General features: G+C 38.0%; 2 protein-coding genes across 6 annotated transcripts; one reads left to right on the top strand and one right to left on the bottom strand.

Moving 5' to 3' along the window:
- The first annotated feature begins 10,266 nt into the window (after positions 1-10,266).
- LOC149800407 (NADH dehydrogenase [ubiquinone] 1 alpha subcomplex subunit 2-like) lies at positions 10,267-22,819 on the top strand. Of its 2 annotated transcripts, XM_089960046.1 has the most exons (4): positions 10,267-10,553; positions 16,715-16,821; positions 19,489-19,542; positions 22,542-22,819. In XM_089960046.1, exons 1-4 carry the CDS (start codon positions 10,462-10,464, stop codon positions 22,628-22,630), a joined length of 342 nt encoding a protein of 113 aa, XP_089816172.1. In that variant the 5' UTR covers positions 10,267-10,461; the 3' UTR covers positions 22,631-22,819. The 2 variants fall into 2 exon arrangements, with proteins under 2 accessions (XP_089816172.1, XP_089816173.1); XM_089960047.1 differs by lacking the exon at positions 19,489-19,542 and having other exon boundaries at positions 10,305-10,553.
- Positions 22,820-31,916: 9,097 nt separating this feature from the next.
- On the bottom strand, positions 31,917-67,629 carry LOC149800406 (folate receptor gamma-like). 4 transcript variants are annotated; one of them, XR_016421374.1, is made up of 7 exons: positions 67,401-67,629; positions 65,116-65,175; positions 57,370-57,623; positions 56,902-57,090; positions 44,517-44,652; positions 33,394-39,196; positions 31,917-33,344 (listed from the first exon to the last, which is right to left on the bottom strand). XR_016421374.1 is itself a non-coding variant. In XM_089960045.1 (6 exons), exons 3-6 carry the CDS (start codon positions 57,532-57,534, stop codon positions 38,910-38,912), a joined length of 777 nt encoding a protein of 258 aa, XP_089816171.1. In that variant the 5' UTR covers positions 57,535-57,623; positions 65,116-65,175; positions 67,401-67,629; the 3' UTR covers positions 31,917-38,909. The 4 variants fall into 4 exon arrangements, 1 of the variants encoding a protein (XP_089816171.1); XR_016421373.1 differs by having other exon boundaries at positions 31,917-33,493; positions 33,543-39,196; XR_016421375.1 differs by having other exon boundaries at positions 31,917-33,493; positions 33,740-39,196.
- Positions 67,630-121,896: the final 54,267 nt, after the last annotated feature.

The following is a 121,896-nucleotide window of genomic DNA, read 5'->3' as shown; positions in this document are numbered from 1 at the left end:
CTCTGTGGTCCACCACCTCGTTGATAAATTCGTTTAAACGCAGAAGCAACCTCAGATGCTGTTTTAGTCGTTAACGGTTCAGCATCTTTGTATCTACTTGCAACATCAACTACAGTTAACGCGTACTTGTATGTACGTCTTCGGATAGTATCATGTGGCAGAAATAATATATCAGCCTGATGAACACTAACATCAAAATGTGCAAAGTGAATTTGTTTAGGACGCGGCAGATAAATTTGCATATTGCCTGTCGGGATAACCAATTTTTAGCAGTAACTTTTGTAACTTTTGCTGCTTCAGCGAGTTTACTAATTGCTGAGCTACCTCTCCAATATCCGCTTGGGAAATAATAAATCGACTCCATTATATTCCAGCACCTAGCGCTAATTTACCTTTCATTGCAGATTTTATTAACCAGGATGCTAACTTTTCTTTGAAAGATTTATCAGTGATGGCATTTAACGCATGAATTAATATCCCGTCCGCGAGATGGTGCTGTTGTAAATCCTTGCTTCGGTAAGCTACATCATGCGCATGACACGCCTTATCAATAGCGTTTATCGGATACTCACCTGCATTTGGCTGATCCTGAGCATCAAGTCTGATATCAAGTCGGGTTCCAGGACCACAGTAATTATATCCTGGAAGATGTTTTTCTCCTGGGTATTTAGCCCACGGTGTTCCTGGTAACTTGGCTAAATTGGCTGCGATATCACCTCCCTTTTTAAAAAAATAAATTTAAACTTTTTTGTGCCACATCGTTCACACTTGCCTGTAAGCGCTTGTCGATTATTTTTTGTTGTAATTGTTGTCATATCCGCAGTTGGGGTACGTGCTCGGCATTTCACACAATATAAATTCATATTATTTTTATGATATATCTAATGGAGATTACTGACTTTTCTGCGTCAAAGCGACGAGAGCCAATTAAACATAACTCAGTGCTACCAAATTCTGTTTGAATGATTATTATAGGTCCATCTGGGTCGGGTAAGACACAGTTGTTACTTAATTTAATAATGAAGTGGATGAAGTGGGATAAATTATATTTGATAGCACCGTCAGTGGACGATCAGCGATGCTACAGCGTGTTAAAAGATTTTAACGAAAGTGCAAAATCGATAAGTGAAGAAGATGTTGTTGATTTTATAACTGATATTGATGAAGCACCGAGTATTGATGATATTGATGGGAGTATTGATAATTTAGTCGTGTACGACGATGTAATGTTGGACAGACAATCAAACCCTGCCAGGATATTTTCATGTGGACGACACAAAAACACTGATGTAATTTATGTAACTCAACGGTATACACAAATACCAAAAGGGATCAGAGATAACTGTAACGTTCTCGCGGTATTTAACGGCGTTGACGCACACACGTTACGAAATATTCATCAGACTTGGTGCAGCGGTGACATGGACATAAATAAATTCAGAAATTTCTTTACTCGTGCTCAGGCAAAACCACACGGATTTGTAACGATAAATTTACATGATCCTCGGACACGGTATCGAATTGGGTTGGATACAATTTTTAACTAGAAATCCTAGGATTAGAAATGCAAGCATTAGAAACGCTAGCGTTTCCGAAAGTGCAAGCACTTTTAGCAGCAGAGAGACTGAGCCACCGAATGTTTCGTCTAGTAGACCCTTGTATCGAGAAGTAGTTATATAGGTAGATAATTTTCATGAGATAACCCTTCTGGTCAGCGAAGAAAGCCTATTTATAGTGTTTTCTGACTAGAAGGGTTTATTTTGTGAAGACAATACTTCTATCAAGAGTGTTTTCGATAGAAGGTTCTGTTGGACGAAATAGTTGGTGGGCTCAGTCTCTCTGCTGCTTCCCAGGACATGTTATCACATCCAGGTTAATGATCCAGGTTAATAATCCCGCACTTTCGTGGGATCTTTGATTCAAGTTCATCAAGCATAAAGTCACTTCTGACTTGCTTGACTAACTTCGCCATAGCAAAGAAGCCAAGACTGGTTAACGCCGAGGCCATCTGAGAGTCGTACCGGATAGTCGACGACCTCTGCCTGAGGGTACTCTGTAAATTTGCCCGGGAAATCGAAGACCTGCTTCACCGATCGCTTTTTTTATATACAACTCCGAAGGCCCCTAACGCAGCCACTTGTTTTCAACAGCAGAAGCCTGCAGCCGCTACAAATGCTGGAATGACCACCTACAACTTGGATTAATTTAATTTCACCAAGGTGTTCTTTTGTTTGGCTTCATTAAGCCGATTAAGTTGCGTTTAGGCTAATAGCACTTGGATACTTTCAGCTACCTTTGTAGGAGAACGCCTCGGTGTGACCCCGCAATCGATTCTAATCTAGCTATTTATTTCCGCAAGCTGCATTTGAATAAGGCCAACCTTAATTTCGTATTAGGAGATGTTCAATTACTATTTTACGAATTTTCCATAGGCGTGTCTATAACCCTCATTCGACCTCTCAGTAACTTACATTCGACCACTCAAGCCTCTTGTCTGAGAGGATGACACAACTTCATTTATAATCTGGGTCACCGGGGCCACCACCTCCAACGTGAATTTAAAAACATGTCCAGTATGGATTGCTTAGCTACTTCATTTGTGTGTATAATTTGTTTATAACCACCCCCACCCTTCATTGTTCATGATAGAGTGTATATTTTATCCCCCTTCTTTTACATTCTATCCCATTTATGTGTGTGTTTGTGTGTGGTTTGTAAACATAATCTGTGTAAGCACTCCTCCCTTTTGTAAGATAGTTGATATGGTTTCTCTTAGTTAATACACAAGTTGTGCTGGATTATATGTATAGGGTACTGGATTATAATCAAAAGGTGGTTGTTGAATAGTAATCCAAAACTTGGTGTTGGAGTTTAAAAAAGATTAGGATTACATTTTCCGTTGGGTCCAATAGGGATCCAGAAAGTCCGAGCATTACAAAAATATGCTTAACTCCATCAATTACATACGGGTGGGGCCTGTCTGGCCCCCTCGTATTAAACCTATGTACATTTTTATATTACGATTTCCATTGGTGGAAGGGGGAGGATACCCAAATGCAAATGTATGGCGTAATATTCCTGTAGGTGGCCAGAGGGCCACATATTACTACTTATTGATCCTCAAGCTGAAAGTTTTATGACGTTCTTGGATTATTGTGTGAAAATAGACTCTAGGTAAATTTGCATTATTGTCTCTACTCTCACAACAACATCATCCTCATCAAAAAGAAAAGCGTCATTAAAACCATACCCAAAACCAGACAACTCTTTTCATGCCAAACAGTAACAAAAGAGTCCAAACTATGGAACGTACATGCATTTCATGATTAACTTTGGAATCTTGGACCTATTTAACATTTTAAAATATTTATATTTTCATATAGCTAAGTATCTAATGAATCCAAAGTCATTAAAAATATATAGGTTAATGCGCACATTCATGTACAAGGTTGGTGCGTTACATGTGTACGGTTGGGAGAAAGACCCTGTCCCTAATTGAATATAGAATAGTAGCTGAATGAGTATTCTCAAATTTTCCCAGGTTGAAAATCATTTGCTTGATGTCGTTCAAAAATATTTTTACAACTCCTACCATGCCTATAAAAACGAGTGCTAATCAATCATCCGCAAACATGGTATGTCCTAGTTTGATAAATAAATCCCGCAAATCTGGGTTGATGCTTATGAACAATATGTGGGTATGATGTCACTTTGTCATTAACATGTGTAATTTTGCTGCTTGCAGATCTTTCCGGAACACACCTGCTTACAGTTTGAATACTTCAAGGTCTTTGTCAACAGCCATATATATTGCGAAATTTAAAATGACCACGTGACAGCTAGCTGTGCTATTCCATATGGATTTACAATTCGCCAAACATAGGATTTAAATCGGATAGTATGTATATATCACCGAAAGAACCATTCAGCCAACGGTGGCTCAACAGACGCGCGAAATACCTGTAAGTGATAAATGGACGCCGATGTGTGCGGTAAAAGTATCTGCAGATTTGTGCAGCTTTCATTGAATAGTAGATATCAGCCCAGAAAACGCCAGTCAATATATCATTCCATGTTTGGGGCTGATTTCTAGGCCTAGGTATGTACATGCAACAACTGCGGTTGATTATGCACTCGTTGGTTGTTGTTGTTGTTCTAGGATTTGACGTCATTTTTCAGCACAAGATAGGATATACATGGCGGCCGTATAACTGGTGGAGGAAGAACTCTGGGAAACCCACGAAAGAACCACCGACCCACGAGAAGCTACTAGCAGGCTTTCCCACGTACGCACGCTAGCCCAGCCTTGGACTCGAACCCACACAGTCAGATGTGATATGGCAGTGATCCGGAACGGTGAGCGCTTTAGACCACTCGGCCATTCGGGGCCCCGCACTCGTTGGTGTAAGGACTGTAGCTCCCACGTACTCTAGCAGAAATCAGTGTTGAAACCAGATGAGAAAAGTACTGTATATTTATTGTACAGATACGTTTATTTCGTGTTTTCGCATTTTTTTTTTTTTTGTTTTATTCTATTGATGAAACGTCATACCCCTGTGTAACAATGTGTAACAATTGGTGCACTCCACATACTTCTGAGAGAGTGACAGGTGTAAGAAGTTATTTGCATTTACAGCAGACAATGGAGAGAACGTTGGTATACCTCTTTAATATTTTCGTGAACTGCTGCTGAACTTTCGTTACATGTCGTAGTTGTGGAAATCGTGCATGATATCAACACACATCTGATTAAAATGGCTTCCCCCAAAGTATACTAACTTTAGCAGGCATTAAAATAAGGAAACGACTTTTGCCAGACTTGGCACAAAAGGTTCTGAAGGTGCCGTGAATGATTTGAAAAAAAAATATTCTTTGAAAAAAGATTATCATCTCATTTATTTTTCACAATTTATTTTTGAAGTCCAGAAGGAGAAAATGACCAAGCGGAGTTCCCAATTTTTTTTTATGAAGTAAGGTTTATTCGTATTCTCTATAACCCATGAACCAAAATTAAGGAAATTAAATGTTCTTTTTTTAAAAAAAAAACACATAAAGTACACAATGTCTTTTCTAAATATTCATGTTACCCATTGAGGAAAACCTGGGAAAGTGTTTCCATCTAAAACATTAAACCCATTTGCAAAGTACAAGACTATAAGGTGGCACCTATATCAATTTTCTCGGAGATTCACTTTATGACGTCACAATTAAGTGTGCAGATCTCTGGTTTGCAGAACTACCGGCAGCGAGAACAAGAAGAACTATCATATTATTCAAGTGTATTACCAAATGAAACGCGTGCTCGCTACATGCAAAGTTTAATTGGCATTTCTTGATCCGTATCAACCCAAATCGGGATCGATGTGATTAGTCCTGTTAGTCTTTATTTATTGTCATGAATTTCTCTTGCATGGCGATTTTTTTATGCTGGCATTTTGTAATTTGGTTCATATGGAGGTTGATTACTCCCTCTATAAGTTCCATACCATCGTTTTATTTTTATTATCAATTGGATTGCTAATAGTGTAGTAAATTTAGAGTATGCGCACTCGGTTATAGCGCCCCGTTTTAAGCAATTCTTAGATTTGTGTAATTACTTGTTTGATTATTGGAATTCGGCGCCATGGAAATATTTCTGGCCCGAAATAATGAGCTAATTATTAGGAGCCAACGTTACGGAGTGAAGTGTTAGTGTGTTTCTATGATGTCCTGGTTCACTAGTGGTGAATTCCGACCACAACCGAATAAATGTCCCTGTCGTAAAATAGTCCATATAAAATCTAGTGGTATACATTGATAGCGCGACTGCAAGGACAGTACTTACGGTATTAAACCGGTAAATTACACAAGAGAATAAATAAAAAGGGACACTGCAGACACCGTTTATGTCGCCATGTGGGCGAATATGGTGCAGTTATATTGGCGAAATGTGCCTGGAAAGCATAAATTGACTGGCCTAAGGTGGCGGAGTTAAAATAGTTCCCATTGTTCGGGAGTACCCATAAATGTTCTAATGCGTGAACGGTTGGTGGTACGGAAACATGATGAAGCCAAAACACGCAGAGGTGCGGTTGACAGATAGTTGGCAGTTTGGTTTATTTGTGGTCTTGCATTAATTAGAGGAAAATTTAGGCATAGAATGGACACGTCGGGCTTTCTAATTTACAACTGAAGTTGCATGGAGTCTTTGGAAAGTTGGGGTAAACTTATGACTTCTAGCGAGAATCGCGCCAGGGTTTGACAACCGCTCGGTCAAGTAAATACCCGTGTGCGTGTAACAATATTTATTACAAAACATTCTAAATTGCGTCATTAAATAATGATATTGACTAACATAAACTGCTGACATCCGATATATGGATTTATATACTATTATGTGCATCCCGAGTCTTCCTTACTATCATTTCTGGTTTACAAATCAGTCTTTCTAATTTCTTGCAATCTCGGTGCTTGGGAACATATATATCAATAAATAAAATGTTTCCTATTTGTGTAGTACCCCCCCCCCCCTACTGAAATTAGTAATTAACAAGGAGAAACCAACAGTAAAAAGTGGGTCAAGTTCGTTTATATAGAATTTATTATATTTCAGAGCGTTTCTAGAAACAACATAATAGTCAGTAAGACATGCTTTACGAAAAGCCAACACTTAAACGTCATCACATCTACCGCCTAATGTACAAAGAATATTATTTTTACATATCATTATTTTCCAAGTGGTATTAATATCCTAATCTAGTTTGTTTGGCAATTTATACTCATCGAGAATTTTTGCGGTATGATTGAATAAATTTAATGTAATCGACACTAACATCGAAGTGTTTCAGAGGAAATGATCTTTTCCAAAGTAATCATGAATGTTACGAGTTCTGTCATTAAATACTCCATTAAAACAGCTTGACTGTAAGTTATGATGAAAACAAATCAATTTCATTTTTAATAGAAAACCTTGAATCTGATAGAGGAACATAGACGATTCCAAGCTAAATGTTTTCATCAGATTCCAGTTTTATCGACTTTAAGACATGTTTAACCTGGATACAATCGTCGATATGTTTGCTTTGCCAAAGTATTCTTTTCTCTAGCCGATAATCCATCAAAAATAAAATATCATTAATTAATGTCACCCTACTGAGCTTGTGACTAAAACTGACCGGACTGTAACCCAGGCCACCCAAAATGGCTAAAACTATCCGGACTGTAACCCAGGCCACCCAAAATGGCTAAAACTGACAGGACTGTAACACAGGCCACCCAAAATGGCTAAAACTGACCGGACTGTAACCCAGGCCACCCAAAATGGCTAAAACTGACCGGACTGTAACCCAGGCCACCCAAAGTATGTAATCAGAGTCAGATTGAAAGATAAAAAAGAAGAAATATAAGCTCTTCGGCGAAATCGCTGTTAGTAGTTAAAGATGCAGTAAGGCTAATGATAGCAGGATACTTAAGGTGGCGCTCTACAGTTTCGTATTTTGATCATGTTAGATTTTCCAAGAAAAGAATTTCTCCGGATTTCCTAATTTATTATACTGGCTATTTAAAAGAGATCACGTATGTCTTAGGTACTGTAAAAATAACATTCATTTCTCATTATTGGGGTTGATTGGTGAGTGTAACATGGCTTATAGAGTATACAGGTTCGCCTTACTTCAGATGTACATTTATAATTTAAAACAAAAAACACATGCTAGCTCTACTTGCCCATTGTCACTTCTTGGATTCAAACATTGTACTTTCAGAAACTTGCATTGTCTAGTCCGGCAAAATTCATTGTAATTAATTTTAATAACTGCTAAAGATAGTGTATATTAGATTAATTCAGGCTGATTATTCGAGCACATGGAAGCAGTCATTTTGGTTAGATGTGTGCTTAGATGTACAATTTTCACAAGTACAATATTCTAATAAATTTCAGCCACAATATTGAAAGTAACATAGATGTTGGGTAGCATTGTCTCCATTGCACATGTTGCAAATAGCATCACTTTGCACTTGTTACTCTCTCAGGAGTTCATGCATGTCTGTAGAGCACACCCATTTAAATAATTTGTTATTATCATTATTGTATGAATTATATGTGGCTGTATAGTTGAAACAGTTAGGTCATAGCATCAAAACAGTCCTTTTGAATAGTGTTTGATTCCGCACAGAACAGTATTCATTAGCCGCATAGGCTCACACAAGCCCAGATGTCCCCTCCTCCCAATGATGAAATGTGATCTATTTTAAAAATGCACGATGGAATTTTTCTCAACATAACAACCAACGTTATGTTATAAGACAGGAACATGAAATTTGCCATAATTATTCCTGAGCTGTCACTATTAATTGATGCAGTTTGAAAAGGGTTGAAACAGATAAGGTTCATGGAGGTCATAGGTGAAATGTTAAATTATTTGCCTATTCTCTGATATAAAAGAAGAGAACCTGCGTTGTCATCATTTATTTCTCGATTTCATAACAAATGAATGAAAATAAATATTTCCATTCTATATTTCTATCAGTGAATGCAGCAGTTTTAAATTTAAGTAGACTTCACTCCTTTGTTCAAAAAACGTATTATTTCCCCATAATTAAGGTCATTGCACACACTATACTTCTATAAGAAAGCAAACTAAGCATAATGTCCATGTCGTATTATTGAGAACATCATATATGAGGATATGAAAATAAGAAAATAGCTGCACAAATTTTCATATTTGTCTTAAGCTGGCGCTCTACTATGTCGTGTTTTGCATGGTGTTAACTATTTTAAAAAAAGAACTTCCTTGTTTTCTTAACTGGCTACCTAGTTAGCTAGTAGCTAGCTAGCTAGCTAGCTAGCTAGATAGATAGATAGATAGATAGGTAGGTAGGTAGGTAGGTAGGTAGGTACATAGATAGATATATAACTTACTTTAGCTGTGCAGCCATAAAAAAAAAACTGAATTTTCAGATCCTGGACTTCTGAGATAAATTGTAAAATAAGAGACAACATAACTTCTTTTAGTTTCTTCTTCTTTGTAATCTTTTTTTATATGTATGGTAATTTAGTCATTGCACTTTCAGAAACTTGTATTGTCTAGTCTGGAAAAATTCCTTGTCCCTATTTTAATAACTGCTAAAGATACCGTATTTCAGATTAATTCAGACATATGAGAGCAGCCACTTTGGTTAGCTGTGTACTTAGAGCATGTACAATTCACACAAGTACAATTTCCTAAGAAATTACAATCCAGTACATGGAATCAGGTCACAAATAGTACTTCCAGGTCAGTACCCATGGATGTATTTTTAAAGCATTTTTTCCTCTCATTTTGGTGGTGATAGAAGAGTTATGTTAATGCATTATTGATAGGGATTTAAAGGTAATTGTTTATTCCTGAGAATATGAGCTCAGGGTGTGGTGTTGCGTGTCTATTTCGGCGACAGTTCACAGTGAGTAATGGACAAACGGTACTAATTATACGGAAGAACTGTGAACCAGTCTAGAAATGGGTGAAGAAATAATAGAGTATTTACAGGTTTGGTGGTCCATAATTGGTTAATAATGAAAATTAAAATTTTAGGAAAAATATCTTTTGAGAGCTTATCCTATATGTAATGTAAAAAAATATTGACAAATTTCTACTGATGCAATTTTAGCATTTTTACAGGCTTGACTCAGGAGTACTCAATACTGAAAGTAGCACCTGATTCATTTGGTGCAGAATCAATAACACGTGTTTCATGCACATGTATGTAAACAAATTGCCGCGGGTCATATGGTGTTCTCCACACATAAGCTTGCACCAAGGTTAGATGTGCATGAAAAATTATAGGTGTCATTATCAGCACCCATAAATTTTAAGTTATTGAATTTTGAATATGATAGTGTTTCCATATGTTTACCATTGGAATGGAATTAGTACCGTGAGTCCTAATAAGGCCTTGGTGATGATCCGGAAGTGAAATCTGTGTTCTGTTTACATGCTAATCTGTTGACAGTCCAGCCTCTCAAAAAAATGCAAGCCAACCTTTGACAAGAACTTCACCATAAAGTCATCTTTGAAGGTATTTTAGATTACCATATGATTTGTATTGATGGTCACACAGTGGAAAGGTCGGTATTGAGAAACAAATGAAGAGGAAATATAGTAAAATTAATTGTGTTCTATGTCCACATGACAAAGATGTATGCTAGCATTCTCTCCCTTGTGCACGTTACACATGTAAATTTCACCGTTCTGTAGAGCGCCACCTATGATATTCTGAGCATGCGAAGTAGGGAACCAGACTAGAGTAATGATAGCTTTTTAGAGGAAGCCTACTTATGAAAAAGAACTCTCAATCATTGAAGTGTTAATCAGTGTTAATCTCTATTGATAAATATATAGGAAGTCAGCGTCTAGTGATATAGATTAGCCGGGTTTAGGAACAAAATTTCTATATAAAATCTAGAAGAAATTGAATATAAAACCAGCCAGGTCGGAAGGTAAAATGGCGTCTGCAGCTGCCCTTCGTTTTGGAAAGCATCTTAAAGAATTGAGAATACACCTATGTCAAAAATCGAACACGAGCAAAGGTGTTAGGTATGAGAAGCGCTTTTATATGAAAACATTTTGAATGTAACATACTGTTTGTACAACTTTGAATGTCGATGAAAAAAAGGAATGTTTCGATGACCTCCATTAATCGCTGTTTAGTTGTGGCACTTAAGTTAATAGGGATAACAGTCCAAATTTAATATTTCGTCTCCGGTTCATAAATACATAGGTGCTCAACGAGAGCTTAAATATTAAAAAAAAGCAATAACCTGAAGCAAAAAAAAAAAATCCCACCCAATGATGAAATTACCTCAGATTACCCCATGACCCTGGGATAGGACTTGGCATGTAATGTAAGACAGCGACCCCGAGATTTATGCTTTGGATGTCTAGGTGCTGTTTAGTGTGTTCCAATGTCGATTAACATCGGAACGATAAGTAAGGTTTTCGGGAATATCTCACACTTTGCAGTCCATATCGACGCACTTCTACAAATTATTGTCATAATATTTTAGTCAGACTTGACTTGCTCTGATGTCATTTTTATAATAAATTTAAATTCTCACACAAGCAATTGGACACGTTTTCAAGTTCCATTGACCTGCATTTAAGTTGGCTGGAATGCAATGGAAGCCAGGAATACCGAAAACGATATCAATTTCAGGTTGGGAAAGGTGCATTTATATCAAATAAATGACTTGGCATGTTGCACTTAATACATGTAGTTCAAATTATGGTCTGGTCATTAACAAAGGAAGGGTTACTGTTTGACAGCCAATAAATGAAGACCACCCAACGAAAGAATGAAACATCCTGCTTGGTTTGCAATCAGATTTAAGTCTTGTATATTCTGAAGGGGTTGATTTCGGTGAGGTGAACTGAGGGTTTTCCGTGGTTTCTGGACCTCTCCCCCACCCCAAACCAATGTACACACACAAACCTATAGTCACTTGTCACTTAAAATGTAACCGTTTTGCTTTTGTGCCCTTTCAAGAACAGTAAGGGCCCGTTTGAAATTTTGGAAACCCGTAACACTTGACCTGATCTGATTCTGTTCTGTTGTTGTTGTTGTAGGGTTTAATGCCACATTTCAGCACACGATAGGCTATACATGGTGGCCAGTATTAAATGTGGAGGAAGAACCTGGAAAGAACCACCAACCTACGAGAAGCTACAGGCAGGCTTTCTCACATACCCACATTAGCCGAATCCGAGACTCGAACCCACACAGACAGGTGAAATGGCAGTGATCCGTAACAGAGAACTCTTTAGGACAGCTCTGTTCTGTACAATTAAGAAGGTTCACCTACTTCATTTACAATATTAGCACTGACTTGATGAAAGGCACACCATATTGAACTTTCTTGAAAATAGGAAATCTATCTTGCTGTTTTAAACATGAAAAGTAATTCTCTAAAGTTTGGACAATTAGATTCCAGTTGACAGCTACTTTTGTTTTAAAATAAAACCATAAGAAAAAAGAGCAGATTTTGAATTTATGAACCAAGTAATGACCCTGTCACACTTGTTCAATTTTTACTTACACATGTACTGCAAGAGACTGACCATTTAATTTATGTGGCTAGGCTGTTTTTTCTGACTTTGATACTTTTGTTGTTTCATTCATCACAAGATAAAATTTCAAGTAAGAAAATGACTGACATAGTTCCATTTTATAATACAGATCTCGAGGTTAAATCACACTTCCTTAATCCCATGATTATATATAGCAAGGGTCAAGCATGAATTTTAGGGAGAAGTGACTTCTTCTTTTGGACAGAACAGGGAAAACTGAGAGCTCAATAGGGAGAAGAGGATGCAAAGCAAGAAACACGATATATATATATTAATATACATATGGGGCCCTGAGTGGTCTAAAATGCTATCCATTATGGATTACTGCCATCTCACCTCTTTCTGCGTGGGTTCGAGTCTCAAATTCGGCCAATGTGGGTATGTGAGAAAGCTTGCCAGTAGCTTTTTGAGGGTTGGTGGTTCTTTCCAGGGATTTCTGAGGGTTCTTCCTCCACCTTTAATACTGGCCGCCATGTACAGCCTATCGTGTGCTGAAAAACGGTGTTTAACCCTAAAACAACATACATACATACATACATACATTCATACATACACACAGACATACATACATAAATACTTACATACATATATATGTATGTTCACTTATTTTCATTATTCCCTCCATTTGCCAGTATTCATATTTGCATTTAACACTGGATTTAAGCAGTATTTTATTTTCAAGTTATTTTGGCCCTATGACTCTGAAAGAAATTAATAGAAACTACATTGTAACAAATTTTAATTGAGTAATCAGATTATATTATTGTAATTGCAAGTTAGTAAGAATGCTTAATCAACTACCCTTCTTAAAGTTCACAATAATGGCACTTTCAAAGGTTTCTAAATGTGTTTGAAACAACCCCCGTACCATGTACATGAGGGCAGATGTCTTCAGATCATACTGTTTGTCCTCATTTTTTTGTTGCAGATAAAACATTACCATAACTATTCATCATAACATGCTAAAATGCATAAAATTACAGACATAGCTTCTTTATAGTCGGTATATGAATTAAACCTTTGTTTCCAACCAAATCAACGCAGACGTGAGTGCATCTATTTTTAGAAGGAGGTGTTTTCATAATGTAACCACTCCTTTATATAGCTTGATTACAACAGTGCATTGCAAACTTATGGTTTATTTATTTGTCTATGTATGTGTATTAATTTTAGGCATTGGTAAGTAGTATTTGCTCAGCTGCTTTTTTCCTTATTTTCACAAATACAAGTCCAGTCAGAAAACAACTTTGAACTTACAATGCTTCTTGCAAATTCCACATTGCATTGTCTCACATATATAATTACATTTTAAAGTTAAATCTTAAGTAGCATAATACCTAGGCTTTGCTTTCTACATTGTTTATTTTTTTGAATAGCTTTGTACATGTGTATTCACCTTCGTGACTGGGTCATTTCTTTATAAGGACAAAACATAGTTCTCATTTTAGTGTAATTTAACAGAAGCAGCCATCAGTGGGAATTAAAAGTACATCCCTCAGAGGATTACTTTTCGTGTTTAAACAGCTGGATAACTTTACAATTTTAATGATGCACAACATGGCCTCATCGAGTCAGTGCACAAGTTTGTTCAAAGTTCTTTTGTATAAAGTAAAAGCATAAATCTATTGCAAAAGTTGTAGATCAGTCATTTCTAAATGAAGAAAGTACCGTAGTATTAGTACAGTTCTAGAGACATTGCAATTTATTAAATATTATCAAAAATTTGATTTGGCATTAAATCTATTATATTTTCTTCATTAGAACTAGGAAATTTTGATAATGATGTAGATAAAATTCTTTGATGAACCTCCAAAGAGCATGCTTTCATGGGTCATATACAATAATCCATGCCCATTTAATACAGATAGTCATCCTTGATGACTTGGAAATAAAGCCTGGTGTGCAGGGCAATTTGCTAAGAGCCACCATAGCAACTCCATCAGGACAAGCAGAGAGATGGTGGAGGTCTTTTTCTTCATTATTCTCTCTGCTCTCTCTTTACCCCCACTGCAATGTGGGTTTCTGAATATACACATGAGCTGTACTGTACCTTTGAATGGGAATTATTCAGTTTATTTTGCTACATATCAATCAATATTCCTTACAAGGTTATTATATATAACCACTCCAGGAATTAAATCTGACAAAATCAGTGTTAATGTATATGGACAGATTTAGATGAAACCAACAAATAAGTTAATCCAGTGTAGACTGGATTAAATGCCAAATACTGTATTGCTGCAATGAAAGTATTGCATATTGGAACAATCCTTACACCTTCCTCCCAGCACTAGTAATGGTCCACTTTTCTTGACTCAGCTGTGTGCATAAATTATTGTCTGGAAGTTTGGTAATGACATCTAAGATACAGATTACTCAACAGTTAGGAATGAATGGTGTTATGTATATTTGTGTTATGTATATTTGTGTTCTGTATATTTAATTTGTATTGTGTGTTGACTTTTCTCCATGATTATTGTGTGGTTGACCTTGGTCATTAATTGAGTTCAGGGCCTACCAGACTAGTCTTGCCATTTTGTAAACATTATACTAAAAAGCTAATATTGATCTTTGAATTTAGTTTATATATTACAATAATTTATTAATTGGAGGTAAACATTTTTACAATGTTGAGTTCAAGTTCTGTTTTAATTATTAATAGAAATAAAGAATATTTTAGAAGCAGTTTTATTTTTAGGAATTTGATGGGGAAAATGACCCTTATCCTAGCTCTGTTTTGTTTCTTAGCAGTTCTTAAAAATGTTGTTTACTTCAGAATTACTTATTTCATATCTTAACATCAGTGTTTAGTGGAATCAGTTTTAGTAGTGTTTCAGTTAATATTTGAGAAGATTTATTTATTTAAATTATTCACATGAATTACATGATGATCTTGGACTTTAGGACTAAATGACTATTTTTGGATTATTGTCAATTCATTCAAGGACTTTTGGGATTACGTCATTGTGATGTATAAAGGCATTTGGCACATTAGCACATTCAAGACTAATGGCACATCAACACATTCAAATTTGGAATTCACTTAGAACACCAATGGAACTCATTTGGAATACTCAATACTTTCGGACTTGTGATAGAACTTTTAGGGCTGTTTTGGATTTCGTTCACAATACTCAAGTTCTTTTTAAATTTTCACTTTGTATTCTTGGGAAATAAATTATTTGTTACATTTTACCAAACTTGTGCATTTTGCTCTTTTCTGTTACTTAGTTTAAGACCATAGAGTCATAACAACAGAATTCTGTAAAAGTACGTTAGTAATGAATTTTAGAATAACAATACATACTTTATATAAGATCAGTAAAGGTGATGGTTTTGTGCTCAATTTAATTTCTTATGATTTTTGATCTTACGATGGTGCATTGGCAAAAGACAAATTCTTTAAGGATTCATTCTGAGGGGGTTGGTGTTATAGTTTTAACTGGTTAAATATGATAATAAGTAGCTAACACCTGTGGATTGGTGTTGCATCTGACCAGTAACAATCACCAAACACTTGGCTGCAGGTAAATAATTTGGACACCATTTTGTTGGTTCCCCATGGGTTAATTTAATGATCAAATATTTGTCTAAGCATAATTAAAAGAGAGGCCTTTGCAGTAAACTCGGCAATATGGATATAAATTTGACCTTACGAAATTATGATTCCTAAATATTTTGAGTGTTGTTCACCAATGCACCTTTTATTTAGGAGTCTCTTGCCATTTTAATTGTTAGTTTGACATGTTAATGTCAAGGCTGCAATTTCTTCACTGCTAATTTTTTTATATTAATTATTTCAGGCCTTGTATATTATCACCAGAATAAATATAGACATGTTCTTAAATTGCCTGAGTTATCATGTTTTTATTAGGGCTGTTTCATTCATGGGGCCCAGGGTAAACACTTTTAGTGTGGAATAGTTGCCTTAGATGCAGTTCAGAATTTTGTATAATTTTTATGTGAACTCTTTGAGTAATCAGTATAGTCTGAAATTTACTTTGCAAAACTTCCTTCCTTGGGTAACATGTATGTTTAAATGAAACATCCCTTATAATCATGTTATCTTGCACAGCTTATTATGACTATATTACATTGCACAGATTAGTATGACAAAATTTATTGCACAGATTAGTATGATTATAATATATTGCACAGATTATTATGTCTGTATATTATATTGCATAGATTATGTCTATTTTATATTGCATATATTATTATATCTGTATTACATTGCACAGATTAGTATGACAAAATTTATTGCACCGATTATTATGTCTATATTATATTGCACATATTATGTCTATATTACATTGCACAGATTAGTATGACTTGCACATATTATTATGTCTATTATATTGCACAGATTAGTATGTCTGTATTGCACAGATTAGTATGACTATTGCACATATTAGTATGTCTATATTATATTGCACAGATTATTATGTCTGTATTATATTGCAAATATTCTTATGTCTATATTACATTGCACAGATTATTATGTCTATATTGCACAGATTATGTATATTGCACAGATTATTATGTCTATATTATATTGCACATTTGTATGACTATTGCATAGATTATTATGTCTGTATTATAATGCACAGATTATTATGTCTGTATTGCAGAAATTTTATAGAACAGCATTATGTGACATTGAAGAAAAGCAATCCACAGTTTCCAATTCTTATAAGGGAATGCAGTGGTGTGCAGCCAAAAATATATGCAAGATATGGTAAGATATATGATTTCAGTAAAACAGTTTCATTAATGGCTTTTTTGTTGTAGGGTTTAATGTCATTTTTCAGCACACGATAGGCTATACATGGTGGCCAGTATTAATGGTGGAGGAAGAATTCCGGAAAGAACCACCAACCCATGAGAAGCTACTGGCAGGCTTTGTCACATACCCACATTGGCTGAATCCGAGACTTGAACCCACACAGACAGAGGTGAGATGGCAATGATCTGTAATAGAGAGGACTTTAGACCACTCGACCACTCTGGGGCCCCTCAGTAATGGCAGTTATTTGTATCTTTTTTAATATATCATTGGGATATTGTAGCTAGGACTGGCATACTGTAGCTAGGACTGGCATACTGTAGCTAGGACTGGCATACTATAGCTAGGACTGGCATACTGTAGCTAGGACAGGCATACTGTAGCTAGGACTGGCATACTGTAGCTAGGACTGGAAGATGCAGCAGGCACATTAATGCCCAACGAACTGGGCATAAATATGGGGAAAAAGAAAATAGGTTATATAGTTAGGTAAGAAAAAATTCATAATTTGGCATGGATTTCTTTTATGTTTTTTTTTTTAAATTTCAGGTTTCATATGTAACAGGAGAAAAGTCAGAAACCTGGACTGTAAATCTGTGTATTTGTTTGAATTCTGATCCTGTCTGTAAAGCTGTTTATTGGTTTGAATTCTGGTCTTGTCTGTAGATCTTTGTATTGGTTTGAATACTAGTCTCGTTTGTAAATCTGTGTATTGGTTTGAATACTAGTCTTTTCTGTAAAATGTGTATTGGTTTGAATACTGGTCCGGTCTGTAAATATGTGTATTGTTATGAATACTAGTCTTGTTGGTAAATCTGTGTATTGGTTTGAATATTGGTCCTGTCTGTCCCACCCAGTCACTTTATGATGACACCAGGCCAACTAGTCCTAACACTAACCTCTTAATGCTGAGCGCCAAGCGAGGCAGCTGTTAGTACCATTTTTGTAAGTCTTTGGTATGACTCTGCCGGGGATCGAACCCACGATGTCCCCCATCCAAGGTGGATGCTCTAATCACTAGGCCACCAGAGCGGTCCGGTTTGAACACTAGTCTTGTCTGTAAATATGTGTATTGGTTTGAATAATGGTCTTTTCTATACCAAATTTGTATAAAATGTTTACTTTGATTACAGTGTATTTTTCCTTGATGATTTAGCTCAAATAAAATTATATCCGCAGTTGACCTTTTGTTTTGAATTAATTTTTGAGTTTTGTCTCTATATTATACATATATGCATTTTATTACAGGTGTATTTGCTTATTTATGAGTCCATTCAAGTTATGTGCTCCCCTTGTCTCGATCCTGTAGGAACAGTATTCAGATTTCAACAGTTTTAATTGAATGATGTTGCTTGCAAAGAAATTGACAGACCCAGAGCACAGAAATATCTGCTTGATCCTCCAAGGTGTAATTAGGGTTAACATATTGGAACTTTGGCTAGCGATGATGATGTATGTTAGATATGGTAGATGTACACGTGTATGATAGATGTACATGTGTATGATAGATAAACAAGTGTATGCTGGATATGATAGCTGTGCCAGTGTATGTTAGATACACATGTACATGTTAGATATGATAGATATACATGTGTATGTTAGATATGATATATATACATAGGTACCGGTATGTTAAATATGATAAATGCACTTATGTGTTAGATGTGATAGATGCATGTTGCTATGTATACTTAATTTGTGTTATTTGTTGGCTTTTTGCCATGAATATATGTTAAGTATCTCTGTGTTTTGTAATAGACCCTTCGTCTAAAATTAATGGTGTACCTGACTAGTGACATTTATTTTGTAAACAACATGATACGTAGGTGATATTTCTTGATTATAGAATAAATATTCAGATCATTATTAATAGAGGTAAACGTGTTTACTTGATTCTGAGCCATGGGCATTTAAGTTTTTCACCTGAAAACTCCTAAACTTGTGGACAACTTTGAATGTTTTAGAGGAGACTGACCTACATCCTGGTATCATTATTGTGACTTAGCTTCACATCAGTGTTGTTTACTTAAAAAATTATTCATTCCTACCATAACATCTGAGTGGAATCAGTTTTATTGTGTTCATTTTTAATTTGGGTGATTTATTTAAATCATTCACTGGAATTACAAAATGCTCATTAATACTTCCTGGACTAACTCTTTAATTTGGTATTACAGTGAAGTAAATCAAAGAAGTTTTGGATTATATTATTTGTGATACATCAAAAGACTGTTAACACACCACCACATAACAGGCCATTGGCACATTAGCATATTCAAGACTATGGTCACATCCACACATTCATTATTAGACTTTGTTTGGAATACTGCTGGAGTTTGATTGGACCTTAATATGTTTGGACTTGTGCTAGAACTTTTAGGACAATTTGGGATTTAATTCACAATGTTGTTGGTTCATTTTAAATTTTCACTTTTGTATTCTAGGGAAATACATTTTTTTGCTCAATTTTAAAAAACTTGCTGGCTTTCACTCTTTCTGTTAATTTAAGACCAGAGAGTACTAATATATGTTAAATAGATATGATACATGCTTATGTATGCAAGATAAAATGCAAGATACACATAGAGTCCAGGCCTCCCTTCAATATCTGTTTTTCAGTGCAGTGTGCTCCAGGTAGAGAGGTTAGCAAGAGGGACGTCTTTTACAGAAGGGGTAATTTTATAACCAAAAGGGGTAATTTTTGTAATCAAATGATATCATGCCATAGATGAATATTGGAATATCATGTATTTGGAAGTCGAAGTAGGCATGCAGTGCTCCGGTGGCTTAAGTGGTTAGAGCATCCACCTTGGATGCAAGAGGTCACAGGTTCTAACCCTGGCAGAGTCATGCTAAACACAAAATCGGTACTAGCAGCTTCCTTGCTTGGCACTTAGCATTAAGAGGTTAGTATTAGGACTGGTCAGCCTGGTGTCAGGATAATGTGACTGCATGGGACATGATGCTACATGTCTGTGGCATGATGCCCCAATGCTAGACAACTCTATAAACTGACACACTGCAGGCCACTTTAGTGCTATGACTGGGAAATTGTTAAGGCTACGTTAAAAATTAAAATCGTACACACACACACACACACACACACACACAAATTTATATGAATTAAAAAAAAGGAAATGGAATAAGTGGCAAGTGCATAAGCAGTCTGTGTAGTCAGAGGAAGGGCAGATATGGGGAAATCTTTCTATTTGTATCTAGCTGGAGTGCTGTCTTAATAACATTCCATGAACATAACAAAAATGTCATTTTTACTATTGTGAAATTATTAATTTTTGTTGATTTGATCAGTATTTAAATTCATGGATTAATAAAGAGGTCCTGTTTTTTTCTACAGAAGGATACATGTTCATTGGGGCTTTAAAGTCATGGGTTAGGAAAGGGGTCCTATTGTTTCTACAGAAGGATACATGTTCATTGGGGCTTTTAAGTCATGGGTTTGGAAAGGGGTCATTTTGTTTCTGCAGAAGGATACATGTTCATTGGGGCTTTAAAGTCATGGGTTAGGAAAGTGGTCCTGTTGTTTCTATAGTAGAATCCTTCTTCATTAGGACTTTAACTTTTAGGTTTGTAGCAACCACCAAGTCCACATAAAATTTGTACTAGTACACTCCCCAAAAAGTGGATTCACATTAGATATTTTCTGATAGAATGAAAATGAAATTTGACATTGGATTACTCAGTCTTTTTACATTACAAGCAGTGCAATCCTACGTTGGACTACAATCACTTGAGTAAAATTTAGATTTTAAAAAACTTTGGTGTCTGAACAATGGGTCAAATAAATAATGTGGGAGTCAAAAATAAACTGACAAATTTTCATCTGACTTTTTCAGCTTGAAATAGGATATTACAACTTGTACAACATACTATTTTCTCAATAAACATACAGATAAACCAACATGTACAATTAACAAACAAATGCCTTGTCCAGTTAAATAATTTTATTAGTTTATTTTTCTTTTAAAGTTGTACATTTTTTTGTAGCAATATTATAGACCAACACATTACATATAAGCCAATTCAAAAAGACAAACAATTCTTTTTAACCAAATGGCAATTAATTTACTACCTGTCATAAAATGTCTACTATCATCGGTTTCATTGTACTTTGTCCTAGAACACATTTATCCAAAAATCAAAGAGGCTATCAATCCATCTTCTTTCTAATAAGTTACACTTGAACTTTACGATATTTCTTTTATTGCAGCAAAGTTATAAACCAACAAAATCTGCAATGACCCCCTGACTTTGTAATCCAAATAATGCATTTGTCTCTGCAAGTTTACTGATTTCTTTGTTGTGAAAGAATATCTTGGGTGATAATGTGTTCTCCAGGTATCTTGTGGCAAATGATGTCATATTTGTCAAATTTCTTAAACCCTGTCATGAAAGGATTCACTTTTGCAGTCTTTGCAATCATGCGAAGTCACATCGGTAATCCTAATGGATGTGCCATGTTCCAGTCATGGGATTTTTTCTCTCCATTTTTCATTAAAGTTAGATCCACAGTTACTCTTTTGTGTTCTGCTTCATTCATTTTTTTTGCTAATGATTCTTAGTGCACCCAGTTTTAATCTGAAGATCACTTTCTAGTGCAACAGTTGTTGAGGTTAAACATCTGGCTGACATCTTGCTGAGCTCGATGGAAATCTTGTGAGATATGGGGAAGTTACTCCATCTTAACATTGCCAATGCTAGTCTGGTACCCTGTTTTTTATACTCACTGCATTGTACTCTGCTACACAAATAGCGGAGTGCAACAGGGGGCATACAAACAGGGAACCAGTCAGTGCCTATGCTCAAAGTATACATGATGCTATCCCTCATCCATAGCATTGGATATTAAATAAATCCTTATTGCATTCTACGATTCCTTTGTGTCAAAAAATGCACGGCAACAAAATGTGTGCATCAATTTTCTCCATTGTACCTCTGATGCACAGGTGTGTAAAGGGAAACACTGACTTCATTATTACTTTATTATGCATGGTTGAGTGACATTTGAATAAGACTGACTAAATGGGTTTTTCAGGTTTTATTTTAAGTATCCACAATGACTGAACAGTAAAAAGGAAGTTTACATCATGTTATTCTGATGCGTATCTGCCTATACACTGTTACACAGCTACAAAAATTTATTAAAGTAGTACAATCAACCTTGATATGAAACGGTCACTCCATGATGAGGGGAACGCTTATGTCATTCTACTCTTGTGTATGACAAATAATGGTCTAGCTTACGTGCATGCCATTGCACTTGAGAGTATAAAGAGATTGGTTTCTTCTTTCTCATCATGTTACCATGGTGAATACTAAACAAACTGTTGTGCTAAATTGAACATAAAAGGTTTAATTATCATGATTATAAGATGTATGCCTAAATCATGGTGTACCCAACTTTTACATCACTTAATCATTTCTAACGTGTATGAACTAGTGAATCGATCACTAGTTCTTTGCACCAGCCTCAGGTATGGGGCTAATTAAAATTGTACTAAACCATTTTCTGCTTGCTATTATGGGTAATGTAGCATGTATTTTTTTATATTATTAATGCGTGTTCAGAAACATGCCACATACCAAACAGATGTTTGCAATATTAATGTCAATTTTTATGAATATGACAGCTGAATTCTCTTTGTCATTTTCAGAATTTGGTAAAGAAGACAGCAGATCTTTGATGGATTTGGACAGTCATCAAGTTTTAGAAGTTCTTAAGAAGTTAGCTAATCAGTCGTAACTTTGGAGTTATCAAGATATTCAGTTAAGGAGTATGAGCAGCACAAAAGAGAATGTCAGAGGTCCTTCAGACAGTATAGATTTGGGAAGACAACCTGCTGGTCTTTGGTGCATTTCATGGATGTTTTATAAACAATTTATAGTAGATTGTGCTCTATACCATGTAAATAATAAATTATTCTAGAGAGTATCAAGCTGTAGTTATTATTTTTTTTGCATGACCTTGGTGATTCTCTTTTCTAGTACTTATGCCAATCAGATTCTTTTCCTGCACCCTTCTTTAGCAGTTATCATGAATAAACAACATTTTTGATAATTAAATGTAATTAGGTTGGTTTATTAGGTAAACCTTTCTTGTTTTTGATGTATTTTTTTCAGTAACTCTTACATGACCATGAAGAATTATTTTTTACATATGGGAGTGATGAGATAACTCAGTTTACAGTGCACAGTAATGTTGTTGTGTAATGATAAATTTTGCGCTTGTGTATTTAGTTTGGAATATGACATACATTCAGTTACTTTTTTTCTTGTAGTGTATTTTTTTAATATAATTAAGCATTAGGTAGAACAAGAAATGAACATATAATAAAAAGGTTACTGCATTTGTATGGGACAACATGAACTCGTTTTGTCAGATGGATATACTGCACTCCCAAGGTCGTGCATCATTCCATCCGAGAAACTCATTAATATTTTCCCATACAAATGCAGTAACCTAAAAATCCTCCTAAATGTCGAGTTGGTCCTGAATAAAAAATGGTGCTGATCTGACTTACAGATGTAGCTGCCACAATGAACATATTGAAAGTTTTGTCACTAATTGTCCTCAATGAAAATGGTGCTGCTCAGACATCCAATAAAGGCATCCACAGACAGTTTTCTTGAAAATCTTGTTACTGCTATTTCTTCTTGAAAAGTCTTCTAATGGCATGTTGTTTATTTTAAATAAAATAATGCCCATATTTCATCCAGTATGGCCACCACAGTGGATACAAAAATGGTCTTATCTTGAATTGGAACTTTTTTCCAACAATAGAACTTTGAGGGACTCTTGTAAAATAAAGTTGTACACATACCCATGATGGACAGAGGATCATAACATAAGCACACTTGACCTTCAACTGGCGAGCCAGCAACTTTAGCCAAAACCATAACAACTGTCTGCTGGCGCCAGAAAAGATTCTGCTGTTCTCATATTTCACTAATAACAATCAATAACAAGAACATGGCAGGTTATCAAAAAGTATCAAGTCCAGCATGAGACAAAAAAGATTTATATTTTCTTAAAATGTAATCAGATTATTTGCATATGGATCAGCACTAACTTAAATATATTTAATTTCCCATTCTGTAGTGGTTTTTATGTGATTGTGATGGACAAGAATGTGAACAAATCAAGATATCACTGCAGCATTGAGGACATCAGAATAATGATTCACTCAGCTCTGCTGAAATTCTGCAAACAGTCTTGAAAATAACATGAGAGTTGTAAAGAAAACAAAAACATGTGCAAAAGTTTAGCAAAAGTTCAATTTTTATGCCCATAGTATAGTCAGCATGGCAAGGCTGGTTTGTTACTGGGTCTAGAGGAAAGTAATTGATCCCTGTTCAAACTGAGATTGGAATGTGTCAAATAATGTGCTGATAGGATGGTAAAGTCCAACTTGAGGGTATGCCAGCATACCAAATCTCTAATAATGTGCCAATAGGATGGTAAAGTCCAACTTGAGGGTATGCCAGCATACCAAATCTCTAATAATGTGCTGATAGGATGGTAAAGTCCAACTTGAGGGTATGCCAGCATACCAAATCTCTAATAATGTGCCAATAGGATGGTAAAGTCCAACTTGAGGGTATGCCAGCATACCAAATCTCTAATAATGTGCTGATAGGATGGTAAAGTCCAACTTGAGGGTATGCCAGCATATCAGATCCCTAAATCTTACTCTGAGGCAAAGTTATACTGCCTACATATGTTATGTCCCTGCAAAGTCTTCACATTTATAAAACATTTCCATTTCTTTTTTATGTTTAATAGATGGCAGTAATGAGTTAAGAAAAAGCCTTTCTCACCCTTCAGCCAAATATATTATTTATAACTCATTTACTTTGCTATTTATCTCACCATAGGTAATTGTTTGTTTACATTAATACACATCTATACAAAAAAGAAAATACTGCAAATCACATAAAACAAGGTCTTTAATATATACTTCATGCATCAACACGCATTAGGTTACCAATTGAAAATCTTACCCCTCAATACAGGTACTTCAGATGTAATGAATTATCTGCAATGCATGTAAGCGAAACAAAAGAAAGGTAGAATAATCTGATGCATTACGACTGTAGGTCAACCAAACATTTCTAATATTTACATAGGAGATATTTGCTTGAAGCAGGGGAATAATATATTTGGTTGAGTGGTGAAATATGTTCATTATTCACTTGCAGCACACAAATTTTCATTTTCAGGCATATTGGCTAGCAAGATGTATAACAGATTTTATACTGGATCCCATGCAGTGTCAGTGGTTTCGCAATGTCAGCAGTTTACTGTTCTTCTGTTTTGTGATTATTCACACAGAAAATTTAATCAATAACATAATTCTCCTACACAATTAAATGTAAAATAACACATTAAGAGAAGAAGAAAAAATCACGCCTTGCTGGATTTGAACTCGTCATCTCTAATGGGCAACATCAATTTACAACTTTGAATTTAATGATTATAATGTTATCCGTGTCTATTGACGGCCAGTGAAATTTTTTATTTTTTCACTCCAACTTAATATCAGAAATTCATGGCACAGCATAAAATGCATTATCAACAACTGAGACATGCATATACATATTGGTATTATAACCCCCGCTGCAAACAAAGGGGTGTATATACTAAAATCAGCTGTATGTCACGCTTTTGTTTATAACTTATCAACCTTTTGTGAGGTCTTTATGAAACTTGGTTTGCGTTGATATCATGACATGTAATTGGTATCGTGACATGTCGTTGGTATCATGACATGTCCTGTAAAATAAAGTGTCTGATCAGCATTCTTAATTTTCAACGTTATATTTTATCCATTCTTCTGGTTCCTCTTCTTGAAGCTTTTGCAGAAGTTGTGCATTGTAAAAATGGATTTGGTCAAATAAGATTTTAAGAGCGATCCCCATTTTTATTGCCATGTCCACCTGCCCATTACACCCTTCTCTGGCTAATTATCTCCAAAACCATTTGAGATATCTTCTTGAAACATGCATGCATTTGGATCATAACAAGAGTTTGGGTTCCATATAATAAACAGCTTCGTCAGTTTAGTATATTTAGAGTTATCTTTCATGTTTAAAAGTTGTACTTACTCTTCACATCTGTTTAACTGCTCATGAGGTTTTCATTAAACTTACTGCTTTTGCATTATGGCTACACAATGTGTCTTGTTAAAGAGTGGGCTCTGTCAAAATAGTATTGTAGGTGTTGTCCCATTTAAAAAATATTGGAATAATGTCACCCTATTTCTCCGTCAAGCTCATGTCGGTTAAAATGTTCCCACGTCTCAGGTCGTACATTCAAGAAATTATTATAAGTAAAATTGTTTATTACATTTGATTACTACAACATTTACCATTATAAAAGAATCATAACTAGAGGAATGGGGAACAATTTGATCATGTAAATACATGATGACTGAGATGAGTTTCTAGTCGCAAAACAGGGTAGAACTTTTCTGAAAATAGTGTGAGCACAATGACTGGTCAACATCTTCTGCTGATGACCATGTATGTACATGTACAAAGTTTCAGAGTAATCCACTAACAACTGCATAATTATTTTTAATAATGTGTTCCAAGTTTCACAGTGATCTATGAAACCTGCAAGAAAGTTGCATTCACAAGATTCCATAATAGTTTTATGGTGATTCATTCAAAAATATTGAGACCAGTTGCTTTACAATAATTTGTCATACACTAGACAAGCTCAAAGTCCAAAACAGCAATGAATCTATAGAAAAGAAATTGATGGAGCACTGCTTTGTTCATTATCACCTGTTCAGATCATGACCATAATTATGTACCAAGTTTCAGTGATCCATAAAACGACTGGGACTTATTGCATTAAGATTAATTTGTTCATAACTGAAGTCATCCATGATCTTGATGATATAAATCCAGTTTCATCGAAATCTGATGGGAACTAGTCTCTACATCTGTTGATGTAACAAGCTCAGGCATCTCATGCAAGGGATCTCATTAACATCCGCTGATCTCGCTTATTATAGAAACTGTCAGTGCCAATGATGATAAAGTTTAGCAAAATGGAATTTGATTTCCAATGTGGCAACAAACTTGGCCAATCAGATACAAGATTACCTTATTGTATACAGATTTTGCACATAACCAAACTCGTGTAACATTTTGATAACAAGTTTGATCAAAATCTGATCAGACATAGACTTGCAAGACTGCTCAGCCAATCAGATGCAAGGTCACATTAATATGCAAACACAGACCCATACTATATGCCAGGGGTGCACAACCCTTTTCGGCCAAGGGCCAGATTGCATTTTCTAAGACCACTTGAGGGCTGCAAACACGATGCTACATGTTCTATACAACTGCGACTTGGTAAACGAGATTAACGTTAATAAATGTTGTAATAAACTACTGCTTGGCATGAAGGTTTTATATAATTTTATTTTTTGTAGCCCAATGGATTTCTAATTTCTTTAATATAATTACTGTTCATGGGCCAGATTTCTATGCTGTTTTAATTTGCCCTGAACATGTTCGCCGGGTCGCTGGTTGTGTACCCCTGTTATAAGCTCACTTGGCCCTAACAGCTTGGTTAGCAGAAAACTGCAGGGATAGTAATGTTAGATTGTCTCATAAACTTTTAAAGTTTTATGGAAAACTGCACCAACAAGACAGTGTACAAGATGGGCAAATACAAGGATTATTATATACCATCACTGTTACAAGGGAGGGGTTATACTACTGTTACTACTACTAATAATAATAAAGCTGTCAAACTTTTAGGACACATCTACCAAATACCCATCAGTTTTAATTGGTTACCCAGGTACCCTCACAGGGGCTTGTATCATTACTTAAATTGACCTGTCATATAGTACATGCATGACAGGTCAATTGTGACCGCTCCAATGGTCTAGTGGTTAGAGCATCTGCCTCAGATGCAGAAGGTTGTGGGTTCAATCTCCGGCCGAGTCATACCAAAGACTTATAAAAATGGTACTAACAGCTACCTTGCTTGGCGTTCAGCATTAAGAGGTTAGTGTTAGCACATCACAGGTCAATTGTAAGCAACAATACGTACCTCTGTACCCTATCAAAGGGAAACCGTATTAAATGTGAACCTTAAGTGCTTTGTAGTAGGTTCATACATGCCAACCCCCAAGAGAGGTAAAGGCATAATTATTATTAATAAAAGTGACAAAGGAGCATAATCTAAGCATAAAAAAGCAATCTTTCTATTAAAAGCCATAATTACAGAAAAGTGTACCAAAAACATACATTTGTTTTTGCTACTTACCTGGATCTGCAGTTTAAATTCTTGACACAAATTGGCTAAATCCATGTGGATTATTAGTTAGTATAAGAGTATAGACAAAAACAAACTGATAATTATTTATGCATAACAATCACTTTAACTCGATTACATGACCAGGCCTGGCCCAAGGGCAAGGCAAACAGGGTGACCACCTTGGGGATCGCACTTTCAGACAATGATATTGTTTTGCTTGCTGCCTTGGGCCTCGCATATCCCAGGGCCGGGCCTGTACGTGACTAAATTTCAATGAATGGTCATAATGTCCACAGATGATGAATGCTGTGTTACGTAGGTCAAATTCTTTTAAAACTTTTAACATGCTATTGGTTTGTCCTATTCCTGATGTAACAGGTTTAACAGAAAAATCTCTCTTCTCTAATATTTTTCCCGTCACATAACATCCATGAGTCACATCGATAAGTCTTGTTTCTTGAAGAAACCCATCTATTTTCTAGAATATGTTTTATGTACCGTTTATTTGCTGGTGTATAAGTAGATGGGGAGTATAATTCGAATCAGCAAATTTTGCAAATTTTCCATCTTTTATCCACATATAAGTTGATGCTGAGTATTAGACGAGGCCAGATAAAGACCTCAGAATGTATTTTTCACTTCGTTCCACGCAATATCGTGAATTTTATCCTATCTGTAACTCAGTAGCCTTTCCAGTCAGGATCATTAAATGTAACTAAAAGTACTTAATTTGTTTCAAACGAAGTATTTTAAATGTACCATGTATTTTTAGCTACATACAATGACGCTGACCTGAAAATTTATTGAGTTACAGAGGCGGTAAAACTTTCGATGCTGTGTGGAATTAAATTATAATAACTTCTGGTTTCATAAATATTAAAAGTATCACTGTTCATCTATTTCAGATTACCAGCAACAGGGAAATTGCATAATACTAAAATGCTTTTCTCCGGTTGGTTGGGGGGTTGTACAAGAGATAGAGAGAGAAGGATGGATAGGTATTCCATCACATTTTTCTTCTTGCACCTCGTGAGCAGAATAAAATATGGTCCGATATATGAGAGAGAGAGAAAGTTCAGCTCTTTGTGAGGTTTTTTTCTCACCTCATTGCCCCCATGTTGCTGAAGCTGTTGTCAAAGAGAAAAAACACCAATAAATTAAACAGTAAATGTAAACTATGAAAATACACATGATACTCATTCAGGGTTTAAATATTCACAATAGTTTTATCCATTAGGTTAAATCCCAAGAATTGCCATTTCGCATGCTAATTTTCTTTGCAAGTATAAAGACCTCTCCATTCCCCAAAAATACGATTTTGTTTAAAGTGCATGTACCCTTCCTGTACTTGGGTGGCAATTGTTTTTAATCTTTGCTCATGCTAGATGTACTTTAAACTGCTGTCGGTTCCATCAGCAAGTTAAAAATTGTCACTGGCTGAGAAATGTACACGATTAGCCACCTGTCATTTCCTTTCTGTATATGGTACGGTGTTCATAATACCCATAAGTAGCCTCATTTCCCTTTGGTAGCCTCGCTAATCTGATCTGCCAAACAAGTGTTAGCTGGGAATGACCGAATACAGCCATAGCATATTTAATTATTTAATTAGCATGTAAATACCATTACAAAACCAAGGGATTCTTTTAATAATGGAAGTGGCAACACAAACTAGAAGGAATTGCTTACCTGGTGGTATTAATTGATAATGGAATATGGAACTGCACTTGTGCACGAATAAGATCAGTCATCAGACAAGTGAACTGTATAGATTTACAATTGTGAAGACATCTATTTGTCTCTGTCAGTGGGGCATACATTTTATTTGATCATTGGATGCAAAAAAAAAATTGTGATGGAATGTCTTTGTCATGGTTATTCCTCTTCTAACTTGTCAATTCTAACGCACATATATATATAATCAAATTTAAACAATGTATTATTACAAACAATGTACATTACTAGTGCACGATTCTTTAACGCAGGTACATCTGATCTGTTAATTTTTAACATAGATGAACATGTAATTGTTTAAAATACACAACGTGGATCCTATATTTTTCCATACATGATCTCTTCTCCCATTTCCAGTTATTTTTCTAACTATGAAAATTATTTTCCATATGAAAAATACAATAAAGCGATTCATGTGACATAATCCATATTTAAGTAGATTCGGAGTATAAGATGAAGCTTAGATTTTCTGGTTACAAAGTATCATCTTATAGGCCAGTAAATACGGTACAGTTACTATAAAAATAGAAAATGAGAAAATTAGATGGTCTAAAGATGCATAAATGATCAGCAGCCAATAGTCACATGACACAAGCCTTGAACTGTAATCTTTCTTCCATGTCTTGCTCGCTCCTGATGTCTTTGATCTGAACATGGAAACATTGTTTCTCTTGGTTTTCATTTTTAACGGGTACCCAGTTGCCTATTTTATCACTCAGGTTATTATCAATGGGTGGGTACTGGAGTAATAATAAAAATAATAATAATAATAACAACAATAAGTTCAGTTAAATACACTCTTAGGCAAAAGCACAGAACAAGAGATTTAACAAGAATCACATTCTTTGAAATTCCCTTTGTCCCTATGAGGCAAGCTTTTATTATTGTTTTGACATGGTGCTGTAATTATTATACTTCAAATTAAAAAAAATTATAAAAATACCAATAGTACATTTAACACATTAACCCCCAGTGACGACTTTATGGGGCAGTAGGTAGTAGCCTACTGCCGAGCTCTGTAGCGTCATGGTCATGCATGATACACTAAAGTGGGTGGCATTATAGAAAGGTAGATAGATATAGCTCTAAAATGATACCAAATAATCTGGAATATCAAGTTGCACTACAAAATACAGATAGAAAAACCTCATTTTTTGGACCAGACTTTTTTTTCTTTAATGCAATCCCATTTTGTGTCCAGATTTGAGACTTTTTGGTCTCAGATTCAAGTCAAACTGGTACAAACTGCAAAGAGACAGATGAGCCTTTGCAAAAAGTAGGGTAAGATGGGTATTTGGAATAAAGAGTGGTCTCCATACAAAAATAATGGCTCCATTTAGCACAAAAAAATAAATAAAAAAAAAAAAATTTAGCCAATGAAAAATGTTTCTAACACAACTAGGCAGCATGTTATTGAAAGATGACCGGGGATTTGGTGTTTTCGAGTCTATTCAGAAACGGCTTTCAAAATGTGTTTCCTACTTGATTTTCAGGCAAAAATGACAAAAAGCTCCAGGGGTTAATGTGTTAAGAGAAGAAAAAAATTATAAGATTTCGCTGTAATTTCATTTGATTAAAAGTATTATTTTCATCTGGTCATTGTGCAAACCAGTCCAAAAATATTTCATGCTTTATGTTTTCAAACATTATTTTGTAACTTTGTAAGCTCAAATTATGATCCCATTTCAATTGCCGATCAGAGTCGATCTTCATAAAAATTGGAAATCTGAGAAACAGATCTGATACTGTTCACAAGGATGAACCCTTGTTCACATTTTGCTGTACAGTAGCTCACAACATGATTTCCAACAATATTGGGATATACCTCGGTTCTGTGTATGTGTCTGTAGATTTTCTTTCTGGTTAATCTACCATCTGAATGCATCTTTCATCGTGATATGTAGGAAAGAGTATTCAGAGGATTTCGGTTGTCTCGGTTTCTGAACAATGTATAAATGTGCAAATGTTGTTCCATTGAAATTGAAAACAAAGGAAGCTGAAAAGCCAGGTATTTTGTTTCGGTATTTTAATTAGTAAAAACCATAGCTTCAAATTTCGTAATTGGTTTTTGCCACAGTACATTCACATTAATGTTTGCATCTGAATTACAGCAATACATTCTGTACATCAATAAAACCAGCAGCAACCCTTCTTGAAACAATATACAAGTAACCTTGTATAAGGTGAAAAACATTTGATACTGTTACAAATTGCTAATCACCTAGCATATATTAAGTATCAAGCACTTGCATATGTACCACTTGATAAAATTAACTAGTAATGATGCATCTACAATACAAGCATGAGCAATAGACAACAAATTTATCATGATGAAAAAATTAATTATAGGTAAACTAATGAGTCACAAGAACAGATATAGTGTAACCCCCCTCCCATATCACATGCCATGCTCTGTATGAAAATATATGGCTTTCAATACAAGCAAACAATCTTCAAAGGGCGGACAAAATACAAATGAACAGAGGCACAGAATGCGGCTAAATAATTTCAAGCATCTTTAAGAACCATACAATAAAAATACCATATTTTGTCTGCACTTGAGGCTCTGTCGGGCAAATTAGATAATGTTTTTAGTCTCAGATCCCCAATGGGCAACTGATTTTGAATACATGCAGAGCTTAGTCTAGATTTAGAGGGGCCCTTGGTGTCTGGCTGCCATATTTTTTTTTGCAGCAGGGATTATTATTTTATGCAGTGTAAAAGTACTTTTTAATGCAAACATTTTTTAATTTAGGGACAAGATGTTTTTAATTTATGAGCAAGAACTTTTAAATTTAGGGGCAAGAAGTTATGTTTTGGGTACTTTGAAGCTGTACTGAAGTTGTTGATTGGTATAAGGGAGATAACTCATTCAGTAACATTTTACTGACCAATGACAAAGCCAAACCCCTCAAGCCAAAATTAAATATTCACCACGAGATAAATTTTAATCAGTAAAGATACTGCAAAACTCAGTGTCCAATGAATGACTATTTTTGCTTGAATTATCTTCATTCCACAAGACTTAACTCTATACATTCACACATGAAGCCTGCGAAGTAAAAGAAATTCCAGTCATTTCACTTGCAAACAAACTATTAAGCTGTGGAGGTTTACAAGCTTTGTTCTAGCAAAGTTCATTTTTTATTTCATCCTAAAAAGTATAGGAATAAGCTTGTATGTTGAAAGCTGCCACCCGTTTATAATGGTGATCTGTTATTGAGGTTGTATTTTGAAAGCTGCCACCCTTTTATAATGGTGATCTGTTATTGAGGTTGTGTGTTGAAAGCTGCCACCCTTTTATAATGGTGATCTGTTATTGAGGTTGTGTGCTGAAACCTGCCACCCTTTTATAATAGTGATCTGTTATTGAGGTTGTATTTTGAAACCTGCCACCCTTTTATAATGGTGATCTGTTATTAAGTTTGTATGTTGAAACCTGCCACCCTTTTATATGGTGATCTGTTATTGAGGTTGTATGTTGAAACCTGCCACCCTTTTATAATAGTGATCTGTTATTGAGGTTGTATTTTGAAACCTGCCACCCTTTTATAATGGTGATCTGTTATTGAGGTTGTATGTTGAAACCTGCCACCCTTTTATATGGTGATCTGTTATTGAGGTTTTATGTTGAAACCTGCCACCCTTTTATAATAGTGATCTGTTATTGAGGTTGTATGTTGAAACCTGCCACCCTTTTATATGGTGATCTGTTATTGAGGTTGTATGTTGAAACCTGCCACCCTTTTATATGGTGATCTGTTATTGAGGTTGTATGTTAAAACCTGCCACCCTTTTATATGGTGATCTGTTATTGAGGTTGTATGTTAAAACCTGCCACCCTTTTATAATAGTGATCTGTTAATGAGGTTACCATTTTTTAATAGCAATAAGTCATAAAACTGTCACACTCAAACTGAGAATTTTTTAATTATTTTTATAAGGAGATTCTGTTCAGTTTTATAATATTTGACTCGATGGTTTAGCAAAATGATTGTTTTAAGCAACTTTGTAAACATTAAAATTCTGTCTTCTCTCCACTCACTTCACCCTATTTTCCCATCCACTTTTCCTGACAAATTCGAATGCAGTGTGGATCCTAAAAAGTGCAACCTTTAAGACCTATTCTACATCACCTCACCTGCCAGAGGACTCGGTGATCAACTGGACAGTTCTCTTATTCCTTGCATGTTCCGATACTTGAGATTCTACGACCAATATAGATAAAAATAACGACCAATTTTACACACATAGATCTAGAAACAATTTGCATAAATGTCATATAAAAGAAAGAATGTATGTCTGTATACAATGTGAAATCAGAATACAGCAAGTAAAAAAAAAAACCCACTTGCTCATTGTTAGAGAAAAAATAAAGTGTTTACCCAGACTAAGTTCATGCTATAAAATTATAAGAAATGTGCGTAAATTAAACGTTTGGGTAAAATTTACACTCATTTATGTGTACATTTTTCAGAGTAGAAGATTAACAATAACATTAACGTTTGATTAAAAATGAACATGATTTTTTTAAATGAGAAAAACGTGTAAAAAGCACATTATATATTGTCCTTATTCATATCCGAGTTTCAAAAACAATAGGGGCAAGAATGATTCTGAGATTCTATGGATCATATGCCATATTCACTAAGCATGTGATTTTGTAAAAATCTTGTAGTCCTTTTTTCTCTCCAGATTAATGTTTTAATATTTATAAGATTTCAATAATTCACCAATATCTTACATCTATAATTATTGTTTCATCTTGATAAGTTTTACTTCCTTCATGGAATGAAATCTGTTGAATTATAAAAACCATAAATAACTAACAATACTGATAATAACATCAAAATACACAGAATGGTAAAATGAAAGGAATGTTATTACAGCAAAATGAATATTCACTTTTGTAATTAACAAACGTGCATACAAATCTGGTAACTATGACAATAACAGATACATACTTGTAATGGTATGTCAAGTGATGGACAAAAACATTCATTACTGATGTACATTAAAAAACCCAAACAGAATTTCCAGAATTAGGGCATTGAGCAACATTTAGGAATAGAAACAAAAAAATCCCCATCAAAAAAAGAATATAAAAAACCTGCAGACAGATAAAACAGAGGGAAATAAGCCTGAACTTGCAGACAGAGAAAATAGAAACAAGCAACCCAAACTTGTATATTAAGAAACGGGGAGAAAAAAGAAACCGAAACCTGCAGACAGAGAAACGAGGAGAAACAAGAAGCCAAAACTTGCAGACAGAGAAATGGGGAGAAACAAAAGGATACAGATTTTTTAACTCAGATTCCAGTTTTGATAAATTTGATATCTACAATAACTAGATGGGACATGCACAGATAAAAGATTACTGTTTTGCTCATCTTTGGAATTCCCACTCCACCCAGTTTTAGTAAGATATTAGAATATGTTGATATTTCATGTTAGGGAGAATAACTAATGTGTTCCAAGTGAAGTGTTTCATGTTTATAATATAAAACTGTAATCTGATTGGTTCCAAGTGAAGTGTTTCATGTTTATAATATAAAACTGTAACCTGATTGGTTCCAAGTGAAGTGTTTCATGTTTATAATATAAAACTGTAATCTGATTGGTTCCAAGTGAAGTGTTTCATGTTAATAACACAAAACTGTAATCTGATTATTTCCAAGTGAAGTGTTTCATGTTTATAATATAAAACTGTAATCTGATTGTTTCCAAGTAAAGTTTTTCATGTTTAAAACACAAAGATGTAATCGGATTGGTTCCAAGTGAAGTGTTTCATGTTAATAACACAAAACTGTAATCTGATTGGTTCCAAGTGAAATGTTTCACGTTTATAATATAAAACTGTCATCTGATTGGTTTCAAGTGAAGTGTTTCATGTTTATAACATAAAACTGTAATCTGATTGGTTCCAAGTAAAAATTTTCATGTTTATAACACAAATCTGTAATCTGACTGGTGAGTCAAAATGTCAATTAAGAGTTTAACATTGTTTTTTTCTGAGTTTATCGGGTATAAACTGTCAGTTGGCAAATCACATACCAAAGGGTGTTGTATACGTTGTGTGAGTACTTATTTTATTTTTATTGTTATTTTGTTTTTTAAAGTCATTTCCTATCAGTTTTAGAGCCTGTTTAAGCGTATGAATTCTTGTTGAGGTGTCTGCTACATAGCCATTTATAGAACAGGGAATTCTCCATCTGCAATGTAATACCTACGTCGATATCAAACAATTTTGTTTACCAATGGTAGGGGATCTATGGTCTTAATCTTATATCTAAACTGGCATGTTTTCTGAGTAGAACTTCAATATTCAAAACGAAGGATGTGTTGTTTTGTTTGACATACGAATGACTCTCGGATTTGATGCTATCATGAGTTCATTGTGACTTGTTAATCATTATTGTCCAGACACGTGAGTAACCAATTTTTGCATCTTTAAATCATTGTTCGTGTTGATTAACAGTTTAGGTTACCAAAAGGGGCTACTTATAAACGAAAATTAAGACTACTGGTAAATAGTTATAGTGATGGGGGTCCAACAGCCAAACAGTGCAAGACATCAACACTGAAAGTTACGATGGGCTGTGTGTGTGTAGCGGATCACACACCCACTCATATCATAACTATCAAGGTTGTCGTCTTACATTGTAGGACTGTGAATTCAATTGTTATATCGTTAGTCTTTGAACACCCACCCTCCTCCCAATCCCTATATCCATTTACCTATAGTTTTAAATTCATTTGTAACAAGCTGCAGTGAAAGTCCTATAGCCTCAAGGTTCTTGGCAGATTCTGAGTTTAACAGCTTTTCTTTTTCAAATCTAGTCAAATAAAGAACTATTTATATTCCGAAAAACAGCAGATATGTGTTATTTGATTCTGTCAAATCAATTTACTAAATTTTCTTAATAAAAGATAAACCCACTGTTTTTATTTCGTTTTAAAGGCATGCAGTATGTATGCCTTCTAGTTCAGTGTTTAAGTTAGTTATTTTGTATGTGGCTCTATTTATAGAAGTTCGTATATAGTAGTTCTCCATACAGTTGATACAGAAATAAACACAGTTGGGCCTGATCACATGATTATGTTTTGACCAATGGAAATCTTCCTTTCATTTATCAACTGATTCAACTGCAATTATCAAAACATGACCTCATATCAGTGTCCATTAAGCCACCGCTACCTCAGAAGATCTCTACTTTAATCAGACTGTTTCAGGCTAATTCTGAAATATGGATAATACTACTTTAATCAGACTATCTCAGGCTAATTCTGAAATATGGATAATACTACTTTCATTATATGTAAGATTACTGAAAACAAAAAAGGGTCTGAATTGAAATTTGTTCATTCTGAGGATCTGGTGATTTAAAAATGCCAGACAATATTATAAAAGTTTGAAAAATGCCAGACAATATTATACAAGTTTGAAAAATGCAAGACAATATTATACAAGTTTGAAAAATGTCAGACAATATTATACAAGTTTGAAAAATTCTACAGTAAATATGCAATGAATCCAAATATAGAGCACAGAAAATGCAGACTTAAAAATCATCCTGAAGTGACTGCCATTGTACTAGCTGAAAATAAATATTCACTAATTAGTGATGAGTTTTTCTCCACTCTCTTACCTAGTGATTGATTTTCAACTAAGGATTGTTCTAGAAAAACAGATTTTGGACGTCAGGACAAGCACTTTTATCGTGGAGTAATCACACATAAATGCATTTTTTAAATTTAATATCATTTTTGTATAGCCTGACTGAGTAATTAGACTACCCTGTCATACAGTTTTACAAATGTGCCATCCGTGAGTGCTATGTATGTTTAAATGGAACAACCACATATACAGCATGCCCAAGACAATGCAATGACATAGACATTTTTGAGATGCTGTATTCCTCAGCCGATGACATAAAACATAAGAATACAAAAATGTGCACACAGCATCTTAACATTGCTGAAAAATGAAAACATTTTAGGCAGTAATGAAAAATGGCAATTATGCCTTGCAATTAAAAGACAAAAAGCATCATCACTACATTGCACTGATGGATATTTTGGGCAAGCCTGAAGCACAACGGGGTGAGCTTTGGGTAAGACCACACTATCCAGTACGACCAACATTATATTTACATGAAACACTCTTAGTAAAAGAGTAAACTACTTAAATTACTGCTGTCAGAAGTGAAATGAATACAAATATTAATGAAAATCAATTGTGGGTAAATTTGAAAAATGAATAGTTAGATCTTAAATACATGGTATGATGATGCCTGAAAAGTGGCAATAAGTGTTGATAGCATGATGCCGCCTAATAAATGCTTGATGATGCCAAGTAAATACCTGGTAACATCCAAAAAGTGCATGACAATGCCCAATAAGTGCTTGATGATGCCAAGAAAGTGCTTAATGCCCAAAAATCGCTTGATGATGCCCAATATATGCTTCATGATGTCCATGAACTACCTGATACAGCCCAATATATGCTTCATGATGCCCATAACTACTTGACACAGCCCAATATATGCTTCATGATGCCCATAACTACTTGACACAGCCCAATATATGCTTCATGATGCCCATAACTACTTGACACAGCCCAATATATGCTTCATGATGCCCATAACTACTTGACACAGCCCAATATATGCTTCATGATGCCCATAACTACTTGACACAGCCCAATATATGCTTCATGATGTCCATAACTACTTGACACAGCCCAATAAATGCTACATGATTTCCATGAACTAAAATATGAAACTGTAGAGCATCACCTCAACTCTTGCAACATATCTGTACAGAAAGGCATGAGCTGGGCATATAAAAATTCATATTTCCCCAACCTTAATACATAATTCATGGTCAATTTTTACTGCATTGTAAATTAATTATAAACAAAGAACAATTTCATCTGAAAATGTGTTAAATGCTTAAGCACCTTATTTTTCTTCTACTTTTAATGGTAGTAAAAAAAAAATCATCAATTTATAAATAACATGAAAAGTATAAAAATAAGAACTTGATACAAAAATGAAGGCATAACAAGACTGACAGAGCCTGAGAGAAGCATCTGTACTTTCAACTTGGCTACTGCATCGTTAGGATTCTCTTTGATTGGGTCAAACCACATGACCATGCAGCCAGCAGGATCGTCATCGGGGACAACCTTCCAGGAGTGATCCCAAACATTTTCACAAAAATCTTTAGCTCCATCATAAACATTACGAAAACTCTCACACTTTGCTTCCTTTGGGCACTCATTGGTCCCTAGAAGAGATGCAGGAAAATATGGCATGAGAAGATATCAATTCACAAGAAAAATAAATTGTGCATCCTTTTAAATTGTGCGTAGATTGAATTCTTACCGATGAAAATACTGCAAAATTTTCTTAACTCTGATATAAAAGGAGAAAAAAAATCCCCAGTTCAATCAAGATTTTATCTCACTTCGGACAAAAACATTTCTGTGTAATACTGAACCCATCTGTTCAGCATATACCCTGAAATATATATTCCATGTAATACTGGACCCATCAGTTCAGCATATACCCTGAAGTCTATATTCCATGTAAAACTGGGCTTGTCAGTTTCAGCAAATATCCCGACAGTCCATATTCTGTGTAATACTGGACTTGTCAGTTTTAGCAAATACCCTGACAGTCTATATTCTGCGTAATACTGGACTTGTCAGTTCAGTAAATACCCTGACAGTCCATATTCCGTGTAATAGTGGACTTGTCAGTTCAGCAAATACCCTGAGTCTAAATTTCTAAATTCTGTGGAATAATGGACTCGTCAGTTCAGAAAATACCCTGACAGTCTAAATTCTGTGGAATAATGGACTTGTCAGTTCAGCAAATACACTGACAATCTAAATTTCTAAATTCTGTGGAATACTGGACTTGTCAGTTCAGCAAATACCTTGACAGTCTAAATTTCTAAATCCTGTGGAATACTGGACTTGTCAGTTCAGTAAATACAGACCAACTTCTGTTTTGCATAATGACTACATAGGTTGGTATAGTTCATCAACATTCACAGTACTAGTATAAAACAAGTGTTAGAAAAGTGTGTATATATATACATGTATACACACACACACACACACACACACACACACACACACACACACACACACATATATATAAGGATGGCATTTAACTTTAGCTTGATTCTAGCAACATAATATCAATTAAAACTAAGTTATAAACATTATAAAGTTTATCAAATGTTAAAATCTATTGGAAGATAAACCCTTCAAATTATTTATACATTCAAGATTAAAGACAAAGGAAATAGATGATACAATTTTTGTGTGCAAGGTATACAAGCTAAAAAGGTAAAAATGAAAAATTCCTAAAACTATAAGATTTGTGCAAACAGCAAGCACTGCCTTTTGGGAGTAAATAAAACTATTCAAGAATTTAAAGTTATATGTAAATTGATTATATATGGAATCTATTACAATACTCTCATTAAAATTGCAATATGGTATCTACTGAGTATAAAATCTTACAATGCACGATACATATAACTTCACTTCTAAATAATTAATGTGACCCATGACTGTACCCACCTTTTGACTGGAGCATTGTCTATAAGGCCCATAATATGTATGTGTTTTTGTGTGTGTGTGTGTGTGTGACATCTGACGTCCTCTTTGTCAAGACAATCTAAGTTTTAAAATGATATATGTTTGTATGGAGGTGTAAAGTTTAAAATTAAGGTTATACTTGGATGTGGATATATGTATGGAGGTGTAAAGTTTAAAATTATGGTTATGCTTGGATGTGGATATATGTATAGAGGTGTAAAGTTTAAAATTATGGTTATGCTTGGATGTGGATATATGTATGGAGGTGTAAAGTTTAAAATTATGGTTATGCTTGGATGTGGATATATGTATAGAGGTGTAAAGTTTAAAATTATGGTTATGCTTGGATGTGGATATATGTATGGAGGTGTAAAGTTTAAAATTATGGTTATGCTTGGATGTGGATATATGTATGGAGGTGTAAAGTTTAAAATTATGGTTATGCTTGGATGTGGATATATGTATGGAGGTGTAAAGTTTAAAATTATAGTTATGCTTGGATGTGGATATATGTATGGAGGTGTAAAGTTTAAAATTATGGCTATGCTAGGATGTGTATTTTTTGTACCACATTTCACTCGCCTGCCTGTAAGTGCGTGCTTTTTATTTTTTGTTATTATTGCTGTTAATCAACCTGTGTGGGTAGATGCTCAGCATCGAACACAATATAAATCCACATTATTTATTATATTTGTACAACATGGATATCATTGATTTCTCTGACGCGAAAGCAAGAGCCCATCAAGCATCATCCAGCTCTACCAAATTCTATCAGAGCAATTATCATAGGTCCATCTGGGTCTGGTAAGACGCAATTGTTGCTTAATCTGATAATGAGATGGCTCAAGTGGGATAAGTTATATTTAGGAGCACCTTCCGTAGATGATCAGAGATGCTATGATGTGCGTACAGATTTTAATGAAAATGCAAAATTGTTGGACGAGGACGGCAATGATATTAATTTTATCAGTGATATTGATGAAGTCCCATCTGTAGATGACCTTGATGGACTTATTAATAATCGCATAGTATAGTGACGCTAGGCAAACAATCAAATCCAGCTCGGATATTTTCTCGAGGCAGACACAAAAACAAAATCTTTATTTATGCTACTCAGCAATATACACAAATACCTAAAGTGATCAGACATAACTGCAATATTTTAGTTGTGTTTAATGCAGTCGATACACATACTCTGCAAAACATTCCTCAGACTTAGTGTTCAGGGATATCGATATAATTAAGTTCAAAAACTTCTTTTCATGTGCGCAAGCTACCCAACATGGATTTATCATGATAAATTTACATGATCCTCGGTTGTGATATCATGTAGGTCTTGATAATATTTTTGGTTAAGAGACATCAGCAGGGAGGGTGACGAAAAAATTGAGTGGGAGGGTGGGTTAAGAAACACACATAAAAAATGAAAACACAAACGTCAAAAAGAAAATAACTAAATGAACTAACCCAGTTAGAGAAATCTTGGTTGGTCAGAGGCATCAGTTTGGCATTATTGACCTTGTGTTTTCATTTTTCAAAGGAAGCTTTATTTTCACGAACAAACCTTCCTAACTTTTGTAGGGTTCACCCTCCCTGCTGCTAATACAATGCCAAAAAAGTCACTATGCCACTGGACAACAAAGTTAACTACCACAGTTTTATTCAATGCTGCCTTTACAAAGATGGACCAGTATGTGGACATCCCACTGTCGAAGCACTGCATGCACTCACAGGAATCAAAGCTAATTCACAAGCACTTCTTAATTTTGCATTATCACTTAGAAGCTACACTTGGAATTATATATGAATTGCCTGTTGACATTACAGATGCAAGGCAATCCAATGCTGTGCTGAGATGGAAAAGTCAATCTAATCTAGTTGAGCAACTGGGTTATTGCTTATTTCAACCCAAACAAGGAACTGGAAACTTGCAAATGTCCAACATGGACATCAATGTTAAGTTTTACAACTGCAAGGAGCCACTGAAAAAATCCTGGCTGAAAAATTGCAGAGAAAGAGGAAATCATTTCACTGGTGTGTCGGTGGCATTCATCAATGACAATGTTAATGTAAATAAAGAACTGAAAGTTAGAAATTATGGCGATGAATTGAGTATAGATCTTGCCATGAATGGAAATAAGATCTGGCAGTGAACTGAGCAGAGATCTTGCCATGAATGGAAATAAAATCTGGTGGTGAACTGAGCAGAGATCTTGCCATGAATGGAAATAAATTCTGGCGGTGAACTGAGCATAGATCTTGCCATGAATGGAAATAAAATCTGGCAGTGAACTGAGCAGAGATCTTGCCATGAATGGAAATAAATTCTGGCAGTGAACTGAGCAGAGATCTTGCCATGAATAGAAATAAATTCTGTCGGCGAACTGAACAGAGATCTTGTCATGAATGGAAATAAAACCTGGCAGTGAACTGAGCAGAGATCATGCCATGAATGGAAATAAATTCTGGCGGTGAACTGAGCAGAGATCTTGTCATGAATGGAAATAAAATCTGGCTGTGAACTGAGCAGAGATCTTGCCATGAATAGAAATAAATTCTGGCAGTGAACTGAGCAGAGATCTTGCCATGAATGGAAATAAATTCTGGCAGTGAACTGAGTAGAGATCTTGTCATGAATGGAAATTAATTCTGGCAGTGAACTGAGCAGAGATTTTGTCATGAATGGAAATAAAATCTGGCAAACACAATTAACATTAACACAATTCCCAAGGTGTACAAGCTAGCCATTTAAGAAAAACTATTGCAATGGAAAAGTTCAAAACAGTACTGACCAGGGCACCAGTGATACAACACAGCAATGTCGGCTTCAAAAGCAAGGATTCCATATTCATGCATTTGCAAAAATCCTCAATGGAGAAATTGCATGAGGAATCCTGAAGGGGTTTTGGGTTTGGAAAACTGACATTGTTCAGAAATTCTCGAAGCCCTATCATCCATCTACTTACATTCACCAAGTCTAATAGTCCTCAATGTTGGTACTTGTTGGGCATGGCTGATTCCAGACAGTATTGACCAATAGGTCTCAATGACCTGGACTTTTCATCAAGGTATGTGGCGTTGAACTAAATGTGTGGAAACCATTGATCTCTTATTAGATTTACCACGACTGTGATCTTTGACGTTTAGACCCCACAGGTTTTGTAATTTTTCTAAGTGCAAGAATGCAACAAAGTTTGGTCAAGAAAATTCCTCTAGAACAAAATTTAATCTGAAAAACTCACTTTTATTTGAGCCTCAATGACCCTGACCACTGACCTTATGACCACAAATCACTGTATCAAACATTTATATTAAAATACATTCAAACTTTGCTCCAGGTATGCAGTTTAGGTTCTTATGTAGAAACGATCTAAGTTTTCAGTCCTACTGACCTTAATCTTTGACCTTTTGACCCCAAAATCAACAGGTGTCTTTCTTATCCAATGTGCAAATCAACCCCAAACTTGGTGAAGGTACATAAACTATGTGAAGGTGCATAGTCAGGGTACACAGTCAAGAACTTAAATTTTTGTGCAGAAACCACTTTTTAAATTTTTAGTCAGTGAATCTGACTAATGAAGTTACACTCTAAAAACTGATATGCTTATTTCTTATTGGTCCTTGTCTGTGAAGTAGAAAATGTTATTGCGTGGAAACCATTTTTCTTCTTTCAGTCAGTAACCTTGACCTTGACCTTATAACCATAAAGTCAACAGACTTCTTCCATACTTCAAATGCATGCAATCCACAAAGTCTGGTCTAGGTCGGTGATGTAAAAGCAATGTTATTGTGCACAGACCATTTCTTTTCTTACAGTCACAATGATCTTGACCTCTGATCAAGCGTAAGCTATCCACTAAGACTGCTAGCAGTATACGGTAGAAAACTCAAATATGCAGAAGAAAAGGAAGCAGATGGACAGATGGATGAACATCATAAAAAGACACAGGCATAAAAAGGAAAGCATAAGAATAACTGAAGGAATTTAAATACCATTTTTCCATATGAATCCACGTCCCCAATTTTTCAAGCATGTAAAATCATCCTTGCAGTCTTCCCACCATTCGTTGCATTCAGTTTCACACAGAGGAACATGCATAAACTTCTCATTTCTGATCTTCATGTTCACCTGAAAAATGACACAGGCATAAGACAAGTATAATACTTAATACATGTCCACCTGAAAAATGACACAGGTATAAGACAAGTATAATACTTAATACATGTCCACCTGAAATATGACACAGGTATAAGACAAGTATAATACTTAATACATGTCCACCTGAAAAATGACACAGGCATAAGACAAGTATAATACTTAATACATGTCCAACTGAAAAATGACACTGGTATAAGACAAGTACAGTGGAACCCCGCTATAACGCGCCCCGCCATAACGCGAATTCGGATATAACGCGGTCGTAGCATGGCTCCCGAAATTTTGTATATTCATTCACACATGGAGAAAAAAAATTTGGAGAAAAGTAAAAAAAAAAAACAAAACAAGAAATTAACTTCATTTTGGGCATGAGATTAGTTGTGACTTTTAAAATAATATGATCGTGGCATGGTTCCTGAAATTTGAAATTCATTTACGTGTATTTTTATCGGACCGTGAAAATATTTGTTTAACGTACGAGAAATAGTGTGTAAAACGTTTATTATAATTTGGTGGAAGAATTCGCGTATGACTTTTAATAATAAACGATCGGAACTTAACAATTTATCCAGGTTCTTTAAGTGATTTTGGAGAAGTGATCGTGTATGAATTCTAAAATAATACGATATATATAACGTACGAGAAATAGTGTGTACAACGCTTGGCTTCTGAAATTTATCAATTTGAACAGGTTGTGGTGAAGCTCCGCATTCTACTCTAGAAGAGAAAACTGGTTTCATTAGATTTTTGAATTGTTAAGCCGAAGTAAACATTATCGGAAGTGTTACTTATTACGGATCCATGAGTAAAGCCAGTAAATCGTCTTTGTGATTGTCTTCCATGAATTCTGTATACAGTCGTTGCTCAAACAATAGCCGACATGGGCTTCTTATTTAACTGCAATCACAGCCAAGCAGCAGACAAAGCTGTGGTTGATACAAGAGTCGCACAATTTAATAAACATCAAAGGACGAAAGCCGCCAACATGTATGCTGTGCTTGGCGGTGTGATCAAACAACAAACAGTTGAAAGTAAATAATATCCAATACAGACACCGTATGTAGACCCGGGAATAGCTGCATGCAATGACCGTACGAGATCAGACGGCAAGTAAATGGTTTCCATATTTTGTTCATCCTATATTTTACACGACGAATTCAGACTATTACAAAATTATTGAATATTTTAAATCTGTACGATTTTCAATGAACTTACATCCATTATGGATGAACTGCATGCCACGACGGCACGGTAGCATACGGTGTTGATACACTTTTCATGATATAGCGATAGTCTGGTATTATCGGTCAATCTGTATTATCGTTCAAACAAATAAAAATTAGTAAATGTTTTTAATGCACAGTAATAACCTATAAATATATTAGCCATCGACTATTTTGAATATATCTTAATTAATGCATTCCAGTTAATATTCATCTGATGATAAGCCGACTTTTGATCATTGTACATGTATACACGTATATGTTCTCGGAAAAAAAGTTAAATATTGTAAAACCCCGCATTAACGCGACCCCGCTTTTAGCGCGATCCGATTTTATGGACCCCGATCATCGCGTTATAGCGGGGTTCCACTGTATAATACTTAACACATGTCCACCTGAAAAACGACACAGGCATAAGACAAGTATAATACTTAATACATGTCCACCTGAAAAATGGCATAGGCATAAGACAAGTATAATACTTAATACATGTCCACCTGAAATATGACACAGGCATAAGACATGTATAAAACTTAAAACATGTCCACCTGAAAAATGACACAGGCATAAGACAAGTATAATACTTAATACATGTCCACCTGAAAAATGACACAGGCATAAGACATGTATAAAACTTAAAACATGTCCACCTGAAAAATGACACAGGCATAAGACAAGTATAATACTTAATACATGTCCACCTGAAAAATGACACAGGCATAAGACATGTATAAAACTTAAAACATGTCCACCTGAAAAATGACACAGGTATAAGACAAGTATAATACTTAACATATGTCCACCTGAAATATGACACAGGCATAAGACAAGTATAATACTTAATACATGTCCACCTGAAAAATGACACAGGCATAAGACATGTATAAAACTTAAAACATGTCCACCTGAAAAATGACACAGGCATAAGACAAGTATAATACTTAATACATGTCCACCTGAAAAATGGCATAGGCATAAGACAAGTATAATACTTAATACATGTCCACCTGAAATATGACACAGGCATAAGACAAGTATAATACTTAATACATGTCCACCTGAAATATGATACTGGTATAAGACAAGTATAATACTTAATACATGTCCACCTGAAAAATGACACTGGTATAAGAGAAGTATAATACTTAATACATGTCCACCAGAAAAATGACACAGGTATAAGACAAGTATAATGCTTAATACATGTATACCTGAAAAATGACACGGGTATAAGACAAGTAAAATACTTAATACATGTCCAATTGAAAAACGACACTGGTATAAGACAAGTATAATACTTAATACATGTCCACCTGAAATATGACACTGGTATAAGACAAGTATAATACTTAATACATTTCCACCTGAAATATGACACTGGTATAAGACAAGTATAATACTTAAAACATGTCCACCTGAAATATGACACAGGCATTAGACAAGTAAAATACTTAATACATGTCCAACTGAAAAATGACACTGGTATAAGACAAGTATAATACTTAATACATGTCCAACTGAAAAATGACACAGGTATAAGACAAGTATAATGCTTAATACATGTATACCTGAAAAATGACACAGGTATAAGACAAGTATAATACTTAAAACATGTCCACCTGAAATATGACACTGGTATAAGACAAGTATAATACTTAATACATGTCCAACTGAAAAACGACACTGGTATAAGACAAGTATAATACTTAATACATGTCCACCTGAAATATGACACTGGTATAAGACAAGTATAATACTTAATACATTTCCACCTGAAATATGACACAGGCATAAGACAAGTATAATACTTAATACATGTCCACCTGAAATATGACACTGGTATAAGACAAGTATAATACTTAAAACATGTCCACCTGAAATATGACACAGGCATTAGACAAGTATAATACTTAATACATGTCCACCTGAAATATGACACTGGTATAAGACAAGTATAATACTTAAAACATGTCCACCTGAAATATGACACAGGCATTAGACAAGTATAATACTTAATACATTTACTAACTGCAATTCTGCCCATAGGTTGCACCTCTCTTTTACATTTAAAACAAAGTTAATTTGACTAACTCATCTTCTCTTTAAGGTACATGTGCTATTAGTTTTAAAGTTATGAATTTTATAGAAGAAAAAGTTGATAATCCACAGAAAAAGAAAAACATATCCCAATGACCCTAAGAATTTTTCATATTTTTGGCTTCTACCATAATACAACAAAATCCGTTAAACAGCCATTGTGTTTTGGCAGTAGATAAACTCATTACAACAGTTACATAACAACAAATCTGTAACAAGAAGCTAAAAATCAATTTATTACTATCTTACCTTTGGAAATAGTAATAACATTTATACAATAATAACCAATGGTAACACGATTTATACATAATGCAATGGTAATATGATTTATACATAATGCAATGGTAATATGATTTATACATAATGCAATGGTAATATGATTTATACATAATGCAATGGTAATATGATTTATACATAATGGAATGGTAATATGATTTATACATAATGCAATGGTAATACAGGGATGGTCCTGGCTTTTAAAAAGCTGTCGCCAAAAAAAAACCGCCAATCTCAATATTTTGTCGCCAATTTTCAAAAAGTGTCGCCAAAACAAGTAGTGTACATTTTTTCAAGTGTTAATTTAGTCTATTAAATGTAGCAGGCAATGAAAATTAGAAAAGATGGGTTAGTTAATACTCTAATTACAACAAGCATTAACAAAATGTTACAAAATGTTACATGAAGATCTGTCGCGATTTTAGGGCTGCCCACTTGTTGAATGTAGTTTCAAAGTCTAATTTTTCACATCTGTACATGCTGATTCTCATTAAATTCTCGAGAGATGAGATGCAGAGTTTATTTCTGATGTCAGTTTTTATGAGGTTCATCTTACTGAATCCACGTTCACAGTGTACAGTGCTGACAGGTGACACCAGTAGTCTCTCAGCAGCCCCCCCCCCCCCATGGCTAGCTTCACAAAGCTTGTAGTGAATTGCTTCCTAAATCCCAAGAATGATCACTGAATGCTGTATAAATTTTCTCGACAAGCAAAATTGGATCTCCATTCCCACGAATGAAACTTACATGAGTCAACACCTGGCAATATTGGACCGTATATATAAACATAAATTCACACCAAATTTAGGGATTCTTTCACTTCTGTATTTTGAGAAATAAATAATTATTATTAATTATGCAAAACTGTTTTGTTTTTGGTGTTTTTTTTGCTATTTTTTGTTGCGGAGTTTAAGTCTCTGCAGCCGTAACACAGAGTGATGGCAAAAGGAAAAGATCAATGAGTAAAATGCTGCACTGGCGACAGATATAATTGTGATTGAGATTTTTTCCATTTGCTTCGTATTTATACGCAGTAGTCAGTACTTCAAAGGTTATCAGTTTTCTATGAAGGTTCAGCAAAACTATTGTATTGGTATATGTAAAAAAAAAAAAAACTAAAAAAAAAACTAAAAAAAAAAAAAAAAAAAACAACAGAAGGATTAGCCATTCAATTAATTGTATCTGTTCTATTTGCGTCTTCAGAAGTCGGTCAGTTGTAGGTATAATTCAGTAGCATGATTGACAGTATCACAGCATACAGTACTCAGCCCAGATGTCAGCATAAGCAGATTATGATGTAACAATGCACTGTAAAGATGGGGTTGTCAATACGAACAAAGGATCGTTTGTGTAACAGATTGATTCCAATGCATTGCTTAGTCAAGTTGGTGGCTTCCTTTCGTTCTTCCTTTTAATTTATCCAGTCCAAATCCATGATTGTATGTACTAATTAAATAACCAAAACGTATGTCGTCAAAAAAAATCGCCAGATGGGGTATTTTTGTCGCCAATAAGGAAAAAAAATCGCAATTTGCGAAATTAGCGAAGCTCAGGACGATCCCTGGTAATATGATTTATACATAATGCAATGGTAACACAATTTATTAAGCAATGGTAACAACATTTATACAAAAGGCAACGGTAACTTGTTGTTTTTGTTGTTGAACGCAAATGTAAGTAAATTACGTCTCACTGAGAAGACTACATTACATTAGGAGCCTGATACCTCACAAATCCAGCCCTACTAAAAGACAAATATTGTCTTTTCTTGTCTATCTCATGTAGACAAAGAACAATAACTCTTGCCCAATACTTCAACTTGCCACTGCCAGGTGTTGCTAGTTTTTAGCTGAGCAATTTGCTAATGAGATTGCTCGCATGGTGGCACAGTTGGGAGGGTTTTAAAGTAACATGATTTGGTAAGTATTCTCGGAGAAACATAATTTACTTAAAAATTTGCTTTCTCCTTTGAATACATTCCCCAATCACAATACATTAGAAGAATAAGTAATAGGAGGATGGGATGCTGAGCATCTGACCCTTACTTGAGTATCTTTCTAGGGAATGATGGTTAACTTTCCATGTGAACAACAACTTGTTCTCTGAATTACATAAGCAATACATCCTGGGGTTATTTACCTGTGACCCTTGCATATGGTCAAGAAGTTGGACATTGAAATCTTCTTATTTACAAAATTTTACTGGCAAATCCAGTGAAGCTAATGGGCTGAGTTTTATTGATATAGTTGGGTTTGGTGGCCCTCTGTGCTGCTGCCACCAGACCAAAAAGATGCAAGGTTTCCTCTGCAACAATAAATCTCTGAGATATAAATTTCAGAAGTTGGACTCTGCATACCAGTCAACAGCTTCTATTACTGTATATCTTAGACTGAAACATTACATACAAAGGCAAGGATTACCCAGTTGACTGGAAGATTCTGACTGAAACGTTACAATCAAAGGCAAGGATTACACAGATGACTGGAAGCTTCTGACTGAAACGTTACAATCAAAGGCAAGAATTACACAGATGACTGGAAGCTTCTCAATGAAACATTACATACAAAGGCAAGGATTACACTGATGACTGGAAGCTTCTGACTGAAACATTACAATCAAAGGCAAGGATTACACAGATGACTGGAAGCTTCTGACTGAAACATTACAATCGAAGGCAAGGATTACACAGATGACTGGAAGCTTCTGACTGAAATGTTACAATCAAAGCAAGGATTACAAGATGACTGGAAGCTTCTGACTGAAATGTTACAACCGAAGGCAAGGATTACACAGATGACTGGAAGCTTCTGACTGAAATGTTACAATCAAAGGCAAGGATTACACAGATGACTGGAAGCTTCTGACTGAAACATTACAATCGAAGGCAAGGATTACACAGATGACTGGAAGCTTCTGACTGAAACGTTACAATCAAAGGCAAGGATTACACAGATGAATGGAAGCTTCTGAGCTGTAATCTTTGTGAGGCAACACTTATCTGTTGAAATGTTATTGTACGCATATTGCATAACCCACTTCAGCCACAAAGCAAGGAGTGATTTCCTGTATCCTGGCTCTTGCCAGAAGGAAGCGGCATTTGCATGTACCATAACATGTCTTTCTGCGTTTCAAATAGTGGTGGAGGACATGAACAGGATCATGCTATTCTCAATCTGTCTATGAAAGAGAGCAAATGAGTGATGACTCTTTGGTTAACCAAAGAAAAGTATACTACTGTTGGCAACAAAGCATGGTTGTTCAAGAGAACCACTCAACCCTCCGATCTGAACTAAGAAAGTTAAGGCTGACAGAAAGGGCATGCAGCTACATTACTATATATACTGAAATCTTGTCTATCCACTGACCGTGTAATTAAATATTTGTTGCAATAATAACAATAAGTGATTCATATATATTTCTACAAATGGCTCGTAGTCTAGAAGCTAGCATTGTGACTTGCTGCTTGCCAAGTGGAAATTCGTTTGGGATATTATTTTTTTGCTGAAAAAATCTTAAGTCTATGATACTATGAAGTTATTTCCCATTACTACCTTGACAATAATGATAAACCAGCTATGAATCATTGATGAAGCGGACTTGCAGTGTGGTCTGGCAGAGCAAAATAATGACAAAATGTCAGTAATATAATTCACTGCAAGAAATTAGTTCTTCCCAATAATACCACTCACGCAAGTCACAATGAAAGTGTGGTAAATTTACCAAAAAAGAGGAAAGCGCTCTGGTGACCTAGTGGTTAGAGCGTTTGCCTCAGATGCAGCAGGTCGCAGGTTCGAACCCCCCCCCCCAAGTCATACCAAAGACTTATAAAAAATGGTACTAACAGCTGCCTTGCTAGGCACTCAGCATTAAGAGGTTAGTGTTAGGACTGGTAGGCCTAGTGTCAGGATAATGTGATTGGGTGGGACTGGTCGGCCTGGTGTCAGGATAATGTGACTGGGTGGGACTGGTCGGCCTGGTGTCAGGATAATGTGACTGGGTGGGACTGGTCGGCCTGGTGTCAGGATAATGAGATTGGGTGGGACTGGTCGGCCTGGTGTCAGGATAATGTGATTGGGTGGGACATCATAATACATGTCTGCATGATGATGCCCCAGTGCTAGACATAACTATAAACTCCCACACTGCATACATCGTAATGATATGACTGATAAATTAGTATAGCTATGTTAAAAATCCCAAACACACACACACAAAAGAGGAGGGGTATGGGTGGTGTACTGAAGAGTGAATTAATCTTATAAGCTGTGATTTAGGAGTAACTCTAGCATATAATAAAATGAAAATATACCAGATATATTTCATTTTGTAGTATAAAAATTGTGTATTTTAATTTGTGGCTTTACCCCTCATTAAAATATCATTTTCTTTACTACATGATGAAATGTATCAGGTAATATCCTCTATATATTTCAATCCATGCATTAAATCTCACTGATTCAGTGTGCTTTTTGGACAAAACATGCTTATCACAATAATCTTTCCTGCCCTGTAACATAATGAAGCATTGTAAAGGCGAGGCAATCATCCAATCTTTATGCCTTGCATATTATGCACAGAATTTCTGAAGCACATGTTGTGTTTTCACTGAGGTAATATCCTTACAAGCCATTTGTTTTCCCATCTTGAACTTTCATAGGTGAATCTTTTCACCAAGCTGACATGAATTCTGACTGGCAAATATTTAGTTGCTTTTGTGATACGAGTGCTCAAGTATGCTTTCATTAAAGAATTACAATCAGACATTGCAAGCATTTCAGTGATCTTGATTTAGCAGTGGTCAAATTGTACTCTGTTTATATAATATTTGATATCAGTGGAAAATTGAAATTTCAAAGAAGTGATCTTAATGGATGATTTGAGGTGAAAAATAGGCAAAATTCCACCAAAATCAGACCATTGCTAAATCTGTCCCAGTGGAGTAATACTGTGGTTTTAGAGATGGATTCCTGGCATCCAGTTTGGGTGTTAGATCAGGACCCATCCACATATCACAAGTCTATGTACTGAGGGGCCCGGAGTGGCCGAGTGGTCTAAAGTGCTCTCCATCATGGATCACTGCCATCTCACCGCTGTCTGCGTAGGTTTGAGTCTCGGGCTCGGCCAATGTGGATATGTGAGAAAGCTTGCCGGTAGCTTCTCGTGGGTCTGTGGTTCTTTCCGGGGGGTTCCCAGGTTCTTCCTCCACCATTAATACTGGCCACCATGTATAGCCTGTCTTGTGCTGAAAAATGGCGTTAAACCCTAAAACAATAACAACAACAACAATCTATGTATTGTATCATAGTTCAAATCCTATATCAATATGAACACAGGAGTCTTAATAACAAGATTTTCAATACTGTGGCAACATTGGAAATAATGACGGATCCAATGTCAATGAGGACATGTCATAAGATGATAATCAGTAAAAATGACTTAGTTCAGGCATGTGGTGACAACAAGATTTTCAAGATGGCCACCAAGGCAACCATATATGATGTAATGTTTTCATACGTATTTTATTAAGAAACTCAATACCACACTTTGCGACTTCAAGTAGTTTAAGAGTAGTGATAAAAAACAACTGCTAATAGGTGACGGATGACTCGACTAGACATCATAAGAAGTCTTTTTGTGAATGTCAATATAGCTAGCCATCTAGGAGACATAAAGACTTTCAAGATGGCCATTACTGGAAGTCTGAGGCATTTTCATTTAGCACCAACCACACCTATAAGTAGTCTTTCAGTAACAAGAGTTCTTGCAAGGGAAAGATGCTTAGTGGCAAAACTGAATTTCCTGGAATTCAAGATAAGACCATTTCTTACTTTTAACTTAAGTTCATATCATGTTTTGGCATTCATGGAAAAAAGAAAAATAACCAGTGCCAAATGTGAATTTTACATTAGGGATACTGATAAAAAAAGTAAAGACTTCTTAATTATATCTTATATATATTTAATTTCATTATATTTTTGTTAGTTTTAATTTTTTTAATTATTCCATTACATGCTATCATAAGGTAACTTTGTTTACTGGATTTGCCATTTTCCAGAAATTTAGTTCAGTTCTGTTTGACCTGACTTATGTATCTAGTTTCTGACCTTGATTCAAAAACAGTGGCAGTGCTGGTAAACAACTTTTTTAAAATAAAATTCATTCCCAGAGTAAGAACCATTTATTTCATTTAAGGCCATACTGGGAGTATGTCATGTTAGTCATGTAAACAGCTTCTATTTTGTTCTGGAAGGGTGACTATTTGACCCTCATTCGGAAATCTGTTTTGCACCTTAAGTTAGCCTTATATCTAATGTTTTGTATAGAAGTAGTCAGTGGTCTTTAAACTTTTGACACGTTAAGCTGTGTTGTTGTGGCCAGTTTGGGCTGAGATTTTATTTTCTTCAAATTACTGGATTTCAAGTGATTATTTTCACAGGAAATATTAAAGTGCTCTAAATTAATTCTTAGACAAGGACATTTACCAAAATTTATACAGAATTAAATAAAGTTGAATAATATTTTCTGTGATTCTACAAGAGACTGTTGACACTGCAGCACTTTGCTGACCATTAATGATGTCATTGTCTTCCATTTCGGATTTCACCAGGATTCAAACTAAGTTTCATTCAGGACTTTTTATTACTAGGACTTCTATATTTTAATTCTTGGATTATATTTGGATTTGATTCATAAAAACCTATGTTCTTTTTTCTCATTTTTCACTAAATATTCTAGGGAAATAAATTATTTGTTAAATTTTACAAAGCTTGTTGTCTTCACTTTTTTCCTGTTACTTTTTGTAAAAGCCTAGACTAGTAACAATCTACTGATCTGTTCACTGAAGTTTTCACTCAAATCTTGATAGAACAACCAATACATGTATTAAGGAACTGCAGCCAGGTAAGATGTATTCCAGAATATAGACTGACTTATTGCTCTAATGATTCCATGATTGATAATAACGTTGTCAACATTAAAAGAAAGAATCAAACTTAAAATTGCATGACCAGCCAAGCTGAATATCTCATGGTAAATAAATGTCCTTAAATGTCAGTTATACTTGTGGACCAAAGAGATTACCTGATGACTACACTGTTAAAAAAAGTTACAAGCGCCGAAATATTAACCAATAGACAGAATGAAGAAATGTGCAAATTCCGTCAACTAGAATTGAGAAGCAAACAATTATGGACATTTTCTTGCTTCTGTCTCTCAATATTTATGAACTGTTTGGATATATGGAAATTCAGTAAGATTAAAATCTGTGCACAAATATTATGCATGACAACTCTTTTACCAAACAGTATAATCATGCTAAGCAGTGAGGTCATTCCAATATTGTATGACATATACAGTGAACTGTAACATAAAGTTATTTTTCCTGTCACCTTTTACTTGGGGTCTAAACTGGCACAAAACTTTTTGAACTCGTCCCCTTGAACTACCAGAGATCACGTACATTCATCATGGCTAATTTTTCAATATGATGCCATATCACTGGTGACTTGAATGTGTTAAGTGCCTGTGAGGTGCTAGAGACCATGTGATCCCTTTTAGGAGACTTTGGTACATGTTTCCAGTGGATGCTCATGGCACCAGTGCTATACTCAGTGTGTTGGAAACCTCTGTGCAGCAGAGGTTATATTCAGCTTTCTGTCTGTTGCTGACATCAATACTTGTGAAATACTTCCAAACTGGAGATCATTTCCTATGCTTACTTTGAATAAGACTGGGATACAAAGTTACATCATTTTGTCATGTGCTTTATTACTGTTTAAATGGAAGGCAGGTTTTGAAAACATTTACAGCGCTAAAACAAAATGTTCTTGTTTATACAGGTAAACAATTAGGCTGAAGACAAATAACCTGTCTCACAGATGGGACTTTGACACACTCAACAAGAGTGGTACTAATAACAGATGCATTCAATCATCTCATTTTATGGTTCCAGCATTAAAAGGTAAACACATTAGGCTGAAGTCAAATAACCTGTCTCAGAGATTGGATTTTGACACACTCAACAAGATTGTGGTACTAATAACAGATGCATTCAATCATCTCATTTTATCTCATTCCAGCATTAAAAGAATTTGAGAAATAAAAGACCTTAACCATAACAATGAAGCATAAAATATGGTTCACAGTTACTGAACTTTATGGGGGTGTAATACATGTCAAAATGTTTCCCCTCACCAAATTATACGATTCCAGATATAAGAATATGTATACAGAATGCAAAAACTTAAATCCACAACTTAATCAAGACTCAAGCAAGAATGTACAAAGTTAGTCACATTTTCCCCATGTGAAACCCACTTCAAATTCTCAGCAATATCACGCTACCTTCATCAGTAACTAATGTTGATCATGTGACCTATAATAGTTATGTGATACAAGGAAACTGGTGTAGATGGGTGTTTAAAAAATGTGGGGTGGTTTATTATGTCAAATGTAATGACTGTGAGATGGAAACAGGCACAGTGTTAGAAACCAACATTAAGGAACACATCAGTAGAGAGTCAATAGTCCAGTCATAAATGAACATTGTAGCAATATGGGACATTTAACTTGTACTCAATTAATACTAACTGGGGCTTTTGATAATATCTACATCTTCCTTTACCTGTACAAGCCATGGACCAACATTTGGTGAACATTCGTAGAAGCAAAGGTCTTCAATAAATCGAGCCCTACATCTGTCAGAAAGTGGTTGGTCACAATGACTCCAGTCAAAGTTATACCAGGTTTTGTTGATGTGCAGCAGCTCACTCACTTCCGCTGTACAGCAGCTGCGATTTTTCCATGGTTTACACTGTAAATACACAACGACTGTGATAGACTACAAAGTAAATTATAAGCAAGAACAGAGATGTATATTTTAGTTGACAGCAAAATATTTACACCCAACATCTATTTGATATTTATAAGTGTTAAGAAAAAACATGTCAATTGTTTTCTAATCCCTCTCTTTTTCTCTATATTTCTGGGATAAAATTCTGCCATATTCCAAAGACTGCCAGTCTTTTTAGAAAAAAAGTTCCATCAGCCATATGTTGAGCCCTAGCTACTATCAGGTATCTATACATTTTACCTTATCCATGAGGTCTGATTCTGGTCCCGGGGCACTCTTGTGGTTCTGGCCATCCAGACAAATATTCAGGTAATCATCCTGTGTCTTTCTATTTGCAAGTCGGTTCCCTGCCACAGTCAGGAATAGCACGCATGCCGTAAGAGTCAGTTTATGCACTGTTTCCATGCTGATTTGGGGCTTTCACGTATCTAAAAAATGTTAACTGTCCAACCACTTCACAGAATATGTTGTCAAATCACCTGCACATTTACTCTCTGCAAGGAAAGATTTTAGTAACATCAGAATATTTTAACATTGGACATAACCGAAAACATTCAATCCAACGATAAACATAAACACTGATATGCCAGCAAATTATGTGCTGGCAAATCAGGGTCTATGATATCCTTTTAACTGGCAGATCAGGGTATATGATATCCTTTCCACTGGCAGATCAGGGTCTATGATATCCTTTCTACTGGCAGATCAGGGTCTATGATATCCTTTCTACTGGCAGATCAGGGTCTATGGTAACTTTTCTACTGGTAATAACATAGACACCGATTTTTCAGCACATTATGGGTCTGTGATGTTTGCAGTTGGATCCAGCTTTTATGGAGGTCAAGTATTGTACTGGCCAACATGGGCATGTGATAAAACTTGTCTCACATCTGCTAATGCATGTAAGATAAAGTTTAAGTTTTACTTTTTGTTGGTATATTATGTCCAATTTTGCTAACTAAAATGAGAAATCCATTTGTCAAGTCCACCTGTTTGGCATATCTACGTTAATAACTTTAACACTGAGGGTTATTTTGGGTGTGGCCAGCACACCAATTAAAGGTAATTTAGGGTGTGGCCAAGACACAAACTGAGGGTAATCTTAGGTGTGGCCAAACCACACACTGAGGGTAATCTTAGGTGTGACCAACACACAAACTGAGGGTAATCTATGGCCAACACACAAACTGAGGGTAATCTGTGGCCAACACATAAACTGAAGGTAATCTTGGGTGTGACCAACACATAAACTGAGGGTAATCTTGGGTGTGACCAACACACACTGAAGGTAATCTTCATGTGCCAGCACACACACTGAGGGTGATCTGTGGCCAAAACACACACACTGAAGGTAATATAGGGTGTGGCCAACACACAATGAGGGTCAAGTGATTGCTATTTGGAGTTTCTGCCAAGTCAGGGCTTGATAAAACTTAATGGGTGATCAATAATGCCTTAAATTCTTTCCTGGTCTACATCATGGGATGATAATGAGGATGATCTGTTACTGAAAAGAAAGGAATTTAAATATGTTGACATAAATACAAGTACTACATGAGACGATGTCAAACATAGGTGTTCAGCTACTGTATAATTCTAACAATTTGTTTGCAACCAGAGTGAAATTAGATATCTGTAAATTTAACAAATTTACACCACACACACTGTTTGGGTTGAAATTGTTTACAGGCACATATGAAACTTCCTATTTTGGGACAATCTGAGTCAATGAGTATTTTGGGACAATCTGAGTCACTGAGTATTTTGGGACAATCTGAGTCACTGAGTATTTTACAGTACATCAAGAGCAGTGAGATCTTCATGAAATGTTCTCATTTTAAATTTTGATTTCTGCAATAAAAAAAATGGGGAAAAGGAACTGAGGTAGTTAGATGGTTATGAGCTGGACCTCTGACCAGAAGGTTTTGGGTTCAAATCCTCCTCTGAACAGGCCAAGCGACCACCAAGGTTGTCTCTGGAAAAGACACTTGAGTCCACCCATGTAAGAGAAGAATATCATGATACTGTCCTTATCTTTCTTGTCATTGGTGACTTATCTCCGTCTTGTGTGAGAATGAAGTGTGTACAAAGAAGTCTTTTAAGGCACTCAACACAAAAGTGACTATATAGTATTACAACTATACAGTCTTAAACTAAGTAACAGAAAAGAGTGAAAACCAACAAGTTCCGCAAAATTAAACAAATAACATATTTCCCATAAATACAAAGTGAAAATTTAAAAAGAACATACATTACTGTGAATTAAATCCCAAACAGGCAAAAAGTTTGATCACATGTCCAAATGAATTCCAGTGGTATTCCAAGTAAGTTGCAATACTAAATGTGTTGATGTGCCTGTAGTCTCCAATATAGAAATGTACCCGTGGCCTGTAGTATGGAGATATGCTAAGTCTTTTGATGTATCAGAATAATATAATTCATATATGTTCTTGTCTGAATTCACTATAACTCCAAATTAATGTTCCAGTCCATGAATATCATGAGCATTTTGTATTTCCAGTGAATAATAATTTGAATAAATAAATCAACCCAATGAAATACCGAACACAATAAGACTGATTCTGCCTCAGTTGTTAAATGCAAGAATGATTAATTTCTCAAGTAATCAATATCATATAAAAGGCTAAAATACCAAAGCAGAACCAGGTCATAAGTTCATTGCTAGAATATTCTATGCTGTCAACAAGACAAGGTCTATTACTAAAAGTATAACAGAGAACATAGGAAACATCAATTCAATTGTCCTAGACCTGGACCCAAATTAATTCCAAAGATAATGATCCTAAAACTTAACCTGTACTCATACACAAATATTAACCACGTGCTATTGTTTACAAAATAAAAATTACTGGTCAGGTACACCAACAACTTGATTTTGGACAAGGTCAAGTCCAAAATACAATTATGCATAACATAATCATGGAGAAAAAACTAACAAAGACAAATTAAATATACATAACAGTAGTGCCAACAAAAGGTTAAGTTTTAAAAATGTAAATTTTAGTACCGGTAAATTGCACAAACATTAAGGCAGCTAAACCCTTCCCAAAAATTTAAAATTATGCATAAGGTTCCCCAAAAATGTGTGTTTTTGGTCGGTTGACCATTTCTGTTTTTCTTTGCTGATGCTATTACTTTTCCCCCATGGTCCCCCTTCCCCCAGGAAATTCAACCAAAAAAATCAAATTGAGCTGGTTTAACTAAGAATATATACTAATCATTATAATGTTTTTTTATTTATAAAAATCAAAACTTCCCAAAATTTATCTGTTAATCAAATCGAGTTGATTTAGCCCACCACTTAAACTACTAAGCACATTATATCTGTACTAATCATTAAATGTGTATTAATCATTATAAAGTACTAAGTACATTATATCTGTACTAATCATTATATGTGTACTAATGATTATAAAGTACTAAGCACATTATATCTGTACTAATAATTATATCTGTACTAATTATATGTGTACTAATCATTATAAAGTACAAAGTACATTATATCTGTACTAATCATGATGTACTAATCATTATATCTGTATTAATAATTATAAAGTACTAAGTACATTATATCTGTACTAATCATTATATGTGTACTAATCATTATGTGTACTAATTATAAAGTAAGTATTAAGTACATTATGTCTGTACTAATCATTATAAAGTAAGTACCTAAGTACATTATATCTGTTGTTGTTGTTGTTGTTGGGTTTAACGCCATTTTTCAGCACGCGATTGGCTATACATGGCGGCCAGTATTAATGGTGGAGGAAGAACCCGGGAAAGAACCACCCACCCACGAGAAGCTACTGGCAAGCTTTCTCACATACCCACATTAGCCGAATCCGAGACTCGAACCCACGCAGACAGCGGTGAGATGGCAGTGATCCGTAACGGAGAACGCTTTAGACCACTCGGCCACTCGGGGGCCCCACATTATATCTGTACTAATCATTATAATATATAAATAATGCTTAAAGAAAATAAACAACAACCTTCTTACCTACCCTAATTTTTAAAATCCTTATTAATTATTAAAAATGCAAAATGTATATATAAAAAAACAGATTTGGTAAAACATGTATAATCCTTAAAACAGGATTGAAATGTGTTGTATAAACTGCAACCCCTTAAAAAGTCAAAGATTTTCTTGGTGATACAACCTAGTATAATTTTTCCAATCATTTCACATCAAAATACTTCAGTCTCATAGGATGAAAATCTACATACTCAACAAGACCCTTGTGAGAAGCACATGCTGTCTGGGCTTTGTTATGACTCTAGTGTCTTGTACTATATAACAAGAAAGAGCAAAAGCAACGTTTATATAATTGAAAAATATAATTTATTTCCCCAAAATTCAAAGAAAAAGAATTCAAAATAACACGCAATATGGTGAATGAATTCCTAAAACCCTAAAAGTTCTATCAATTCCAATAGGTCTGAGTAATCCAAAGAAATTCTGAATGATGTCACTACAGTACTGCACTGATGTGTCAACAGTACGGTAGAAATCACTGATGTAATCCCAAAATGTCTTTAAATGAATTCAAGGTAATTCCAATACAGCTATTAGTACAAACGCATTTGAAAGAATTCACAGTAATTCCATACAACTATTATATATCCAAATAGCCTTTACATGAATATTAAATCATTGTAATTCCAAGGCATGATTATATTAAATAGATCAATCAATCCTCTCAGATAACTTATCCAAGACCAATATTACTACAGCAAACTATGAAATTCAATTTTTAATTCCACATAATAATTCACTTATATAGAAAGCTAACACACAATAACAAGAATGCAACATAAGACTTTGATTGAACCATTCTTGGTATTTTGAAATACTCTATCAATGAAGAAATCAGTTGATTTACACGGCTAATCAGGAAATAGGTCAGTTGCCTTTTTAGAAACAATGACCTCCATTCACAAGAATGCATGTCCTTGTTGGATCGTATGATGTTTACTGGCATTACATCTCAACCTTGAAACTTGAGAACGAATCAATTTACACCCTATATATGACTCATCTTTTAAGGCAGATTACAATCATTGGACATATACACACACACATATATATACATAACAATAGTATGAATATAACCTGTTAGCATGTTCTTTACACAAGGAGACCAAGTCAAAGCTATACTATCAAACCTGTCCTAACAGTCACCTGAGTTCAGTGGTCACCTGGTCACAACGGTCATTCTTATTCCCTGTGAATTTCCTATATAAATATCATGTAATTAGTAGTTTCCTGTCTTCTGCGGCCAGGTGTTTCCTAATTAACCAAGCAGTGGTTTCACCCTGCTTTCTGCGGTCATTAGGTACTTGAAGTGAATGCCAGCTTTCAGCTGGGTGTCTACGATAGACACAATACGGGGGGGGGGGGGGGGGGATGTGGCGGGGCAAACTATGGTGCCTCTGACAGTTTGGTGAAGTACCTCTGTCTTGTTCAAACTGATAGCGAATCCGAAGAGTCTCGAGCCATTCGTGAAGCGAGCAAAAATGAACTGGAAATCTGATTCTGTGTGTGCCATGAGAGCAACGTCATCCACAAAAAGTGCCTCAAGAATAAGTTTCTCCATTGTTCTGGACTGGGCATTCAGTCGGAGAAGGTCGAAGAAAGAGATTATAATACTCACTTTATGCAGGTATGACTCAATGTCATATGATTTAAGTTTGCTGGGCCCTTGGTACTGTATGCGGCTACCCTATGCCGCCACCATGCTGTAGCAGTGAATTTGACCTTTTTGATAGGCAACTGACTCTGACCCTACACCCTAACATAAATGTCCCCCCCCCCAAAAAAAAATGGGGTGTGAAGGGTCAGAGGAAACTTGGACTATGTAGGTACTATTAATAATGGCTCCAGGAAGCTTCTCTTCATTCTCTAATCATCAAAAGCTGACCGTCTTTTTTATCTCGTTGAGTTTGAGCAACTGCTTCATCCATCAACTGTTTAAAGTGTGAACACCTGTTTTCATATCTAGTTATACCAACTGCCCTTATAAAAAGTCTGTTGCATATTCCATAATTGCAGGTAAGCCATCAAGTAGTAGGGTGTATATGAGAGTGAGTGAGTGAGACAGAGAAAGAGATAGTGGTGTATTTAAATTATCGGACTGGTTACATGGACATTAACTGAAACCAGAGAAGTCCGTTGTTGATAAATGCACACAGAGAGGATAGGGAGAGTGAAGACAACTCTTGTCACTGACAGGTCAAAAAATACAAATGACGATACAGTATCCATTATTGGAACATATTTTTATTAAATTTTGTTATTTTTCTCTTTGTTAAATAGCGAAAATACCTGTAAAGAAAGGTTTCACATAGACCTAGAATATTGACTGATCTAGTTTGCTGTAACATTAATTTAACCTCATTCAGTTTAGGGAAGATGTTTTGAATATTTAGGTTGATTACTCGCAGTCCTTTTTAAGGAGGCCAAACACATGACAATTTTGATTGATATATAAGATGCCAATAAGAAAAATAACAGTTTATATTAACAACACACTGGAAATTATTTATTTAAAGGAAAATATTTGAATGATTTTTATCTTTTACATTCAATAGCATACTTTTATTTTATATATATTTTACACAATTTTAACACCTTTATCTTTTACATTTACTTCATCAGTTTATGTTATATTTACTACGATCATTTCCTTGTAATTCTTTATTTTCATATATATTTTACTTTCAACTGGCAACAGACAATCATATATTGATTAACAGAAAATGACATGGGTTCTCTGATCAATGTTCGTTGCTGAAAAATATCAATATTCCAAGGATTCAGTGTGGGGAAGTGGAGCAGATTGAGTGAAAAGTTATGATGTTTGCACTGCATATACTGTTACTGCTATGTATATTTAATTTGTATAAATTGTTAGTTTTTTCTCCATCAGCATAATTGTAGCTCATATGACAACCTTTTGAGCCAATCATATTTTGGCATTGACATGTGTGCCACATAGTTTACCTATTTTGAAAATAGAGTCACTTGTATACGATGTATGTGCAGTGAAGAAGACAATGTCTAATTCTTCCATGGAACAGCATTCCAAAGTTGAATCGAGTTAATGGTAAGTAAAAACTAACTTTTGCATCTACCACTGTTCTGTAATTAAAGAAGGGGTGTATCGTAGAGCTGCAAACATGGTACATGTATGTCTTTTCACCGGTTGCCACATGTGCTCGAACTTGTCTCAGCAGTAATAATTCTCGAAAATCGCACATTTCGGAGCCTGTAACTTTAGTTTGGTACAACGCAGAAAGGTCAATGATGGCTTGATGAATAGAAAACTATCTAAGGAGTAAAACAAGCTATAAAGTATGGTCGTACACCTTTAAAGACCGGAAATAGCAGAAGGAAATTGAGGGTCATGGGTGGAACGAAATATTTGGAAGTTAGGTACCTTCTCTCTTATATAGTATGATAGAGAAGATCCTATGTCAGAACGGGTCATGGAGGTAATCTAAGGTATTTTTGTCACTGTGTGACTTTTTTCCTTCAGATTATTTTTTTTCTCAACATCAAGCTCGCGTCGAGCACCTGTGCCTGTGGTTCCTTCATGTAATATGTTTCCATATTTTTTTCATTATTGAAAGAAAAAAAACACACACACACATAGGATACAAAATAAATCAAGAGTTATCAAAAACATTTATTTAAAGTTGTTTTCTGCTTAAACTTATTCAAAATTAGCATACGATTTGGGAATTACAAGCTGGGAAAAGTTGTGTCCTTGGCTTGATCTGATGAAATAGGGACAAACATATTATCCAGAATCAAAAAACAACTCCGACTCAGGCAAGCATAAAATGTCACGCTTAAAGTCTATAGGCTGTGAAAATCTTAAGCTGTGAATAACAGAGAATCACTATGATTAGACTCAATATGCTAGTATAAATATAACATGTGAATAAAAACAAACATACCAATTTACCGCTGTCATGCAACATTTGGGCACGTGTTTTCGTCTGCTGCATTCGGAGTACCTCAACAAAATAAAAAGGGGTATGACTAACCTCGCAATGGAAAAATGGAACGAAATGGAAGTAAAACACGCAGTGGAAATCAACAAATTGCGTATTAATAATGTTTCGTCGCTATTTGAAATAAATCTGATATCTGGTGATAACCTGAAATCTAAACATAAAAAATGAATACTTATTTCAAATAATAGTGCAAATTTACTCGAATAATTTTTCATTTAAATGTGACCGACTTGCTGCACAATGACTATCATTATTCGCAAGTATAGTTTGAATATATTAATGCTGCTGGTTCTTGTGGTGAAAATTATGCAAATGGAAATGATACTCATGAAATAACATACATATTTGTTTGGTAGTATAAGGCTTTATAGTAATGGAAACAAAATACTCAATGGAAATGATGTGTCTTAATTCTAAGTGAGTGAAACAAATGCAAATAAAAAGAAATGGATCTGATTTCATTTTTTTTTTAAATTGAAAAATTAACAATGTTCAAAGCGAAATAATTTTTATTTATTTATTTATATTTATGCTCTTTAAGCTCAATATCAAAGTCACTCTTTTCTGTACGTCGGTGTCTATTTAAGACAGGTGAGGTTAGCTGTGCTTTATATTTGACCAGCTTGGTGTTGTAAGTTATGTATTCACTCAGTGCCAGTATGGAAATCACACATTATCATTTGCCGACAAGATGTATGGTCTATTTAGTGATAGTTACCTAAACAGACTGGAAAGATGAAATGGAGGAAAATTACAAAAATTCCTTAAAAGGTCAAGTTCTATTACCAACCTGGAATGTCTACTACAAGCAAAAAAGATGTACAACTTTCAAGAATAAAAAGAGATACACACAGGTTTGTGATGACGACGTAAATAAGAAAACTAACTTTCGAATGTCAAATATTTAGTTCAGATTTTGTAGTCAGAATTGACGTTTACCAATTCTACTAAAAGAAATAAATTATTCAATAGAAATTCTGTCGGAAATAATCATCATGAATGAATGTAACGAAGGGCATGTACCTCACAATAGACACTATCTGAACCAGGAAATAAAAGATCTAAAGAAAGCGGCGTCTTAATGAAAATCATTAAATAAAAGCCGTTAAGCTGTACAGATACTTTTAATTGAAATTTTAATAAATGTAGAATGATATTTTGGAAATAATAAAATAGTGCAACACAATTCCTTGGTAATCATCATCATCATCATCATCATTATCATCATCAAGAACACAAAAATAAAATGAATTTTAGAAAGAAAAATGTGTTAAAGTTAAACTGCATGTTGAAAGTAGGATTTTATTCAATGAAGTCACTTATGAACTTTCATTTATGATTTAGCTGTATTACGTTTAGAATATGTAGCTGATGATGAAATGCTTCATCTAACATTCCTTAATTAAAAAATCACTCATAAAATTAAAATAAATCAAGTCTATTTGTTACTTTGTTTTCGTTATACTAAAGCTTCATACTTTCAAAAAATTTGGTTATGAGCATTATATCATTATTCCACTTCCAGACTCTTTTTCCACAAGAAAGACCAACATAAATATAAGCAAAGTACACGTCTTAACTTAGAAACGCATTTCTTAATATAGTTCACAGCAGGAATGTTCACTGCATTTGCCGATTCCCACCGGTCACTGTCATTCGAAACACATTTTCCAATTAAGTGATCGATATTGATGTAATACTAATTTTGTTTGATCAAAGTCTATTCAGTCATGATTATTGAACGCTCTGCACCTTAACTATCATCAAGAAATTTCCAGACGAAAGTTATTGACCGCTATGGACTTTACAAATGGTGACCAGATAGTAAACTGGTTCAAGAAAAGAGCGCGTCGAGTCTAACCGTCACAACATAGGGTAGTACGAATTTATTTATGACCATGCGTAGCTTTCAATGTAACATCACAGAGCATTCAATCTGGATTGAACCGGATCACACTTTTAGCTTACTCTTGTCCAAAAATATCCATATATTTTGACATAGATTTGTCCGCGATGACTTCTCTGTAGAATCAAATTCTAGAAAATGACAACATTTCTGAAAATAGTAGGTGTTGAATGCCTACATGACCTTTATCACTCTTACTATAGTCTGGTCATTCTAACTCTCCGGAATATCTAAGTCAAGGGAGAGTCTGGAGCTTGGGGAAACAATATATATTGTACATATTACACAATCAATCGACTTTCAGCTCCTATTTATTTACCAGATGCCGCCTGTAAGAGTCAGTCCCGCATAAGTATGTTCACAAAGTCGGCACAAAACCACGAACGTAGTCTTTTGTATTCAGTGATACGCCCATGTGCCAAAAGTGATCCGTGACAACTGTAACATGTTGTAATATAAAAAATATTTTCCATGCTCTTTATGCATTTTTTAATTATTCACTCACTGTTCAGTTTTTGTTTATCTTAGCTCAGTTTGCTTAGTTTTCATTTATGTTTGCTTATTTATGTTCATTGTTAGAAGTAGGTTATTTAACATTTGATAATGTCACTAGTGCAAACAAAGGCAGCAAGATTTTTTTAAAATTAAGATTAAATACTTTCATGCCATTTACTGAAACACAGAGTGAAAGAAGTAACCGGAATTGGTTGTTTTCTTAAATTTAAAAATTAATGATTATGAACGAAACGCTAATGTTTGCCCCTCTCAACTCATTAAATTTTGCAAGCTCCACAGAACGTGTCGGTGATTTTCGGAACATATCTCCTACTCTTAACCATTGAACGATCGCAACTTCCCTGGGGGCAGCTGTCAGTGGTTTCCGAACTGTAACACAAATGGCAGGGTTCCATTAGGGGTAACGGACAGACCAAGGAATTGATGATGACTGCACAGGCTAATTCCTTTGGTAATGCCTTGTAGTTATATTTATGGGTGGGTCTATAAACACATTATATATTATGAAATCGGGCCACGGCTCTTCGGCTAGGGAGAAATCTAAAGGACAATGCAATATCTATGTGTTTCAAGCTTTTCTTTCACCTGTACACCTTCAATGCTTGTTTAAATTTGCACTCTCAAGCTGACCTATGCCAACTCTCAGGTGAACGATATCAGGCCCACTTGGACCTCTTGCTCTTTATTGAGCTCTTATGTGATTTACCATGAAACGACAAAGAGCCATTATTGTCAGGAGCAGGGGTCAACAATAATGGTTCTTCAGAGGCAGAATTAATACTACAATCGTCCACGTCCACGCTTTTATGGAGATAGATATGGCTGATATATATGTTCAAAAAAAATCTACATCGATAACTTGGACAACATGTATCAGACAGCCACTTTTTAAATATGGTTTTGCGTGGTTATCACAGGATGTTGACAATGTTAATTTACTTATTGTGCAATTTAGGCAAACGTTGATGGATTGTAATGTGCAAGGGTGAAATGAAGAATTAAATAGAACAACGCCATTAGGGGAATTATGAAAGTCGTACAGAATGTATAGAATGTGAAAGCTATTTTTGTTTTGTTGAAAAAAAAGGAGATAAAACGGCTGTGCACTTTCTTCAGACCAGGAGAACTTCCTATTAATGTTGTTATAGTTTCAGGGAAAATGTCGACATTGATTATGTCGTTTATGTGATAATGGGAAAATTGAAGACGATGTTTATTATTTGTTATTACAAATGACATGCTTTATGTATAGGATAATGTTGGCAAAAGTAAAAAAGAAAGAAACATATCATTAAAGATACAACTGTTGTTTATGTTCTATTAAAGAGGTTACGTTTACAATAGCAGTAGTAGTTACAGGGGATAATATAGGGTCTATCGAAATCCCAGTCAAAAAGGTCGTGGGAACGTTTAAGGTCTGTGGAAATATAACATGGATAGGATACTCTATGGTCAATGGGAATTTAACAAAGGGAATGTATATCGACAATGGATTGGGACTGTCTATGGTCAATAGGAATTAGAGAGGGGTGACGTCACGGTACTGGAGATTGCTAACAATGTAGCGACGGACTGACGTCGATTGGGCGGAACACTGGCAACAAAGACAGTAGAGACATATACATATATAACACATATACATAGACTGATGAACATCAATCTGTCACACAAACAACTATACAAAGGACTAAAAAAACTAGGTAAGAAAGCAAATCTTTTCGAGGCATATGAAAAGGACCTTTGGGTATCTCCTATTTTCATACAAACCCCAAATATACTATCCACACAAACGTACGCGAACGCATACAAAAACACACACACACACACACCCTTCCCACAGAGAGAAGAGAAGAAAATAACAAACCCCAAAATATACTATCCACACATAGGGAGGAGGAAAATAAACCAAATATACTATCCACACAAACGTACGTGAACGCATACAAACACAATATCTCCTATCCAAACAAACGTACGCGAACGCATGCAAACCCGAGATAAACTATCCATACACGGGAAGGAAGAAAAACAAACACAAGTTCTACTATCCACACACAGGAAGGAGAAAAAAAACCTCAAATATACTATCCACACAAACGTATGCGAACGCATACATACACAATATCTACTATATTCACAAACGTACGTGATGTCATATAAACACAATATCTACTATCCACACAAACGTACGCCAACGTATATAAATCCCAAATATACTATCCACACACGGGAACGGGATAAAACAAAAACAATATCAGCTATCCACACAAACGTATGCGAACGCATATAAACACACACTCTTCTATCCACACAAACGTGCGCGAACGCATACAAACGCAACATCGACTATCCTCACAAATGTACACGAACGCATACATTCTCCAAATATACTATCCACACAAACTTACGCTACGCAGTCAAACACACACTCTACTATCGACACAAACGTACACTAAGACATGCAAATGCATTATCTACTATTCACACAAATATACATGAACGCATACAAACCACAAAAATAATATCCACACAAACGTACGCGAACGCATACACACACTCTACTATTCACATAAACGTACACGAATGCATACAAACACAATATCTACTATCCACACAAGCGTACGTGAACGCATACAAACTCGAAATATACTATCCACACAAACGTATGCGAACGCATTAAATACACAATCTACTATCCACACAAACGTACGCGAACGCATACAAACACAATATCTACTAACCACACAAGCGTACGCGAACGCATACACACCCGAAATATACTATCCACACAAACGTATGAGAACGCATGCAAATACACACTCTACAATCCACACAAACGTAAGCGAACGCATACAAACACAATATCTACTATCCACACAAATGTACGTAACCGCATACAACTCCCAAACATACTATCCACACAAAGTACGCAAACGCATACATACCCCAAATATACTATCTACACAAACGTACGCGAACGCATACAAATACACACTCTACTATCCACACAGAAGGGAAGGGTAAAAAACACAATATCTACTATCAAAAATGCCCCAATATTTACTATTAAAAATCAATATCTACTATCCACACAAACGTACGTGAACGCATACAAACACACTCTCTACTATCCAAACAGAAGGGAAGGGAGAAAAAACACACTCTAGTATCCACACAAACGTACGCGAACTTATACGAACACATAAATACACACACATAAACAAATAGACACACACACACCACAGAGGGAAGTAGCCAAAAACAAACCCGAAATATAATATCCATACTGAAGAATGGGATAAAGTCAAGTGCTTCATTTGCGGTGTGTCACTTCAAGAGTGGAGGCAGAAAGATTCAGCTTATCTGAACATGCTCGATGGTCTCCGCACTGTCACTACCTACCTTTAATGTGATGACCTCTGTAATCTCTTGATGAATACTTTACAAGAGAACATTCGCGGCTTGCCTGTGGAGGTGAGAGAACGCATTCACCAAGAGCTGGTCAAAATATAAGTCAAACACAAACTCAAAATCATTTCTCCATTTTAAACTATGCTCTTTTCCAAAGTAAATGAAAACTGATTATTAGAGGACACTAAAATATTGTAAGAACTTTACACTGTTCCTATGACACCTTTGTTACCAAAAACATATTGTACAATGACTTGCTTATATTCCACTTTGATAGTTTTGATATGCATTTTATCGCTGTACTTAACCATTTGGCTTTAAAGTATTTTTTTCTTTTCGTGTTGTTCCATTTGAACATGTGTTGAAATAAACTTGTCCTGAAAAAAGTATAAAAGCTCGTGTCTTGCTTGTCTTCGTGTCAAAAGTGACTTTCCCTGCATTATGGCTGCCTCTGCTGTCTCTGCTACCTCTTCCCCCACTTTCAAAGTCATCGACGAACACTTAGATCGCGCTAGTTGGGAAGCCTTGTATCTTCGCCATCCCTTTGACATGTTAATTGCTGGACCTAGTTGTTCAGGCAAAACCAAATTTGTGAAACGTTTGATTGAACATAAACATCATTTGATCGATGGTCCACCTGAACGGATCGTGTGGTGTTAAAAAGAATGGCAATCGGCGTACAGTCCCTTGCAAGAAAGTCAAGGCGATTACATCGTGTTTGTGGAAGGCATTCCTGGTGAAGACGACAGGATCGTGTTTGACCCCAGTCAAACCCATCTGGTCATCTTCGACGACATGTTAGGAGAAGACGAAGAAGAAATTAAACTGTGGTTTACGTGCAACGGATATTATCGTAATGCCAATTTCATTTACATCACCCAAAATTTGTTTCAACAAAGTAAAGCCCAGTCTCAATGCTCATTACGCGGTCTTGTTTAAAAGCCCTAAAGAAAAATTGCAAGTGCAAGTCTTAGCAAATCATTTAGAAACACCTTGGCTGACTCATGCGTACGACGTTGCTACTCAAACCCTACACGCCTATTTGCTGTGGATTCAAAACCTACTACCCCCCATTATTCGCGAGTTCGTACCCATTTGTTTCACCACTGGTGAGAAGACGGAGGGCCTGTCGTGTACACGTCCCCTTCGTCGACTTAAAAACAACAACAAAGAAATCTATAAAAACCTCGGACACGTTGGGTCTGTCTCACACAGCGTCAACATGACATCCCTTCAGTCTCATCTTCCCGTCAAACTGATCCGTGCCCTGTACGGCATCAGTCGCGAAAGAAATCCACAATTACGTGCTGGTCTTAGACGCCCGTCTCAAGGAAGTCTCCCTATGGTTTACGGTGACAGCACGTCAATTACTAAAAGACATTATTCACATTCCACATCACCCCACCAAACGCTTTTTTGGGAGAAACAAAGTAGGCTTGACGCAACTGGCCGATCCCCGCATCGACACTCACACCAAAAAGCTAATAATTTTGAAACCTGGAGGTAGCGGTTCTGAAAGAAGTGTCATCATTGGATCCTAATGCACCCAAAAACCGCCCCAAGAAACAAAGCACTCCCAAGAAAGCCAAACAGACCCAGAAGAAGAAAGAGAGCATTGGTGTCAAGATCAGGTCACATCAACTGAAAAAGAAAAGCCTATAAAAAAGGAAAGCATCCAGAAATGACCGCAGAAAAAAAGTAGCCTCAGATTCTTCCACTTCTCCGTCGCTAGTGTTGCCAGGCAAGCTCAGTTTGATACCCGTTCTTTCTCATTTGATGAAACAATGAAAATCCGCGTTTCCAAGAACTTCTTTTCCAGCGCTGACACCCTCCTCCTCTTTAGCTACAGTGGAAGCTGCTAACAAATTACCTGCCCCCAAAATCAAAGTCTAAGAGAGATCGGGCATATTACAGGGTTTATTGGATTTATAAAAGCAAGAAATGTCCGGATTTAGTCCGTTGCGAACCCTTCCACAACGTGTGATGCCTGTCATCAAGTTGATACTACGTAAAGACAATCAGTGGCGACGTATTCCAGTATAAAAAGAATTGCGATGAGGGATGGTGATCAGTGTTTTTGTGATCCTGAACGCCCAATGATGTCCCTTAAAAGAGGTGCACACCACTCTCTGGCTAAAGAAAGGAACAAAAAGGAAAGGATTACTTCCTCTTTGAGCCAAACATTGGAACATGTTGTCCATCCTGTCCAAAACTCCTTCACCCATGCTGAAACAACTCACTCAAACAGCTCCAAAGACGTCGTCAATACCGTGTGTGAATGTTGCCTGAATGTCTTGAAAGGCACGATACCTTTATCTCCACATCAGAAAGAATGCTCAGCCAAGCGTCGACAGGTTCTTCGCTAAATGGTCCAAAAGTAAATACCAATCAAAAGAGGAAGATGTTGGTACCACGCGGAGGAATTTTGATCGTGTTCTTAGGACCCTTGCTGAAAGGGGCATTGGGAACAATGCTGGAAGGACTCATTGGCGCAAGATAAAAAAAGGACAAAGAAGAAAAAAGGGACCTCTGGAGTCAGAAGATCTCAGATGTGACCATTGAAATCCGATGGAAGGACGAAAACTGTCTCTAGTGCCTTATAAACGATGGATGGAATACCATCGTTGCTAAGAACAACGGACACCGCATTTGCCTTCCAATCCTCATTTGACCAAGATGTCCCAGTTACAATACCAATTGCAGTCGTTGATGGATATCAACGATTTGTGTGAAACAGAAAAAATGCAAAGGTACGATCAACTGTTGCAATGACTGCAACTCTTTCACCAGAGTACTTTAGGCGAAACAGCTCTGCCAACTCTGAAAGATTTTAAGACACTGATGAAAAGTACATCACCACCACCACCGCCACCACAACCCCCAGCGCTCAAGACAGATGCAGTGCCACGAACGCATGAGGAAGAAGAGGTACGAGAAGTCTTTCAAACACCCTCATCAGTTCCCATTCATAGTACAATTTCAGCGTCCTTGTTGACCCCTTCCCCCACTCACCAACGAGAAGAACTTTAAGCTTGGGTTTAAAGATGACGTCCACTTCTCCTTCAGCAGAGGTCAAAAAGAAAGAAGAGAAATCAGAAGTGAAAATAGAAACGAAGACCAAAGCCATCCCATTACCACCGCCAACACTGTCGCCACTACCCTCGACTTATACTCCTGCGGCTCATCGGACACATAAAGCCGTTTCCAAACCACCATTTCGCCCCATCCAAAGAAACACCAACAAAGAGTGGGTGACTTATTAAAAAATGGAGAAGGTGTTATTCAGAATTTGCTACGATCCAAGCTATCCTGCAGGTTACGGAGAAGCTCAGAATATGTATCGTGCTGCCAAAACACCTCTGAAAAGTCTCAAGTGCAACGATGGTTACAAGAACAAGCCACGTACAATTTACATTAGACGAAAATGTTCCAGAAGTCGTACCAGAGTGGAGGACATCGATCATCAACGGTAAGCCGATTTAGCCGATGTCTCTCATTTGGTTACCTACAATCGTGGCTACAAATATTTGTTTTGTGATCGACGTCTTTTACAAATTTTCCAGGGTCGTACCAATGACTTCCAAATCGAGCAGTGAGTTAGTGCGAGCCCTCAAACTGGTGTTCAAACATAGTGGTTGTCACCCTCTTTGATGGCGAACCGACAAAGGCACCGAATTTCTAAATCAAGCTTTCCAAAAAGAATTAAATAAACGAGACATTCATTTATTCACCACCGAGAATCCCGAAACCAAAGCCAGCATGGTGGCCCGTTTTCAACGCACCTTGAAAGAACGCATGTGGAAGTATTTTACGCATCAACGCACTCTCAAGTACATTGACGTATTACCACACCTAGTCCAAACGTACAACCAATCTTACCATCGGAGCATCGGATGTGCCCCCCCCCCCAAGTGACTCCCTAGAACTAAGTGACTGTTCTTGAGCGCCTGTTTGGTACGTCCCCGACGGTAGCTGTCCCCAAGACGTGTGGAGTGTTGGCAGCAGGAGAATGGGTGCGCATTGGCAAAACCAAACGCACTTTCGACTAAGGTTACTTACCCAACTGGACCACCAAATTGTTTCGTGTCACTGGACGAGTGCGTAGCCGTCATCCTGCTGTCTATTCATTAGAAGACACGAACGGGGAAGTGTTAAAAAGAAATGTTTACTTGCCCGAGTTACAACGCGTGACCAAAAAAGAAGACGAAGTGTAAGACATGAAAGAATTCGTATAATGGGAAAATGCCGTGTGAAAGAAGTCAAAGTGTGCTGGAAAGGATATCCTCCCAGTTTTGATTCTTGGATCGACGCTTCGCAAGTTATCGACTATAAAAAGAAGTGACCAACATGCCCTTCAACACAGCCTTAACCGCTACCACTGCAGTGACCACTCATTCACCGAGTTCTTCTCTGCAAGATCTACAAAAGCAACCCTTGTGGGTGTGGTGTGGAGAACGTAAGCATAAAACGCAAATCGTCTTTTTTCTGCCAAATCTTTGTGGTGTATTGGTCATCAGTGCTGCCATTGCCAATTTGAGTTTGCAACAAGGAGACAAACAATTGTGGACCATTTTACAGAGCAGTTGCATCGTTTACCTTCTATCCAATCCTTCTCTGAAATACTCCTCAAACGGGAACAACGGGATTCTTTTGTCCAACGTCAGTCACCACTCAACAATAATCACAACAGCAATCCTCTTTTACACACTCATCTGACTTCGACTAACCCCTCGGACAACAACAGAACTCTGGAATTATGAACAACAACAACCAATTTTACTTAACGTTACCCGGTGATAGTTCCATGGAGGTGTTTCCCAACAACACTTTGTGTTGTTACAAGGCCAAATTACCTCAGGCCATCCAATTAGATCACGAAGCCCACTGGGATGTGGCTTCGGTGGAAGTGATTTACCCTACCCAAAAATATAAAAAATCACTGAAACTCAAAAAGTTTTCCAGGTCGAAAAATCTTGAACGTCCGATTGCAAGAAGAAATGAATAAAATCGGGTTTTCAGGTGACACAAAGTCAGCAAGCAATTCATCATCCAACATCTACACGTGGATAATTTCCTCAGGCTATTATTTTAGCGGTGAACATTTGGTGGACACAATTGCTGACTGTTTCGAGGCAACGTATGGCAAAGCCCTGAACAGAACCAAAGAAAAGTGTCAAGAATGAGTACCATAAAGTGGCTGGTCGCCAGTAGTGAATAGGGGCGATTCAGCCTCAAGGGGAATTAGCATTAAAAACCACCCTGGGCCTGTTTAGCCTCAATGGAAATTTAACATGGGAAAAAATCGTGGGTCTGTTTAGCCTCAAGGGAATTTAACATGGGCAAAACCCCTGGGCCTGTTTAGCCTCAAGGGAATTTAACATGGGAAAAATATCTTGGGCCTGTTTAGCGTCAAGGGGAAATGGAACAGGGTCGGGACCCTATTTTAATACGGTCCTGACCTGATGGACCGATGGAAATGGAACAGGGGAAAATTGAAACAGGGAGGGTCTCTATTTTAAAAAAAAAAAAAAAATGGGGTAGGCAATGAAAGTCAAGATCTTTTCGAGACCTATGAAGGGGCCCTGGAAAGGGCCTTTGGGTTTCTTCTTCTTCTTCTTCTTCTAACTCCTCCACTTCTTTAGCCATCTTCTCACTTTTGCCACTATTCCTGTCTTCTTCTTCTCCTTTTCTGGCATCCAGTCAGGATGGCCGAGAGCTCTGAACTTTTCCTGAACTTTTATCCAATTCTGATTGAGCCTCTCAAACTCTTCCTTTTTCTTTAAATTTTCCTTATCCTTTCTTTCTCTACTCCATTTCTCCTTTACCTTCTTTACTTCTTCCACTATCACTTTTCTGATTAGTTCTTCAGCTTCCTTCAGCTTTTCCAGACCCCTTTTGACAAAGGGCCAATCTGACAATTTCACCATTCCTTCCAAAAAACACCTTACGTCTACAACATTATCCAAGGCCTCTTTTAACATTCCAATTTTGACATAGGGAGGATTAATAAACCCTCTCAACTTCTTCACTTCTTCTTCTATTAACTCCTCTATCTTCTCCCTGGCTACTTTTAGTTTGTTAGCAAAGTCCAGACTGTTTCTTATCCTCCATTCTCTTTCAATTCTTTCCACTACATATTCACTGTCTATCATCCAGTAGTATGTTTCCTTTAAATTGTTGAACAGGTCAGATACAGCTACCATTTTCTTTTCGCTTATTCCGTAGAATGGCGCGAACGACGAATGTTGTGGGTTCTTATACGAAAAGCGCGGACGTGAAGGAAAACATCCCCTACTTTTCTCATCTCATATTATCTACTATCCACATGCGCGAAGCAGCAATAAACAAACCCAAAATCTACTATCCACACACGCAAAGCATTAAAATCAAACCCACATCTACTATCCACACAAACATACGTGAGTGATTACAAAACCCAATAATCTACTATCCACACTAACCTACGTGATCGCTAACAAACACACAATCATATACATAAACACATACAAACTTAACACGAAGTGATTGTTTATAAATACACTACTCTACATACACACATTGGCAAATCGATTACTATTTCTTTTCTAGAGATTGGGGTAGCCCTGAAAAGGGCTGTTTGTTTTGAACTCCAGGGCACCTGGTTAATGGTTGCACCTCCCCGGCCTGGCACCACAAACGCATCTTCTACTCCAATCTCCTTTCACTCTTTTGACTGGGAGCGCAGAGGGAGGATGATTGGCTTCAGCACCCCAATCCTCTGTCTCTGGAATATTGTACGACATCCTCTCTCCTATTTTCTTTTCCTCCTCTTCTTTTTTCCATTTTTGCTCCTCTTCCTCTTTTATTCTCCCTTCTTCAACGATGGCCTCCGCAGCCAGCTCATTCACTATAAGCCTGGCATATTCCAGGTGCATCTGGAGTTCTAGAAGTTTTACAATTCTTGTATTCATTGTCTTGTTGTTAACGAGTCAACGATGGGTAGCCCGACTGACGATTAGTTTTTTTATTTATACGAAAAGCGCGGACGTGAAGGAAAACATCCCCTAAAACCCTAAACTTATATTACCTACAGTATGGTCTAAGACGCGCGGACCTAAAAGAAACACTCACTCACTTTTTTACTACCCATCACTATTCTAAAAAATTTTCATTAAAGAAATAATATACTATCCACATATGTAAAGCAGTTAAATCAAACCTAAATCTACTATTCCCACACTTCAAAAACAAAAAAAATCCTTATCGTAATCTACTATCCACACAAACGTACGTGAGCGTTTACAATCACAAACACACTTTCTAAGCAAAATAAATAATTCATTTGCTTATACACGCACTTCTATTTTTTAACTTATTATAGGCAATCGATTGTTATTTCTTTTCTAGAGGTTGGGGTAGCCATGAAAAGGGCTGTTTTTTGTTTGCTATGGCAATCTTTTTTAGGTTCTAAGATTGCGGCCTCCTCTGACGGTAGGCTTTCTCCCAGGATAAGGTCTGCTTCTTCGGAAAGAAAAGAAGAACTCTTTGGTATCCATACGACAGTCCACAAAGCCTCTGTCAGGTTCAGGTTGCTGCTGCTGCTGTTGTTGCTGTTGCTGCTCTCTCTGCTGTTTCTGAAGTCTGTACTTCTCTGTCCATTCTTCTTTCTCCCTGTTAATTTCTTCTCTGAAGAGCTCTTCTATCAGGTCTTCAGTGACTTTTAAGATTCACACATTCTCTGTCTCTTCTGGCTTCGGTATCAGACTGTGTCTGACCCTATGCAAATTCACGTAGGCTTCGTTTAGCTTAGCTAGTTTGGAGCACATCTTCGTAGGAGGATGAGTCGACAATGGATGGTTAGACTGGAGACTGTCTCGGTTTTTATGGTCAAAGCGTGGACGTGAAGGAAAACATCCCTACACTGTTTTCGAGTCGGAACGTTCAATGAATGTCATGAGAGGGATAGAGAGAAGTCAAAGAGCATGAATCAGGATTCCTATAGCCAAACAAACCACAAAGGCATTTGCTTCTTCAAAACACAACATTTTTATTCAAAATCACTTAACACTAACAATAATTAAACAACACAACATCAAACATTTTTTTCTAATCACAAACATTGTTTTTCAACTAACACATTATTTTGGACAGGGCTGACAACGTTGTGAATGAAATTGTGATTTCACTGTTGGAAGTTATTAGGCCATTGATGGACACTACGTTTCCTAGCTTGAGATAAAAGATAAGCATAATGGTCACAAAACCATTGATCTACTTTCACGTCGTTTGTAGAAGAAGAACGAGGATCAAAATGTGTCACTAAATGTTCTAAGGAATAGCCCAGGCTGCGATGATGCAGAAAATACACACAATATTGTCCACACACCAAGGAATCTGTGCCTTGTAATTTCACATTATTGAATCGTGTGGTCTGAGCATTTCTTCTCATAAAGTCAATGATATCGTCTTCCAAAGGAGGCAATCCATACGAATCGAAATATTGCACACATACTTCTTGAGGGAAGTAGACGGCTACCCAGTGGGTTCCTGGGAGATGACTGTCGTCCGTGTTGATCACATAAGCTTGATTGTCTTGAGGTTTGCGATGAGAGAGTTCATCTTTAGCACAGACGACAGGATTCCAAGAAGCAGTGTACGAACTGTGGTTCAAAAGGTAATACAGTTCCCAGGTATCCATTTATTTGTGTGGTTTTTTTCTTCACAGGTAATGATAAGTGATCAATTCGATCCGGATTTTCTCTTGGAAAATGTCTGACAAGTAAAAGGCGTTTAGCTCTGTCTTCGGACCCTTGTTCACGAGAGTTTCGATGCGACGGATCTCCAGAGGCGTTAATGGAGGACAAGAATGTTCACGCAAGCCTTTATACCACTGATGCAACACGACCTCTTTCGAGATGAGGCCCCAAGCTTTGTCCAGATACTCGTCCAATTTTTCTTCTTGACTCAGCATCAGACATTTATCGTGTTGAATTTGACTGGGATGATCGTTGTAACATCCATAACACTCTTCCTTGATTAGATCCTTCATTTTTTCTGCCAGGACTGTAGCAAAACAGGAGACTAAATGCGCTTCTTGTTCTGGCCATCTCGACTTCATCATAACTTCGTCGTCTTTGTCTTGGGATTCTCCTTCCACGGTCTCCTCACATTCAATGTCCAAAGTTTCTCCACTAGGTAAAGAGGGATAACAGTCTTCCATGGTTTCTAATAGTCTAGAATGACTTCTCTCAAACTGTTTATTTCTATTGTATTGTCGAATTCTGCATACAGGATGACGTTCACCGTAAAGCTTCTGCAAACTGAAGTTCCACACGAATCTGGCCGGATTTAATAGGGTGGAAATGTCCCTCGTCGCTGCCTTGGTCTGGAGTGAAATCAAACGCCCACAAAGCATAGCCTCCTGCATAATCTTCGTATGTAATACCGTGACTGGTGTTGGTTCCTAACTGTTCGGTAGCTTCGTACAGGGACAAGTACGATCTGAAGTAATTGTTCTGGGCAAAGTTAGGCTCAAAGGGTAGGGTACACAAGGTCTTGCCGTCGCGACTGACTTCGATCTTCGACACGTTGTGGTGATGAACGTTGAAAGGGTTTTCGTTGTGGAATCCGTTGAAGACTGAATTCTTGACGATACAAAGGATTAAACGTTTGGGTAACTGTCCATGGAACCGATGATCTTCGATTATGGATCGCTGTTCAGCAGGAATAGTGAAGATTTTCACTTCCACGCGTCGGATCGGATACTTGCCGGTCGTTCTGCTCAATGTGTGACTGATGTCGTTTCCCACTTTAGGCAACACTTCCACGGGTCGCACGTAGAGTCTGGCTTCTTGGATAATGATTCTGTAATCGGCAGTTGCAGACAACAAATGGAAAGTGGCACTGGTGCGATTCAGTCTCAAGCGGATATCCACTCCGTTCAGCAAATACTTTTCTTGCAACCACATGTCCAAATGCAAGCGATCCATTAGTTCTAAACTACGACTTAGTTTGATTTTCTCTTGACGTCCAATGATTCCCTTATTGTCATCGTCTGTTTCGTTGAATTTGCCTGCCGTGTCAGGTTTCCATACCACGCAAGCATCCAGATGAGTGTTTTTGGCTTCTTTTCCGAATGATTTCTACCAAAGCCACTTCCCAATGGGCTTCGTGATCTAATTGGATGGCATGAGGTAATTTGGCCTTGTAACAGCACAACGTGTTGTTGGGAAACACCTCCATGTAACTGTCACTGGGTAAGGTTAAGTAAAATTGGTTTTGGTGACTCATAATTCCAGAGTTCTGTGGCTGTCCGAGGGGTTACTGGACGTCAGGGTCATGTCTCCGCTCAAAATAGGGTTGTTGTTGTTGGAGTGGTGACTGACACTGGCACTGGACACAAGGTTCCCGTTGTTCCCGTTCGAGGAGAATTTCAGGGAGTGATTGGGAAGCAGGTAACCGATGCAACTGCTCAATAAAATGGTCCACAATTGTTTGTCTCCTTGTTGCAAACTCAAATTGGCGATGGCTGCCCCGATGACACAATACACCACGAAGATTTGGCAGAAAAAGACGATTTGCGTTTTAGACACACGTTCTCCACACCACACCCACAAAGGTTGTTTCTGTAAATCTTGCAGAGAAGAACTGGGTGAAGGAGTGGTCGCCGTAGCTGTGTCTGTGTGAAAGGGCATGATGGTGAGGCGTCGATCGAAGAATCAAAACTGGGTGGATATCCTTTCCAACGTACTTTGACTTCTTTGACACGTCGTTTGCCCACTTTACGGGTTCTGCGTTCGAGAATGCTTTCGATATCGTACACGTTGTCTTCTTTTTTGGTGACACGTTGTAGCTCGGGCAAATAAAACGTTCCTTTGAGTACTTCTCCGTTCATGTCTTCCAATTTATAGACGGCAGGATGACGGCCATGCACTCGTCCAGTGCGTTTGGGTTTGCCAATGCGTACCCAATCTCCTACGTCCAACACTCCGCTTTTCTTGGGGACAGCCCTCATCGGGGACGTACCAAACAGGCGATCAGACACCAGCACTTCGTTCTCGGGAGTCACCTCTTGCGGGGCACGTCCAATGCTTCGATGGTAAGATTGGTTGTACGCTTGCACCAGGTGCGGTAAGAAGTCGATGTACTTCAGATATTGATGATGCGTAAAATATTTCCACATGCGTTCTTTCAAAGTGCGCTGAAAACGTTCCACGATGCTGGCTTTGATTTCAGGATTCTCGGTGGAAAAAAATGAATGTCACGGTTCAGAGATTCGGTGCCTTTGTCCGTTTGCCATCGAAGAGGGTGACGACCGCTTTGTTTCAACACTCGTTGCAGGGCTCGCACTAACTCACTGCTCGATTTGGAAGTCAAGGGCACGACCCAGGCAAATTTGGAAAAGACGTCGATGACACAAAACAAATATTTGTAGCCACGGTTGTAGCTGGCCAAATGAGAGACATCGGCTAAATCGGCTTGCCATTGATGATCGATGTCTTCCACTCGGGTGCGACTTCTGGCAAACTTGCGTCGAATGGGTTTGTGTAAAGTGTAGGTAGGTTGTTCTTGTAACCATCGTTGCACTTGAGGTAAACGGAGACTTTTCAGTCGAGTTTTGGCAGCACGATACAATTTTTGAACTCCTGCGTAACCTGCAGGATGGGAGGGATCGTAGTAAATGATGGCTAACACTTCCGTTTTTTTTGTTTCTTAATAAGGCACCAACTCTTCGACGATGATACTTTGGGTGGGACGAATGGGTGCTTTGGAAACGGATTTACGTGTCCGATGGGCTACGGGAGTAGAAGTTGAAGGTAGTGGTGGAGGTGGTAATGGAATGACTTTGGTCTTCTTTTCTTTTTTCACTTCTGGTTTCCCTTCTTTCTTTTTCACTTCTGTCGAAGGAGGAGTGGACATCATGTTTTTAACCCAAGCTTTCATTTCTTCTCGTTGGGGTGTGGGGGACGGGGTCAACAAGGATGCTGCAATCTTAGTAGACATGGGACCTGCTGACGGTGTTTGATACACTTCTCGTATCTCTTCTTCCTCCGGTCTTTGTGGGGTAGCATCTCTGGTGACCCCTGGGGATGGTAGTGGTGGTGGTGTAGGGGATGGACTTTTCATCAAGGTCTTAAAATCTTTCTGGGAAGAGCTGTTTCGTCTGAGGCATTTTGATGAAAGAGTTGCAGTCGTTTCAAAAGTTGACTGTACTTTTGCGATTTTTCTGTTTCGGACAAATCTTGGCCATCCATCAAGGACTGCAATTCGTGTTGTAACTGGGACATTTCGCTCAAATTGGGATTGGGAGGTAAATGTGGGGTGCATTGTTCTTGCCAATGATGGTATTCCATCCATTGTTTGTAAGGCACTAAAACTAGTTTTCGTCTTTCCATGGGGATGTCAGAGGTCGATTCTGAGATCTTGGGACTTCAGAGATCCTTTTTATCTTGCTCCCACCAGTCCTCCCAACATGGTTCCCAAGACTCCTTTCAGCAATGGGCCTAATAAGAGGGGTAAAATTCCTCCACGTTGGACCAACATCTTCTTCTTTTGACGAATGGGAATTTTCTTTTGAACCATTTGGCGACGAACGTGACGATGTTTGCCTAAGCATTGTTTCTGGTGTTTGGACAAAGGTATCGTGCCTTTCAAGACGTTCAAACAACATTCGCACACGGTATCGATGACCTCTTTGGAGACTGTTTGAATGAGTTTTTTTCGTAGGGATGGAGAAGCTTTGGACAGGACAGATAACATGTCCCCATGTTTGACTAAACGAGGAGGCAGTCCTTTCCTTTTCTTTCCTTGGGTTTTAGAAGAGGGATGTTTTCTGGAGGGTGACATCTTTGAGTCTTCAGGAGCACCAAAAACACTGATACCCCTACTTGGTCACATACCTTTTTCATACTGGAACGCGTCGCCACTGATTGTCTTTACGTCGTATTAACTTGAGGACAGGCATGACACGTCCTGCAGGCGTACGTAACCTACTAAATCGAGCCAGTTCTTGCTTGGACAAATCCAGTAAACTTTGTAACATGCCCTATCTCTCTTGGACTTTGATTTTGGGAGAAGGTACTTTGTGTGCAGCGGCCACTGCCGCTAAATTGGATGATCCTGCCACTGGGGAAGTTCTTGGGGTCATCAGCGGAGAAGTTCTTTGTGTGATCAACGCCTCCAAGTACTTTTCAGTTCTTGGTGTCATCAACGGAGAAGTTAATGAACCTGAGGCTACCGGAGACGCGGTCACCGCCGTTGCAGGTAGTGGTTTGCGAGTGTAAGGTTGCGTCCTGGCCGAAGTGCCTCTCTTGCGACTAGTTTTCTGTGGGCTTTTCTTTTTCTGTGGACTTTTTCTCTGCTTCTTTTTCTGGGGGTTTTCTTTTTCCGGGGTGGTGACTGGTAAGAGGAGGGTCCCGCCACTGAAGAAGTTCTTGTAGACACGGGTTTCCTTGGAGACCTGGTCTTGGCACCGTGGCTCTTTTTCTTCTTCTTCTTGGAGCTTCGTTTGGCTTCTTTTTCTTGGGGAGAAGTTTGGGAGCATTAGGATCCCATCTTAAGAGAGAGCGAATGATGACCCCTCCTAGAGTACCGCTCCCTCCAGGCTTCAAAATGATTTGTTTTTTGGTTTGAGTGTCAATGCGGGGATCGGCCAGTTGCGTCCAAGCGACTTTCTTTCGATCAAAAAAGCGTTTGGTTTGATGAAGAATCTGAATGATCCCTTGCAGTAACTGACGTGCTGTCACCGTGAACCATCGTAAGACTTCTTTGAGACTAGCTTCTAAGACACGACTCGTATTTGTGGATTTTTTTCTCGACTGATGCCATACAAGGCACGAATCAATTTGACGGGAAGATGCGACTTAAGGGACGTCATGTTCAAACTGTGTGAGACAGACGAAAAGTGTCTGAGGTTTTTATAGATTTTTTTTGGAGTCTAGGACGGAGACGTGTACAGGACAGGCCCTCCGTCTTGGCACCAGTGGTGAAACAAGTGGGTACGAAATCGCAAATCATCGGGGCTCGTAGGTTTCAAATCGACGAGTATATAAGCGTGTGGAGTTTGAGTGGCATCGTCGTACGCCTGAGTCAGCCAAGGCGTTCCGAACTGTTTGGCTAAGACTTGCACTTGCGATTTATCTCTAGGGCTTTAAAACAAGACCACGTAATGCGCATTAAAACTGATGGTGCGATGGGCTTTACTTTGTTGAAACAAATTTTGAGTGATGTAAACGACACTGGCATTACGGTGATGCCCTTTGCGCGTAAACCACAGTTTAATTTCTTCTTCGTCTTCTCCTAACATGTCGTCGAAAATGACCAAATGGGTTTGACGGGAGTCAGAGACGATGCCGTCGTCTTCTTTAGGAATGCCTTCCACAAACACAATGGAATCGCCTTGACTTTCTCGCAAGAGGCTGTACGCCGATTGCCACTCTTTGTAACACCACACGATGCGTTGAGGTGGACGATCAATCAAATGATGTTTATGTTCGATCAAACGTTTGACGAATTCGGTTTTACCTGAACCGCTAGGTCCAGCAATGAGCATGTTAAAGGGATGGCGAAGATATAAAGCCTCCCAACTGGCACGATCTAAGTGTTCGTCGATGACTTTGACACTGGAGGAAGAGGGAACAGAGACAGCAGAGGTAGCCATAGTGTTAGGAATGTCACTTGTGACACGAAAACAAACAAGACAAGAGTTTATATACTTTTTTCAGGACACGTTTATTGAAGGTTTCAAACATGAACACGAATGACAAAAATACATTAAAGCCAAAGGCTTAAGTACAACGATAAAAGGCACATGAAAACCATTAACGTGGAATAAAAACAAGTTTCTGTACAGCATGTTTTGGGTAATGTTCTGACCAGTTCTATAGGGGGTAAGGTGACACAAGTGTCCTCCAGAAAGGGTCTTTCAGGCATGTCCACGACAGTCCTGTCCTGGGTGACGAGTTCTTCTTCTGGCACTGTCACTAACACAGGTTGAAAAGTGACTTTTTTCTTTGGACGTTGAAAGGAATGATCACAACTCTCGTGCATACTGGGTCACTTCTTGGGTCCAAGCCTCAGAATCCCATTTTTTCCAGGCACGGACATCTGTCCAATGGAGGTGTAAGTCACAAGCTACACACACATCGTCATACACGTCTTGGGTAGCTAAAAGTTGACGAATCTTTTTTTTCCCGTAGAGGTCGAGAAGTATCCAGATGAAAACGTAAGGCTTTGATCAAAATGAGTCTCTCGTGAACATTTAAAGGCGCCACTTTCATGTTGAATGGGGTGGTACATACTGTTCGTAAAGAGTCCACAAGGAATCGGCTGGTAAACGAAATCCCAGAAAATAAGTCAATAAGACACACACTATGCGTCGTCCCAAATTGAATGGATACAGTTCTTGTAATAATTGATGGTAATGATCCACGGAATCACTTGTGACATAAGCCGTGGCATGGATTCCTGTTGTTATAGTCTCTTTATATCGGAAGCAATAAAGGTACTTTGTAACTAGAGATCTTTGTTCTCCAGTTGGGAATCTAAATCTTGCATACTATAACCTACACTTCAGAGTTCGTTTATAAGTTTCCTCTTCCGCTAAGCTGATTCCACGTAAAATATGTTGGTAATCCTTTAACTCGTCTTCCTCAATTTGTTGCTCTAGGTGAATCTCGAATTTCATTCATTCACTAACTCAAAGTGTTGAACAAGGTCTGACGACTGAAACAATTTCTGACGAATCAGTCCTCTTATACCATTCTTAAACATCTGGTGACGTAACGGATGCAACTGTTCTTTACGTTTGACTTGTATTTTGACCAGCTCTCGGTAAATGCGTTCTCTCAACTCCACAGGCAAAGCACGAATGTTCTCTCGTAAAGTATCCATGAATAGGTTATACTAAATCCTCTTTCTGACACAAGAAATGTACCGTTTGCACAGACATGGTTTTAATTCATTGTCGAATATAAATCGTTTAATCACTAATTTACACATTACAATTCGTTCATAAGTTTCCTCTTTCACTAAGTTGACATTGTGTAAAAGATGTTGGTAATTCGTTAACTCTTCCTCTGGAATTCGATGCAGTAAGTTTACAATGTAGTAGATAGAATCATCAATAGCAAACCAATCCTTTTTAAAACCAGGGGCTCGTTGATCAATGTCTGTCCAATGGAACACTTTCAACTGAATCAGTCCTTGTATAGCATTCAGGTACCAGTGGTTCAAACACCGATGACGTAACGGATGCAACTGTTCTTTACGTTTCACTTGTATTTTGACCAGTTCCCGGTAAATGCGTTCTCTCAACTCCACAGGCAAAGCACGAATGTTCTCTTGTAAAGTATCCATGAATAGGTCAGTCCGTACAATTCACAATCTTCTCCTAGAGCAAAAGTAATCCACATAGTGAGTAATTTCTGACCACTGCCATTCATGGTAACGTCCAAGAATCTCATTGAATTCTTTTGAAGTAAACGGTCTAGAGTGATATAATAGGATGAATGCACACTTGATCCAGAGAAATCTAACACATTGGTTGACTTTTTTCACTTTCCTCTTGTGAATTTCTCGGCACAAAAGTTCTACAGTTACCCATTGAGATTTCACTCTGGCAAGTCCCTGCCAAACTTCCTTGTAAATCTTCTCTTGCAGTTCTTTAGGTAATGATTCAATATCGCTTTTGAAATGAAGTTTAAATACTGGTCTCGGTGATGTCCAACATTTGACTCCTAACCAATTTGGTTTCTTCTTCAAAGACATGGTAAATTGCTTCAATGTCTCGGTCCCACTAATGGTAAGTAATGACAATTCGGTGACCAACGAGCATGTTCTAGGTAGGCCGAATCTTGTGGTTCCCAATGGTGAAGTGACACACCGCAACTGAAACACTTGACTTTGTCCCCTTCGCCCAAGTAGAAAAATCCGGCTCTGGCTAATTCTTCGGGGGTCGGTTCTCCCAGATACGTAGTCCATTTTCCTTTGAACGATTGAAGACGATTTTCAAAGTCGCAGTATTCCGACAAACGCACAGGAAACGAATATTCGTCTTTCACAGGTTCGTTTCGATGATAGTTGGGTGACATGGACAGGAGTTTGCTCAGGGCTGGACGACATCCGTGGTTTGACACGCACAACATCACTTTCCATGATAGGGGCAGTGAGAACAAAATTCCCATGACGCTTTACGGCATCGCTAAAGTCACAGCGTTCAGCATCGTTCCCATCGCAAGGATCACAATCGCATTCCACTTCAGAGACCCCAAACTTGAGTTGTGAATGTCTGAACTTGTTTTGTGTTTCTCTGAAAGTATTCATCTTGTTCGCTAGGTCTTGGTAGTCACAATGAACTATCGATCTTGCCTAGGGTTCCTTTTTATATACAGACCAATACCGACGTGTCCATTTTGTAAGGTGAAATGATTGCGAAGTCACACTCGCTTCTGTACACGATTTGATAGACTTTGAAGAAGTGTCTACTGACGATGTGGTGAGTGGGTAAACGTACAATCTTGTTGGGCTGATAGGTGGTCACTTTAAAGTGTTCATCTTCTCTAGACTGCAAAGCTTCTTTCAATACGCCAAAGTTCACCACTCGACTGGTACGATAATTCAGAGTCAATCCTTTCACTTTACACTTCACGTGCAATTCTCCTTATTTGTCCCGGTATTCGTGGCCGTAATTTTTAGGACCACCACTGGCGAAAGTTAGAATCTTGTCGTTGGGGTGCTCGTCTGTCCAGGCTCCTAAACGGTCTCCTTCGATGTCAGGGTGCTGTTGACTCCGGTGATGGATGTAAATGCAACTGTCCGTGTCAAAGTACACGACACGTTTCCCTAACAGTTCTAAAGCTTCGTACAATTTTAAGCGAGCATGAGCTGTCACGTAAGCCGCAATGATGACATTTCCAAAGGGGTCGTCTTGTACAAAGTCCAAATCTTCGTAATTCACTCAGATCAAATCTTCGCGAACGACGTCCACGTGTTTCATGAATTTAGTTTTGTAGTGAATCATCTGGAAGTAGCGGGAAGTTTCTGTCAAATATTCCGTCTTGGGTAAACACGGTCGTTGTGCCATTTTACCCCACAAGCAATTTAACATCACTTTGGCAAACGATCGACTGCCTTCGTTTTTATCGATGTGATCTAAAGTAATGCCTTCTTGTACCCAGTATTTCTCTTTGAATGTCTTTTGGTCTTCGGGAGTGTGACACCAGGAAGGATAGCCACTGGCTTCTTGCTTTAGTTTCAAAAAGGCATCCACGTGGTCGGCGAGAATGCCTTTCTGCGTGGAGTCACCCTTGTGGTATTGTTGTGTCTTGGGAAAGTGGCAAATTTCGTACACTTCTAACAGTTGGTATCCCATGTCCAGAGCTTTGAACAATTCCACGCTGACCCAGGTTCCCGTCAAGGCCCGTTCTTCCTGGGTGTGCTGACAAGGTTGGTCTTGGTTGCACGTTTCGGCACAAGTACGGCACAAAAGGAACATCAGTTTGTCTTGTCAATGGTGAGGTAAGACGGGAGGTATAGGTTCGTGGGAGGCAAAACTTTGCACTTGATCAAGCCTTCGTATTGTCGAATGTTTTTCGGGTCGATGTGTTCCGTTAACAATTGTGGGTGCCCTGCAGGAAAGCGACAATGTTTGCACACGTAGGGATACAGCGAAACACACGTCCAAGTATTTGATTTCTTCTCCTTTCTCTTCGTCGGCTTGGTACAGCAAACAGGTGGCATTGGTTCTTCCTCCGTACAAACTATCCCTCGGGTTCAGGGGGTCCATCAGCTTGTAACTTTCCACGAGGCGTTAAAACTCGGGATCGGTTTTCAAACGGTGATCGTACTCGTGTTCCCACATTTCCACCACTTGGTATCCTTCCTGTTCTAACTTTAGGCGTCGCTGACAAGTGGCCTGGTACAAGTTTCCATGGTTCGTTGTAAAAACTGATTTTTAGTGCCGCGATCAGGGTAACAGACGGGGCATCGGTGAAATAAGCAGCCGTTAAACTCGTACACAATCTTGGGGGTTTTCTAAGTCTCAGCCATCGAGCGAATGCGTTGCGGTGGTCTTTTCGCCTCCTCCGTTGCGAGCATGCTGAATCCATTTGTCTTCCTTCTCGCACAAGTAATGTAACCAGCGTAGGGCTTTGACCGAATATTGACGTTTGACATAGTTGGTCGTTTGAGGACTGATGACAGCCACGGTGTTTTCAGGCATGAATCGTTGCCGGTACACTAAGGAACACGCTTTGGCAATGGTGCAAGCTTCTTTCAAAGGATCGACCCCTCCGTGTTCCATGAACAGTTCTCGAAATTTTCCACAGCAACGTCGTAAAATGTCCACGTCGGAACGACAATACATTAACATTTCCTCCTGAAAGTCAAAAGGGTCTGAGGCGTGAGCCTGGTACCAAGCGTAGAAAGTTTCTCGTTGTTCGGTACGCATGTTGTCGGGGTCGTAATAGTGAACCTCAGGCAAATGGGGTAGGACGGCATGTTGATTGTCTTCCGTATTGAAAAAGTGTGGAAAGTACCCTTTAACCATTTCTGTCATTCCAAACGTTTTAGGCATTCGATTCAAAGGCATGGCCAAATAGCTTATCGAATCTTTAAACTGTACTTGTCCCACTTGCATGAAAATGCTTTGGCTCCGTTCAAAGTGACTTTGGGACGTTCGGTACCATGTTCCGTATAGTATCTCAAAAGAAACTGTCCATCGTATCCGGAGAAATTGTGAGCCATCACTGTGGCATGACGATGACAATCTCCGTAAAGTTCGATGTCCTCTTGGCTCCACGTCTTGTCGATGGGGTCTAAGACCCATTGGGCAAAATCGGCTAACGTGTTCGGTCCCCGAAAGATTTTTTCACGCCCTCCAGGAATCTTGCTGCAGTGAGGGCAATGACTGAAGATAGGTTCTTGAATGCACTTCTCACACGCTCGACGAGCCACGCAGAAATTAGGAATGTGAATGCCGGTCTCTTGCATGCATTCAAAATTGAAAAAGATGAAATTGCCTTTTTTCTTCTTGTGACCGTCCTCTTTCTCTGGTTGTGATTGGTATTTTTGCACGTAGCATTGATGTTCCAAGTCCACGATGTGGTGACAAATGTGACATTTTTTCTTTCCTCGACATACGTGTGCCTTGACAGTATTGGTAAATAACCCTTTCTGCTGTGAACCTTGCGTCTTCAGATGTTGTTGGTAACAGGCAGGACTGACAAACGTGCACAGACAAGCAGAACAATGCACTCGTTCTTTTCCTTCGTTCAGACAGGGTTGAGAGGCCAAACATCCTGAGCATTTCGATCCACAATGCTTGTGTTGCTCTCGATTGTTATAGCCATAGTCACATTTCTCATAGTAATACTGTATCCCAGGCTTGCGGTAATACTGGTAATGGTATCGAAATGTTCATCGTGATGATAAAGGTGAATGTATTTTCCGTCCTTAAAGTCTTTCCCTCGAAACAACAGATGTCCGCGCACTTCTTGAGGGTGAACTTTCAAGGTGTAGCGTGGAGCTAGGATATCTTGCAATTTTTGCATCTCAGAAATGCCACAGGGTTTGTCTTTGGGCAAGCCGGCTTGTTGTAACAGGAGTTCTGCTTACTTCGTTGTTTGGCTCGGTCCGATTGTCAAATAGTTTTCCAGGCTCTTTTCCATTCTACCGTGTCCTTTTTGTCGACATAGGTTCGTCCCACCACGATAGCCCTGGCTAAACACATCTGGTCTTGAGAACTGTGAATGTGGACGAGGCTGTTTTTGGTGCTGCGAAGACCGTTCACCAATAACACCTTTTGCGTTGTCCGGTCCCTTGAGGAGGAGAGACGTGGGTCATGTCCAGTGTGGCTTTTCCCTCGCTGATGTCAAACTGGTCGTTAGATTGTTGAACGTGTTGAATCTTGTCCATGACTTTGGAAGCGGTCAATTCTGCAGGGCTGCTAAACTCGATCCAAACAGGGGATTTCAAGCCGTCGTATTGTATGGAAAGTCTCAAGCGATCGTCTTCTTTGGGTTGACATTTTCGCTTGAGTGTGGTGAGCAAAGAATCCCACATCTCGGTGATGAACCCTTCTGCTTTCTCTAACGGTACTTCGGACTTGAAATCTTTAAACTTCACCGTGTATTTGTAAGCCGTGGTTCTAAATTTGCTAGAGGGACGCTTTTCCTTCTCTTGAATGGAATAGTACTTTTCAGGGTTGACTAACGGTAGTGAACTTTGTTTAGAGGGTTTGGATTCTTGTTCACTCATGTCCTCTTCAAAATCACTGGTATGAATTTGTGCCAAGACTTCAGCTCTGGTACGAGGCGATAGATCACGTTTCTGCCTCTTACTTTCTTCTTCTTCTTTCTTCTCAAATGAATTGGATCGTTCCATCTTGATAGGAAAACGTCAAATGACTAAAGTTTAAACACCATGGGTTACTTTATAGTCATGACAGAGCAACGTATATAAAGGGTATGTGTCTTGTCCTTTCACTATTCATTTCACTCTCAAACTGAGCACAACGATGGAAGAAACTACAGAAATCGAACGTTTCTTCAGAGCTTTGTGAGGGGTCATCCGAAAATTCTCTTCAGACCAGTCGAGGGACTACTCTCCTTCCTTTCGAGATAAAAGTCAAGATACTTGCTATATCTGTCAGAGGAAAGGGCACTGGTCTTCAGAGTGTCCAGGCCGTCAAAAAAGCAAAACAGGGGTTAAAAGAGACAAAAGTCAAGATACCTGTTATTATTGTCAAGAAAAAGGACATTGGTCTCCAGATTGCCCTAAGAAACAAGAGGAGTCAGAAGAAGAGAGGGATTCTGAGGAGGAAGAAGAAGAAGGGGAAGAAGAAGAGGAAGAAAGCAGACAGGTGAAGAAAAAGAAACAGGAGAAGAAAAGAAGAAGGGAATAAAGTGAGGATGAAGAGGAGGAAAAGACTGTGAAGGTGAAGAAATTCAAAAAACAGAGATAGTGAACAATGAGACAGAAGAAGTCTATGACTTTTTAAAGTGTCATGTTGTGATTTGTGAATTGGATTGTAAATATTTATAAAAGAATAAATTAGGTATAAAAGGTAAGTGTCTTTGGGTTTTGATTTTAAAATAAGAAGCTACACTCACGCACTCATACACAAACACGTACTATAAGGGTAAAATGGTTTGTTTTTTTTTGAGTTATTGGCAATTGAAAGTCTATCTCTTTTCGATAGACGTGGGTGGCCCTGAAAAGGGCCTTTTTGGTGTAGGGGTGAGTTTGAGCAATCAACTTTAACTGTCTTAAGCCTTTGCCACGGCCAAGGCCTACATGTGGACAGCGTACTGTTGATGATGATGATGATTTGGTTGAAATCACTATGGGTGACACGGTAGGCTTTGTCACAGGGTTGGAGTGTTTAGCTCGGGAAGGTCGTATTCTCTTCGGTCGTAATAAAGAAGTCTCATACATTTGTTTCAGACTTCTTAACTCCGCTAAAATGTCTAACAGTACCGTGGCAGTTTGATTTTCACACCCTTGTTTCTTTGCTGCTGCTGCTTCTTTCTTGTTGTTGTTTTTTTCTTACCTCTTCTTCTTGTTGTTGCTGTAGGAGAAAAGCTTGTTTTGCTTCCTTTTGCTGTTGTATAAATTTCTCCAATTCCTCTTTCTGTCTCTGTCTAAAATTTTCCACGTGCGGTGATGAAGGAGAAGGTTCCGGAACAAATTCTTGCGAGGTAAGAAAATCCACAAAATCCCAATTCACCTCTTGTGAAAGTAAGTCCGAGTTCCCTTGGGTAGTCTGCACGGGTGGTGCACCCAATTTATCGTTTTCTGAGTTTCCGTCATATTGAAAAACTGTCGCATGGATTGACCGTGCACATGCGCTAGCAAATCTATATAGGACATGTGACGTCACAGACTGCTCTCTTCGGATTGGACGTGGGGTGACTGAATTTTGTAACTCGTTTTTTGTTTGGTTAACCAATTCAATCCGTTTCATTCCTTCCTCTCCCTATAAATAAGTGACGTTTGCTGCATTCCTTCACCTGTTCTCAGCACCCCAAACATGTGGACCGACGTCCAATCTTCAACTCTTGTATCTTCCATGATGTTCCGGACGGACATACCGATGTATGTCCGATCCAACTGGACAGTTGTCCACAGGACAGACACCAGCCTGTGGATACGAAGAATATATGTGGAGAGGCAAGGATGCCTAAAAAGAGTCTTTCTACATGGCCCTGCAGTCAGGCGCAGCTTGAGGACAAGAAGAAGACCAATGCGGTGCCCTCTGTGTTAACAATAGGGTATGTTAACATAAACCCAAAGGCCCTTTTCAGGGCCCCTTCATAGGTCTCGAAAAGATCTTGACTTTCATTGCCTACCCCATTTTTTTTTCAAAAAAAAAAATAGAGACCCCTCCCTGTTTCAATTTTCCCGTTCCATTTCCATAGGCCCACCATTTCCCCTTGACGCTAAACAGGCCCAAGATTTTTTTCCCATGTTAAATTCCCTTGAGGCTAAACAGGCCCAGGGTTTTTGCCCATGTTAAATTCCCTTGAGGCAAAACAGGCCCAGGGTTTTTGCCCATGTTAAATTCCCTTGAGGCTAAACAGGCCCAAGATTTTTTCCCATGTTAAATTTCCATTGAGGCTAAACAGACCCAGGGTGGTTTTTAATGCTAATTCTCCTTGAGGCTGAATCGCCCCTATTCACTACTGTCGCCTACTGATGAAATTTTAGGACACCGAATGGTTGTCCATCAGGTTTAATAATAGTTTGTTTGAAATTTTGGGTGGACATCCACAGATAGTAGCGCAGAATCTGAGTCAGAAGATCAACAATATTATGGACTTTACAGGGCTTTTGGATTCCCTTTAGAACTGAACCAAGGACTCAATTTGATCTATGTGTATTCCAATGACGTCGAGTACAACATAGTGGGATACACTTTCATACCGTTACAACGTGTCATTCCTTTCAAAGTTGATTCAACCACGACCAATGACCAGGACGGTGGACACACCTATCATGTTCACCGCGAAATTTTATATCCTCACTATTTACCCGTCATTAAGTCCTATTTTGACACTGTCAACATCGCTATAAAACGAAATCTGGGACAAAATATTTCATTCTCCAAAGGGAAAGTCACGGTGAAACTCCATTTTCGGAAACGATTCTCCAACGAGGTGTAAGTCAAGTAATCAGTGTACCTAGGCGTCGCTTGACAGCGATGACATGATTTAGGAGATATGCTGAAACCGCCCTTTCGTTCGGTTGCCACGGTTTTGAAACCGATGGTGACACGAGGATTGCACGCTTTGAAAGATGCCATACTGACGCACGGCAACGAATTTCTCCAAAATGTCAACATCGACAATCAAAACCCCAAAGAAGCTTTCTTGAGAGCAGGCCAAAATGTATTCCTTCAAACGGCCAAAGACATTTTGGGCCGACGAGAAATTCCTATAAATGCCATGGACGCAGTTATTTCTCCTTTAATATATTTATTTTGTTTATATTTATGTTGGCAATGTTACAGTTTGACTTTTGCAGTACGAATTATTTTCCTCAGCGATTTTCTTAATACTGACTTGGCTGTGTTTTGCTGACTTAGTGTCTTTGATAAAGGGCTCATGTGAAGTTTTGAGAATGATTCAGTTATGGTGGGTTAGCAATATGTTTATATGTATTATTATTGTAATGTAGGCTTAAAATACTTATGCATCCTCATCCCATCAACAATGCCAAGTGTACAGAGCAATGACGTCAATATAGTTTCAGTGTAAAACTGCTTTGAAAATATAGAGTACTCACCTGAAGAACATCACGAAGATGACGTGATAGTGTTAAAGTGCCAAATGTAAATTTTGCTTCTTAAAGTAAAAATTTTTTCGTTTTAAGAATATATATGTAAACTATCTGGAGAAACAAGAGAGAGAGAGAGAGAGAGAGAGAGAGAGAGAGAGAGAGAGAGAGAGAGAGAGAGAGAGAGAGAGAGAAGAGAGAGAGAGAGAGAGAGAGAGAGAGAGAGAGAGAGAGAGAGAGAGAGAGAGAGAAAGAGATTGTACGGTGTAAATTAAATAAGAAAATATTCCGCAAGAAAAAATATGTTTAAAAAGGCGCACGGATGCTTTCTTTGTTGACAAAACATTAAGTGAATTATAAATTGTCCTGGTTTCTACGTCCATGAATACTGTTGGTTGGGTTTGGACGTCCTGAAGTACATTTGGCTGGATTTGGACGTCCAAGAGTACAGTTGGTTTGGATTTGGAAGTCCTGCAGTACAGAAAGTTGGGTTTGGATGTCATGGAGTACAGTTGGTTGGGTTTGGACGTCCTGGAGTACAGTTGGTTGGTTTTTGGACGTCCTGGAGTACAGTGGTTGGGTTTTGACGTCCTGAAGTACACTTAGTTGGCAGTGCGACTGCTACTTTGAACATTGTAGCGAACTTTGAAATTTTTCGTTTACTATTTTTGAAATACTTTACAAAAACAAATAACAATGCTTCAAAGCTGTATGCAAATGGATGTACTTTTATATTGGTATATTATTAAAAGTAAGCTTACAGTTGTGACAGCATTTGGGAATTACTTCAATTTTAGGTGATATTTAGTTCCGTCTCATTTAATATTTTTTGCAAATATCAGTAGTAAATGGGGCCACCCTAGGGACAATGAACTTAGCATTAAAAACACCCCTGGGCCACTCTAGGGACAATGGAAATTTAATATGGAGAAAAACGCTGGGCCACTCTAGGGACAATGGGAATTTAACATAGAGTTTGGGCTTGTCTAGGGACAAGGGGAATTGAACATGGGAATAGAGTTTGGGTTTGTCTAGGGACAAGGGGAATTGAATATGGGATTTTTTTTTTTTAAAAAAGGTTTTTTAAATTTAAATTTAAATTTAAATTTAAAAAAGGGTAGGCAATGGAAAGGCTATCTCTTTTCGAGAAATATGGCTGGCCCTGAAAAGGGCCTTTGGGTTTTCTTCTTCTTCTGCTTCTAATTTCTTCTTTTTCTCCACCAACTTCTTATTTTATCTCCAACACTCTTTCTCTTCTTTTCTTTCTTTTTTTTCTCCTCCTCTTCTTTCTTCTTCTCTTCCTCCTCTTCTTTCTTCCTCTTTTCATTTTCTTCTTCTTTTTCAATTTTTTCATTCCATGCTCTCATCCTTATCCTTTCCTCTTCATCCTCCTTCTCCTCCTTTATCTCTTTCATTACACCACTTATCTTGTCCTTTACCTTTCTCAAGTTATTAATTTCCATCTTTACACGATGGGGACTATAGGAATAATGGTCTTCAACGAGTCTTATTAATATCTGTTCCATCATTCCTAAGTTGTCTAAAACGTCTTGCAATGTTTGTATTTTGTCCATTTGGTTAGAAGCCATCTTCTTTGTAGAATGGTTTGAACGACGAATACTGTGGGTTCTTATAGTGAAAGCGCGGACGTGAAGGAAAACATCCACCTACTTTTCTCATTTCATATAATAAAACCCAAACTATACTCTCCACATACGCTCAGAAACAATAAACAAAATCCATAATCTACTATCTACACAATCGTACGTGATCTGTTACAAAACCCAAACTATACTCTCCACATACGCTAAGAAACAATAAACAAAATCCATAATCTACTATCCACACAATCGTACGTGATCGGTTACAAAACCCAAACTATACTCTCCACATACGCTAAGAAAGAATAAACAAAATCCATAATCTACTATCCACACAATCGTACGTGAGCGGTTACAAAACCCAAACTATACTCTCCACATACGCTAAGAAACAATAAACAAAATCCATAATCTACTATCCACACAATCGTACGTGATCGGTTGCAAAACCCAAACTATACTCTCCACATACGCTAAGAAACAACAAACAAAATCCATAATCTACTATCCACACAATCGTACGTGAGCGGTTACAAAACCCAAACTATACTCTCCACATACGCTAAGAAACAATAAACAAAATCCATAATCTACTATCCACACAATCGTACGTGAGCAGTTACAAACACAAACACACAAACACATACCCTCGCACTATGAAAAAAGAGTTAGTGTTTATAATCACACTACTCTACCTACACACACACACACACACACACACACACACACACATTGGCAAATCGATAGTTATTTCTTTTCTAGAGTATTGGGTAGCCCTTAAAAGGGCTGGTTTTTTTTTTGAACTCCAGATGCATCTATCTAATGGTTGCACCTTCCTGGCCTGGCGCCACACACGCATCTTCTTCCCCAGTCTCCTTTCACCTTTCTTCTGGGGAGCGCAGAGGGAGGATGATTCGCTTCAACACCCCAATCCTCTGTCTCGGGAATATTGTACGACATCCTCTCTTCTAGTTTCTTTTCCTCCTCTTCCCTCTGTCTTCTCTCCTCCTCTTCGTTCTTCATTCTTTCCTCTTCTACTATAGCCTCCGCGGCCAGTTCATTTAACAGGCGCCTGACATATTCCAGATGTATCTGGAGTTCAAGAAGTTTGCTTATTCTGCTATTCATTCTTGTGTTGATCAATCAACAAGGGTAGCTAGATTGCCCAGCGAGTTTCAATTTATAGTGAAAGCGCGGACGTGATGGAAAACATCCCCCTAAAACATAAAATTGATCTTACCTAGATCATAACCAAAAAACAACAACGCGCGGACCTAAAAGAAACACTCACTCACTTTTTTATGCTACCCATCACTATTTTAAAATTTTTTTATAAATCACTTCAATAGACTATCCACATACGCAAAGCAATCCAATCTAACCCCAAATTTACACCTCAAACACCAAAAAAGGACATCATTTTAATCTACTATCCATACCAACTTCCTTAACCACTTACAAACACAAACACATACCCTCACATTTTTTTAAAAAAGAGTTAGTGTTTATTTTCACACCACTCTACCTACACACATTATCAAATTGATTGTTATTTCTTTTCTAGAGTATTGGGTAGCCCTGAAAAGGGCTGTTTTTTTGTTTGCTATGGCATTCTTTTTTAGTTTCTAAGAATGCGATGTCCTCTGAGGATAGACTTTCTGGCGATAGGTCTGCTTCTTCGAAAAGAGAAGAAGAACTCTTTGGTGTCGATACGACAATCGACAAAGCCTCTGTCAGCTTCAGGTTGCTGCTGCTGTTGTTGATGTTGCTGCTGTTGCTGCTGTCTCTGAAGTCTGTGCTTCTCTGTCCATTCTTCTTTTTCCCTGTTCATTTCTTCTCTGAAGAGCTCTTCTATCAGGTCTTCAGTGATTTTTAACATTCTCACATTCTCTATTTCTTCTGGCTTCGGTATCAGACTGTGTCTGACCCTATGCAAATTCACGTAGGCTTCGTAGAGCTTAGCTAGTTTGGAGCACATCTTCGTAGGAGGATGAGTCGACAATGGATGGTTAGACTAGAAACAACCCGGTTCTTAAAGTTAAAGCGCGGACGTGAAGGAAAACATCCCCCGCACGGTTTTTGAGTCGCAACGTTTAGTGAGTGTCATGAGAGGGATAGTAAGAAATGAAAGAGCATCAATCCAACATTCTTATAGCTAAACAAAAGACAAAGGCATTTTTTTCAAAACACAACATTTTTTATTCAAAAATCACTTAACACTAAACAACAACTCTAACATTTTTAACAATAATCCAACAATATAACATCAAACAATTTTTTCAAAACACAACATTTTTTATTCAAAAATCACTTAACACTAAACAACAACAGCTCTAACATTTTTTAACAATAATCCAACACTAAAAGTTTCTCCACTAGGTAAAGAGGGATAACAGTCTTCCATGGTTTCTAGTAATCTAGGATGACTTCTCTCAAACTGTTGATTTCTATGGTATTATTGAATTCTGCATACAGGATGACGTTCACCGTTTCATCAGGGTCTCGGTCTTTAAACTTAATTTCCACACGAATCTGGCCGGATTTTATAGGGTGGAAATGTCCCTCGTCGCTGCCTTGGTCTGGAGTGAAATCGAAAGCCCACAAAGCGTAGCCTCCTGCATAATCCTCGTACGTAATACCGTGACTGGTATTGGTTCCTAACTGTCCGGTGGCTTCGTACAGGGACAAGTACGATCTGAAGTAATTCTTCTTGGTAAAGTCAGGTTCGAAAGGTCGGGTACACAAGGTCTTGCCATCGCGACTGACTTCGATTTTGGACACGCCAAAGTGTTGAAAGTAGAAAGGATTTTTTTCGGCAGCTCCGTTGAAGGCTGTATTCTCGACGATACCAACGATCAAACGTTTGGGTAACTGTCCTTGGAACAGATGATCTTCGATCATGGATCGCTGTCCCTTGGGAATGGTGAAGGTTTTCACTTCCACGCGTCGTATGGGATACTTGGCAGTCGTTCTGCTCAACGTCTGACTGATGTCGTTTCCCACTTTAGGTAACACTTCCACACGGCGTACGTAGAGTCTGGCTTCTAGGATTTTGGTTTTGTAACCGTCACTATCAGCCATCAAATGGAAAGCGGCACTGCTACGATTCAGTCTCAGGCGGACATCCACCCCGTTCAGCAAATACTTTTCTTGCAACCACATGTCCAAATGCAAACGATCCATCAGTTCTAAACTTGTGTCGGCTCCCGTGATTCTCTTTCTTCGTTCTAGAAATCCATCATTGTTGTCTTTCTTTTCATCAGTTTCCAATATTTCAAACTTGGTAGGTTCGTCAGCTTCCCATACCACACAGGCATTGAGATGAGTGTTCTTGGCATCTATTCCGTACGTCAAGAGTTTTTCCAGGTAGGCACGATAAGGGTAAGTATCCATGCTGCTACTGACCAGTTTGTTATTCAAGTACAAGTCCACTCCACTGAACAAGGAATGCATGAAATTGTTGACGGAGCTACTGCTTCGTCGTCTATAGCACCTCCAGTCTTATCTAGAATTTTGACTTTCAGGAACAAGTAACTGCTATTCAGATCGATGTAATCTTCGGGCTGTCCTTTGATTTCAAACTCGATGGGAGCGGAATCGGTCAGTGAGGAGACGGGGTGAAATTCCACCCACTGGGATTCTTGCATCGTCATCATCGTGGGGGGCATGGCAAACAGATCCAGTTCCGTTTTGGAACAAGCGCAAGATTCTCGGTGCATCATTTTTTTGTCTCTTTTCTCAATAATCTAAAACATCTAAGTCTCGAACGGTTCTTCTTTTCTTGGCCTTTATAGCTTGAAGTCTGGTGAAAGGGTGTTTTCTTCGTCGTCTCTTTCTGCCTTGTCCTTGCTGAATGCCTGACTCGGTAGAGTGCAGGGCATTTATAGGTGTTTCTCGGTGACCCAAAATGTCTTTGCCCGTTTGCAGCAAGACATTTTTGCCTGCCCTCATGAAGGCTTCTTTAGGGTTTTGTTTGTCGATGATGACATTTTGGAGAAATTCTTTGCCTTGCGTCAGTGCCGCATCTTTCAAGGCGTGCAATCCGCGTGTCACCATCGGTTTCAACACCGGGGCCACCGAACGAAAGGCCGATTCTAACATATCTCCTAAACCGTGTCCTCGCTGTCGAGCAACCCCTCGGTACACTGGATACATGACTTACGAATCGTGAGAAAACCGTTTTCGAAAATGGAGTTTCACCGTGACTTTTCCTTTGGTGAATGGAATATTTTGTCCCAGATCTCCTTTTATAGCAATGTTGACCGTGTCCAAATACGACTTACTGACAGGCAAATAGTGAGGATGGACAAATTCGCGGTGGACGTGGTAAGTGTTTCCACCTTCCTCGTCAGTGTTCGTGGCAGAATCCACTTTGAAAGGAATGACACGCAGTAACGGTACGGAGGTGTGTCCCACCACGTTGTACTCCACCACATCGGAATACACGAACATCAAATTCAGTCCTTGGTTCAGTTCTACCGGGGCACGAAATAACTTGCTAAAAGACTCGTTGTCGTAAACGATGGGTAATTCGCTTTTCTTCATCATGCTCATTCTCAGGTTCATGTCTCCGCCCAACATGTCATACAATTCAGGACAAAATAAAATGGACAGGATTTTACTCCGTTCAAATTTCATCAAGAAGCGACGAGCTGTTTTGTGGTACTCCATGGTGACACTTTTGTTAACATGCTCCAAAGCTTTTAGAAACACGGCATTAAACCTGGAGGCTATGGTGCTGACCAAATGTTGACCACTAAAATAATTGCCTGGGGAAATGAACATGTGATAGGTGGTGTACTTTTGTATACGGGTTTTCTTGTCATATTTGACATTGCTATCTATCCACTGTTGCAATTGTTCGTCATGAACTTCCACATCAAAAAAATTTTGATTGGGAAGGACATTGAGGACTTGGGTCGGGTGAATCATTTCTACTAAAGCCACTTCCCAATGGGCTTCGTGATCTAAGGGGATGGCTTGAGGTAATATGGCCGTGTAACAGCACAACGTGTTCTTGGGAAACACCTCCATGGAACTGTCACTGGGTAAAGTTAAGTAAAATTGGTTTTGGTGACTCATAATTCCAGAGTTCTGTGTCTGTCCGAGGGGTTAGTGGACGTCAGAGGCGTGTCTCCGCCCAAAATGGGGTTCTGGTTGTGGTTGGAGTGGTGACTGGCACTGGCACTGGACACAAGGTTCCAGGGGTTCCCGTTCGAGGTGAATTTCAGGGAGGGATTAGGAAGCAGGTAACCGATGCAACTGCTCAATAAAATGGTCCACAATTGTTTGTCTCCTTGTTGCAAACTCAAATTGGCGATGGCTGCCCCGATGACACAATACACCACGAAGATTTGGCAGAAAAAGACGATTTGCGTTTTAGGCACACGTTCTCCACACCACACCCACAAGGGTTGTTTTTGTAAATCTTGCACAGAAGAACTGGGTGAAGGAGGAGTGGTCGACGTAGCTGCGTCTGTGTGAAAAGGCATGATGGTCACTTCTTTTTATAGTCGATGACTTGCGAAGCGTCGATCCAAGAATCAAAACTGGGTGGATATCCTTTCCAACGTACTTTGACTTCTTTGACACGTCGTTTGCCCACTTTACGGGTTCTGAGTTCGAGAATGCTTTCGATGTCGTACACGTCGTCTTCTTTTTTGGTAACACGTTGTAACTCGGGCAAATAAAACGTTCCTTTGAGCACTTCTCCGTTCATGTCTTCCAATTTATAGACGGCAGGATGACGGCCATGCACTCGTCCAGTGACGCGAAACAATTCGGTCGTCCAGTTAGGTAAGTAACCTTTGTCGAAAGTGCGTTTGGTTTTGCCAATGCGCACCCAATCTCCTACGGCCAACATTCCACTTTTCTCGGGGACAGCCCTCGTCGGGGACGTACCAAACAGACGCTCAAACACCAGCACTTCGTTGTCGGGAGTCACGTCTTGCGGGGCACGTCCGATGCTTCGATGGTAAGATTGGTTGTACGCTTGCACCAGGTGTGGTAAGATGTCGATGTACTTCAGAGTGTGGTAATGCGTAAAATATTTCCACATGCGTTCTTTCAAAGTGCGTTGAAAACGTTCCAGGATGCTGGCTTTGGTTTCGGGATTCTCGGTGGTAAAAAAATGAATGTCACGTTTCTTTAATTCTTTTTGGAAAGCTTGGTTCAGAAATTCGGTACCTTTGTCCGTTTGCCATCGAAGAGGGTGACGACCGCTTTGTTTCAACACCCGTTGCAGGGCTCGCACTAACTCGCTGCTCGATTTGGAAGTCAAGGGCACGACCCAGGCAAATTTGGAAAAGACGTCGATGACACAAAACAAATATTTGTAGCCACGATTGTAGCTGGCCAAATGAGAGACATCGGCTAAATCGGCTTGCCATTGATGATCGATGCCTTCCATTCGGGTGCGACTTCTGGCAAACTTGCGTCGAATGGGTTTGTGTAAAGTGTAGGTAGGTTGTTCTTGTAACCATCGTTGCACTTGAGGTAAACGGAGACTTTTCAGTCGACTTTTGGCAGCACGATACAATTTTTGAACTCCTGCGTAACCTGCAGGATGGTAGGGATCGTAGTAAATGCTGGCTAAGACTTTTTCCATTTTTATTTTTTGTGTTAATAAGACACCCACTCTTGGAGGATGCTACTCTTTTTCTCTTGGGGTACTTTCTTGGATTGCAATGCTTTGCGTGTGCGGCCGGTAATAGGTGTCGAAGAGAAGGATGTCTGAGCGGGGGATATCGGTTCTTGTTTCACTTCTGTCTTCACTTTCTTTTTCTCTTGTGATGAAGAAGGGGTGGCCATCATCTTTTTAATCCATCCAATTCTGGAGGTAGGTGGTGTTGTTAACTTGCGTACTTTTTCTGGTGGAGTTTGAAACCCTTCCTCTTCTTCTTCTCCTTTTTCTGTCTTGGTCACTGGTACTGGTGGTACTGGTACTGGTACTGGTACTGGTGATGATGCTGGACTTTACATCAAGGTCTTAAAATCTTTCAGAGTGGGTAGAGCTGTTTCGTCTAAAGCTTTCTGGTGAAAGAGTTGCAGTCGTTGCAAGAGTTGACCGTACTTTTGCGATTTTTCTGTTTCGGACAAATCTTGGCGATCCATCAAGGACTGCAATTCGTGTTGTAACTGGGACATCTCGCTCAAATTGGGATTGGGAGGTAAATGCGGGGTGCGTTGTTCTTGCCACCGATGGTATTCCATCCATCGTTTGTAAGGCACTAAAGCTAGTTTTCGTCCTTCCATGGGGTTGTCAGGGGTCGATTCTGAGATCTTGGGACTTCCGAGGCCTTTTTATCTTGCTCCCACCAGTCCTCCCAACATGGTTCCCAAGACTCCTTTCAGTATGGGACCTAACAAGAGAGGCAAAATGCCTCCAAGTTGGACCAACATCTTCTTTTTTTGACGAATGGGAATTTTCTTTCGAACCATTTGGCGAAGAACGTGACGATGCTTGCTTAAGCATTGTTTCTGGTGTTTGGACAAAGGGATCGTGCCTTTCAAAACGTTCAAACAACATTCGCACACGGTATCGATGATCTCTTTGGAGGCTGTTTGAATGAGTTTTTTTCGTAGGGGTGGAGAAGCTTTGGACAGGACAGATAACATGTCCCCATGCTTGGCTAAACGTGGTGGCAGTCCTTTCCTTTTCTTTCCTTGGGGTTTTCTGGAGGGTGACATCTTTGAGTCTTCAGGAGCACCAAAAAAACACTGATACCCTACTTGGTCACAGGTCTTTTTTATACTGGAACGCGTCGCCACTGATTGTCTTTACGTCGTATCAGTTTGAGGACAGGCATGACACGTCGTGCAGGGGTACGCAACGGACTAAATCGAGCCAGTTCTTGCTTGGACAAATCCAGTAAACTTTGTAACATGCTCGATCTTTCTTGGACTTTGATTTTGGGAGAAGGTACTTTGTGAGCAGCAGCCACTGCCACTAAATTGGAGGGTCCTGCCACTGGGGAAGTTCTTTTGGGGGTCATTAAAGGAGAAGTTCTTGGTGTGATCAACGTCTCCAAGTACTCTTCAGTTCCTGGTGTCATCAACGGAGAAGTGGATAAACGTGAGGATGCCGGAGACGCAGTCACTGCCGTGGCAGATCGTGGTTTGCGAGTGTAAGGTTGCGTCCTGGCCGAAGTGCCTCTCTTGCGACTAGTTTTCTTCTGTGGACTTTTCTTTTTCTGGGGACTTTTTCTCTGTTTCTTTTTCTGGGGGCTTCTTTTCTTTTTCCGGGGTGGTGGTGTCTGGTCAGAGGAGGGTCCGGCCACTGGAGAAGTTCTCCTTGGGGACCTGGTCTTTTTCTTCTTGGGGCTTCGTTGGACTTTTGTCTTTGGGATAACTTTGGGGGCATTAGGATCCCATCTTAAGAGTGAGCGAATGATGACCCCTCCTAGAGTACCGCTCCCTCCAGGTTTCAAAATGATTTGTTTTTTGGTTTGAGTGTCGATGCGGGGATCGGCCAGTTGGACCAAAGCGACTTTGTTTCGATCAAAAATGCGTTTGGTTTGATGAGGAATCTGAATGATTCCTTGGAGTAATTGACGTGCCGTCACCGTGAACCATCGTAAGACTTCTTTGAGACTAGCTTCTAAGACACGAGCTCGTGTTTGTGGATCTTTTTCTCGACTGATGCCATACAAGGCACGAATCAATTTGACGGGAAGATGCGACTGAAGGGACGTCATGTTCACACTGTGTGAGACAGACGAAAAGGGTCTGAGGTTTTTTATAGATTTTTTTATGGGGAGTGAAATGAAGTCGAGGACGGAGACGTGTACAGGACAGGCCCTCCGTCTTGGCACCAGTGGTGAAACAAGTGGGTACGAAATCGCAAATCCTCGGGAGTCGTAGGTTTCAAATCGACGAGTAAATAGGCGTGTGGCGTTTGAGTGGCATCGTCGTACGCCTGAGTCAGCCAAGGCGTTCCTGACTGTTTGGCTAAGACTTGCACTTGCGATTTATCTCGAGGGCTTTTAAACAAGACCACGTAATGCGCATTGAGACTGATGGTGCGATGGGCTTTACTTTGTTGAAACAAATTTTGGGTGATGTAAACGACACTGGCATTACGGTGATGCCCTTTGCGCGTAAACCACAGTTTAATTTCTTCTTCGTCTTCTCCTAACATGTCGTCGAAAATGACCAAATGGGTTTGACGGGAGCCAGAGACGATGCCGTCGTCTTCTTTAGGAATGCCTTCCACAAACACGATGGAATCGCCTTGACTTTCTCGCAAGAGGCTGTACGCCGAATGCCACTCTTTGTAACACCACACGATCCGTTGAGGTGGCCGATCGATCAAATGATGTTTATGTTCGATCAAACGTTTGACGAATTCGGTTTTGCCTGAACCGCTAGGTCCAGCAATGAGCATGTTAAAGGGATGGCGAAGATACAAAGCCTCCCAACTGGCACGATCTAAGTGTTCGTCGATGACTTTGACAGTAGAGGAAGAGGGAGCAGAGACAGCAGAGGTAGCCATGGTGTGAGAAATGTCACTTGTGACATGAAAACAAACAAGACAAGAGTTTATATACTTTATCAGAACACGTTTATTGAATGTTTCAAACATGAATACGAAAGACAAAAATACATAAAAGCCAAAGGCTTAAGTAGAAGAATAAAAGGCACATGATAACCATGAATGTGGAATAAAAACAAGTGTCTGTACAACAACCACATGTTTTGGGTAAAGTTCTAACCAGTTCTATAGTAGGGGGTAAGGTCACAAAAGTGTTCTTCCGAAAGGGTCTTTCAGGCCTGTCCACGACAGTCCTGTCCTCGGTGACGGGTTCTTCTGGCACAGTCACTAAGACAGGTTGAAAAGTAACTTTTTTCCTTGAATAACTCTCGTGCATACTGGGCCACCTCTTGTGTCCAAGCCTCAAAACCCTGGTCTCGGTGATGTCCAACATTTGACTCCTAACCAATCTGGTTTCTTCTTCGTCAACGACATGGTAAGTTACTTCAATGAACAATGAACTATCGATCTTGCCTAGGGTTCCTTTTTATATACAGACCAATACCGACGTGACCGTACGGCAACGTAAAGTGATTGGGAAGTCGCACTCGCTTCTGGTATACAATTTGATAGACTTTTTCCAAGGGTCGACTGACGATGTGGTGAGTGGGTAAACGTACAATCTTGTTCGGTTGATAGGTGGTCACTTTAAAGTTTCCATCCTCTCCCGATTGCAAGGCTTCTTTCAATACCCCAAAGTTGACCACTCGACTGGTACGATGATTCAGAGTCAGTCCTTTCACTTTGCACGTCGTGTGCACTTCTCCTTGTTTGTCCCGGTATTCGTAGCCGTAATTTTTGGGGCCGCCACTGACGAAACTTAGAATCTTGTCGTCAGGATGCTCGTCTGTCCAGGCTCCTAAACGGTCTCCTTCCATGTCAGGGTGATGTTGAATCGGGTGATGGATGTAAATGCAACTGTCCGTGTCAAAGTACAGGACGCGTTCTTCTATCAGTTCTAAAGCTTCGTACAATTTTAAGCGAGCATGAGCTGTCACGTAAGCCGCAATGATGACATTTCCAAAAGGGTCGTCTTGTACAAAGTCCAGATCTTCTTCGTAATTGACCAAGATCAAATCCTCTCGAACGACGTCCACGTGTTTCATGTATTTGGTTTTGTCGTGAATCATCCGGAAGTAGCGGGAAGGTTCTGTCAAATATTCCGTCTTGGGTAAACACGGTCGTTGTGCCATTTTACCCCACAAGCAATTTAACATCACTTTGGCAAACGATCGCCTGCCTTCGTTTTTTTCGATGTGGTCTAAAGAGATTCCTTCTTGTTCGTAGTATTTCTCTTTGAATTGTATTTGGTCTTCGGGAGTGTGACACCAGGAAGGATAGCCGCTGGCTTCTTGTTTCAGTTTCAAAAAGGCATCCACGTAGTCGGCAAAAATGCCTTTCTGAGTAGGGTCACCCTTGTGGTACTGTTGTGTCTTGGGAAAGTGGCAAATTTCGTACACTTCTAACAGTTGGTATCCCATGTCCAGAGCTTTGAACAATTCCACGCTGACCCAGGTTCCCGTCAAGGCACGTTCTTCCTGGCTGTGATGGCAAGGTTGGTCCTGGTTGCACGTTTCGGCACAAGTACGGCACAAGGGAAACATCAGTTTGCCTTGACAATGGTGAGGTAAGACGGGATGGTATAGGTTCGTGGGAGGCAAAACTTTACACTTGATCAAGCCTTCGTATTGTCGAATGTTTTTCAGGTCAATGTGTTCCGTCAGCAATCGCTGGTGCCCTACAGGAAAGCGACAATATTTGCACACGTAGGGATACAGCGAACACACATCCAAGTATTTGATTTCTTCTCCTTTCTCTTCGTCGGCTTGGTACAGCAAACAGGTGGCATTGGTCCTTCCTCCGTACAAACTATCCCTCGGGTTCAACGGGTCCATGAACTGGTAACTTTCCACGAGGCGTTTAAACTCGGGATCGGTTTTCATACGGTGATCGTACTCGTGTTCCCACATTTCCACCACTTGGTATCCTTGCTGTTCTAACTTTAGGCGCCGCTGACAAGTGTCCTGGTACAAGTCTTCCATGGTTCGTTGTAAAAACTGATTTTTAGTGCTACGGTTAGGGTAACAGACGGGACATCCGTGAAATAAGCAGCCGTTAAACTCGTACACGATCTTGGGGTTTTCTAAGTCCCAGCCATCGACCGAATACGTTCCGATGGTCTTTTCACCCCCTCCGTTGCGGGCATGCTGAATCCATTTGTCTTCCTTCTCGCACAAGTAATGTAACCAGCGTAGGGCTTTGACCGAGTATTGACGCTTGACATAGTGGGTCGTTTGAGGGCTGATGACAGCTACGGTGTTTTCAGGCATGAATCGTTGTCGATACACTAAGAAACACGCTTTGGCAATGGTGCAAGCTTCTTTCAAAGGATCGACCCCTCAATGTTCCATGAACAGTTCTCGAAATTTTCCACAGCAACGTCGTAAAATGTCCACGTCGGAACGACAATACTTTAGCCTTTCTTCCTGAAAGTCGAAAGGGTCTGAGGCGTGAGCCTGGTACCAAGCGTAGAAAGCTTCTCGTTGTTCGGTACGCATGTTGTCGGGGTCGTAATAGTGAGCCTCAGGTAAATGGGGTAGAACGGCGTGTTGATTGGCTTCCGTATTGATAAAGTGTGGAAAGTACCCTTTAGCCATTTCTGTCATTCCAAACGTTTTAGGCATTCGGCTCAAAGGCATGGCCAAGTAGCTCATCGAATCTTTAAACTGTACTTGTCCCACTTGCATGAAAATGATTTTGGCTCCGTTCAAAGTGACTTTAGAACGCTCGGTGCCTTGTTCCGTATAGTATCTCAAAAGAAACTGTCCATCGTATCCGGAGAAATTGTGAGCCATCACTGTGGCATGACGATGACATTCTCCGTAACGTTCGATGTCCTCTTGGCTCCACGTCTTGTCGATGGGGTCTAAGACCCATTGGGCAAAATCGGCTAACGTGTTCGGTCCCCGAAAGATTTTTTCACGTCCTCCAGGAATCTTGCTGCAGTGAGGGCAATGACTGAAGATAGGTTCTTGAATGCACTTCTCGCACGCTCGATGAGCCACGCAGAAATTAGGAATGTGAATGCCGGTCTCTTGCATGCATTCGAAATCGAAAAAGATGAAATTGCCTTTCTTCTTGTGACCGTCCTCTTTCTCTGGTGGGGGTTGGTATTTTTGCACGTAGCATTGGTGTTCCAAGTCCACGATGTGGTGACAAATGTGACATTTTTTCTTTCCTCGACATACGTGTGCCTTGGTACTGTTGGTACGTATGCCTTGTCTACACGTAGGGCACAATCTCAGCAGTTGACAAGCACATTTCTTCTGTGAACCTTGTGTTTTCAAATGTTGTTGGTAACAGGTAGGGCTGACAAACGTGCGCAGACAAGTCGAACAAGGCACTGGTTCTTCGCTCAGACAGGGTGGAGAGGCCAAACATCCTGGGCATTTCCATCCACAATGCTTGTGTTGCTCTCGATTATTATAACCATAGTCACATTTCTCACAGTAATATCTGTATCCCAGGAATCCGGTGATACTGGTAATGGTATCGAAATGGTCATCGTGATGATAAACATGAATGTATTTTCCGTCCTTAAAGTCTTTCCCTCGAAACAACAGAGGTCCGCGCATTTCTTGAGGGTGCACTTTCAAGGTGTAGCGTGGAGCTAGGGCATCTTGCAATTTTTGCATCTCAGGAATGCCACAGGGTGTGTCTTTGGACAGGCCAGCTTGTTGCAACAGGAGTTCTGCTTCGTTTCGTTGTTTGGTTCGGTTCGATTTTCGAATGTTCTCCCAGGTTCTTTTCCATTCTACCGTGTCGTTCTTGTTGTCATAGGTTCGTCCCACCACGATGGCACGGGCTAAGCACATCTGGTCTTGAGGGTTGTTAATTCGGACGAGACTTGTTTTGGTGTTGCGAAGGTCGTCCACCAATAACATCTTTTTGCGTCCTGTCCCTTGAGGAAGAAAGACGTGAGCCATTTTCAGTGTGGCTTTACTATCGGTGATGTCAAACTGGTCATTAGATTGTTGTACGTGTTGAATCTTGTCCATGACTTTGGAAGGGGTTAGTTCTGCGGGTCTGCTAAACTCGATCCAAACAGGGGATTTCAAACCGTCGTGATCTATGGATAGTGTCAAGCGATCGTCTTCTTTGGGTTGACATTGTCGCTTGAGTGAGGTGAGCAAAGAATCCCACATCTCGGTGATAAACCCTTCTGCTTTCTCCAAGGGTACTTCGGCCTTGAAATCTTTAAACTTCACCGTGTAGGTGTAAGCCGTGGTTCTAAATTTTCTAGAGGAGCGCTTTTCCGTCTCTCGAATGGAATAGTACTTTTCAGGGTTGACTAAGGGTGGTGAACTTGGTTTAGAGGGTTCGGATTCTGGTTCACTCATGTCCTCTTCAAAATCACTGGCATGAATTTGTGCCAAGATTTCAGCCCTGGTACGAGGCGATAGATCACGTTTCTGCCTCTTACTTTCTTCTTCTTCTTCTTTCTTCTCGAATGAATGGGATCGTTTCATCTTGAGTGCAAAACGTCAAATGACTCAAGTTTAAACACCATAGACTAATTTATAGTCATGACAAACCAGCGTATATAAAAGGGTGTGTGTCTTGTCCTTTCACTATTCATTTCACTCTCAAACCGAGCACAACGATGGAAGAGACTACCCAGATGGAACGTTTCGTCAGAGCTTTGCGAGGGGTCATTAGAAAATTCTCTTCAGACCAGCCTACGGACTACTCTCCTTCCTTTCGAGATAAAAGTCAGGATACTTGCTATATCTGTCAGAAGAAAGGGCATTGGTCTTCAGAGTGTCCAGACCGTCAGAAAAGAAAAAAAAACAGGGGCTAAAAAGACAAAAGTCAAGATACCTGTTATTATTGTAAAGAAAAAGGACATTGGTCTCCAGATTGCCCAAAAAAGAAACAAGAGGAGTCAGAAGAAAAGAAGGATTCTTCAGAAGAAGAGAGGGATTCTTCGGAAGAAGAGAGGGATTCTTCAGAGGAAGAAGAGGAAGAAAGAAGACAATTCTATTTAAAAGAGGCAAAGAAACAGGAGAAGAAAAGAAGAAGGGAAGAAAATTAGGAAAAAACGGTGAAGATTTTCAAAAAACAGAGAGACTAAATAATGAGAAAGAAGAAGTGTACGAACTTTTTAAAGTGTTCTGTGGTGAATTGTGAATTGGATTGTAAAAATTGGATAAAAGAATACATGAATGATATAAGGTAAGTGTCTTTGAGTTTTGATTTTAAAATAAGAAGCTACACTCACGCACTCATACACAGACACGTACTATAAGGGTAAAATGGGTGGGTGGTTTTTTTTTTTTTTTTTTTTTTTGAGTTATTGGCAAATTGAAATTGTATTTCTTTTCGAGAAATGTGGGTGGCCCTGAAAGGGCCTTTTTTCTTTATGGTGTAGAAGTGAGTTTAACCAATCAACTTTAACTGCCTTAAGCCTTTGCCACGGCCAAGGCCTACTTCTGATGATTGGGTTGAAATCACTAAGGGTGGTACGACAGGCTTAGTCACAGGGTTGGCGTGTTTAGCTCGGGAAGGTCGTATTCTCTTCGGTCGTGATAAAGAAGTCTGATACATTTGTTTCAGACTTCTTAACTCCGCTAAAATGTCCAACAGTACCGTAGCCGTTTGATTTTCACCCTCTTGTTTCTTTGCTGCTACTTCTTCTTGCTGTTGTTGCTGTTGTTTTTTTCTTACCTCTTCTTGTTGCTGTTGCTGTTGCTGTAGGAGAAAAGCTTGTTCCGCTTCCTTTTGTCGTTGCATAAATTTCTCCAATTCTTCTTTATGTCTCTGTCTAAAATTCTCCACTTGCGGTAATGACGAAGGTTCCGGAACAAATTCTTGCGAGGTAAGAAAATCCACAAAATCCCAATGTACCTCTTCTGAAAGTAAGTCCGGGTTCCCTTGGGCGGTCTCCCCTGCTGGTGCACCCCAATGGATCGTTTTCTGAATTTCCGTCATGTTGAATCACTGTCGCATAGATTGACTGCACACAAGCGCTAGCTAATCTATATAGACCAACTGACGTCACAGACTAATCTCTTCGGATTGGATGCGGGCTGACTGAATTTTGTAACGCGTGTTTGGATTGGAGAATGAACTCAATCCGTTTCAATCCTACCTCTACCTATAAATAAGCGCAGTTCAGTGCATTGATTCACCTGTTCTCGTCGCTTCAAGATGTGGACCGATGTGCAATCTTCTACGCTTGTGTCTTCCATGATGTTCCGGACGGACATACCCATGTATGTCCGATCCAAGTGGACCGTTGTCCACAGGACAAACACCAGTCTGTGGATACGTAGGATCTACGTAGAAAGACAAGGATGCCTGAAAAGAGTCCTGATTTACGGTCCTACAGTGAAACGTAGCCTAAGGACAAGAAGAAGACCAATGCGGTACCCTTTATGTTAATGGATACATTAACATAAACCCAAAGGCCCTTTTCAGGGCCAGCCATATTTCTCGAAAAGAGATAGCCTTTCCATTGCCTACCCTTTTTTAAATATAAATTTAAATTTAATTTTAAAAAAACTTTTTTTTAAAAAAAAAAATCCCATATTCAATTCCCCTTGTCCCTAGACAAACCCGAACTCTATTCCCATGTTCAATTCCCCTTGTCCCTAGACAAGCCCAAACTCTATGTTAAATTCCCATTGTCCCTAGAGTGGCCCAGCGTTTTTCTCCATGTTAAATTTCCATTGTCCCTAGAGTGGCCCAGGGGTGTTTTTAATGCTAAGTCCCATTGTCCCTAGGGTGGCCCCATTTACTACTAATATCACATAAAACTCTCACAAACTGAGGAAGGGGCAAATAAACCTGTCACATTGAGTGTGCGGATAACTAGAAGACACTTCATATACTGATTTCAGGAAGATTGAATAAGAAAAGCGACACCGCAAACACTTCAGTGTTCTTTTATTACGATAAGAAAAGTTTAAAACTCTAGAGTAAACAGTTAAATCACATTACAAGTAATAAGTACCTCACTCAAGAAAGATTGAACAATAAAGCGACATCGTAAACAATTCAGTATTCATTTAAGTCCATATAAAAATGGTTGGGGCGGGACATGAAGCTTCGAATATTGAATTTAAAACCTTATGTTAAATAGTCGCATCAGGATAAAAAATAAGCAAACAAAGAAACTTTAATCATAAAACTTACGTTCACTAAATTTCACATCCTTGTTCTGAAAGACATAATTCAGGACAATTTATTAATAACCCTTGGTAATTTACACGACTATCTTGGTAATTTACCCAAATATCTTGTTAATTTACCCAAATATCTTGGTAATTTACCCAACTATCTTGGCAACTCACCCAACTATTTTAGCAAATCACCCAACTATCTTGGTAATTTACCCAACTATCTTGGTAATTTACCCAATTATCTTGGCAACTGACCCAACTAGCTTGGCAACTCACCCAACTATCTTGGTAATTTACGCTAAACTGAGAAGGGCTAGGTATTCTGAAAACTGACTTCTCCTGTCCAGAACAGAGACCAAACTATCAGAAAATTACCCATCTGAAACACACGATTTTAATATATAATTCTTAATATATCATAGTAAGATATAAAGTAGTATATTTATTATGATTACTTTCATTCTTTTCTTGACAAATGAATAAAATGCATCTATCAAAATATATTATTTTCCAAACATTCTGGGAAATGTCGGTTTATTTTTGCGATTTTTGTCATACATGTAATGTTAAGGAAGAAATAACTTTCTTGTGTGCTATTTATGGTATATAAATCATGGTCGTTATGATTAATAACGGAATATATAAATAATAATTACATAATAAATGCAAGAAAGGATCACAGGCGTTTTCATCATCTGGAGTTTTTTTCTTGTACTTTTTCGTTGTAACAAAAAGTAATTACCTTTGGGAATATCGTTGTTTAAACTGAACATATTGAAGATGTTGAAATATACCGAACTTAGACATGAGAATATTTGTTTCTTCTTGTCCCTATGCCGTAAACGTATTCTTCCAATATCACAAAACTATTGTCAAAAAACTATTGTCACGAAACTAAAAGTTTGATAGACAAACAGCTTATACCTTAGAAGTTGTTAGAATGATTGACCATTTAAATATTTAAGTAGTACTAACTTTATGGCGTGTTCGAAAATGCATCGAGAAATGAACATAAATTCGAATTCCCACACTGTCTTTTCCTAACTACTCAAAATACAACCGACGCCCTGGACTATAGCGATATTTCAGCTAGTCTATTCATATTTTCCATAAAACATAATGATCTTCACTTCTCGTATTATATGTCCATATGGTCTTAAACTAAAAAACAGAAAAAACGAAAACCAACCAGTTTTGGAAAAATTTAACAACTAATTTATTTCCCATGAATAAAAGGTGAAAATTCAAAAGGAACTTACATTTATGGAATTAAATTCCACATAGTCCTAAAAGTTATATCACAAGTCCAAAATTATAAAGTGTCCCAAATGAATTCTAGTGGTGTTCTGGATGAAGTCCAATTTTGAATGTGCTGATATGCCAATAGTATTGAATGTGCTGATATGCCAATAGTCTTGAATGTGCTGATATGCCAATAGTCTTCAATGTGCTGATATGCCAATAGTCTTAAAAATGCTGATATGCCAATAGTCTTAAAAATGCTGATATGCCAATAGTCTGAAATGTACTGATATGCCAATAGTCTTAAATGTGCTGAAATGTCAATAGTCTTAAATGTGCTGATATGCCAATAGTCTTAAATGTGCTGATATGCCAATAGTCTTGACTGTTCTGATATGATAACAGTCGTAGTATATCAAAATGATATTATCTTAAAGTTTAGTGTGCATTCATGGACTAAAGTTAGATTCGTAATATGTTGTCTAAAAAATGACCGTTATAATTCAAAATCTGGGACAAATATTAAACTCGCTCTATAGATAGATATACATATCACTGATCACACTATAATGTCATGATTGTACATTCAATATTGCAGAAAAACAAATTTGAAATTTTTACACAACATAAATTATGTCACAAGGTTATATTGTGATAGATCAACTGTTCCAGAGAGGTGATATAACTATTTATTGAGTTTAACATCAAAGCAACAATTGCAGTATCAAAATATATTGTTAATTTCTTACACGTTTGAATAGGATAAACGTGTGGAAAATACTTGCGTTACAAAATGATAATGAAGACAACAAAACTGTCGATTTGTTGGTTTCAATCCTAAATTGATATCATACGATATTTTAGAAATGATAAACATATACAAATTACGTTTTGTTAAGTTAACACGGAGATTAACATCATCAATCGTGATTGGAAGCTTGGTAAAACAGTATGGGAAAGAATGAGTTATGTATTCAATGCTGATAAATATAACGAATTTTAAAAGCCTAAATTCATGGTGCAACATGATCTCCTACGTTTTACAAGGTCAATCTACAATGATTTAACCAGGAAAGCAAATGTTTAACTTTTGGGAGACAAAGCTCGATTTGTAATAGTACACTGTAACCCAGGATATGAAGTGGTTGTTTTGGCAATATCTGTAACACTTCATTTTTGCCGTATACTTCTTTAAGAATTATGAGGACTACTCTTACTTTACCATTGTTGTGTTTCTACTATTTACATTGATAAAATCAATATAAATTAATTTATGATTTAAAATTGAAAGATGGCATTAATGAAGAAAGCAGAGCACTACAAACACATGATTAGCTCAATCATTGACATGAACGATCACCCCTTCACTGACCAGCGTATGGAAATTAGTGTGGAATAGAAACTAAGCGAAATGATGAACAAACAAGAGGCAATTAAAATGTTTTAATATATTTACAGTTGATCTAAATCTTTATTCTGCTTTAATAACAGTACTAGCGACCATAAACTCTCTCTCTGTCTGTCTCTCTTCCTTTGGTCGGCTTGAATTAACTTTTACCATCATTCATAAGTCCAGGGGCATCTTGGGATGACACAAACAAAAGTTGTTCTCGGAATACATAAATATGGAGAATTGTGTGTTCTTTCGTTTTTGTATTCTTATTACAATCAGAATACAACTTTCATTTAATATTTTTTTTATATTTTTTTCTTAACAACATTTGAAAAGGGGGGTTGTTAGATTCGCGTACAGCACTCATTCGACTAGCAATGCAAATCGCGCGCACCAGTTTAAATTTCATCAACGACGTGGTTTTATCTTGTCTTTCAGCAGATTAAAGAGGTAACGATTTTAATACTTACAATTTCTAAGAAAATAAGTAATTTTCATATCGATTTCATGCATGTATCACTCGATCTAGAAACGTTTAAAGTTTGCTAGGCCATCTGGTAAGCGGCTACGCGTTGCCACCACCATGTTGGCCTCTTTTGATGATAGATTGGTTTTCATAATATCCATGTAAGGAAAGATGCGGAAATCGAGCTGACTTTGAAAATAAAAGTCTACCAGACGAATCTAATCCACTGGTCGTTTGGATTAACTCAGCATATATGTTTAATGCAAGCAACCAAATAATCCATTCTGCACCCTCCGAATATTCTGGTTAGAACTCGATAAATTTAACTCACGATCAGTTTAGTTACGACTCAATTTCGTGATTGTTTCGGGCATCAATTGGTGGCGGAAAATTCCCGGTTTTTTCCCGAATTTCGTCAATATTTGTAAAATTCCAGGACTTTTCACGGTCGGGGAAAAATATATCATTTCTCTCGACTTTTTCTCGATGGCGTGGGAACCCTGTATATAGTGATGTCTAGCACTGGGGTATCACGCTGCTGTCCTACCAAGACACGGTATCCTAACACCAGGATAACAAGTGCCAACATTAAATTGTTAATGCTGAGCACCTAGCGCGGAAGCTGAAACATTTGTATGTCTTTGGTATGACTCGGCCGGGGTTCGAACCAGCAACCTCCCCATCCAGGACTGATGCTCTAGCCACTAGGCCAACAGAGTGGTCTATAGGTTAATGGAAATAAAAAAAGAAGAGATGAAAATACAGAGAGAAAAAGAAAAAGGGGAAATGCAATTTAGATTAAAAAGTTAGAACTGAAAAGTGAAAAGCGACCCTCCCTTTACATGCACGCTTGTGTTTTGATGATATCATAAATAATGTGTTAGTATCAATTGTTGGAGAAGGGGAAGTAGATCAATATGGCCAAGAGAGGATTTAAATATATTTGTACAAAGTGTACTTATTAGCAAAACTAATAAAATCTACACTTCATTGTCACTGCAACAAAGTATCAATTATGATGTGGTTAAGGAATGTATCTTGAGGGGTGATGAGTTGGTACCTGACGTATATCGACACAGGTTAGGAATTTCAAAATGGCAACTGGATAGACCTATACTGCAGCAAGACAGTGCATGCTATTTCTGATTGCTAAAGATTGACAAATAAGCAACATAATAAAGACAGACTTTCCAAAGGCTCCTATTTTAAGAGGCCATGGTCACAGTCCCGTACTGAAAGCAATAAATTTGTTGGATCAAACAAATCAGTCTGATTTTGTTATTAAGAATTATAAGCCATTTATGTTGAAAGGTTCTATATCACCTGTGGGCAAGTCTACCAAACCTATCCCGATTAAAATATTAAGGGACAAAGGAGCTTCTCGGAGTCTTTTATCAGGTACATTGCTTGTATCTGAGAAACAGTCTGGTCAGAGTGTTCTTATTCAGGATGTATTGTCAGGCTTTGTTTTTTCTCTTCAGTGTAGTGAACTCATGACCAATGGATTACGAAACGCAATGATCCACCTACTGAGCTGCTATGGCCACCTACCCAATACTGTTTGAAACCAAAGAATTAAAAATAAATAGCATTAGTAAGTTGAAAAGAAAAAGAAAAAGATTAAATGGTTAAATTGCATTATAATTTAATTGAGCCAGATAAGCATGTATAAAAATGACACATATTTCACTGCACACAGTAAATGTTCATCTGCACAAAAATGTTTAAAATAAAAGATGCAACTCAAATAAAGTCATTTCAGTCAATATGTATGCCATTGTTGAATAAATACAAGAAGCTGGCCACAGCCTGCATATTGAACCCACTCATGAACAACATTGAAAATGTTGATTACAATATATTAAAGTGAAAGAAAGTAAAAAAAATTGTACCATTGAGGGTAATCAAAGGGTGTTGACAGATGAACGAAAGGACATCTACTTCCATCTAAAAATAGCATCACAGGAATACATATGCAACACTGATGCATTGTTAATGAAAACATCTTATTTATCATTACTGTCTGCATGGACAATCTATATTATAATCAGATAATTTAGTTCCTACAAAACTTGATGAAACGTCACACTGTCAGTTTGTTTTTGAAAGGAACATCAAGAAGCAAGTCAATTTCCTTTGTAAAGTGTAAATGTATTTGAGTAATTCAAATAATTTCATCTTTACATATTCAGAGAAAGAAGCAAACAAAGTTTAAGTTATCTGCGCTATAATTCCAATTAGAATTTTTCCCCTAAGTCCAAAAGAATGATAAAAATGAGACGTGGGCAGCAAACCTTTGAACACACCTAAAACAGGTGAATAATGCAAGTCAAGACTATGGATGTAACATAATCTCATCGATTAACATTTTAAACATCTGACAAACAGAAGAGTTTCATAAACAGATTCATCTGGGTTACACTTTTTGCCGTGCATGACACTCTGTCTATTTATGATACATATCTGGGTTAAATGTCAGCAATAGGTCATATGAATGTATAAAACAAAACGGCAGATTAATCAGACAGACTTTGGATAACACAATGACAACATCGTCCTTCCAGCTATTTTTAACAATATTGAGAAATATTGGATTGCAATGGGAAGAAAAAATTATCAATATGTAAAATACGGTCATTAAAATCAAAGTGATTATATTTAAACCCCAATTAACTGGAATGCCATTTATTCAGGCTGAATGTCATTTATACATAAACTTTGTGCTCTATCTACATCATGTCATTATTTATAGGACCATTTATCAAGCCCAATGTTGATATCTTCCAAGGAATCAGGATAATCAGTATTTGGTTGCATCAACAACCCATTCACGTTTTTACTATGCAACAAACGTTAGATGCATTATAAGAAGCTGCTACTAGGGTACCAGTCAGTCATACCATGTAGGGCATCACCCCTGATACATACTAGGGTACCAGTCAGTCATACCATGTAGGGCATCACCCCTGATACATACTGGTGGAGGGTCCATGTACTTTCTAAACAATCACTGATCTATAGCCCTTGGATTTATGCACGCGACCCTTGTGAATCAAGTATTTAAATATAATCTTCAAAACACGTTTTATATGGACTTAAAATCGGTCCCATCAGACTAAGACCGACCCTGCAGTCACATTATCTTGACACATGGCCAACCTGTTCTAGCACTAACCTCTTAAAGCTGAGTGCTAAGCGAGGCAGCTGCTAGTACCATTTTTATGTCTTTCGTATGACCCGGCCGGGGTGCGAACCCACAATCTCCCTCATCCGAGGCAGACACTGTGACTATTAGGCCACCGGCACGGTTTGTTCAGGAAGTAAGACAATTACCAGCCCTAATCCCACTATACTTATCAGGGGAAAAAGCTTACACAGTAAGACTAGGGTAAGAGTGTTATGTTGCTCAGTTAGCAACCTTAATGCTATAGTAGTCCATCATTCAAGCATTAATTTTTAATTTTGGAAACAGTAATGCAGCCAGTGCTTTTAAAATTCAATTCTTTACTGACCACATAACGGGGCCTTCAATAGGACAACTACGTAATTCATAAACACCATTTAAGATTCAAATAAAGCTAATCATAAAAAACACATTAAATAATGCATATGTAATAAAAACTATGCACTGTTCATTTGATTCTGCAGAAAGCATTAATAAGGAATCTCAACATAGAAACAATCATGATACTGTTTTGACAAGGTATGCCCTCCTTACACACAGAGGCAGGGTTCTCAACAGATTTCCAAACTAAAGAGGCATTTGACAATTAATTCCAAAATATCAAGGGCATTTTATTATATGTCTTCTCAAAGGTTGTAATTTAAAGCGTTCCTAACACTATGCTGTATAAGTTTCGATATTGTAGCTATATTAATTTGCTTTATACACAAGAAATCATAGTCTAAAAACAGCAGATACAATAACAGTTTCATCCTACCCCATTTTGATGATGCACTGTTTTGAGTCAAAGTAATAAACTTCAGTTCTAGCAATATGACTGAAAAATTGTTAAAGCTACGTTAAAAAATCCAAATCACACACAACTCCCAGTTCTCATGAGAATGAACCTCTCAATGACAAAAGTTACTTGCCATAAAAAGTCTATTCTACTAATTATCCTGTTTTGAATTAGTAAAGTTCTCATCAAAGTCATTAGAAACTATTTCCATGAGGCAAACCAACCTCTGCCTAAAACAGTCAGCTACTATACATGTGTTGGCAATGTGACCGAGAGTGGACACCCACATCAGTAACACTGTGCAGAATACTGTAATGAAATCTTAAGTTCCATGAGGAGCTTTTGTAACTGATTTTCTTAGGTGGTTCTTTGTTACTGCAAATACCTTTATTAGACATTTCATAGCTGTATCAGTGTCCTTTATATTTGTTTTAGGGGCCCCGAGTGGCCAGTGTCTAAAGCACTCACCGTTCCTGATCACTGCCATCTCACCTCTGTCTGCGTGGGTTTGAGTCTCAGGCTCGGCTAAAGTGGATACTTGAGATAGCTTGCCAGCAGCTTCTCAAGGGTCGATGGTTCTTCCTAAGGTTTTCCAAGGTACTTCCTCCACCATTACTACTGGCCGCCATGCGTAGCCTATATTGTGCTGAAAATGACTTTAAATCCTTCCAAAACAATATTTGTTATGTATGAAAGTACTATGATCTTAAACCTGATGATAAAAGCAATTTTACTTTAAAAGTCAATTTCCAACA

This window comes from Sinohyriopsis cumingii, chromosome 5 (assembly GCF_028554795.1).
Source record: "Sinohyriopsis cumingii isolate HCF-2022 chromosome 5, ASM2855479v2, whole genome shotgun sequence".
NCBI classification, from domain to species: Eukaryota; Metazoa; Mollusca; class Bivalvia; order Unionida; family Unionidae; genus Sinohyriopsis; species Sinohyriopsis cumingii.
Note: the sequence above shows the minus strand (reverse complement) of the source record. Positions and strands in the feature narration are given on the sequence as shown.

Bases quoted from the DNA above. Each gene is read 5' to 3' on its own strand.
- LOC149800407 (XM_089960046.1), top strand. From the start codon at position 10,462: ATGGCGTCTGCAGCTGCCCTTCGTTTTGGAAAGCATCTTAAAGAATTG. The intron at 10,554-16,714 runs GTATGAGAAGCG...TCTGTATTGCAG, and splicing joins AACACGAGCAAAGGTGTTAG to AAATTTTATAGAACAGCATT. The intron at 19,543-22,541 runs GTAATTTTATAA...TGTCATTTTCAG, and splicing joins GGACGTCTTTTACAGAAGGG to AATTTGGTAAAGAAGACAGC.
- LOC149800406 (XM_089960045.1), bottom strand. From the start codon at position 57,534: ATGGAAACAGTGCATAAACTGACTCTTACGGCATGCGTGCTATTCCTG. The intron at 44,653-56,901 runs GTAAAGGAAGAT...GTCATTTTTCAG, and splicing joins TTGGTCCATGGCTTGTACAG to GTGAACATGAAGATCAGAAA. The intron at 39,197-44,516 runs GTATTTAAATTC...CATCTCTTCTAG, and splicing joins TGGATTCATATGGAAAAATG to GGACCAATGAGTGCCCAAAG.